Source organism: Peromyscus maniculatus, chromosome 17 (genome assembly GCF_049852395.1).
Source record: "Peromyscus maniculatus bairdii isolate BWxNUB_F1_BW_parent chromosome 17, HU_Pman_BW_mat_3.1, whole genome shotgun sequence".
Classification (NCBI taxonomy): Eukaryota; Metazoa; Chordata; class Mammalia; order Rodentia; family Cricetidae; genus Peromyscus; species Peromyscus maniculatus.
Window position 1 is genome coordinate 9,873,380 of NC_134868.1, and position 144,179 is coordinate 10,017,558.

Here is a 144,179-nt window from a genome sequence, read left to right on the forward strand (position 1 = left end):
AATTAACCCATTTATATTAATCTACATTCTGCCACATGGTGTTACCTCTCTTTCATCTTGCACCTCCTGTTTCCTCCCCCTGTTTTTCTGGTGACTCCTCTGACTCTGCCCTCCTTCTTCCCAGAATTCTCTCTGCCCCCAAAATCCTGCCTAGCCATGGGCCAGTCAGATCTTTATCAACAATGAGAGCAATATATATTTACAGTGTGCAAAGATTGTTCCACAGTAACCCTTCTAATCCTTTCAAATAGTGTTACTCCCTGGTCACTAAGTATTCAAATATATGAGCCTATGGGGGCCATCCTTATTCAAACTACTACAAGGTTTCATTTGAATGGTTGGTGGATTTCTATGTTTCTATTTTTTGCTTCCTGTAGTTCATCTGCTCCTTTTCCTCTAGTCCTACTGTCCTTTGTTAATTTTCATAATGAGATACATTGTTTCCCTTTTGCTCTTAGTTTATCTACTGTGGGTCTTTGTCTTTTTATGGTTCCTATGAGACCTACAGCTTCACAGAAATACAATAGGTTATTTTAAGCTGATGGAAATGTAATTTCAGTTTCACAGAAAGGTCTTAACATTTTCTTGTCCCTTTCCTCATTTTGTACTGTTTGATTCCTTGTGCTTTCAAGTCGGCCATGGCCTCTTTTCATGTTAACTTTTAAAAAAAATCCCTCTCCCATTTCCCCCAAGGAAGCATGAGTGGTGAAGGGTTACCTTAGTTTCTATTTGTTTGGAAAAGTCTTTCTTTTGTCTTGCTCATTTATGGAGACATGTAGACACTGACAATTTTTCTTTTAGCACTTTGAACATGTCATCTACTTCCTTCAGGTCTGCAAGGTTTCTGCTGAGAAATATTCAAATTGTCTCATGGGATCTCCTGTATGTAACAGGTCATTTTTGTTGTTGTTATTCTAAAAATATATCTTTAGCCTTTATTTTTATTTTCTAAAATTCTAAGCACACAAAATAAAATATATATGTGTATATATATATATATATATATATATATATATATATATATATATGTGTGTGTGTGTGTGTGTGTGTGTGTGTGAGAGAGAGAGAGAGAGAGAGAGAGGGGGGGGAGAGGAAGAGACAGAGAGGGAGAGAGAGAGAAAAAAAAGAGGGAGAAAGAGAGAGGCTTGGAAACATGACTTGGTGGTTAAGAGCAAATACTATTCTTCCAGAGGACCCGAGTTTGGGTCTCTGGAAGCACCCATTTTTCATGGGTCACAATTGTCTGAAACTCCAGCTCTAAGGGACCCAATGCCTTCTTCTGGTCTCTGCAGGTACCTGCATATGTATGACATACACTCACAGGTATACACACGTGCCGAGTATCTGGCACGGTGTGAGTGGATGTGGGGGGATCCCCGCTGCTTTTAACGTAGCGTGATTAGCTCATAGACATATCCCATTCTACTGGGCGTTTTTACCTGTGGATTATTATGAAGATGATTTCCTCTTGAGCTGTACAGTTTAAAGTGTTGCCCCATCCCTGATAAAGCAGGGGCTACAGAAAGTAGAAAATAGGACCAGGAAGCGTCAGGCAGCTAGGACTTAGGAGTTTCTCTTGAGGAGTCGTATAGACTATGGTTTAGGTTAATGATTACGGAAAAACAATCGAGTGAGTCCCAGGAGTGAGTTAGCACAAGGTCTTCCTGATTCTGGGAAATGTGTTCATGTGTTTCAGTGTACAACATGGCTAAAACAAAGCTTTGAACAATTGACTTCATGTAACTAGAAAGCCAAAAATTGGATAGTTAGCTAAGATAATTGCCAGGACTCTAAAATATGAAAAGTTAAAGTAGTAACCTGTTTTTCTGGCAAGTATAAAAACTACTGCCTTTGTAAACGGTTATGGCTGAAAGGCTCCTGATCTATGAGAAGTCTAAAAGATAAATGTTTAACTGTATATGGGTTTTTGGAGATAACTGGTTGTTCACCTGTAATACATAATACGTTTAATCATGTAAGGGATATGGAAAACGTTGTTTTTTACTAGTATTCATTGTAATCATTCACTTAAAAATAGACTGTAACCACATTGTAAATTTTTATGTTGCTGGAAAGATTCTGCTGTGGGGTATATAAACTGTAAGGAGAAAAAAAAATAAAGAAGCTAGAAGGGAGCCACCAGGAAAGATGTAGAAGGAAGTCATCAGGAAAAGACAAAAGGGAAACATCAGGGCAGAAGAACAGAATAGAAGAAGAACAGAGTAGAACAAGCAACAGAAAGAATAATAAAATGAAGGGAAACTTTATCACCTAGAAAAAGAAGTTTGTGTATTTTCCTCGCCAACTCTGCATCTCATTCCCAGTCTCTCTGACCTACAGAAGGCTGGTTGGTCCCTCTGCATTACAGAGACTCCTAAGACACAGGAAGGTGCTCACTGTGTTACAGTCCTGAAAGGAAAGGTATCCTGGTAGTTGGAAGCCAAGGAATACCTACACTCACTCCCTATAGCTTTTCTGGGCATTTTTTAAAAAAATCTTTTATAGGTACACCTTTGCCTGTACGTTTTCTTTCACCATTTTGTGTGAGGCAAGACAGAAGCTGCCTCCCTGCCCCTGAATGTTTCATCTCCTCTCCATCCCAGGGAGAAGTTGCAATCTCTCTGAATTCTAAACTTTGTGGGTTTAGGGTAGGGGTTGAAACAGGCAAAGCTGTCCTTGCCTGTTTCTGTGTGGCTGACCTTGACTCTGTGCTTGCCTGGGGTACTTTAACCTCTTACCTTAAACTCTTAACTCAATTCTAGACTCGTAATGTAGTTAACTCTGTATTTCTGTGGGAAAATAAGAAGTAGGACTGCTCATACTGGCTTCTTACTGACAACACTATTCCAGATGTCAGAGTTGGAGTCCTTGGGCGCTGGACTTAGAAATTCACATCAAAGCCTAATTGCATGGTGAGTTGTTGGTTGTCCTCAGTTCTCCACTGACTGTGGGAAAAAGGATGTCAGGCCTCCAGAGGCCTCATGTCAGGTTTGAATATCAGGTTTCCTACAAAGGCTCTTACTGATGGCTTGACCTCTGGTGTATCCAGGGTTCATAGTCGGGGTCTTGAGAGGATTGGATTATGAGAGCACTCATCTCATGAGTGGGCTAATCCATGGGTGATTTAATAGCTGAGTGGGATATAAGAAGTGGGTTTCAGTTGGAAGAAGTAGGGTGTGAGTCTTTGGTCCAGTTCTTCTCTCTTTCTTCTTCTTGGTCACCTTAGATGAGCAGTTTCCCTTCATTACACTGTCCCACGATAATGTTGCTGCCTTGCTGCAGCCCAAAGCAATGGATCCAGATGATCTGGTACTGTATCCCGTAAATGGTGAGTCAAATGTATATATTTTTCTTTCACGTTGTTAATCTCAGGTATTTTGTTACAGTGATGAACAGTTTTTGTTTTTGGTTTTTTTTCCTTCAATATGGAGCTCTCTACACCATGGTTGCCAACTCCTAGAATAGGTGATCTCAGGAGAGGGAGAGAACACGTAGGATGGAAGCTGTCGTCTTTTTGTAACAGCTTTGGAAGAGATATCCCGTCACTTCCTTTGGCTTTATTTTTGCAGTTCTAGAGAGCTAACCCATGGCTTCGTGTATACTGAATCCTAAGCCCAAATTTCCGTCAGCTCTGCTTTGTTATGTTCATTGGAATGAATTACTAAGTCCCGCCTACATCCTGACAGAGAAATTACACTTCATCTCCTGAATGGAGGAGAACACAGAGTTGGTGCCCATTACTGCACCATACAGTAGTTTGCTATTGTACATTTCTTTTTTTTTTTTGGTTTGTTTTGTTTCTTTGTTTTCTATTTATTTATTTATTTTTCTATTACTATTTATTTTCTGATACAGTATAAATTCTTATCCTAATAGTGAAATGTTTCACTGAGGCTTGCCCAGTAATTGAGTAAAACCAAAACTTTATTATAAGCCACAGTCATCCTAGGGTCTCCCCTGCTATATAGCCTCCCTGGTTCTGTGGGTTGCAGTCTGATTGTTCTTTGTTTTATATCTAGTATCCACTTATGAGTGAGTACATACCATGTTTGTCCTTCTGGGTTTGGGTTACCTCACTCAGGATGATTTTTTCTAGTTCCATTCATTTGCCTGCAAATTTCATGCTGTTATTGTTTTTCACTGCTGAGTAGTACTCCATTGTGTATATGTACCACATGTTCTTTTTTTTTTTTTTTTTTTTTTTTTTTTTTGGTTTTTGGAGACAGGGTTTCTCTGTATAGCTTTGCGCCTTTCCTGGAGCTCACTTGGTAGCCCAGGCTGGCCTCGAACTCACAGAGATCCGCCTGGCTCTGCCTCCCGAGTGCTGGGATTAAAGGCGTGCGCCACCACGCCCGGCTTCGTACCACATGTTCTTAATCCATTCTTCAGTTGACGGGCATCTAAGTTGTTTCCAGGTTCTGGCTATTACGAAGAGTGCTGCTATGAACATAGTTGAGCATGTATCTTTGTGGTATGATTGAGCATTCCTTGGGTACATGCCCAAGAGTGGTATGGCTGGGTCTTGAAATAGATCAATTCCCAATTTTCTGAGAAACCGCCATACTGATTTCCACAGTGGTTGTACAAGTTTGCATTCTCACCAACAGTGGAGGAGTGTTCCCCTTGCTCCACACACTCTCCAACATAGACTGTCATTAGTGTTTTTGATCATAGTCATTCTGACAGGTGTAAGGTGGTATCTCTGAGTCATTTTGATTTGCATTTCTCTGATGATTAAGGATGTTGAGCATTTCTTTAAATGTCTTTCAGCCATTTGTGATTCTTCTTTTGAGAATTCTCTGTTTAGCTCTTTAGCCCATTTTTTAATTGGGTTGTTCAGTATTTTTGATGTCTAGTTTCTTGAGTTCTTTATATACTTTGGAGATCAGTCCTCTGTCAGATGTGGGGTTGCTGAAGGTCTCTTCCCATTCTCTAGGCTGTCCTTTTGTCTTATTGACCATGTCTTTTGCCCTACAAAAGCTTCTCAGTTTCAAGGGGTCCCATTTATTAATTGTTGTGTTCAGTGTCTGTGCTGCTGGTATTATATTTAGGAAGTGATCTCCTGTGCCAATGCATTCAAGAACATTTCCTACTTTCTCTTCTATTAAGTTTAGTGTAACTGGATTTATGTTGAGGTCTTTGATCCACTTGGACTTGAGTTTTGTGCATGGTGACAGATATGGATCTATTTGTAATCTTATACATATTGACATCCAGTTATGCCAGCACCATTTGTTGAAGATACTTTCAACAAGAGAGGTTTCAGAATCCTACAGTCTGCAGTCTGAGGAGAATGGATCAGAACATTCTGCCTGAGGCCAACCCAGGGCCCAGCTGCCGATCCTGAGAAACCCAACACTTAGAGGTGTTGGTGAGATTGCCCTACTAAACAACCTGCTCAGCTGAGATCCATTCGGGAGAGGTTTCAGAATCCTACAGTCTGCAGTCTGAGGAAACAAGATTAGCTGAGGAGTTGATGAATGAGCAAAATGTGACCTGAGAACACAAAAGAAGGTGCTGCCCAGCCACTGAACCAGATCACCAGAATCATAAGCCTACCCTACACCGACTGGGAACAGGTAAGTCCCCATCTCTGGACTGGCAGATCAGGTCTCTAGCCCCTAGGCCCTACCCATCAGAGTTCCAGGGACCAGACAGCTACCTTTCCCTGCTCTCCCACCAAACAAACAAACAAACAAACAAACAAACAAACAAAAAAACCCAACCCCTACGAACCTAACAACCACTGGAACCATAAGCACACCCTGTACCAACTGGGAACAACTGCTCTCTGAGACAGAACCCACTAACACTGATTGGACTAAGCTGCTCCCAGAGAAACAGAGCCCAATAGTACCGATTTGATGAAGAACTCCTAGTGGACCAAGACAAACAATTAGAACAAGAGAGGCATTTTCAGACACAGACAACACCTACACCAAGCAGAGGAAAATATGAGTAGATGCCAGTGCAAAAATACAGGCAACAACATGAAGACCTATATGACAACATCAGAACCTGGCAATTCTATACCTGCAAGACCTGAACATACCAACGCAGAAAAAGCAGAAGAAATCAATCCTAAAAATGACTTAAAGAAGATGATAGAGGCCCTTAAAAAGGAAATAAAAAACTCTCTTAAAGAGGGAATAAAAAATTCCCTTAAAGAAATGGAAAGAAAAAACAAACAAAAAATTGGAAGAAATCAAAGAAAGTCAAGAAAAAGTAATTAAACAGATGAAGGAAACAGTTCAAAATTTGAAAATTGAAATTGAGACAATAAAGAAAACACAAACTAAAGGAATCCTGGAAATAGAAATTCTGACTAAATGAACAGGAACTACAGAAGCAAGCATAACTAATCAAATGCAAGAGATGGAACAGAGAATCTCTGACATTGAAGACACAATAGAGAAAATAGATTCGTCAGTCAAAGAAAACACTAAAGACAAACAAGTCATAACACAAAACGTCCAAGAAATTTGGGACACCATGAAGAAACCAAACATAAGAATAATAGGGATAGAAGAAGGAGAAGAATACCAACTCAAAGGCACAGAAAATATATTCATCAAAATCATAGAAGAAAATTTTCCTAACCTAAAGAAAGAAATACTTATGAAGATACAAGAAGCTACAGAACACCGAATAGGCTGGATCCAAAAAAAAAAAAAAAAAAAAAGAAAAAGAAAACAAAAGTCCCCTTGCCACATAATAATCAAAACACTAAACATACCAAACAAAGAGAAAATATTAAGAGCCACAAAGGAAAAAGACCAAGTAACATACAAAGGCAAACCCAACAGAACAACACCAGACTTCTCAATAGAGACTATGAAAGCTAGAAGGTCCTGGACAAATGTTATGCAGACACTAAGAGACCATGGGTGCCAACCTAGACTATTATACCCAGCAAAACTCTCAATAACCATAGACAGAGTAAACAAAATATTTCATGATAAAACCAGATTTAAACAATACCTATTCACAAATCAGCCCTACAGAAAGCACTAGAAGGAAAAATCCAACCTAAAGAAGCTAAATACACCCATGAAAACTCAGGCAATAGATAATTCCACACCAACAAATACCAAAGAAGGAAAATGCAGCACTACCATAAAAAATAACAGGAATTAACAATCACTGGTCATTAATATCCACCAATATCAATGGTCTCAACTCACCTATAAAAAGACACAGACTATCAGAATGTATAAGAAAACAGGATCCATCCTTCTGCATACAAGAAACACACTTTAACTCCAAAGACAGACACTACCTCAGAGTAAAGGGCTGGGAAAGGGCTTTCCAATCAAACGGACCTAAGAAACAAGCTAGTGTAGCTATCCTAATATCTAATAAAGTAGACTTCAAACTAAAATCAGTCGAAAGAGATCAGGAAGGACACTGCATATTTATCACAGGAAAAATCCACCAAGATGAAGTCTTGATTCTGAACATTTATGCCCCAAATACAAAGGCACCCACATTTATAAAAGAAACATTACTAAAGCTTAAATCGCACATCAAACCCCACACATTAGTAGTGGGAGATTTCAAAAAAGCAAGTATCTTCAACAAATGGTACTGGCACATTTCTTAATAGCGTTTTTTGATAATTTCGTGTTGGTTATTTGAGACTTTGTCATGGTGCGAATATTTACATCATGTAGCTCAGCAAAAAACTCTGAAATCAATCTGTTTCCCACCAGAGAACTACTAACCATTTTCCAACACACAGCTGGACAGATGGAGACCTCCATGTCCTCAGAATTTCTGTGGGGTAGATAAATTGTAGACAGAGCTTTAGAAGAAGGGAATAAAGTTAGATACATAGAAAGAGTTTCTGAACTTGATGAGAAGAGAGGTAAGTAGGGTTTGTTAAGAGTTTAAATATGCAGCCGGGCGTTGGTGGCGCACGCCTTTAATCCCAGCACTCGGGAGGCAGAGGCAGGCGGATCTCTGTGAGTTCGAGGCCAGCCTGGGCTACCAAGTGAGCTCCAGGAAAGGCGCAAAGCTACACAGAGAAACCCTGTCTCGAAAAAACCAAAAAAAAAAAAAAAAAGAGTTTAAATATGCAACCACAGATGTATAGAAGTGACATTTAAAAAAAATCGCCAGTGTCTCAACCTCTTTTTCATGTTTGTACACACATTTCAAAATAGGGTCTGCATATTGAATTTAGCTACGGGTATACAAACACATGAGAAACTTGGCATTCAAGATATTTTAAAATTCCACAATCAAGATGAATAAGTACGTACATGTCTATGAGGCCACAAAGGAGTAATGTCTGCTCCAGTAAAACTGATGCAGCTGGCTCATATGTAAAACAGCCCATCCATGTAAAGACCAAGCTTTCATTCCTTTGAATCAATGCCTTAGTGTCTGTGGCATGCCATCCGTCAGGTTTGTGGGAAACTATTTCAGAAAGAAAACTTCCAGAACCATAGCATTTCAGATTTGCAATAGACATTAGCAAAAATTAATACGTGTATCATCATTTCTTAGAGCATGTGTTGTGGTTTGAATTAGAAATGTCCCCATAGGGTCAAGCATTTGAATACTCGGTCCCCAGTTGGTGGTGGCCATCTTTGAGAAGGTTATGGAACCTTCTGGAGGTGGAGCCTTTCCAGAGGAAGTAAGTCCCTGGGGAGCAGGCTCTGAAACATCACAGCTTTGCTTCTCCATTTCCAGTTTTCTCTTTCTGCTTCTTACAGGTGGATGGAGATGCAATCTCTCAGCTCCCTGCTCTGGCCACCTTATCCACCCACTGCGTGCCTCCTCTGCTATGATGGACTCTCCCTCTGGGAGTGTAGACCAGAATAAACTCTCTTCTGTAAGCCTCTTTTGGACATGCTATTTTATTACAGTCACAGAAAATTAACTAATACAACATATGTGCCAATCCAATATTAAAATTAGCAATCCCCCCAAAATGGTCCTTTTGGTTGTTTTTGACAGGGTCTCACATGACCCAGGTTGGTTTCCATCTCATTGTAGTGGACACAAGGTTGACACTCTGGACTTTTCTGCCTTCATTCCCAAGTGCTGGCATTACAGGCATATGTCACTATACTTGGTTCATTTCCTACTTCAAATCAAAAACATTTTCAAAAAACTGTCTTTAAAAAAAAATCTTAATGTTTTTTTATGTGTGTGTCTGCCATGTGTATGCAAGAAAGCCGGAGGAGGGCAACATACCGCCTGGAGCCAGAGTGGTAAGCGATCATATGCCACGTGACATGGGTGCTGGGAATCAAACTCAGGTCCTCTGGAGGAACAGAAAGCACCCTTAGCCACTAAGCCATCGCCCCAGACCCTAGTCCAAGGCTGGATAATTATTTTTTTTCTTTCTTTCTTTCTTTCTTTTTTTTTTTTTTTTTTTTTTTTTTTGGTTTTTTCGAGACAGGGTTTCTCTGTGTAGCTTTGCGCCTTTCCTGGGACTCACTTGGTAGCCCAGGCTGGCCTCGAACTCACAGAGATCCGCCTGGCTCTGCCTCACAAGTGCTGGGATTAAAGGTGTGTACCACCACTGCCCAGCGGCTGAATATTATTAATGCCTGAAACTTACCTTGGACTCTGAGACTCTGAGTCATGAAACTTTGAAAACACATGAACTTAAAATATATGTGTGTGTGTGTGTGTGTGTGTGTGTGTGTGTGTGTGTGTGTGTATGTGTAAAGGTCATTGAATCCCCTTGAACTATAGTTACAGACAGTTGTGAGCTGTCATGTGGATGCTGGGAATTGAACCTGGGTCCTCTGGAAGAGCAGCCAGTACTTTTAATTACTGGGCTATTGCTCTAGCTCCAGCACATACATATGATTTGTAAGTCGGTTAGATGGTTCTCTTATACTCAAACACTAGAGAATGGATAATCTAATCAACTTTTTTTTTTTATAACAGATTAGGGCCATAGACATCTAAGATGTCAGAGAACTCTTCAAGTAATATCATATAGCTAATGTAATCCCATCTTTTTTCCCCTTTAAAGTAAAAACAAAACAAAACAAAAAGTACCTTATGGCCCATAAAGGTGACATTGTTAAAGAAAAGTCAGCCAAGGAACAGGATAGGATTTCAAGGAGAGGGTCTTGTTTGTGTGTAGTTACTAGTCAATACACCCCCATAGCCACAAATTAGTGAGGTTGCTTTAAATTACTACCATGAACATCTTAACTCCATACTTTTGAAGTCATTGGTTTTAGCCACTCTGTTTTCTTTTCTCTGGTTTTTCCAAGGTTGCCCTTTTGGGAATGATTTTTAGAAATGTAATTATAACTCTGGTTTCATACTTCTGAACTAAGTAATCAAACTCAGGCTGGTCACAGTGGGAAGCATGGAGGTTTTTGTGTTGCTGTTTTTCCTAAAGCTCTGTCTATGCTAAGGAGGAAGTTGGATGGCAGCTTTCCTCCCCAAACATCCCCCACCCAGATGAATCTGTGAGAGCTGGTTAAGGAGGCACCTAGCTATAATACATGCCAGCACTTGGGAGCTTGGAGACAAGAGATCAGGAGTTCAAGGCTAGTCTCTGACCTATACTAAGTTTGAGGTCAGCCTGGGCTACGTGAGAACTTGTCTGAAGAGAAGGAAAAAGAATCTGTGCTGCGGTGGGAGATTTGACACAGAGATTTGCAGCGAACCTCTTTGTTAGCATCTTGGCAACACATGCCTCTATAGTTGAAGTTTTCCTGTGTCCCGCCTGGCCTGTGGTCAGGACAAATCTCTCTCACCTACCAGTCCTGCAGCCGCTCAGACCCAAGTAAACACACAGAGGCTTACATTATTTATGAACTGTATGGCCATTATCTCAAGCTTATTACTGACTAGCTCTTACACTTAAATTAACCCATAATTCTTATTTATGTTTAGCCATGTGGCTTGGTACCTTTTCTCAGTTCTGCCTTGTCATCTTGCTTCTTCTGTGCCTGGCTGGCAACTTCTGACTCAGCTCTTCCTCTTCCCAGAATTCTCCTTGTCTGCTTGCCCTGCCTATACTTCTGTCTGGCTACTGGCCAATCAGCATTTTATTTATCAACCAATCAGAGCAATACATATTCACAGCGTACAGAACAACATTTCACAGCACTTCCCCTTTTCTGTCTAATCAAAAAGGAAGGTTTTAGCTTTAACATAGTAAAATTACATATAATAGAACAGTTATCAAGCAAGAATTACAGTTTTAACATCTAGTCCATTTATATTTGGCAAATTCAAAGAAAATACTCTGTTTATCCTATATTTGTGAGTCCAAGGCTTCAAATCTAATTTATCTTTTATCATGATCAAGGAAAATTATAACTATCTAGTCTTTAACTACATCAAAGACCTCAGGAGGATATAATATTACCTAAGTAAACAGGAAGAGCATTGTAAGCAACTTCCAAAAAATCTAGAATGACAGAGACAGCTGGCTGCCTGGACAGTCATCCTAAGTTCCTCTGTAATGTTGGGGCATCCATCTTCAACCTACAGTCTTAGAATCTCTCAGTTGCTTCTTCCTGTGTCCTGTAGAATGTCTGGCAGTCTTATGGTGATGTCACTCTGTATGCTGTGAATGTGTTGCTCTGATTGGTTGATAAATAAAATGCTGATTGGCCAGTAGCCAGGCAGGAAGTATAGACAGGGTAAGCAGACAAGGAGAATTCTGGGAAGAGGAAGGCTGAGTCAGGAGTTGCCATCCAGACACAGAGAAAACAAGATGTGAAGACAGAACTGAGACAAGGTTCTAAGCCACGTGGCTAAACATAAATAGAAACTATGAGTTAATTGAAGTGTAATTAAGTAATAAGCCTGAGCTAATGGCCGAGCAGTTATAATTAATATAAGCCTCTGTGTGTTTATTTGGGGGATGTGAGTGGGAGAGATTTGTCCTGATTGTGGGCCAGGCGGGACACAGGAAAACTTCAGCTACATGCCTGTCTTTATTTATTCACTTTACTTACTTGAGACAGAGTCTCACTATTTAGCTCAAGCTAGCCTTGAATTCTCTATCCATCCTCTTGCTTCAGGCTCCTGAATGCTGGGATTATGGCTATGTACCATCATGATTTGACTTTTGCTTCCTGTAAAATTTTATTTATATGGTGTGCATACCCCCATTTATTTGTGTGTAGGTGAGGGTACTCAGGGAAGCCGGAACTAGCATCAGATCCCCTGGAGCTGGAGACGCAGACAGTTGTGATCCCCTGTTGTGGGCGTTGGGAACTGAACTTGAGTCTTCTGCAAGAGTATTATGTGCTCTTTACTGTGAAGCCACGGCTCCAGCCCTCGAAACAGTAAAGTTTATTTTATGACTGATTGTTGAAATGCTCAAGATGGAATGGATGCTTGCAATGACTACCTTCTTTGCCTTAGGGTTGTTCCCTGAGAGCATGACAGACAAGTTTTCGGTGCCTCACTCACCAAAGCTACTAATATTTCGTGCCTTAGCTATGGCACTCAGATTATGATTTCTCAGGGGTGGAGGATGGGATGGGGTGTGGGATGTGGACAGGGCAGCCACATCTGCCACAGGTCGACTGTGGAAGGCAGTGGGCCTTTTTAGAGCCACAGGAGTCACACAACCCGTTAGTCTTATTGGCGTCACTTTCCAGGCAACTGAATTCCCTTTGCTCTCTAACTGCTTCTGAGACCAAAGAGTCTGGAAGGGAAGGTACGTCCAGTTGGTGTTTCATGCTCCACTTCAAAAAAAAATCTAATGAAGTATTTATAGATCTGGATTCCTTTCCAGGTGACAGGTTTTATTCAGGACAGTGTTTTATTCAGGACAGCAGAGAAAGAGGCATCTGAGAGAGAGAGAGAGAAAAAAAAAAAAGTCCAACATGAAACATCGCCCAGCTTGTGTGCAGTCTTTTTTCTTGGTGGCCATACTCCGTGGATTATTTATTCAGATCCGTGCTGTTTTCAGATCCAAATGGCAACCTTTGCAGATGTTGCTCCCCAAGTACCAGTCCTACCCAAGGGTGGTCATTTAAGCCCATGCTTTTGTATTTTTGCGGCCACATTGTGAAAGGAATGGACATGCCATCTGTCTGTCTTTCCTCCATTATAGGATTTAATCAGAACGCCAAACTAAATCCTTTGTCTAATTCATGAGCAGGATCTTATTTTGTGTTCTTTCAGGGTGTCACAGAAGATAACTGGTATAGATCTGCTGGCAAAGGATATTTTTTTTTTTCCTAGAAGGACACAGGAATATGTCTAAATACAATTAAAGGCAGTATCTGTTAACTGTCAAAGACAGCATCTGTTAACTGGTAGAAAGCATCTTTGCAACAAAATGCAGTGTTCTGATTTCCAGCCGGACCTTGCTATGGTGACATCACAACCCTTAAATGTGGACTATTGAAGCAGTGATGTTCAGGGACAGAAGGCGGCAGCTGGCTGCTTCTCAACCCCGCCCTACATTCTGATGCGCCCAGGTGGAAATCCTGGAGACGCTACGTTAAAAGGCTCTACTAACAACCCAAGAATGTGTTTTCTACAGGCATGGTCCTGGGTCCTGGTTCCCTCTCATTGACAACAGCCTTCCCGAGCCGAGGCGTTAGGTGTCATTCCACCTGCCTGGTCCCCGGCGCCATTTGGTTTTTGACGTGGGTCTGAGCCAAGGAATCACGCCAGCATCCCTGGCGGCTGCCAGCCCTGTGCTGGGCCTCCTGGCTCCCGCTCCCTGGGGCGGGTAGTGGAGCGCGCAGAGCCGCCGCGTCACCGCTGTCCTCTGGGTGGCCCCAGCGCGCACCACAGCTCATTCAGCCCTGGAAGGTGAGGCGAGAGGAGGCTGGTGCTGAGCTCGCCAACTCCACCCGGGCCCGGGCAGACAAAAGAGGCCTGCGGTGCAGCTCGCGAGGACGCGATGGCCCGGCGCGGAGGACGAGTGCTGCTGGCGTTCTGCGCTGCCCTGGTGGCCGGCGGGTGGCTGCTGGCGGCGGAAGCCCAGGACCCCGGGGCGCCCGCGGCTGGCATGCGGCGGCGCCGGCGGCTGCAGCAGGAAGACGGCATCTCCTTCGAGTACCACCGCTACCCCGAGCTGCGCGAGGCGCTGGTGTCCGTCTGGCTGCAGTGCACCGCCATCAGCAGGATCTACACGGTCGGGCGCAGCTTCGAGGGCCGGGAGCTCCTGGTCATCGAGCTGTCTGACAACCCGGGGATCCATGAGCCCGGTAAGCACCCTGCCTGCTGAGGGGCCCCAGGGACGGGAAGGAGTAGAGGTGGGCCCGGTGCTGATTCCCGGTGGAGGATGCTTGGATGGAAGGTGGGAAGTGGGAAAGGAACCGAGCGCCCAGCCTCTTCCCCATCGTTCGTATCTCCCACTCCCTTTTTGGTGAACAGAGGCGAGGGAGGCTGGAGCGATGCGGGCGGGAGTAACAGGCAAGCAAATCCCAGAGCTGGATCCCTGGGTGTTCACCCTCACAGATGGGTCAAACTCTAAACAGCATGAAATCGTGAGTTCTCAGGAATTCTCTGCGAACACCTTCCCCGCAGACACGAGTGCAAAATAAGGTGCAGAAGGCGGGGTCTCAGGGGAGACTGGAAAGAGTCATTTATCATTTGTCTGAGAATTTCCAAAGGACCAGCTTATTGGGCGCTGCAGGCTCTACGCACCCACCTCTACCCATGTGTGAGCATTAGGCTGTGGATGCTGGCAAATTTTAAAAGGATATTGATGATCTAGGTGTCGCGCCGTGTGCATAGATGCAGCCCTTTCTTACCAGGGTGGAAAAGGGAATCTCTGACAGGCATACAAATTCTGAAACTGCAGATGGCCTTACGAAGAGAAAATAGAACATTACATTTTGTCCCTCTGCTTTAACCGCTCTGAGATGAATAGTTCATGACCCGGTTTTATCTCCTGGAACCATCGTGTTAGGCATTTTTCCTTCAGAGCATGTTAAAACACGTTTTGATTTATGTTAAAGGCTGTGGGTTTAGTATTACAAGGATATTTTAAACGATGTTTTGGGACCTTTTGGGTTATATTTATGCTCTTTAGAAATGATTTAGGCCTGAGCTTTCTGTTGATCCTAAAGGCCTGCTAAAGTGGTCTGAGCGCTACAATCAGCATGGAATGCTTTTTTAATTTTTTTTTTTTTTAACGGTGAAAAAAGCACAAAAGCTTGTCTGAAAATTCTCACTGCAGGACATGGACAGTCTCTCTTCCTCCATCTCCCCCTCCCATTTTCTTTCCTCACTCGGTCTCTTGGTCGCTTAGCTTGGCCTTGTATTTGAAATGTAGTCGAGGTTGGTCTTGAACTCCTGATCCTCCAGCTTCCAAATCCTAACGGGATTATGGGTGTTTCCCACCACTCCTGACTTTTTCCTTTTCCTCCTCCTTTCTTTTCTTTCTTTTTTTCCGTCATAGGATGCAATCTATGAAGGCTGAATAAGTCTCTATTGCTGAGCCATGCATTCAGGTGCCTGCATAGTTTAGCCAGCGGCCAGCAGTTTCCCCATGGTATAGAAAGGATTACGATAGGTGATAATAGAGATATCTGGGTCTTTCAATGTGGAGTGTATGGGCTGATCAAATAATAAGCCTTTAGAAAAATAATGCAAATAAGGTAATTAAAAGGATGTGGATGAATTTGCCCCGAAAACCCTACAATCAGGTCCTAGAAAACATCCACAAAGTGTTGCTGCAGGGAAAGGAGGCCCCGGAGATGTCTCTAGGGTGATGGTTCAGTCAGTAACATGCCTGTCACCCAAGCATGAAGGCCTGAATGGGATCCCCCAGAACTCACGGAAGAAGCTGAGCAGGGAGCCCCTGTAACCTTTGTGCTGGCAATGCAACCCAGGAGCTTGCTGGCCAGTCAACCCAACTGAACCACCAAGCGCCAAGTTCAGCAAGAAACTTTGTTTCAAAGAGGAAGGTGAAGAGTGATTGAGGAAGGTACCGATGTTGGTTTTGAACCCTCCCACTGACATGCAAGCAAGCAGAAAGGCACACATGTACACATTCATGCATACATGCACAATCAGGAAATCCCATTTTGAAATCGTCAGTGAAAAAAATATCTATACACGTTTTGTGACAATTCAATAAGAATCAGGTTGATTTTTGACTTGCTAAAATATTCAGGAAAGAAACCTTTCGTAATTTATATCTAAGTAATAGGATCCAAATGCTCAGACCGTTCTGTCCAGGGTTAAAAATCAATTTGTTTGGAACAATAATTGTTTACATGTAGTTCAAGCTTGCTTTTGGGAAGTGAACTTGATTCCCAGCTGACCTATTTCCCCCAAATCTGTAAAAATTTAAAGTTCCTAGTGCCAATATATATTTGCCAAATATTGTGATGAAACATGTTATGCTGACAAAATACCTACAGAGCTTGAAAACAAAACAAAATAAAACAAACAAACAGAGATTTTGATGGAGTGTGTGTTTTTATTTTTGCCTAGCCAATTTGGTATGAATTAGTGTGAACCGATTACAGGCAAGCAGGAGCTGACAGACAGTGAAGATAGATGTGAGATTTTGGAGGAGAATCTGAACCGAACCACACAAGGTCAAGAGTTATTTTCAGACTGAATGAGTCAACAGGGCTTTTGCCAGAAGTTACATTCTTGATTGGCTTGTGATTGGCCAGCAGAAGGGAGGAGAGACTGATCTGGGCTATAACCTTATATTTCAGGCTCAGACTGCTCAGGCTTGGGGTAGGATCTAGGGCTGGTATATGGCAGGCCAGCATATTCCCAAACCAAGGAGGCAGCTTTTTATGGAAACTGACATGAAAAATAGCGAAGAATCATCTCTACCATGTACCACATTGGTTGACCTAAGGGATAAAGTCTCTTGTCTTTTGCACTCACATTCTTTGGAAAGATAATAAGAAATACAAACTGGGCGGTGGTGGTGCACACCTCTAATCCCAGCACTCGGGAGGCAGAGGCAGGTGGATCTTTGTGAGTTCGAGGCCAGCCTGGGCTACCAAGTGAGTTCCAGGAAAGGCGCAAAGCTACACAGAGAAACCCTGTCTCGAAAAACCAAAAAAAAAAAAAAAAAGAAAGAAAGAAATACAAAGGAGCCTTAAAAAGGGTAAAAGGTCACCTAATTTCCTAAGTTCATTCAGTGATGCATGATTTGACAAGCATTAAATAAATAAGAAAAACAGGTTTGTACATTTAAAAATTTCTCGGCATCATTAATAATTAATAATAAACACTCTTTCACTGAGCTACATCCCCCCAGCCCTGTTGAGTGCATAAAATACAGTATTGGCATTCGTTATCTTATTATTAAGGATTGATTTTATAGGTCTTCAGTGGAGTGTCTTTATCAGATGTCTCAGAACCGCTGCCTACCCTACTGCTGGTGGTATCCTGGCCTGGTTGACTTTCCTCCAGTTCTTACAATTTTCTTCTTCACAGATGTTTGCCTTTTATTTGTTTTAAAGTGGGGGGGTCTTGATTTGCTTCAGTCTGACAGACCATTTTACTCGGTAGGAACTTAGTGCTTATTCTTTGAGACTATCTTCATGGTTCTTCCTTCAGGTGAACAAAACAGGTATTTTCACTGACGATCTAACTTGTTTTCCTAAAGAATTTAGGATGAAATTGCAGAAGGTCATGACCTGTCTACCCATCTCAGCATCAGTGGAAAGGTGTTTGGAACTGGATTTTTCATGCCTTCCCAAGATTTTCTGCACTGGGGTTCTTTCTATGTGTTTCCATGATTCTTTGGAAAGCACAGGGTAAAGACAATGATAGTTTCAATCTTAGAGGACTTGAGTTCAAGTCCTGCTTTTTGTTTTCAGCTGAGTGCTAGTGGGAAAGCCAATTAATTACCTTCTCACTATGGTCACATATCATCTGTGAAACGACAACCGCATGATAAATGAGATGATAGATATAGAGTTCTTAATGAGTAGTAACAGTTAATATCCCCTATGCTATGGCATTTCTTTTGTTGGCCTGTGTGTTCTTCTAGTAACTATGTGCTTAGGGGTTTTACTTTTTTTGTTTTTTAAACCTTAAATGTCTCGTACAGTTCTTGCGGATTGGATATGAAACGTCCCCTGTAGGCTCAGGTGTTTGAACACCAGACACTGGTGGTAATGGTACGGAGGCTGTGAAACCCTTAGGAGGCGGACCAGATCTGGAGGAGGATCATAGGGGCATGCTTGAGGGTTTATACTTCAGCCCCACTCCCTGTTCACTCTCTGGTTCTTGACTGCCAATGAAATGTGACCCCCTGCCTTCTTCCTCCATCACGGCATCTTCCCCAGGACAATGGAATAGATCTCCAACTGCAAGCTGCAGAAAACCCTTGGGTCCTTAACTGGCTCTGGTGGCCAAGGCAGCAAAGAAACTAACACAACAATGCTTCAGGCATGGCGGCCACTCAGTGGGTATCTGTTGAATAAATGCTTCAGGCATGGCGGCCACTCAGTGGGTATCTGTTGAATAAATGCTTCTGGCATGGCGGCCACTCAATGGGTACCTTGTTGAGTAAATGCATGCTTTCCCAAACAGGCAAAACTGCTCATTACCAAATGAGGCCATGGTGAAGGTCATGCCATAACACACGTGAGCATGCCAGAAGTGTAATATAAAGAATCAGTTAAATAGTTAAATTGCCTTTTAGAAGAAAAGTTGAATAAAAATTTCAGATGTAAATCAGCAAGAATTTCTTTAGTGAATTTTGACTTAAAAAAACAAAAACAAAAACAGCATGCGTGGCTGCTGAGATGGCTTAGTGGGCGAAGAGACTTTTACAGCCTACCCAAAGCTATGAATTGAGTCTCCAGGACCTCCATGGCAGAGGGAGAGAGCTGACTCCCGCAGGCTGTCCTCTGACCGCTACACTCAAAGTGACAGCGTGCATGGCCACGTTCATATGCTGTCACACAAATAAATGTAAAAAATAGTAAAATGCACGCCAGTGACGAGTGTTGCACAGGAGGAAATACATGCTTGTTTGAAAGAGTGAAGCTGCACTTCTCCAGGCTCTGAGTTTATTATCCCTCAGGACATGGTACACCAACCATGCCCTTGACAATGTCACAGAGAAGACCCTTCGGAAGCTAGCTGGGAGATCAACTGAGCTCAAAGGGGAAGGGTGTTTAAGTGTGTTCTTCCCTTCCCAGTAATGATTGGAACTGCATGAATCCATCCATCTGTGAATGTTTCTATTTCTTTAAAAATTCATGATATGGCTCTTTTAGAATAAAACCTAGCCAAAGAGAAGAACTGCTTATGTTGCGGGAAATTTTAATTCTTTCCAGATGCTCCGCTTACATCTTAAACTGTCCCCAAATGAGTTATCCTAAAAGATGAAGGTGGGGTGTGTAGAATATTACAGGGCAGACGCTTAAATAAAACCCAGAGGGTTGCCTAGGACAGTACACTCAGGAATAACTTTCCGAGGCTAGTAAATATTTTGCTTTTTATAGAAACTTGTTTATTGTAAAAAGTATCCTGGCTCTACAACAGTCATTAAAAAAAAATCTTCATTTAAGGATATTTCATTTCAAGTAAAGGCTTTTTAAAAGAAAGGGTATTTTTAAAATGAACCTAAATAAACCTTTCAAGTTAAATTTAGGTTGCTAAAAAATGCCTTGCTGTGGTTTTGCTTGTCAGGGGAATTGGGATAAGCCCATAATTTATCTGATTTGCTTGCTCATGGCAGACAGCTCCCTCATGTTCAGGTCTAGAAGGGATGCTGTCCTAATGAGGTCTTTAGTTCCTCTACCTAAATCACACCGGCTATGTAAATCCAGAAAGTTTCACTTTTACCCAGATATCGCCATTTACAGCAATTTGACCCCCTCAAGAAGCACCTTGGATGTACAGCTAAACTCAAATCATATATTTGACCATGTGTAGGGCGGCAAAAATCCTGACCAATATTTTTTAAACAACTAAATAAGTGTTTTTATTTTATGGGTTTACGTGTTTTGCCTGAATGAACGTATGTGCACCTTGTGTGTGCCTGTTCTTAGTGGAGGCCAGAAGAGGGCGCTGTGACGCCTGGACCTGGGATTTCAGATGGTTGTAACCTCCATGTGTGTGCTGGGAACTTTGGTCCTATGCAAGAACAACTGAGCTATAACTTTTTTTTTTTTGCCACGAATTAATTTTTAAACTTTTGACTGTAACTGTCATTTCACACCAAAATAGATTTCTCAAAAATGAAAAGAAAATGTATCTCTGATAATGCAAATACTACTTCCACTTTAATTTAGGGATTATTTAATAAATACTCTTCATATATATATATAGTGTTTTATCATGTTTATCAGATCTTTTGAAATAAATCCTTAGCACCTTTTTATAAATTTTTTTACATGTATGCATTTGCTCTCTCTCTCTCTCTCTCTCTCTCTCTCTCTCTCTCTGTGTGTGTGTGTGTGTGTGTGTGTGTGTGTGTGTGTGTGTGATGTGTGCCACAGCATTAGAGGTCAGCTTGCACATTCTCTCTTTCCTTATGGGTCTCTAGGCTTGAATACTGGTTTTCAAACTTGATAGCAAGTGCCTTAACCCAATAAGCCATCTAGCAGGTCTCTTCCTTTAGTCTTTTCTTTCTTTCTTTCTTTCTTTCTTTCTTTCTTTCTTTCTTTCTTTCTTTCTTTCTTTCTTTCTTTCTTTCTTTCTTTCCCTTCCTTCCTCTCCTCTACCCCTCACTCCCTCCCTCCTTCCTTCCTTCCTTCCTTCCTTCCTTCCTTCCTTCCTCTCCTCCACCCCCCCTTCCTTCCTTTGACAGTGCAGGGTGTGTACCATCACAAAGCTAGGATGACCTCTAACCTACTGTGTATACCTCATGCTGGCCTCAAAATAGCAATGATCATCCCGCCTCAGTTTTCCAAGTGCTGAGACTATGGACACAAGACCTGCATCCAGCCCTCTGCTTATCTTGCCTTGGGTATGCCCTTTCACAGAAGATGAAATTCAATGTCCAACTCCGATAACAGCCTCAATTCTGGAAAAAGTCTGTTGCATACCGATTCCATGGTTGTGGCCTTCCCCATTCTGTCCTGGGTGCTGCGAACATGGAGACAGTGGACACAGGAGAAGCTACTAGAAATGCTGAAGGCATTTACAGAATGGAACAGTTTGTGTTGGAGGAGGCAGGGCCCAGTTTCTGGTTTAAAAGTGCTGTGGTCCTAACAAAGAAGTTTCGTTTGTGATGTTAGCACAGATGGTTTTGTTTACATTTACTAGAGAAAAACCAGTCTTATTATTGTGGGAACTCCGTAAATGTTAACTCGGATTTTGGACTTCTCCAGCACTAGGGGATTAGATGCTATGATTTTGGAAACAGCTTCAAATTGGCACAATCCACTGACCATCCCACACTCCCAACAAAGAGAAATCAGCTGGTTAAATGGATTTTTCCCAAGACTCAAATCCATTGTGAAAACTAACAAAACAGCAACAAAAGAATTCTCATGTGTTTACTGTATAGATACATAGCTAACAGTACTGTGTAGAAGCACACTCTAAAAAAACACACATGTAGATTGTTGTCTAAGTTTTGATGGTGGCAAGACAATTGTTAGAGCAGACACCATCTTAAAATACTTAAAATTTCGGATTGGTATTCAATATCTATCGACATCTCATACTTTGTATACTAAATTAAAAAGTAAAGAATAATCATTTGTAAGCTGTTTCTTTTATTTCAGGAATTTTGGGCTATTGTCCTCTTAAAATGCGGTCACATATTCTCCCACAGCTTCTGAGTGCTTGATCCACATTTGCCCCTGCTCTTGTGTGAGTGCTTACTGGGTGCCTCTGGGGTCAGCTTGAGGTCAGCTTGGAGAGGCCAGTGAATATTAACATGCCATCTTGCTCTCTTCTCTTTCTTCCTTTTATCTGTGGATATCAAAAGAAGAGAGAAGAATAGTCCTGTCTTTAAAATTAATTGAAAGATTTATTTATTTTATGTGAATAAGTACTTTGCCTGCATGTGTGAATGTGCATGTCTGGTGTCTTTGGAGGTTAGAAGAGGGCGTTGGATCTCCTGGGACTGGAGTTACAGATGGCTGTGAGCTGCCATTGGGTGCAGGGGATAGAACTTGGGTCCTGTGCAAGAGCAACAAATGCTCTTCTCTGCTGAGTCAACTCTCCAGGCCCTAATTTGTGGTTGTGGTCTGATTCATTTGAGTCACGAACACCCAGGCATGTATCACCATGCTCGGCCCCATAATGAGCCCAGGGACACATTTGTACATAGCTGTCTTTCTCTAGGCATGCCTCCAAGTTCGGTTCTGAATTAACAACATCTTCATGCCTGTGGCACACAAGGAATTAGTGCTTGCCTTCATAGGATTTGGAGTGTGCAGGGTCCTTCTTCTGTTGAAATGCTGAAGAGAAAAATCAGAGGTTGGGGATATAGTTCAGTCAGTGGTGGGCACTTGCTTATCTTGTCTGCATCCAACCCCAAGCACTTGGGGAAAAGAGGAGGAAGAAAATATCTGAATTTTCCTCCTTTGCAAAGATACTGTCACATGGTCTTATTCCCTACAAAATGAATGTACCCTGTGGTCACTATATAGCTAAATGCACACACACACACACATGCAGACAAAACATTCATTCACATAAAATAATACAATCAATAAATCTCTAAAAAATTATTAATAGTTTTATTTTAAGAAAGACAGGTAACTCTGGGTGTTTATTTTTCCATCAGGCTATTTAAAGAGGATTTATAGAGACCCATGTCTTAAAATAGGCATATTTTGGTTAAGTCTGTATTGCTTCTCTTTCCTTAGACAAGGATAGCCTGTGGCAAGCTACATAAAGGAGCCTTATTCCTTCTCATCCACATCCTTGCACCCCCCCCCATTCCTTTATGACAGAAATCAGAGCTGTGAAAAAAGACTTCGAGAACATATCTGTAAGATCCTCTGAGAGCCCACGGTTTGAGAATTGCTTGTGCTGGAGTTTTTTCTCTCTGGAGGGCCATCCTTTCCTTTAATTTCTTAGTCAAACATACTAGAGCTGCCAGGAGGCTGGAATGACTTACGACCACTTATAAATTAAGTTTTCTAAAATTGTCTGGGAGATAAACAGGATTAAAATGTCACTAAGATAATAAATGAACAAGTCCAAATACCTAATGAAAACCATGCTCTCAGAGCTTAAGACACATTTTTATGTCAGTATTAAGTTTTCGCGTTGCCAAGTTATGTATTGGTATATCTTCCTCCCCCATCCCCCCTTTTTTTACTTATTTATTTATTTGTGTGCGTGTGAGTATGTATGGGCTCCTGCATGTCACAGCACACATGGGGAGGTCAGAGGACGACTTTCCATCATTGTTGGTTGTCTGCTACCACGTGGGTTTCTGGAGGTTGAACTCAGGCCATCCAGCCTGTTGGCAATCATTTTTTACTTCCTGAACCAGCTTGCTGGCTCTTTCCCATTTCTTAAAAATAGGTTTTCTAATGGATCTGTCATTTTCTGGACCCAGGGTAGTGACTGTACATTTTCAGGGTAGACTATTCAAGGTGTCTGTTGGGTCTGTAGTAGATTCTCAATGCATTAATGAAGGAATTAGTGCTTCAAAAGGAGTGACAAAACATGTTAGATGTACCCACCTTGCCAGCCATTACTTGTAAGTGTGCAAGCTAATAGTTACGCCAGCGCACAGTTTTGTCTTCCTTCTCATATTCTTGAGGGGAAACGAGCCATCTCTCTGAGCTTTATTGTTTTTGGTTTTTCAAAACAGGGTTTCTCTGTGTAACAGTTCTAGCTGCCCTGGAACTAGCTCTGTAGACCAGGCCGACCTCAAACTCACAGACATCTGTCTGCCTCTGTTTTCCAAGTGCTGGGATTAAAGGCATGCACCACCACCACCCAGCCTACTTTATTGTTATATACATAGTGTCTGGCATACATAATTTTATCACCAGTAGGGTCCTGTGTTAAAGTCCTAAATTGGTACTATTTCTCATTCTGGTCCTTTGTACATAAAGTCCTCACTATATGTGAGCCTTCAGATCTGGTTGTTCTTTAGGCATGGTTCTGGGCAGGTGAGATAGCTCAGCAGGTAAAGGTGCCCACCACCAAGCCTGAGGACCTGAGGTTGGTTCCTAGAACCCACATGATGGAAGAAGAGAGCCAACTCCTGATGGATGTCCTCTGCCCTTCATACACACACACACACACACACACACACACACACGTTCTCCATAGTGCAGCCATATCCACACATCCACCTGCCCCTGCACACAAAACAAGCAAACAAATGTTAAAACAACAACAAAGCCAAACGCAGCTCCTCTTTGTATGTTGTGGTACCTCAGTCCGGCTAAATCAGAACCAAAGTAAAAAAGGCTTTTAGTCCTCTGGTGAACAACCCTGGAAACTGTGAAGGAAGGACTACACGCAGCCACATGTGACATTTAATTTTCAAGTAAACATCATTTCAATATTTGTTAAGAATAATGTGGGGCGCTGGAGAGATTACTGGGAGGTTAAGAACACAGGCTGCTCTTGTAGAGGACATTCATTCAATTTCCAGTACCTATATAGTTGCTCAGCTGCCTGTAACTCCTGTTCCAGGAGATCTGATGCCCTCTTCTGACATCCACAGGGACCAGGCACTTACATGGTGAAAAGACCTACATGTAGACAAAACATTCACACAGCAAAAATAAAGATATAAACTAATCATAATAAAATAGACTAACGTGGTCTTGTTAGACAGTGTGACGATGAGGAGGCAGTCTTTGCAACAAGATGGACAATACTTGATAACCAAGGAAGTACAATACCAAATACTGTCACCTGGGGGGAAATGGCAATTGTAATTCATGTTGAAACTTAAGTCATCACAGGACATAAACCTACGGATGTGGCCTGAGTCACTAACATGCTCCCATGTAGGTTTTGAGATTTGTGAAATAGAAACTATAAAGGGGGTTCAATGTGTCTGTCAAGCTGGGAGAAAATTTTTCTGCCTGTGGCTTCAGGTGTCACATTTGGTGAGAACTTTGGTCAATTGACATGGTCTCTTCCTAATTTTTCCCAGCCTTCCATGCATGCATAAATAACCTCTAAAGCAGTGTGCCTTGACAGACTGTGTACGTTTGGAGGAAGAACCTTTAGCTTCGAGGACATTTAGGAAAAATATGTGTCTGCTCATTATTTTAAATGTATTTAAACCTTATGATTTTTAATGGAATTTGGTACGTTGCAGTGTCTAAAAGCTAACCTAATTCAGACAAAACAAACAAACAAGCAAGCAAAAACATGTAATTGATTAATTTTTCTCTGTGTGGTAGGATCTTCTGTATTTCATACTGGCTTCCAGCTCTCTATGCAGTTGAGGATGACTTTGTCTCAACCTCCCAAAGGTTGGAAGTAAGGGCCTGGTCCAGAGCTCTGTGCATGCTAGGCAAGCACGCTACCAATTGAGTTGCATCTCTAGGATAATTTTTTTTTCTTCCTGAGATTATAGGTATGATCTAGCCAGTTTTCTGTTTTTTTTTTTTAATTATTTTTTTGTGGACATGATCTCTCTCTGTTATGTAGCCCTGGCTGTCCTGAAACTTGCAATGTAAACTAGACTGGCCTCAAACTCACAGACCTACCTCTGAATCCCAAGTGCTGAGATCCAATTTGGTGATATTTTCATTTGAAAAATTTTAACAATATTGCAAGTGTTAAGGCTGCTCTAGGTTCTATTGTAGCAGTAAAATCCATGGTCTATGATAATTACTTAAAAGCTCTTGAGGCCTCTTTCATTATTTCTAGGCTTCTGAGTATGTTATTACTAGTTGCTTCAGGGAATTGGTGAGACTGTTCAGTGGAAAAACGTGCTTGTCACCAACCCTGAGAACCTGAGCTCAATCTTTGGAAACTATTTGGTAGAAGAAATGAACCAAGTTGAAAATTGTCCTTGGACAATCTGTCTCTCTGTCTCTCTCTCTCTGAAACATACATATGCCCCCAACACACACACACACACACACACACACACACACACACACACACACACACACTAAAATAAACAAAAGCATGAAAGAAGTCATTGATTTGGGTTGCTGGAGAGGATTTTTGTCCCTAATGACTTTTAATCTTTAAAACACTTTCCTTTCTTCTTTAACTCTATTTCAGTTTGTATAAACTGTATTTGAAAATCTCATGCAGCATTCAGGAGTGTAAGCCATTGTGAGTCTGGAGCTACTTTTCCTAAGCACTTAAAATTCTTATTTTATTGTAGTGACCCCTTTAACGTTGAAGTTGAATTCACTGGTTGCTGTAGTTCTGTGAGTTCTGCATTTGGGGGGAGGGAATGAATGGGAATGTGTTTCTTAAGTGAGGGTGCAGAAGGGTGAGGCTTGCTGGTATTTTCTCAAAAATTTATTGGTTAGTGTGTTTGTGAACTCTATAAAGAGAGTAGCATAAGGAAAATATTCATACTTCAGCCAACATTTGCAAAAGACTGAGAAGGCTCTTTTTTTTGTAGACCATGTAATATTTTCCATGATGTTCTCAGACCCAGGTCATATGCAATGGTATCAAAGGGCCCTGTTAACAACATTCAGGTAGAAACACCCTAATAGGATAGATCACCAAGAAGAGAATAATGACTTTCATTCATGAGGTATTTGGAAATGCCACATAGAAACACATTCAAACCTGTTCTCATTTGGAGGTCAAACTCTGTGTCCCAGAGGGCACTACATCATCTCTGTGTTGCTATACCCACCTCAGATTCAATGTAGCAATAACAATGAGGTACCTGTATGAGCGACAGTCAGCAAATCAAAGAGACGCTTCCAAAGACACGAACAGAACCTGGTGGCATGGAGGCTCCTGCTCATTACTCATCACTCAGGAGGCTGAGGTAGAGGAGAGCTGTGAGTCTGAGGCCAGCCTGAGCTACCTAGCGAGACCTTGTCTCAATAAACACATAAGAACAAAAGAGGGAAATGAGAAATGAAACAGACGATAGTATATCGCTAAGTAATCAATAAAAGAGAGTTGAAGGGAGAGAGGGAAGTATGGAAGGAAAGAAAGGGAGTTAAGGGATATAGATCTATTTACATCTACTACATAATATAGATTGATATATATTAAAGAAGGATTTTGGGCATGGAAGAAGGGGTCAAAGGGGATGAGGAGGGCCAGACAGGGTCGTGGGTTCGTGAGAAAAACAGCTATCAAGTGTTTTCTCTTTAGGCAGAATATAACTACACATTCAGACATTAAAGGTGAAGGGTAACTGTTTGTGCTGAGGAAGGAAATCAGGGAAATGAGGGACAGGGGTCAGGGACCGGAGGAAAGACGAGCCAAATTCAGTCAGTGATACGTATATGTGAAATGTCATAATGAAACCCATTATTTTATAGGATGTATGTGTGAAATGTCATAATGAAACTCATTATTTTGTATGCTAACTAATTAAAGCAATTGGGAAAATGGACACAAGACTTTTTGAAAGAAGGAGATCGTTTTTAGAACAAGGTGAGTAGAATTAAAAGATGATGAATTTAAATTTTTTATTTTGTTTATTATGGTTTTTTTTTAGACGAAGTTTCTCATTGTGTAGCTCTGGCTGTCCTGGAACTCACTATGTAGACCAGGCTGGCCTCTAATTCATAGAGATTCCTTTGTTTCTGCCTCGTGAGTGCTGGGATTAAAGGCACATCACAAGTGACCTAATAAAAAGTAGAAGAAATGGTTAATTCCAAAACCTTTAAAAACTATTACACTTGTTTTTAAAAGATGATTTTTATTTTATGAGTATGGATGCTTTGCCTTCATATGTGTGCATTCACCAAGTGCATGCTGGTGCCTGAGGAAGCCAGAAGAGGGCGCTGAATCCTATTGAATCTTCAAGAGCTGGAGTTAGGGATAGTTATGAGCTGCCATGTGGGTGCTGGGAATCAAACGCAGGTCCTTTGGAAAAGAGGCCAGTGCTCTTAACCACGGAGTCATTTTTCCATCCCTGTTTATTACATTTTTTTTGCGTATTGTCCATCTCATCCTTGGTGTGGTGGCCTTACTGTCACATTTTCATCATGCCAGCGAATACAGTTTGGGAGCCATTGTTCTTTGGAGTCTGTTTCCTCCATCAGGAAAGTAAAACTATTTTGGGTAGAGAGTATGCTAACATTTTATTTAGTAAATTTTATTTAGCAAAAACTAGGCATATACTACGGTTGTGTGATTATATAGCTTATTCTATATTTTGCAATTATAAGCAGAATAACTAGGTAATAATATACTACAATAAGCAGTAATTGATAATAATTCCCTCAGTAGCTATTGGACACTTTTTCTCTTTGAGACAGGGTCTGACTATGTAGGCATGGCTGGCTTCTTGCTATGTAGAGCAGGCTGCCCTTGAACTCACAAGTGCCTCCCAAGTGCTGGGATTAAAGGTAGGCCTACCATGTCTAGCTTGTTAGATACTTTCTAGTAATTCATAGAGTAAAAACATGTTAGATAATTTTGATTTCGCTAAGCCAATTTCCACCAGTTAAATATAGCTCAATTAGCATTCTGTTTTCACCCTGCAATAAAGAAAGAAAAAAGAACTTATTTAGTGTTGGACACAGTGGGTGTGTTCTCGTGTCTAGATATCCAAGGTGCGGAGATGACAGGATGTCTTAAGGCTGGGGATTCAAGGTCAGTCTGGATAACACATCTATGCCCGGTCTCAAAAATAACACAATGAACACGTTTAAAAACAAAGCACCCAAAATGGAAACATCCAAAGCGATGACGCAGCTGAGGAGCTGAGGGAAAGCCCAGCCTGCAGGGTTGCTTTCCAAATCGGCAGCTGCTATAGCGCATTCACCCAGCTGCATCTAACCCTCGAATAATGATCCTGTAGTCTGTCAGAGGATTTGGAGAGAGAGATTCACTACTCGGAAATATTCAGCATTTAGCTAATTTTTCCAATTATAGGTTTTTGATTAGGGCAAATTTATTTTGAATTACTCGTAATGTTGAACCCAATTTTCATTAGTGTTCCTTAGAACTGTGACACGTTAGAACTATAGCTTTTTTTTTCCCTGACTAGCAAACTCTCATTTTATAGATAATTACATTGGGCTTCAGAGAGAAATGAAATAACCTATGCTAGGTTGTCAAGCCTGGGATTCATCTTCTGATATAGTTGGGGAAAGGACGAAGCGATTTCTTATGGCTGTGAACTGTTGGTGTGGACTTGTCTGCAGAATTTACCGGAACGTGACTTATCAGTGTTTTCCTGCCCTGTGTGATGTGAAAGCTTAGGGGTATGCCAAAGGTGGGTGGGCATGGCTTGGGGTAGAAGAAAGTCAGGAAAGGACTGAACTACGTCACTCCAGCACAGCGTAAGCAAATGGAGAAGATGTTATTTCTCTTGGCAGTAAAATCTACTCTCTGGAAAGAAACAAGCTTTTGTTGGAAGATTTCTCTGAACTTGTTGGAGGGTTGGGCTTCCAGGGCACAGACATGAGCTAAAATAAACAAAAAGCAGAAGCACACATTTGGTGTCTATGAGGAGGGAGGAATGGATGGAGGGAGGGAGGAAGAGAATGAGTTGATGACCGGGATTTAGGAAAATACTGAGAATTAGCAGCTTTACTCTATTCACAATATCACGCTTTATGAATGGATGACTTTGGCAGATGGGATGAAGGATTTAATCTTGCTTCAAAATACATTTACTGGCAGTAGCTGAGGATGTAGCTTAGTGGTAGAGCATGTGCTTAAAAGAATATAGTAGGCCCTGGGTTCAATGCCAAGTACCTCAGCAGTATAAGTAGCAATAATCTTATAGAAGAGAAAGTGGGGAGTAGTCTTGAATGCATTGGCACAGGAGACAGTTTCCTGAATAGAACATCAATAACACTATTGATCAACACACTAAGATAAACAATTAATAAATGAGAATTCATGAGACTTAAAAGCTTTTTTAAGGCAAAGGACACTGTCAATAGGACAAAACAACAGCCTACAGAATGAGAAAAGATTTCTACCAACCCCACATCCCACAGAGGACTAATATCCAAAATATATAAAGAACCCAAGAAACTAGACATCAACAAACTAAATAATCCAATTTAAAAATGGATATATCTAAACAGAGAATCTTAAATAGAGAAATATCTAACGTATGAGAAACATTTAAAGAAATGTTCAACGTCCTTAGTTATTAGGGAAATGTAAATCAAATCAACTTTGAGATTCCACCTTACACTTGTCTGAATGGCTAAGACAAGAACACAAGTGATAGCTCATGCTGGTGAGGATGTGGAGCAAGGGGAACACCCATCCATTGCTGGTGGGAGTGGAAACTTGTACAGCAACTATGGAAATCAATATTGTGGTTCCTCAGAAAATTGAGAATCTACCGACTTCAAAATCCAGTTATACCACTCTTGGGCATATACTCAAATGGCACTCCATTCTACCACAAGGACACTTGCTCAACTATATTCATAGCAGCTTTATTCATATTAGCCAGAAACTAGAAACAACCTAGATGTCTCTCAACCGAAGAATGGATAAAGAAATATGGTACACTTACACAGTGGAGTATTACTTACCTGTTAAAAACAATGACATCATGAAATTTGAAGGCAAATCAATGGAACTAGAAAAAAATCATCATAAGCAAGGCAATCTAGACCCAGAATGGCGATCATGGTATGTACTCACTTATAAGTGGATATTAGCTATTAAGTAAATGATAACCACTCTACAATCTACAGACCCAGAATGGCCAAGTAAGAAGGAGGGCTCTAAGTGGGGCACATGGATCTTACTGAGAAGGGGAAATAGAATATATTTTGAGAATAGACTCGGGATGTGTGGGGATGGGGATAGCAGGGATCAGGTAGGGGAGGAATGGATGGAGAGAGAAGACCGGATTGAAGGGCATTTGTGGGATAATGTGGAAATCTAGTGCAGTGGAAAGTCCCTGGAATCTCCGAAGGTGATTCTGGTGAGGACTCCTAGTAATGGATAGTTCAAAGCCTGAACCAGCCATCTTCTATAAACAGGCAAGGCTTCCAGTGTGGGACTGGGACACCAACCCATCCATAAAATCCTTGACCCACAATTTGTCCTGCTTGCAAGTTGTGCTGGGGCAATGGCAACACAGATGTTTGGGAGTGGCCAACCAGTGGTCTAATTTGAGGCCCATGCCATAAGAGGGAACCCATGCCTGACACTGCCTGGATGACCAGGAACCAGAGAATAGATGCCCCAGAGACCTAGGGTATAACCAAATACGACTGGACAGAAACAAAACAAAACAAAACAAAACAAAACACAATGGAATAATTCCTAATGATATTCTGTTATACTCACAGATCTGTGTCTAGTCTAGTTGTCATCAGAGAAGCTGACTCCTGCAGCTGATGGTAGCAGATGCAGAGACCCACAGCAAACATTAGGCAGAGAGAGAGGGCCCAAGTTGGAGGTCTCCATCAGATCTCTCCTGATGGAGGGGGAGGAGGAATTGTGGGAACCAGAAGGCTCCAGGACACCAGGAGAACACAGCCCACAGAATCAACTAATCAGGGCTTGTGGGGCCTCAACAGAGACTAAAGCAGCAATCCCAGAACCTGCACGGATCTGAAGTAGGTCCTCTGCGTGTATCTTATGGTTGTTGGCTTGGTGTTCTGGGGGCACTCCTGACAATGGGAGTGGGGATGTCTTTGACTCTTTTGCCTGCTCTTGGGACCCCTTTCCTCCCATTATGTTGCTTCATCCAGCTTTGATGTGAGGGGTTTGTGCCTTGTCTTTTTCTTTTTTCTTTTTTTTTTTTGTGTGTGTGGGGGTTGAGACAGGGTTTCTCCATTTAGTCCTGACTAGCCTAGAACTCACTCTGTAGAGTGTGCTGACCTGGAACTCATAGAGATCTGCTAGCCTCTACCTCCCGAGTGCTGGGATTAAAGGCTTGCACCATGACTGCCCAGCTTTGTCCCTGGGTCCTGTTGTATGTTGTTGTGCTGTGTTTGGTTGATATCTCTGGGAGGCCTGTTCTTTTCTTGGAGGGGGGATGGATCTGGGGGAGAGGGGAGGTATGTGGAGGAAACTGGGAGGAGTGTAGAGTGGAGAAGCTATGGTTGGGATGTATTGTATGAGAAGACTAAATGAAAAAAAAAAACACTGGTAAAACTCAATTTTGCCCAGTTGTGATGGCTTATGTTATTGTTAACATAATCTAGAATTGCCAACATAAGGATCTAGAATGACCAAGGAAGACAAGCCTCTATGCATGCTTGTGAGGGATAATCTGGATTCAGTTTGCCTTTGGACATGCCTGTGAGAGATTATTTAAATTAGGTGTGGGTGCAGGTGAACCAGCCCAAAGCCATGAGAGCAGGAGAACCAGCCTACCCTTTGATGTATACTGCATAGAGTGATCTAGCCAGGGTGGTGCTGGAGAGCTCATCCTGGTGGTGAGGGTGAGGAAAAGCTGCAAGGCTGACCCACCCAGCAACCACCCAGGCCCAGAACCAGGGTTATGAGCTGGTTCATCCCAATATCCACTCCATCTATGACTTGCTGGAGTATTCAAAGGGGCTGGTCCTGCAGACCCATAGCTGCAAGATCTCCATGACACAGGACAATAACAGGATATCCAAAAAGAACCCCAGTGAGCACCCAGTATTGATGATGTAGCAGAAGCCAGAGACCTTGAACCAGACCAATGACTCATTGCAATGACAACTTGCAAGGAAAGATGTATGGGCTAAAGGGTTTAACTGTGTGACTCACTGGGTCACACTACAGCTTCCACAATGAGATTTTTCTTTCTTCTTTTTTTAAAATTTTTCTTTTAAATTTTAATTTGTTTTATCTGGCGGGGTGCGGGGAGGTTGCAAGGGCAGAGGGTGGATGCGATGGATGGGGAAATGAATGGGGTCGAGATGCATGATGTGAAACCCACAAAGAATCAATATAAAGTTAAATTAGAAAAAAATTAAGCTAGTTGAGATAGGAAGACCCACCCTGATTTCACCATTTCATGGACTGGTGTTCCAGACTTTATAAAAGGAGAAAACTAGCTGAACACAAGTGTTCATCTTTCTCTGCTCCCTCACTGTGGATACAATGTGAGCAGATGCTTCAAATTCCTGTTGCCATGACTTCACCACCACATACCAGGATGGACTGTATCCTCAAACTGTGAGCCAAAATAAACTGTTTTTTTTTTTCCTTAAGTAGCTTGGCGAGGTATTTTGTCACAACAATAAGATAAGAAACCACTACAAGTTATAACGCAGTTATGATCCGATCCCCACTAGATCAGATTCATTGTTAGAATGGACATATAAAATTAATTTAGGAGGAAGAATTGAAAGAATTGAAGCTGGCTATCTTCTATCAGGATAATTCTTAAAAAGATTCCTGACTTGTGTTTTCCAAAGTAGAGTCCTGGTCCCAGGGGAAATCGAAAAATGGGAGAGGCCCTTTGAGAAGGGTCCTGTGGGGATAGCTCCAGATGAGTGCAGAATAAGGTCTGTGCTATGCTGTTAGAGGTTAGAAAGTGAAACTAAATAACCCGAATTCGGTGGGGTTTCCACTGAGAAAACAGCACTGTGTAGACCTGTTCATATGTCCATAGTAAATGGCAAGGCAGGAAGTTATTTGTGCTAAAGAGAATCACATAATTGTTGAGAGTATTTTCCAAAGTAACAGCTAGCAACATTTTCTTAAAGGATGCTGTTTCCATATTTATGACTGTTATTTCTGCGCAAATATCTGCTGATCCTAGCCTGGGTAATCTGAAGTTTTTAGATGGGCAGTTTGTCTTGAAAAACCGACATTCTTGCTGAAGTAGTGTTGCCATGGTGACAGAAGAGCCTAGCAACCGAGGACGGATCTCATTGGTTGACGGTTGGCTCAGAGCATCGGTATATTCCCTCTTTTTTTTTTTTTTTTTTAAATTGAGGAGACCATCTGGCATTAGTTGTATTTAAATATATAGTTCTACTGTCAAAGATTCCTGGGAGATATACACCTAGTTGTTAGGCATAGACTTGGCAGACATTTGGTGTTTTAATCAGTTAGTAATTGCACCATTGTTACAGCTAATTAATTCATGGACCTCAGCTTTGGCACTAGGAATTAAAGGGCTTTACTTTTGCACATATTAATATTATAAAAATTGAATTGCCTAAATATTCTTCATTATGTTATCACGTTAATCTTGATGTACCTAGAAAAAGATCCAACTTAGACACCATTCTCCTACATTTTATGTCCATAAGCCAAATGTTTATACATGTCCTTTTTTTTCCAGACATGATCTTGTGTTTGGTTGAAGTCCCTGGGAGCCCTGCTCTTTAATGGGGGGATATGAGGGAGTGGAAGCTGCAGTCAGGATGTATCATATGAGAGAAGAATAATAAAAATTAAAAAAAAAAAAGACAGGGCCTTACTATGAGTCTCTGGTTTCCTGGAACTCATTTTGTAGACCACACTGGCCTCAAACTCACATATATCCATCTGCCTCTGCCTTCTGAGTGCTGTGATTAAAGGCATGTGACACTATGCCTGCCTATACACGTATATTTAAATTAAATTTATTTTTGTTTTGCTCTTTGAGACAATGTTTCAGTATGTAGTCCAGGCTAGCCTTCTTGTTCTTCCTGCCTCAATCTCCCAAGTGTTGGGATGATAGGCATGTATTACCACATTTGGCTCCAATCATTTTTTAAAACTGATATGAAAAAAGTCTGTATGTATAAATGGGGGAAATATGAGATATTTTTACACATGTACACATTGTATTATGTTTACTTGTGTATATTTAAGATAATGATTACCTGTGGTGCTTAATGTATCAGAATATGAATAGTTATTAGTGTTTTTAATTTTAATGATAAAAATGAATTTCAAGTAAGATTTTTTTAAAAGATTTATTTATTACGTATACAGTGTTCTGTCTGCATGTATGCCTGCAGGCCAGAAGAGGGCACCAGATCTTATGATGGTTGTGAGCCACCATGTGGTTGCTCGAATTGAACTCAGGACCTCTGGAAGAGCAGCCAGTGCTCTTAACTGCTGAGCCATTTCTCCAGCCCCTTAAGTAAGATTTGTAAAGGTTGTAACTATTAATAATAAATGATACATGTGTGCTGTGCATCTATTTAAAAATATGCAATCTTCCACTATTTTTAAGAAGCGTCTGCTATGTAGCTAGGAGGATAAGGCATGTGTATCTATTATGATAATCAAGACCAAACAGGGCAGGTGCGATAAGAGTAATTGAAAGTTCCAGGTTACAGAATGGAGGGATATACATTTAATAGGGGCAATGAGGAAGAAGTGATGTGGAAGAAATGATGTCTATTTAGTTGAATTGTGGCCAGTGTTGATGGAAAGCTCTGGAAGAAGAGCTCATATCTGGGTTGTACTCCATCTTTTGTAGGCGTGGTTACCAGGGACTCTTCAGGGGATAGCCACAGAGAGGGTTTTGTGCCTAGAGCTCATGGTACAGGAAGGAGGTGTCCAACCTCAAAAGATGGACTTTGTTCATGTTATGAATGTCTCTGAAAGGCAGGCTAAGGATTTAAGCTAGTTGTTGGGTTATGCAGAAGGTAACACATGCTTTTGGCAGATTTAGGGAGATACTAAGATCAACCACCTGGAAGGAGAAATATGATAATCACTTTGAAATGAAGATCTTAATTTGAGTCAAGACACTATCTGGGAATCCTTTGCATAGAATCCTTTGAAGATAAAATGGTGATTGTGGATTGACCACTAAAGGAAAGAGAAATACGGATGTTTCAGGACAAAATGTCAGCCTCATCAGCTCCTTAAAGACTACAGTAGTCAGAAGAGGACAGAGAGGAATAGGTAGAGAAAGACAGATGACGATGTGTCAGTAGCACAGAAATCATGGAATCTCAAGAGAGGGCTGGGGGCCTGTGATGACTGTTACCGGTTCAGTCAGTCTATTTGCAATACGAAGGGAAGATCTGCTAATGCTCATGGTGGCAAACATTTTCTGCCCAATTCGCTCAATGTATTCTTAGCTCCTTTACCTCTTCAGACCTCTGGGTGCATTATGAAATGACTGGTCCCAGTGTTACAGACTATCCTCACTCTGTACAGTTCACTCTTGAGGCACGATTTTGCCTTTGTGGACTCTGGCCTGATAAATGTAAAACATATTACAAAAAAAAAAAATCTATTCTCCACTAAAGAAGACACAGCAAATAAAAACCTAAGGAAATTTGCAAATTGGAGAGTAGAAAGGAGAAAATTAAGTTGTAAAAACATTTTAAAGTTTCTTTTGGAATAAAATCATTTAATTTTGGGGAGGATATGTATGTGTACATACATGTGTGCTCTTGTGTATGTGGAGGTATATGTGCAACAGAGAGACCAGACATTTGGGTGTCATCCTCAGGAACCATTCACCTTGGTTTCAGAGGGAGGCCTTTCACTGGGACCGGGGAGGCAATGATTAGGCTAGGCAGGCTGAACAATGAGCCCCAGGGCTCTTTCGGGCTCCACCTTTCAGCACTGGGTTACACGCACACACCAGCATGCCCGGAAAGGCTTTTTATGGGCCTCTTGGGATAGCACTCAGGTCTTTAAGCATAGCAAACATGATATGGACTGGCCTCTCTCCCCAGCTAGATTGCCTTGAAATTTGGAATGTGGAATGCTAGAGTGTTGTTCCCTTTTTAGGGATTTGAGGTGAGCAGCACCAGTGTCCATGAGATGGGTGGGATCTCAGGGCTGTGTGGCAGCTCCTCTTCTTTTCAATGTCTTGTCCATCAGTCACTCAGGACTCCTCGCCCACACCCCCAGTACAGATCTTGACAGGTCAGTACTTCAAAAAATATAATTTAATTAAAAATTTAAACATTTATTTATCTATTTATTGTGTGTGTGTGTGTGTGTGTGTGTGTGTGTGTGTGTGTCTGTGTGTCTGTGTCTGTGTCTGTGTCTGTCTGTCTGTCTGTCTGTCTGTGTATGACAGTACACATGTGAGGTCAGAGGACAATTTGTAGGATATGGTTCTCTCCTTCCAGCATGTGGGTTCTGGGGCTCAAACTAAGATTTTGAGGCTTATTTGCAACTGCCTTTACCTCTGAGCCAATTCACCGACCTTAATCAGCATACACAGTAGAGGTATCATTATGATTGTTTCCTCCTTTCCCTCCCCCCTCCTCCTTCCTTTTGCTTTTTTTGAGACAGAGTTTCTTTGTGTAGAAATTCTGGTTGTCCTAGAATTCCCTCTGTAGACCAGGCTGGCCTTAAAAATCACGGAGATCCACCTGTCTCTGCCTCCTGAGTGCTGGGAATAAAAGTGTGAGCCACCACTGCCCAGCTCATCATGGTATTTTCAAAGTGTGTCTTAGTAAATTCTTCCCCTCCTAGTCTCCCCCACTCTCCTGTCCTTCCTTATGATGATTCTCCTTTCCACCTTCAGATCTCATGTCTTTTTGTCTTACCCATCCCCCAAATCTCTTTTGAGCATCTTTCTAATGTTCAGACTTAACTGCATTTCTACCTGTGTGCATAAATCTCTACATCACAAGGCGGGATGCACATATGAGAGAGAAAGTGGTTTTTGTCTTCCTGGGTTTGGGTCATTTCACTCAGCCTAAATCTTTCCAGATTCATTCATTTTTTTTCCGTGAAAACTGTGTTTTCTTGTTAGATGCACCATTTACTCGCATGAAAAAATTCCAGTTTATAGAAGGGCAGGAGACAATCTGCCGAGGTCCAGAGTTCTGAACACCCTCTTTCTTTGCAGTTTTATTATCCATGGTCTTATTCATAGCTGTGCCCAAAGAAGAAAGTCACACTTAGGCTGGGTGAGTAAGCGCCAGAGGCCAGAGTTCTCTCGGCTGCCAAACACCCAGCTATTAATGGCAACTTCTTTTTATTACACATTTGCAGTCTTCTCATCTTTGAAAATACTGAAATAGAAACTCATAAATACTTAAGAGGCAAAAGTTTTATAATTTTGTTATTTTTAAAAAGAAGACAGAAGAAGGATGATGTTTGTCTTTAGGTTTTCTCTGTTTATCAGATGGAAGAGGAATAATCCAGTAGAAGGCTTTTTAAAGATCTCCCAGGCATGTTGAGTTTGGCTTGGTGGATAAGGGCATCTGTCTCCTGGCTGGTTTTCTTTTTTCCATTTATGGTGCTACTGTGCATCCTAGAATTAGGGAGGGAGGGTGTGTTTGTGTGAGCCTTGGGGGCACATGTGCTTGGGGGCTTCCATTTTGTGTATGATTCAGGACACACAGCAGGAAGTCCAGTCCCAGGGACTGTCACGTCCATATGCACAACACAAGGTTTCCATGTGTGTTATGAAGATTAGAACCTGAAGTGGCCAAGTTTGAAAACAAGAAAGAAGCTGTTTTCGCCTGGTTTCTATCTTCATTCAACACTAAGTCTGGAGCAAAAGCTGCTTCCATTGGTGAGATTAGAGTTGTTCTCACCAATCATTTGACTAATTACTGATTAACCAACTGTGCACAAAGGTAGCTGTACCCACCAGATGGTTGGTCTCGAGTGAGTTCTACTACACAAGAGAAACTAAGTAGAACAGGAATCAGGGAAGGAGGAAATTCTGTCACTTCCTGGATTGCTTGATCAACAAACTCAGGCTGGAGAATATGTGTGCCAGGAGGGAGAAAACGGGAGTGGGACCTTATCTTTCCAGTCCCTAATGAAACAGGGGTGATCACGTCAGTATTATCCCAGGGATGTTGACCACACTATCACTCTGGGATTACTTAAGACAAAAGTCTGGCTCACTGCTTCTGAGAGTCAGTATCTAAAAGGGAAATTTTCTTTGAAAACTGTTTTTCCTTGTTCTTCCCATTCTTGTCTTCATTTCTCCTTCTCCTCTTCCCCCCTCTCTCCTACAGATGTTTCTCCTTTTCTGGTTCCTGTTCTGTTTAGTTTATCTAATGCAGTCGATCTCATGGTCTGTGAGAACACAGAATAAGGGGCAACTGACCGAGCTGAAGGGGTTCATGAAGATGCCACCGAAGCCATCTTTGTCTTTCTCAGTCTCTTGGCACAGAGGTGCCTGGAGACACCTGAAAACTGGGCAGCCGAGGATCTTTCTGGAAGGGATGGGTCAAAGGTCTTTCTGAACTGAGGATTGGTCAGGTGGTCTGTTCACTTACAATTCTGATCTGAATGAAATGGTTCCTATAGTCTTGGAGGAAGACTCTGGTACCCTGTGAACAAGAGGAATGCCCAGCTTTCAGCACTTCCCAAGCTTGCGTATAGAAGACTTGGGAAAATGGCTTGGTTTTGTTATTTTCTCCAAGGGTTTATTCTTTCCTCCTGCTGTATGATAAGAAAAGCAAAGCCTGTGTAGAATTTAGCACTTTCAAAGCTGTATAATCATGTTTCAAGCTTTTCTGTTTCAGAATTATTAAAATAACTGAAGGAATTACTATTTGCAAGGGAGTCATAACGTATCAAATGGAATAAGTTGCATTTATCTTGAAAGAGTTCCGTATCTTTCGATAACATCATTTTTTTTCCAAAGGAAGTTTTATTTTAAGACAGGTAAAAAATAAGATTTGATGTCTTAGAATCTACAGTGAAATAGAATGATCTGTTCCAGAGAAAGGTGAGTTTAATTAATATGTGAATATTTGCACAACTTATGAAATGCTGGAATGGAGGAGCAGGAAGCCGGGTTTTTCTTTTTTTCAAAATATAATCAACACTGCAGACATGGGTTTTTTCTTTCACAAGTACATTATTCCACATTAATTTAAAATGATTATGTTTGAATGAGACACTTATTTTGTATCCTTAGTTCACTTGATGTTTACCCTTGGTATTCACAAACTTGGTAAAAAATCTGCTGGGGAAGGCTCTTTGCAGGTTCCCATGGTAGGCAGTTAATCTTTCTTATTTCCCAACACGAGGCAGCAGAGGCCGCTCTCCTTCCTGTCACGTGCAGGATCTGTTGTTCTCTGGGGACTGATTGTGTAGGAAAGAACTTGCACTGTCTTTGGAAACTGCTGCCGCAGAGGGTAATTTTGGATGAAGAACAGCAAATGAGAGCATCATCATTCAGCAGGGCTGTCACTGCAACCATCAATGTTTTCTGAGTGTTATTTTTCCTTAAAGTATGTTTTGGGACAAACAATAATGACTAGTAGATAACTTTTCACCCCAAGTTAAAGGTAAATATTTATATTCCACATCCCTCTATTAATCCTGATCATTTCCCAGTTACTTCATAACTCAAGAGTGGGTATCTTCAAGTATGTACACACATACAGATCAAAGTTAGCACAAACACAGCTAGTGACATGTGACATGTTATATTTGTCAATTATGGTCCTCCATCCTTTGTAGTAATGCATCCAGTTTCCAAATGACATTGGCCTTTTTATTTGTTTAGGTTTTTTTTTAAAGGATGTATAGTCATTAAGGATAAACATTAAATATAAATCATGGAGCTGGAAGCTAGGTTTAGTTCTCCAGTTCTAGACATTGCATCAAATCCTTTCCTTTTCTTTCCTTTCTTCCCTGTCCTTCTGTCTCTTCCTTCTCTTCCCCTCCCTTCCTCTCCTTCTATGATATTTAGAAAAGATCTCATTATAAAATCCAAAATAGCCTCAGACTTATCATCCTCCCACCTTAGGTTCTTGAGTGCTGGACCCAGATATTTTTTTGTTTTGTTTTTGGCAGCTTTTTGTGTTTTGAAATTTAGGCCCCAGATAAGACAAAGGGTTCCTGTCTATAGTTTCCTGTGAACTCAGCAATTTTCCATATTCCTGTAACAGCATAAGCTTAAATTTAAATGAAACTAAATCCTTGCTTTAAATGAAGGCAGAAGGACATGTTCTGGTCTCGTTAATAAAACTAAGCTAGATTCTCCCAGCTTGGCAGTGGAAGGAGATGGTTTAACTGCCCTCTGGTTCCTGCATTTGCCCATTTTCCTTTCATTTCCTGTCTTAGGGAGCCTTCCTTACTACAGCCACATAGCTGGGGTTGGGTGGAACAATTCCCCTTAATATGCTTCAGTTTGTGGAGGGGGTATGATACGGTTTTAAATTTCTGAAAGCATAGTTCATGGCAAGATGAAGCTCTTCGGCAAGGAGGCTGGAGGCTCTGTGGTAACTAGCACAAAGAGAAACCAGCGAGAGGAGCTCATGAGGCAGATACATTGGGCTATTTGGTGTAATTCCTTGATCTACGAATCACCAGATCCTGCTCTGTTCCTGGCTCTCCACCTGCTGTTTCCTCTGTCTTCTCCAGGGAACCAATTTCGGTATCACTGCCTGACTATCTTTTCCTCACTCCTTAGATTGCACTGTGTTGTGCCTTGTTACATCCCCAGGCCTGAATTAGCTTGTCCATGCACAGTCCAGGGTTCCCAGCTGTGCCTCTCCATCCCTCTTCTTTGCAGCTGGTTATCTGCTAACTGTCACAGTAGTGATGGGGACCTTTGTGCTTTTCAGTACCGTTATCAGCACCCCGGACAGCGCCAAACACACAGTGGGCTCTCAACAGATAGGTTCTGATGTACGAATGTGTTAGTGAGTGAATGGAATCCCAGAAAGATGAGTCAGATTTCTGACATTACCATAGGGCTCTTCTCTCAACATAACCATGGAGGACTGGGATTGGGTTCTCAAAACAACAACAACAACAACAACAACAACCTGAAAGATTTCCTTCGGAGGCAAAAATTAACCACTGGCCAGGCCCAGGAAACAGAAGTGGCATTTTCTCAGTATAGAGAGTAATCTAGAATGGTTTAGCGATGTAAGATGGAATATGTGGATGTGGTGGAGAATCAATAGGTAGCAGGTGTGTTACTGTTGGTTATCAAAATTTGAAAAATGCCCATTTTTCCTTAGCTTGTTCTTTTTTTTTTCACTCTAATGAACTGTTTAGATATCAAATGTGCCACATGAAATTGAGTTAAGTTAAATGTGATTCCTTGATTTTCTAAAGTAACATTTGGCTTAGAGAAAGGGCTACACATTATTGAGCTATTTCTGTGGGTTTTTAAAAGAGATTACAGCTTGAAAAACAAACAAACAAATGAACAAACAAACAGAATTGTGTTTCCATTATAGATAAAAGCTGCTCAGAGGGACTAGTTAATTTCAGGATTGTAAAACTAACAAATTGAACTGAAAAGACATTCATTAGTCTTCTTCTCAAATATTTACTGGCAGTAAAATGTTTTTCACCATGCTTTTTTTTTTTTTTTTGGTGGCAACACAGAGAAGTCTGTGTAGGCAAGAATACAGAATTAAGTAGATCCTTTCAGTGTAAATGGGAAACTTTACCATTTTACTCATTCAATACTTCAATGGCTTTGGCTAGGGAGATGGCCCCATCACTAAAGTGTTTTCCATGCAAATTTTGATCTCCAGCATCAGTGGAAAAACTGGGCATAGAGGCATACAGTAGGACACGGGGAAATAGAGACAGTGGGATCCCAGAGCTGCCTGCCAGCTGGTCTATCTGAATCAACAAGCTCCACTTTAAGTGAGAGGGAGCAACTATGGAAGACATTGTATGTTGACCTCTGGCCTCTAAATATGCACACACAGGTGCAAACACATGGACTCACATATGCCCCCCCCACAAAGTGTATAGGCCTTATGTCCAGTTCTTTTTTAATAGAATTTTAATATCTCATTTGTATTTTTAATTTTTTTAGATTTATTTATTTTGTTTTATGTATATAAGGGTTTTGCCTGTATGTATGTATGTGCACCACATTCATGCCTGTTGCCCGCGGAGGTCAGAAGGGGGCATCAAGATTTCTTGGAACTGGAGTTACAAGTGGTTATGAGCCACTATGTGAATCTTGCAAACCAAACCCCAGTCCTTGACAAGAGCAACAAGCACTCTTAACCGTGGAAGCATCTCTCCAGCCCCTGTTTTTTGTTCAACTAAATCACTGAATTCCAAGTTCCTGGGGCCATGCTTAGGACTTGATGACCACTGTCTTAGGATTTCTATTGCTGTGAAAAGACAACATGACCACAGTAACTCTTATAAAGACAACATTTAATTGAGTTGGCTTCCAGTTTTAGCAGTTCAGTCCATTATCATCATGATGGGGAGCATGATAGCATGCAGGCAGACATTGTGCTGGAGCAGCTGAGAGTCCTACATCTTGCAGGCAACAGGAAGCCGACTGACACACTGGGTGATATCCTGAGCATAGGAAACCGCAAAGCCCGCCCCCCACAGTGACACACTTCCTCCAACAAGGCCATACCCACTCCAGCAAAGTCACACCTCCTAATAGTGCCGCTCCCTATGAGATTATGGGGGCCGATTACATTCAAATGCCACAACTGCCTAAGAAATAATTTATAGTAAATGAGAGAGTAGAGGACTGTGAGTCCTTTACAGCTCAGTATTAATAGAACCTGGCAGTTTTGGTTGTTTTTCCATGTAAGGAGTATTTCCCTAAGTGCAAACAAATTATGAGAGACTTCAAGGATCACATTCATGAGCTGCTATTATATGGAGCATTGGAAGTGAATTCTAAGGGATCTGAGAGTTTCTTATCCTCTAAATGCCTTTCTGAAACCAGTGACCACCAGCGCAAGTAGTCACTGGAAACCAGAGTGAGGAATAGTGTAAAGGTGCTGTTTTCAAAGCACAAGTAGGTTGGGGAGGTGGCCAGTTAGGTAAAGCAGTTGCTGTAGTAATTTGAGGACTTGAGTTTGGACCCCCAAACACCCAGAGAAATCTAGTACCAGAAAGACAGAGACAGGAAAATTGTTGGGGCTCATTGGCCAGCTAGTGTAACCAATTGGTGAGCTCTAGATTCAGTGAGAGACTGTCTCCAAAAAAGAAGGTGCAGCGTGATAGAGCAAAATACCCGATGTCATCCTCCGGCCTCCACATTTGCTCCCCACTCCACCGACAGAGAGAGAGAGAGAAAGAGAGAGAGAGAGAGAGAGAGAGAGAGAGAGAGAGAGAGAGAGAGAGAGAGAGAGAGAGAGAGAGGAGAGAGAGAGAGAGGGGAGAGAGAGAGAGAGAGAGAGAGAGAGAGAGAGAGAGAGAGAGAGAGAGAGAGAGAGAGAAGCTAATGATGTTGCAAACGTATGAATGAGAACCCAGCTTGCTGGTTGGCATTCCAGACCAACTAGGAAAATTACAACACACGAGAGTGTGAAGAGCTTAGGTGAATCAGACAGGAGCAGCTCTCCAGAGTCCCAGAAGGCCAGAAGGTGGTGAGAGAAAATGCCAGACAACAGGCTGGTGAAAACTAAGCCAAGGAAAGTTCATGTTGGCCCTCACAGAGACAGATGGCAGCAGGAAGTGTTCAGTGAAGGCTGGTTCTGATCAAAATTACCGACTGTGAAATCACCTATTTGTAGTGTGAGGTTTCGGGCAGAAATGAAAACCGTTTGCTAGTACAGCAAGGAAGGATGGCCACACAGCAGCAGAATGTTAAGTACCAGTGTACTTGTGTCTGAAGACCATTCCATTAGGATGGAAGCTTTGCTTAGAGATTGTGACCCAAAATTGTATACCACAGTGCTGCTCATAAAAGCAATTGGATTTGAATTAAGCATGCTTCTTACACATTGTTATGCAATAAAGCATCCTGCTTGGCCTCTAAGGCAGAGGTTTCTAATTCTAGGAATAGATGGTTTACACATTGCTTGCTTTCTACCCCTGTCCCATTCCTCCACAGAAAGATATTTTAGAATAGGATATCGGGAATGCCAGTTATGGTGGCTTACGCCTTTAATCATGGAACAATTTTTCCCCTCTATTTTGAGTGAAAATACACCCAAGTATGAGTTTGGGAAGATGAAAATATTTTATATTTTTCTCTTTTATAAGATTATAACAGGTTTGCTAGTGCGGTAATGTGTCTCAGTCATTCCTCTGCAAATAAAATTTTTATTGCTACTGTGGATGGATTTTCTTACTACCCCCTCCCCCAACTGATTTTGAAACAGGGTCTTGCTATGTATCTTAGACTGAACTGGCTTGCCTCCCGTTCACATTCTTCCTTCCTGGGTTGTTCAAGGACTGAGGTCTACCGCCTCACCACTCCTGAGGTATTTTTAACGTACAGATGATGAAAAGGAGTTTCTCCAGATGGAATGCTTTGGTTTTCTGTTGCCTTGTGCAGCCACCTATAGGCAGCCATCTACACTTACTTCGCTGAGACCTACTGCTTGAGACAGTTTATTTGCAAAGAACTAGGTTCTATCAGCCTCTGTACCCATGGCCCCAACTCGCCATCCTCTACCACGGACCTGCAGAAAAACCAGAGCTTTTAGTTGTAGCTCAGAATGCTGTTTGAGTGCCGGCCATCTGCTGCTTCTTTGGGCCCCCACTTGCTGTGCTTTTCACGCATTTGCAGGTTACTCTGCAGCCGTTCTGTTCCTCCTGCTAACTTGGCTGTGGTTGGTTTGTTTTATGGGCTCCATGACGGCACTTTGAGGGTCTGGGAGGAAGGTTCTCTTGCCCAGTTCCCAGGCTAGGATCTGGAGACTTCGCTGTCGAACTTCACGCGCTCACCTTGTCATCCCACTTAATATTCTATCTGAAGTGGGGCACACTCTGTAAATGGGGGCGCTGGTCTGGGCAGCCACTGCTTCCTTGAATCGGTCTCCCACACAAAACTGTCTGCGCTATTGCGCAGCACTGCATTTTATACTACTTTTCTCTATTCCTGATTTCCCTTTTATTGTTTCTAACCTAATTAATTATTTTGGTGTTTTTTTTCTGTCTTCTTGTAAGAGGTTTATGTAGTTCAGCACTTTTCAAGCCTTTCTCTGAAGAATACTAAAAAAGTGGGGTGAATTAGCTTGGGAAATTGTACTAAATACCCTGCTTGAGGATCCAAAGTACACATTAGCATAAGAAAAGATCCGAGAAGGTTTTAAGTGAAAGGGGAAAGAACTTTTGAAGTTGATTTAATGATTCCAAGAACTTCAAAAGTGAGGACTTAGTGTGTAGAAGGAGTCTTTTCTCCAGTTGCTGAAATCACCAACCGACTTTGATTTTTTTTTTTTAACACCAGTTTGATGAATGCTGGTCTATTTCTTTATTATTTAAAATATGGAGTTTTGAAATTTATGTACTCAAGCCATTGTTTTTTTTCTTCTGATTGATTACCATATATATTTTAGCTATGACTTACCTTTGAAAAAAACTTTCCCATCAATTTATATTACAAAAGCGGTTTGGCTCATTAATTTTTATATTCAGTCTGGGAAAACAGTTGAAGCGATGACATTTTCTTTGAGTATACATTTGACTCACCCTAAACATAGTGTTTTTGAAAGATGGCATTACTACTGTTTTATTAAATACTTTAATTGCTTCTTTGACTTTATTTTGAGACAGGGTCTCACTGAGTAGCCTGGAGCTTGCTATGTAGACTACACTGGCCTCAAACTCATAGAAATCTATCTGCCTCTGAGGTGAGCACCTCGTGTGTGTGTGTGTGTGTGTGTGTGTGTGTGTGTGTGTGTGTGTGTGTGTGTCAGGGGCTGGTGAGATGATTTAGGGAGTAAAGGTACTTGCTGCCAAGACTGGAGACTTGAGTTCAATCCCTGGGACCCACAGAGTGAAAGACAAAACCTGAGACCCAAAGCTGTCCTCTGTCTTCCACATGTCCTGGGTGCATAAGGTCAGCCGCTCTCAGGCCTTCTTTCCAAATAAGTAAATAATTATAAGTAAATTTAAAATATTAAAATGTCTAACTCCAAATTCCTCTCAGTATATAATTCTTCATTTTCTTTCCTTCTTTGCTTTTCTTTTCTTTTTGAGACAGACTCTTACTTTGTAGCCATGGCTGGCCTGGAATTCATCACGTAGACCCAACTGGCCTTTAGTTCACAGAGATCTGCCCGCCTCTTCCTCCCTAGTGCTGGCATGTAGACGTTCTCTACCATCCCCTGCCTGTGAAGGTCTAGTGAGAAGAGGGGCTTTTTATTGTTGTTACCTTGTTTTGTTTTGTTGTCTTTTCTTGAGACTTGGACTCCTCACACCCTTGGCCCCTCTGTAGAAGTGTTGGGATCACAGCTGTGCAGCAACCAACTAGGCTTTATATTTTTTTCTTAAATGTAATTTTTTTCTACAATTGATTATATAACTTGTCATTACATTTCGTTTGCACGCCACAAGGTGACTTTCCTGTTTCGGATCAGTTTTCTTTTCCCTTGTAGGCTGTTGGAAGCAGGTGGCAGCATTTGGCCTCGGGTCTGTGCCTGATTGCTCCTTACCAGAGCATGCTGGGTTTTGCTCTGTGTATTTTCTTTCCATGTCACTCAGTTTTGCTCACCAGATAGTGTGTATCTTTCAAATGTGAAACGATCCCTTTCATTGGTTTACTCCTGTTTTGCTCAAAATAGCTATTTTTACATAGTTCTTTTCCCTTCTGAGTTTTCTTGATTTTGTATGTATATTCTGTTGCATTTCTGTTGTCTTTCCATTTTTTAGTAATATTTATTAGATACAGTCAACTGACTATCTTAGGCTCTTTTTCTTTTCATTCAGATGTGCTTGTCTTATGTCTCTCTTGTGGAGGTCAGAGGATAACTGTCAGGAGTAGGTTCTCTCCTGTTACCTTGGGAAGTCCAAGGATCAGACTCAGGCCATCAGGCAGGAATGCAAATGCCTCTACCTATGGAACCATCTCACTATTGCTCTTTTACTTTTGATTTCTGTAATTACTTTAAAAAATACAAAAAAACGCACCAAAAACAAAAACAAAGAAACAAAGAACAAAAAACACCAAACCCAAACTTTTTAATTCCACTGTTGCTTACTATAAAAAATAATACAAATTTATGACTTTGTTATTATAAGAATATACTTTTCAACATTTGATGGTTCTTTGTATTTGATATTTTAATTCTAATTTTTAAATCTCTGTATATTTATTTATTTTTTTAAAAACTACAAGTGATTTTTTTTTATATATCTTATGGTTCTTGTGTTGTGGAATAATCCTTTTGTACACTGTGAAGATGTATTGCTTTCATTGGTTTATTAAAGAACTAACTGGCCAATAGCTAGGCAGGGAGAGGTTAGGTAGGACAGTTAGGCTGAAAGAATGCTGGGAAGAAGGGAACAATCTCCAGCCAGATACAGAGGAAGCAGGAGGTGTCGAAGATGAGGTAACAAGCCATGAGCCATGTGGCAGCAAGTACAGCATGTAAATTAACAAATATGGATTAATTTATATTGTAAGAGCTAGTTAGTAATAAGCCTAAGCTAACAGCTGAGCATTATAATTAACAATAAGTCTCTGTGTGGTTATTTGGGAGCTGGCTGGTGGGAAAGAAACTCCCTCCAACATTCTTGTTTAATCTCTTGAGTCTAAGGACTATTTTGCTATTTACATATTTTGTTAATTTCATTGTCTCACACAGCCCAGGTCTCACATAGTTCAGGCTGGCCTTGAACTTCCTGTGACACTAAGAATGTCCCTGACACCTGATGTTCTTGCTTCTACTTCCCAAGTGCTGGGATTACAGACATGCATCACCACACTTGGCTAGACCAAGGACTATATAGATCACTGAAGATGTCTTCTCAAGGTGTTTGCATAGAGAAGATGTGATAAAATCAGCTTGTCACCTTCTTGTTTTGGAGAACAGCACATTTTAGCTATCTGTGAAAGAGGAGCTAGAGTGAAAATCTACCAGCTATCAGATGGTAACAGCAAATCCCCTAGGCTGATGAAAGTCAGCTCCACATGCAAGGCAAATGGTTCCTCAAAAACCCACTTAGGTTTTGAATCAAAGATATTTCCAGAAGAGGGGTTCTCAACTGTAGGAGTTTTCCCACTCAGGACATTGACTGTGCCTGAAGAGGGTTTTGGTTGTGACACTGAGGTCTGGGTAATGCAGACAGTGGTTACTGAAGAGGCCTCGAGTAGGTAGAGGTTGAAGACACTACTGAGCACCATATGACACACAGGGTAGCTTCCTAGCAACATAGAATGACCTGGTCCCAAATGCCAACCGAGCACGGTGATGCCTGTCTGAGCTTGGGAGTTACCACAGATACCTGCTGTGGAATAATCCTTCTGTACATAGTGAAAATGTGTTGCTCTCCTTGTTAATAAAAAGTTGATTGGCCAACAGCTAGGCAGGATTTTGGGGGGAGAGAGAAGACTGGGAAGAAGAAGGGAGGAGTCTGAGGAGTCACCAGGAGATGCAGAGGGAGCAAGATGTAATGGAGGACAGGTAAAACCATGAGCTACATGGCAATACATAGATTAATAGAAATGGGTTACTTTAAGTTGTAAGAGCTAGTTAGTATTAAACCTGACCTATCGACTGACCATTTATGATTAATATTAAGTCTCTAAGCATTTATTGGGGCGTTGGTGGTCCTGACAAAAAAAAACTCTGCAAACAGATGCCTTCATGAGCAACTTGAAGATGGCAGCAGTGGGCTTTTTAGAGAAAAACTTCTTTGTATTTGGAGTTCAGGACTCGCATATGCTCAGATAAAACTCACTATGTAGACCAGGCTGGTTTCAAACTCAAAGAGATCTTTCTTCTACCTCCTGAGTGCTGGGATTAACGGTGGGCCCACATGCCTTCCCCAAGTGTCTCTGGAGTTACTCTCAGCACTTTGTTTAGAAGCTGGCTAGTTCCAGAATTTCTCCTTGCTCTGCTGATTGACAGATGAACACAGCAAGGCTCAGCAAGATGCCCTCTTTGGAGACTGTTAATGCAGCATTTTCCTGCCTTTTCCATTTTCAGTACTTTGGCCAATCAAAGTTATAAAAGGAATTCCCACAATAAGCATAATGAAGAGATTCTTTTTTCTTGCCAACATAGTTTTAAAATTATGAGGCTTAAATAAACAATGCACAATGTAAAAACAATAACCAGTCAAGAGAAAGAGTTACTTTAAGCATTCGTTTATCCTGTGTCTATGAGTCAAGGGTTGCTTTTCATACTCTGTGCATGACTAATAGACAGGTAAGAAACATCTGATCCTTAGGGAAATCATGACGTTGTTTGGGCAGTCATGGCTGGGTTAGGAGCTTGTTTGTAGATAGTTCTCAAGAACCTATAATTTTTTTTGATTATTTGAAAACTGAATGTAAATAGGAAGAAAAGAAAAATATATAGTATTTTAATTGTTATTGAGTGGTTCTTTAAAATGGATTGGTTGGGAAAAACCCCTTCACACACATACTGTTTGGTGTTGAGGACCAAAACCCAGGCCTGTGAGCTCACTAAGCAATTCTATCACCAAGTTAAATCTTCCACCACTGAGTCTTTGTCTTTAAAAATCACTTTTTCATAGCTGTAGAAATCACATATTCTAAGTACAGCTTTCATCCTAAAAGAATTACTGCTTGTAAGTAATAAGTTACCATCTGTGGCTAAATTGATTGCATGTGTTGACTCAATTTTTGGAAGAAATAATCTTAGTCATACTTGCTACAAGGGCGTCTTGTTCTCCAAGGAAAATGTCACTTTGGGAATTTTGCACAAAGTTTCTCAAAGTCGTACAAAACAAACTGTGCAACAAAATAATATAAAAGTTTTTTCTTGTGGGAGGAGGATCTTGACTAAGGTCTTATGTAGGGTTTCAGAACGATGTTTATTTCGACACCCTCAAGATTCTATTTTAGGGATGCTTTGAAGTTAACACATCGAACTTGTGTTAATTAATATGCAAGCTACATCATTTCTGGTGTACATTCCCACAGGAAGAAGGCAAGAACTCTCTGGAGCTCATAATTGATGGTGGAAAAACTCTTGATATTAAAATACATAGTTTTAATTTCATATTGTGTTTGAAAAAAATACAAATCTAGGGGCTGGGGATGTAGCTCAGTTGCTAGGGTGCTCATATAGTATGCACAAAGCTCTGGGTTTGATCCCCAGCATCCCATAAAACTGGGAGAGGTGGCAGCACTTGGGATGGGGGATTAGATATTCAAAGCCATCTATTGTAGCTAGAGTTTTCCTCCCTTGCCCACAGTCAGGACAAATCTTTGTCACCCGCCAGTCCCACAGCCGCTCAGACCCAACCAAGTAGACACAGAGACTTATATTGCTTACAAACTGTATGGCCGTGGCAGGCTTCTTGTTAACTCTTCTTATAGCTTAAATTAATCCATTTCCATAAATCTATACCTTGCCACGTGGCTGGTGGCTTACCGGTGTCTTCACATGCTGCTGGTCATGGCGGTGGCTGCAGTGTCTCTCCGCCTCAGCCTTCCGCTTCCCAGAATTCTCCTCTCTCCTTGTCCCACCTACTTCCTGCCTGGCCACTGGCCAATCAGTGTTTTATTTATTGACCAATCAGAGCAATTTGACATACAGACCGTCCCACAGCACTTCCCCTTTCTTTTTTTTAAAAGGAAGGTTTTAACTTTTACACATCTCCAAAGTCAGCTTGGTATATTTGGGAATTTGGGCGTAGCTTCTCTTACTACTTCCTGCTGGAGGGGGGCGCTGTATCTTATGGGGACACAAAGAAAATTTTAGGATCATGGAGTAGTCCGTGAGACCGTATCATCTGAGCCAGTTGCCTTGAAACGATTCTGGATGTTGGATCATCTGGGCCATGGTGTCATCGGAGACCTTTCAGGTGGTCTTGGCTGGTCAAACCTGATGTATCTTAATCTGGAACAAATCCATAGCCTCTGGCTTTCTGTGGAAACAAAAGCAGAGCCTCCTTTCCAAAGCAACATATCCTTACATCCAAATTTTGAAGTTAAAGTACCTTTAAAACACACATTTTGGCATAACTCAACAGCTTTTGCAATCAAATGTTTCTCTTCAGTTACGAATATAAAAGAGAACATAATCCAGAGTCTCTGTGTGGTAGCCATCTTTATGTGGCTTATGTTTTATATTACCTTGAGCCTATTGCTTTAAACTGCAGCCTTCTAAGCCTGAAACGGCTCTGTGGCTGCTGGCTCCTCCCACTTCAGCTTCCCAACATGGCAGTGGTACGTTTTCCGCCAGCTCTGGGAGCCATCGTGGGTCTGTGCTTTTATCCAAGCAGCATGTAGCCCAGAAACCTCTTTTTGTTTTGTACTAGTAAAGGCTAAATCCACCACGCAGCTTAATGTGCCACTTGCAGAGGCCTCATTCCCGCCATACTGCAGGTCAAGCACACACGCCAGGAACCCGCCAGGAACTCAAACCGGCAGCTGCTGCTCATTTGAGAGAGACAATTAGGAAGCTGTTTTTAGCTCCATTTTAGAATCTTTTCTCAGGTTTTAGGTAGAAACTTTTGCCAACACGTTGGGCGCCATTTGTAGCTAGAGTTTTCCTCCCTTGCCCACAGTCAGGACAAATCTTTGTCACCCGCCAGTCCCACAGCCGCTCAGACCCAACCAAGTAGACACAGAGACTTATATTGCTTACAAACTGTATGGCCGTGGCAGGCTTCTTGTTAACTCTTCTTATAGCTTAAATTAATCCATTTCCATAAATCTATACCTTGCCACGTGGCTGGTGGCTTACCGGTGTCTTCACATGCTGCTGGTCATGGCGGTGGCTGCAGTGTCTCTCCGCCTCAGCCTTCCGCTTCCCAGAATTCTCCTCTCTCCTTGTCCCACCTACTTCCTGCCTGGCCACTGGCCAATCAGTGTTTTATTTATTGACCAATCAGAGCAATTTGACATACAGACCGTCCCACAGCAATCTATGGCAAGTTCAAGACTAGCCTGGGATACATGAAACCCTATTTAAAAAATTATATGTATATATAGATATATACATATATTTGCATATATAGGGAATTACTTTTTATATTTAAAAATTTTCATTTAAATGAACCTTTTCCATGGAAATCTGAAAACATCACTAAATGATGCATACTTTCCAAGCTTATAAAGAGAGAGTGAAATTCAGGGTAAGATTATCTGACGATGTTGTATTTCAGAAGCAAAAAATAATCACCAGGAAATGATTAAAGCTAAACCTTTGGATTGTCTGAAAACATCAGAGTTGATGAACACTGGCACAATTCAGAGGAAACCAGGAAGAGAGTGACACTCTAAACAAGGCCTGGCAGCCACAGCATTACGACGAGGCCAACGTTTGGCTTTGTTTTTCTTTTCCCCTTTGATTCTTTCATTCTCAAGATTGATACAGTTACACCATTTCCCCCTTCTCTCTCCCCTCGCCAAACTCTCCAGTATACCTCCTTCTGCTTTCTTTCAAAGTCATGGCCTCTTTTTTCATTAATTGTTGCTATATGCATATAAACACAGGTACATGTACATTCCTAAATATAACCTGCTCGATCTGAATAATGTTAAACTGGCATGTATGTTTTCAGGGCTGGCCATTAGGAATTAAACAGCCAATGGGTGTGCTCTTCCCTGGAGAAGACTATTTCTCCCACTTTCAGCTTTCCTTAGTTGCCTGTAGCTCTTTGTGTTGGGTTGAGGCCTCACAGTCTTGCTCTATGGTCCATGTTAGCATGTCTGTTATTGTACTTGTTCAGCTCACGTTTGGACAGTCCTGTTGATGAGACTTGACAGGGTGGCTTCGGACAATCCTGGGAGACCCACTCCCCCAACAAACTCTTGAGCCCCTGACTCTTACAATTGTTCTGCCCCTTTTCCACAGTGTTCGCCCAGGCCTTTGGTGTGGGAGTTGTTTTGTAGATGCATCCACTGGGACTGCTGGGCTCTACAATTCTGAATTTTGATTGGTTGTGGTTTTCTGTAAATGGTATCTGTTACAAAGAGACATTTCATTTACCTGTGGCCCAGCACATTCTGTTCCCAGAAAAACCATCCTGACATTGCTCACAAACAACCCTGTTTTCTGGCCTTTTCCAGGCTCTCGCCTCACATGCACGGAGACTTGATGACCACTGCACAGGACGCTTTGGCACCTGCCCCAGCTCTCTGTGAGGCAGATGGCTCTGGAATGGAGCCTGAGCCTGACTCTTGCAGCTTTTACATGCCCCTGCCTCTTACCTGCCTCCTGACGTGGTGCCTCAGTTGTCTCTTGACTATTGCACAAGGTTTCAGGAGTTGTGGTTGATTTATCTCCATGCCTCCCATTGCCTGCTCTAGTGAAACTCCCCCATCCTGATGTGGTCCCCTGCTTCTACTGTCCAAATCTCTGGACCATGTGTTAGCAACAGCACTTGTTTCTGTGTCTCTCATATCAGTCCAACTATGTAAGTATATTACTAATACAAAAACAATACTTCCATCAAAAGGTTGGCAGGATTAGCTGTCTTGCTGAGTAACAGAGGGAAGTTGAAAAGGGAGAGGGAAGAAAACAGATTTAGACCCCAGAGAAGATGTTCCCCATACAGAAGCCCATTTCAGTGACTCTCTACGAGGCAGTTGGTACCATCTAAGTAGTGCCTCAGTGGACAGTGGGGGAGAGTTTACGAAAAAGTCCATGCTTTCCCCACCTTAACATGCTGCTCCCTCAAAATTTTATAATATAGGAAACAGACATATCTGTCTTTTTTCTGTATACATGATACAATGGTGGTAATTGAAATTAAGTCCCAAAGGAACTGAGAAATGTTGGCAGTGATGTATGAAAGCTAACACGATTTTTGTTTGAATATGAAGACATTTAAAATGTGGTAAGTAGGAAAGCTGCCAAAGAATAACGAGAAGCCATCTCTCTAGCCCCACAATTCCACAATTATAATAATAATTTTTTTTTGAGACAGGATCTCACTATTATGTAACCTTGGCTGTTGTGGAACTCACTCTGTATACCAGGCTGGTCCGGAAACCACAGAGAGTTCCCAGCCTCTGGCTCCCGAGTGCTGGGGTTAAAGGCGTGCACCACCAGGGCTGGGTTAACTCTAATTTTCTATTGTACCAGTTACTCTTCACAACCCCCATTTTCATCCCGGCTTAAGTCAATGGGTCTCCCGCGTGGAGCTTTTCCAGTACCCCCGTCTTAGTCTCCTTGTTACTGTATTAGCCCTTCTGATGAATTCATCAATCCAGAAGTCATCGAGCGTCTTCCGTACAGGGCCAGATCAGGATTTCTAGCTTCCTTGGCCTTCTCTTCTAGTGGTAAGACAAAGCGGCCGTAGCTGACCACAAACAGGCAAGGCTGTGTTCTAATAAAACTGTTCACAAAACTGACCATAGTGGGATTTGGTGCTCTTGCCATGGTTTGCTAGAGCGCTCTGTTCTCTGCTCAAGCTCATGGTCCCTCTGATTTACAAATGGCTCTTGCTGGGTTATTGCTTCATGCTAATTACCTGCTTCACGTTGCGCAGGAGAATGACACTCCTTGTTCCTGCTTCTCCTGATCCTTGTTTTTTGCTCTGGTTGCACAAATCCAGTTTCCTTATTTCCTGCATAGCCTGCTGGCCTTATTTCCTGCATCGCCCATGGTCCTTATTTCCTGCATAGCCCATGGTCCTTATTTCCTGCATAGCCCATGGTCCTTATTTCCTGCATAGTCCGCTGGCCTTATTTCCTTCGGAGCCTTGAACGTTCTGCCTTTATGTTTGAAGTGGGCTGTTTTTCCTCTCCCTGAAAAACCTGCTTAACTCCCACTCAATTGTCTGTTCTCAGCTGAAATACCCCTGTCTCAGGGAAACGTCTTCTGTCCCTCTGTGCGGACTTAGGTACTCTCTGCTATATCCATACAGCTTGTAACTTTTACTTCCATGATGTTCTGGATAGTTTTATGTCAATGTAACACAAGCCCGGGCCATCTGAGAGGAGACAGCCTCAGTTCAGAAAACGTTTCCATAAGATCAGCTTGTAGGCAAGCTTGTAGGGCGTTTTCTTAATTGATTGATGGGGAAGGGCCCAGCCCACTGTGGATGATGACATACCTGGACTGGTACTGCTAGATTCTATAAGAAGCAGGCAGAACAGGCCATAGGGAGCAAGCCAATAAGCAGCATCCCTTCACGGCCTCCACATCAGCTTCTGCCTCCAGGTTCCTGCACTGCTTGAGTTCCTGTCCTGACTTCCTTTGGTGATGAATTGTGATATGGAAACATAAGCCAAATAAACCCTTTCCTCCTCCCAACTTGCTTTTTGGTCATCATGGTGTTTCATCCCAACAATAGAAACCCTAGCTAAGACAAATTGGTACCAGGAGTGGGGTTCTTATGAGACAGATCTGACCATGTTGTATTGAAGAGGATGGTGGAAGGACTTTGGAACTTTGTGAAAGAAAATTCATTGAGTGTTCAGTGCTTAGTGAGCTGCTCTGTAGGTGCTTGGAAGATAAGAATGTTGAAGGCAATGCAGAAGATAGGAGCCTGGCTTGTGAAGTGGTTCTGGTTACCTGGGGCTGAAGAATCAGCTGTGATTAACAAGATACCAGAACTACTAAAGTGAAACCTTAGACTTGCTGGGATACTTTATGTTGGTTGACTGGAGCTGAGAAATTAGTGGAGATTGAGAAGAGACTAGCATCATTGAGGTGGAATCTTCTGGGAAGTCTTTCTCAGGGTCAGTACACAGAAGTTGTGTTCCAGAGGAAGCCAATGTTGTACCTCATTCTGGCAGCCAAAGTGTAAGAGTCACCTAGGTGGTATTGGTTTTCAAAACATGAAGGGGTCATGGAGAGCAGTTGAGATTTGGCTCTGTGAGAAGCCAGGAGAGGCCATTGGTGAAGGTGCTCACTGACAGTTGAAAGTCTGGGATTGAAGGAGTCATAGAGAGTAGTTGAGGTTTGGTACCATGAAGAAAGGCTATGAGAAGCTATTGCCGAAAGTACTGCCAAGTTGCAGCAGAAGATCCCAGCAATTTAGAGAGGCCATACTGTGGGATGACCACCAAGAACAGCAGCAGCAGTGGAATGATGCCAGCCAGAGCCTAGAAGACAAGCTGTGTCTGTTGCAGATGGCAGAGCTGGAGAAGTTACCCAAGACTCTTGGAGGAGCCCAGAGATCATGAGCAGATTCCAGATATTGGACATTGAGTTATTTACACCTTTGAAGTTTGTTTTTGCTTTGATTGGATTGGACTGTGCTCTGATTTGTCTCTCTTGAGGTTTTTTTTTTTTTTTTTTTTTTTTTTTTTTTTTTTTTTTTTTTTTTTTTTATAGAAGCCCACAGTTAAGAGACTTTGGATTTTAAAAGAGATTGACTATTTTGAAGAGACTGAACTTTTAATGTGTTTGAATTTATAAAGACTGTGGAATTTTTTAAGCAATTTATGTTTTAATGTGAGATTTGGGGGATGAGTAAGAAAGGGAAGAGTGTGGCTTAACAGTGATGTGTTTGTGTGTCAAATTGACAAAGGGTCAATTGTGCTGAACAATTGTGCTCAACCAAAAATGATTGATATGAGAGAAACAGTTTCCAATTGGGGAATCGAGGTAAAAATAGAGATGTAGGGTTCAACTAGAAGACACAAAGATTTCACAAGAAAAACAGGCTGAACAATACACAATTGTCTACAATTGACTAGTTGTGACCTACATACAACACCATGGCATTTGCTTAGTCTCTAGATATTGAGGATTCTATTTTTTCAGTGTCTTATTCCCAGTACCTAAAGAGCTTGATGGGACGAGGAATACAGCACCCATCCAGCACATGATGCACTGAATTCTGAATTTAAATCTTACTTATTATTGTTGTGTATAAGTAGGTGTGTTTGATGTGTGTGCGTGTATGGACACGCATGTTATGTGTGCTGTGCAGAGGTCAGAGGACAACTTTGGGGAGTCAGTTCTCTCCTTCTTCCTTTATGTGGGTTCTGGGGAGAGGACTCAGGCTGTCAGGCTTGTGCACTGAGCGCTTTGTCCTGCTTACGCGTCTTGACAGCCCTGCATCCTGAACTTAATGATCTCTTGCTAGCTATGATCTACTGGAAATAAGAAAGAGAGACACTACCATCAAGAAGCTGTGTGTAGACAACTCTCAACTCTCATCACAAGGAACAGATAATCATTCAATTAGTGGGATATTCACCTTCACTCAAGACAGAGCAGGGAGATGCTTGTGGAAGAAGTAGCTAATGGTGGTAAGAGTGGTCACCTCAAGGAGGTAGAAGGAATAAAAAATAAATCTGTTGTTTCTTTAAGTTAGAAATATTTGAAGGAAATTTAAAATCAAGATAACTCTATAAGATATTGAAATATACTCTGATGTTTCAAATTAAGAGTTTTGCTATATTTTATGCAATTTTCTTAATTAAAAACATTTTTTTTTCTCAAAAAAAAAAAAGAAGCTGTGCGTAGGAAGAGAAGCTGCAGGCATACGTGATATCTGATTGTGTTAGCCAGATCTTTGGAGCTGGTTGGCCACAATTGTTGGGAAAGCGATAGCCACACATCCATGACAGAGTCAGTGAAATGAAAGGACTATGGCTTTGTACATAACAGCTTTCTGAGAGATTAAAAATGTCAGGATCTTTCAGGCTACCAAAAAAAAAAGTGAGGGAAAAGCAAGATAAGCAAAATGCTTTGTGACAGATCAGAGGAGGAAGAATTCTTGGTGTAAATCCTGGAATTCTTGTGTTAAGGCACAAATGAAGGACCATTGCACACATTGGTAAAACTTCTTTACGTTACATCATTAAAATAGACTAAATAAGAAACAGCTGGGTTCTGAAAAACTCTGGCCCAATCATACATGGTAATGTTCTTCTCAAAGTGAGTTTTTACAGTAAATTGACCATATGTCTAGGGACATTTCAACAAGCTAAAAATACTTCAGGGACCTGAAGAAAACCTATTAGATGGCTGAACTTTAAAAACAAAGGTACATATTGATATAAAACTCTCAAATACTAAGTCCAGTCATGATGCTTGCAAATGTGGGCACCTGTGTTCACAGGGTCTGTGGAGCGTCTGGCATAGCATCCTTCCTCTGTGGCCTCCAACTAACCAAGGGTGGATGAAGGCTTGGGCTGGAAACAAAGCAGAGCTTCTCTTCTTTAGCTTAGGAAAGCCAACTCTTGAGGTTCATCTGTAGCCAGTTGGGTAAATTCCAACTGGAGAACAGACAGACAGAAGAACATGCCAAGTACCAAGGAAGCAAGTAGGAGAGGGGACCCTGCTAGAGGGTAAAGTCAAGACTCAACTACATATCCACACATGTGTCCACACATGACAACACCAGGTACACCCTTCCCAACATGTTCCCATTGAACAAAATACTTGAATTGGCTTTACTCAATGCAAGTGGATGATTCTTAGCATATTAGTAAACTGTAGAGAAATACAGATGTCGTTATCGCATTGAGCATGCAGCACATGGAGGTTGAAGGAAACAGAAGAAACAGCCCATTCATCTGATGGTTTTCAGTTTACAGATGTTTTCAAGCCACTGCTCTGGTACTTGATCATCGCCTTATTTTGTCAAAAGCCCTCACTGTGTAGACCTGCTGGTAATGATCTCATCTGATAGAGGATAAAACTAAGATCAAGCAAGTTGTTCAGGATTGCTTTGCCAGCAAGGTGCATGAAGTGCTGGGATCCTGACGTTGATTTTCCTAAATCTAGTCTAGATGCAATCCTTTATACCAACCTAATGCTTTGAAATATAAATGCCACATGACCACACAACAACAAAATCATTTACTATGGCCCTACACCAAGGCATCCCTTTTATTTCTGACACGCAACTACTAATTATTATCATTTGTTTTGGCATATAGTCAGGAAAACCAAAGAACCCCATGGGATACAGAAAAAGTCACAAGGCTTATTTTAGGCCAGTAGAACGAATATTATTATAGAGGAATGTAGCTGTTTTCCTTCTAGGAGAAAAGCCAGGAAAAGGACTTAATAACATTTGCTATAAAGCAGAGGCACTTTAAACAGAGGTTGAGATGGGATGTATTCGGATCCGCTGACGGGATAAGAAAAGCCTGGCTTCTGCTGTATATGGCTGTACTAGCAATGCTGGTAGCTGACAACCAGCAGTCAAGGCAGGGTAGGAGCTAGTTCTCTCATCCCTGCGACAATACACCCAGCAGAGGCAGCCTAAGCAGGGGATGAATTTATTTCCGCTCACAGTTTCACAGGGGATTCTGTTTTTCAGTGTGGGAAAGGCAGCAGGAGTGGCTGAACCCATGAAAATAGGAGCATGTAGTAGGAACTCCTTACATGGCCATGGGGCCTGGCAGAAGAGAAAGACCAGGATGTGACCCTCAAAGAGCCATTCCCAATGACCAAGTGCTGCCGGGAAGATTACCCTTCCTGAAAGTTCTACAACATCCCCCGACATTGCCACTAACTGATATCAAACGTTCCGACATGGATTGCACAGTTCATCTTATATTTAAACCATGACTGGTAAATCATAGTTTAGACAGTCTGCCAGATCCTAGATATGGTAAATATAAAGAGGAAAATGACACTGATTGATCTCAAAGTCACTTTCTAATATTGGACAAATGTTGTAAACACTTAGAATACAATCAACACAATCATGGAGGCACTCCTGCTCAACATCCTGACGTCAGAACTTACTGGCATCAGAAGTGAGCACCTGCTCATAACCAGAAAAGCCCTGGGAGCCAGCGGCCCATACCAATCAGAAACAGGATGAGATCAGCCTTTGGAGGGCTCCAAGAACCTTGGCCAGGCAGCTTTGCAAATGTTGGTCCAAGGTACCTCAACAAGGGATCCTTCCAGTGATGGCACCTCCCACCAGGCTCTCCTGCCTCTGTCCTGGCTCTGACCTTGGTGACTGTTGAGTGTCCGGTGCCCTGGTCAACCCAGCTAAGCACAGCTGAGGGTGGCCAGCTAGCCTCCATCCATCTCAAGGAACGTGGCTCTCAGGAGCATCTGCTACAGACACAGTATCTACTCACCGTCCTTTCCTCACTATGGTGGCCTGCTGTGCATGGGGCACATCTACCCACTGTCTGTGAGTGAACTCTGGCTCCAACTGGTGACATCCATTGGTGACATTAGACCATTAGGTTGTCGGATCTGTTTACTGTGAGTTGCTTCCTCCCCCTGATGTATGTTCTTGAATATTCTGTGCTCTCGAATGCCTGCCTCTCTGTAACTTGTATGTTGTGCTCCAGACAACATGTACACATGTAAATGTCACACCATACCATGCTAGATTTGTTAACTTCATTCATTGGAAACTGTGGGAAGAAAGCCTGACAATCTGGGAGCAGGATGTGGGATGTGGGAGAATTCAAAGAAGGTTTTTTTTTTTTTTTCTGAAGGAGCTAACACTTGAGCAGGATGAGTAAGACATTCTGCTGCACGAGGTAGGGAATAAGACATCTAGGCAGAGGCGACAGTGAGCATGCATGCAGAGGTGAGCAGAGCTCTAAATAATTTTCCGTGGCACGAGGGTGAAGAGTGAATCAGGGAGAGGTGGTAGATGAGGCCGCACGTTGGAAATCAGCACAAGCTATGTACCAATGAATGAATTCAAGCAAAAGGATTCAGACTTTTGAGAGAAAAGCTCTGTGAGGAGTGTTACTTAGAAGAAGGACTTAGTTGCCTTTGTGTTTGGAAAAAAAACCACTATGAAGCCTAGGGGAGAGGAGCTGGCTGGCTGCTTCTGGAGGCAGAATATTTTATGAGCTAGTGAGAGATAATGAGGTAGTGGAAGAAAAAAGAACAGATCTGAGAATCATTGGCAAAGTTTGAAAATGAGATCTACTGTGTGGTGGTAGTGTTTTGTAACCCAGGGCTTCTCTGGGATACAAGTGTATGGCATCAGAAGGGTTCTTTGGTCTAGGCAAAATAGTACAAAAGTCTCTGAAGGAAGCGTTGGGAGGCAAGTGAGCATCATCTGACCTTTATCTGAAGCACTTTTATGCTGAATGAGTTTCCCCCTCAATTCATTTCATTAACATGTATTTTTCAAACATCTTATTGTCTTATTGTCTCTAGACTGAGATACTAAGGACAAACAGAACAAAGCAACTCCTGTCCCTATGCCTACAGTGTCTGGAGGGAGACAAATGATGACTCTGAAGGTGTAATGTCCAACATGATGGGTGTTATAGCTGAGTGAAGTAAAAAGGGTTGGAGAAAAAGAAGACAGGGGTATAAGGCCTGCCCTGGCTTCAGGGCTAGCAAGTGCTGAAGATTGTAAAGGTTAATGCCAGTTGCTGTGCTGGGACCACCTATGGAAACACCCTACGATTTCTCGGAAAGTAGAGGTGGAAGAATTTGCAGAATTGCAAGAAGCATGGGAACCAGTGGTCAAAAGGATGGGTAAAGAGCTCGAAGCTGGTCCCTTTAACACAGAGTAGCCTGACACAAAGGTGGACTTGTTGCCAGGGCCTCTTCCGACTAGAACGTGTGCTGGCGTGTTCTGAGTGGTGTTTTCAGAAGTGTTCGATTTGTAGTCAGCAAGAGGCTTAAAGCTCCAGACACTGGTTCCTGTGGTTCTGCTTTAGAAAAGAAATAATGAGAAACCCTTCACGCGCCAAGCTCCCTGAAGATGATCCTGGAAAGGTAGCCTTGTTTCATGTTTGAGAGCAGCAAGCTCCACTGGTGACACCAACACCAGCACCAGCATAAAAATAACAACATTGAAATCCAGTTGTCTGGTAGTTCCCCAAAGGTGGCTTGCATTTGGGCCAACTTTAAAACCCGGTGAGGCAACCCAGGAATCTCATGACAGAAAAATGGATAAGGGAGAAGAGGTGGGGAGAGGTGAAATTGTTTGAGGGGAGAGGCAGCCAGCCTATTGTTTACTGTCCCGAGAGATTTATAAGTCAACAGAAGTTTCATTTCCTTGTGAAACTGTAAGGAATAAATTATTCATGGAGAGCCATCTGGGCTCTCAAGTGCCAGTTCTCCACATCAAAGGAACAGCATGTTGCAGCAGAAGAGTGGCGGAGCAACTTTTAAAACGTGACTCATGTCTCTTTAAAGATTTACTTCCACTTCAGGCATGTCCCGGGTCTCAGTGTGATTGGAGGATCATCTGTGCTTTTGACATTGAGACATCCCCCCCCTCCCCCGGGAAACAGATCATCCAAGAGGGTCACGTTTACTGCTGACCTATGTACTATGGTTGCATGGCACATTTCTCTATATGGAGACATTGCAGCCACCATCTAACTAAAAATCCATTTGAGAAGACACCAGCATTCTAGATAAAAGATCACTAGTGAAGCGAGAGGCTAAAAGCATTTCTTCTTTCAGGAATCACATCAATGGATTTGATCAGAACCAATCGTTAAATGGCCCAGTCTTAATAACAGTCATATAGAGTGTTACCTCTGAGGAAGGGAAGTCCTGGGTAGGGAACTTGCCAGCTCCAAGATATATCCTGAGAGAGGCAAGAGGGGGAGATTCTGGTATTGAAATTTTCCATGGCTTTGACCCACCTCTGAGGGCTTAGAAGTCTCATCAGGTCAACTTAACACCCCAATGAAAGAATTTAGTTGTTTGTGAAGTTTACTTCTCTGCCACCCGGATTCTTTATATTTTATCCCCTTGACTCAAAGATCGTCTTTACACAATATTCTGTCATAGAGCGTCACATAAGACCCACACTTCGGCTTTCCCTGACGTGTAGGTTTTTATCTAGTGAAAACAGGCATGTGCATTTGTTTTTCCTCTTTTCCTCTGTGTGCACCCTTCCCCAGATCTCACCATGCCCCTTGTGCTGTGAAGCCTCAAGGCAAAAGGCTTGTGGCCGTCCTTGGACAGTGATGAGTCATGGGGCTGCAGGAAGAACGTTGGCTGTGATGCTAACCTTCATCATTACATAAAGTAACCCCATCTATTTGCTTGTTTGGTTTTCTATTTCCTTTTTAAATTTGGAGACAGGGTCTTACCATGTAGCCCAGGTTGGCCTTGAACTGGACTTGAATTGTTGCTTCTTCTGTCTGCTGGGATTATAGGTCAGCACACCTAGCCACTCCATCTCTCTCTCTCTCTCTCTCTCTCTCTCTCTCTCTCTCTCTCTCTCTCTCTCTCTTTCTCCTCTCTTGATGTTCCTTATAAATTTTGTTTTGTTTTCTTTTTTAATTTTATGTTTTCATTTAAGAATATTTTAAATTCATTTTACATATCAACCACAGATCGCTCCTCCTATTTTCCCCATTCTCCCCCCACCCATCCTTCCTTCATGCCCTCCTCTGAAAGGGTAAGACTTACCATGGGAATCAGAAAAGTCTGGTACATTCATTTGAAGCAGGTCCTAGGCCCTACTCCTTGCATCAAGGCTGAGCAAGGTGCCCCACCATAGGCAACGGACTCCAAAAAGCCAGTTCATGCACCAGGGATAGATCCTGATCCCACTGCCATGGGCCCCTCAAACAGACCAAGCTATACAAGTGTCTCCTGTATGCAGAGGGCTCAGTCCACAGTCCAGTCCCATGCAGGTTCCACAGCTGTCAGTCTAAAGTTCGTGAGTTCCCAGGAGCTTGGTTCAGTTGTCTCTGTAGATTTCCCATCATGATCTTGACCCCCCCCCTTGCTTATAGAATCCCTCTTCCCTGTCTTTGACTGGACTCTTGGAGCTTGGCCTGGTGCTTGGCTATGAATCTCTGCATCTGTTTCCATCAGTTACTGGATAGAGGCTCTATGATGATAGTTAGGGTAGTTTAGGCACCCTCTCCACTATTACTAGTAGTCTAAGTTAGGATCATCCTTGTGGATTCCTGGGAGCTTCCCTAGCACCAGGTTTCTCACTTACCCCATAATGTCTCCCTCTATCAAGATATCTCTTTCATTGCTCTCCCACTCCGTCCCTCCCCCAGCCTGACCATCCTGTTCCCTCATGTTCTCATTCCCCACCCCCTCCTCTATATTACCCCCCTCACCTTCAGTTTACTCTGGAGCTCTCATCTATTCCCCCTTCCCAGAACAATGCATGCATTCCTCTTAGAGTCCTCCTTGTTAGCTGCTTCTCTAGAGCTGTGGGTTGTAGTCTGGTTATCCTTTGCTTTACATCTAGTATCCACTTATGAGTGAGTACGTATCATGTTTGTCTTTTCCAGTCTGGGTTGCCTCACTCAGGATATTTTCTAGTTCTATCCATTTGCCTGTAAACTTCATGATATCATTGTTTTTCTCTGCTGAGTAATACTCCATTGTGTATGTGCACCATATTTTCTTTATCCATTCTTCTGTTGAGGGGTATCTGGGTTATTTCCATGGTCTGGCTATTACAAATAATGTTGCTATGAACATAGTTGAGCATGTTTCCTTTTGGTATGATTGAGCATTCCTTGAGTACATGCCCAAGAGTGGTATAGCTGGGTCCTGAGGTAGATTATTTCCTAATTTTCTGAGAAATCACCATATTGATTTCTAAAGTGGCTGTACAAGTTTGCACTCCAACTAGCAGTGGAGGAGTGTTCCCCTTGCTCCACATCCTCTCCAACATAAGCTCTCATCAGTGTTTTTGATCTTAGCCATTCTGACAGGTGTAAGATAGTATCTCAGAGTTGCTTTGGTTTCCATTTTCCTGATGACTAAGGGTGTTGAGCAATTCCTTAAATGTAACTCCATCTCTTTTAATTATCTAAAATTCTACCCAGTCTGGGCCAAGTCCCCTTTTCAGTACAGACAATGCTCTATTGTACGAAGTAGATAGGTTACCCAGGTTCATCTGCAACAGAAATGGACCAGACATCAGCTTCAGTGTCTCTCTCCACAAGTGCAGAACCCCTTTCAAGTGATGGTTTCTGGGGCAGTGGAAGGATTTGTAGGGTCCTTGGAAGTGATACTGATTTTATAATTCAGAGGAACATCATGGGGTATGAACAAGAGAAACATCTAATCGTTTAGGTGCTTTGAGCCTATCTGCCTTATGGGATTTTTTTCTTGTGCCCTCTCAACAGTTCCCAGTTCCTAACTATCATTAGCATCAGTGCTGGGACAATTCCAAGCAGTGGTCTGGAAAACACTGCCTCTACCTTATTTCTTAAAGTTGGAAACATTTTCCTTGAAGTGTCTTCCTCTGTAACATGTGCATTCTTGAGAGACACTGGCTCATTAGTGCTGAAAAATTCCCTAGAGATCTGGAGATGCTGGAGTGCTTCTTTTTCCATGTACAGCATCAGCAAATGTTCACAGAATGGAAATTGCCTAACATCCTACCCTTATTAACAATAATATCAACTGTTGCTTTACATTTCCCAGGATTCCCGCCATAGAAACATTCCAGTGCCAAGCTTATCCTAAAGAGAAGGAAAGGTGAGGAGGCTTGGGTGATAAAATGTCTCCTGGCCTCTACCTAGACCATGTGCTAGGTATCGAGTGTTGAGGGAGTGTCTTCATATATAATCTGTGAACTTTGTCACTATTTCTCTGCCCCTGAATATTGACACCCTGTTGACTCATGGTTTGGTTTGTAATCAAAGAATACTGGAATTTTTGTCTGTGACTCAAGTTCATTGTGAATGGAGAACTGGATGATGTAAAGAGGCGTCTCCTCTATAACCTTAATTCTTGAAAAGGCCAGGTTATCAGCACTTGGCAGACATGGACACTTGATGGTTCCTATTTATCATCAACTTCAGTAGATTTGGAATCACCCAGGAGACACACCTCGGAGTGTACATTTTATTTGATGACAGGGTCTCCTGTAGTCCAGGCTGGCTCTGAGCTCACTAAGTAGCCAACACCTAATCTTCCTGCCTCTACTCTCTGAGCACTGAGATACAGGTATACACCATCGTACTTGCTTTATATGGTGCTGGGGATTGGAACTAGGATCTTGTGTACATTAGGCCAGCATTCTACTGACTGGAGGGAGACCCACCCTGAGCATGGGAATCCCCACACCATGGGCTGGGGAAAAAGGGAAGACGATGATGAAAACAGTGCCAAGGCCGTCATACTTCTCTGCTTCCTAACCGCTGACAGATGTGACAAGCTACCTCATGCTCCAGCTTCCATAGACTCCCTGACACGGTGGTGATCTTTCTCCCCTCCAGCTGTCACCCAGAGCAAACCTTCTTCCTTAAGTCGCTTTTGTTGGGTGCATTTTCACAGCAATGAGGAAAGCGACCAATGCCCTGACTTCCTGTGACATCAGCCATCAAGGTGCCTCCGACTGCTCCACTTTTCCACAGAAGGAAACAACCATCCACTGAACGCCCTATGGCAGCCTGCCTCTGGTGTAGCCTGTGGTGGGACTAGAGTTTGGTTTTGTGAGTTCAAGCCTTGTTTGTTTGTTTGTGTTTTGGGTTCTCTTAAGCCAGGACCATGGACTCACTAGTCACATTCCCAGGCTGCATTCTAGAACTCTAATGTTGAGAGTAGGAGTTCCCCACACAATCTTGGGTTCAGCTACTTTCAACATTTATTGCATTATATTTGAGTTTCTTTTTTGTAGATCTTAAAAAAAATTTTTTTCTGTTGGCTCTGGTACTACTGAAAATTTTGGTTTTGACTTTCCTTCCTAGCTCTCAGCTGTGAGTTATGGATGAAGACACACTGGGCATTTTTGACCAAACCCTAAATGACCACTTGTTCCAGTTCTAGCTAGTTTGTGAACAATTTGTGTAAATGGCTCTTATGAGGGTTCATCTTTCTGCCGCTAAGGGGAATAAAGTACATTCCACATTTTGTATAGAAGAAATCACTCATGCTGTGAATTCTTAATATTTAAATAGTGCTTGGTAAAGTTTCTTCCTACAGTAAAAGGATGAGTTTTTCTATATGTGTCCACAACACCACTCCCAGGTTTTACTCTGAAAACCCTTAGCCCCATCCTCTTGGGATGCAAATGAAGTCCGTTGAAAGGTGGAAATCATATAGAAGAGCTGAATTCAGTTTCGGGATTCTAATGGCAACAACAGCAATAGCAACAATAGCATGACACCTAGGAGTGTGAACATAAGGTACTACCAAAGTACTGTTCAGCACAGCAGCCTCTTCCGCTATTTACATTTAAATTAACTGCGATCATATGAAACTCAAAATCCAGGTCCTCCATGTGTTAGACTCATCTTCTGCCCTCAAATGTCATTGTGGTGGGCAGCCCAGATTCCGCGTGAGGTGCCAGGGGTCTAGAAGAGTTGGCTGTGTCACCTCCCTGCTTTTACCTGGGGAGAAACAGCTTCTGGTGAGTGGAGGGACTGAAGCATCTTGACCCCTGGCTGTATGTGTTTGCACAAGCCCCATGCATGGCCATGGCGAGCAGCGGAGAACCAAATTCCTTTTTCCTGAAAGCTGGACAGATTTCTATGCTTTGTTTGTTATGTGGCTGGGCAAGATGGCTTGTGGGTAAACACGCTTGCTGTATAAGGCTGACAACCTGAGTTCCATGCCCAGAATGTAAAGAAAGAACTGTCTACCTAAATTTCTCCTCTGACCTCTACCTATGTAGCCATCTATGTGCTAACCTCCTGCCAACTCCCAGAGGTAGGCACACAATAGTAAGTAACAAACTAATTTAAAAGAAGAGTTGGAATCTGTGGTCTTACTTCCCTTCTGCCAACAATATGTGCATCTGTTTTCTCTCCTCAGACATAATAGAACGTGTTGAGTCTCTTGTTTTAACTTCAGTGGTGTTATCCGTCCTTTGTACCTCATTTAAATATTTTAAACATCAAAATGCATCTAGCTTTGAAAATTTCTACTCTTACCCTCTTTCCCCTGACTTTGGCATTTTCTTTGGACTTGAAAAGATGGAAGAAAAGAAAAACTTTAGTATCTTTTAAAAATAGTGGTAATAATGAGTTAGATGTGTAAGTGGAAGTGCATTCCTTTCACAATTTTCCAAGGAGTAGCTGTCACAGAAAAGCAAGTCCTTTGTGAAGAGTGATATGCTTCATTGACATATATGAAGAAATGGAAATTAAGTTCACAGGAAGGATGAAAATTTCAGGTCTGCTAATAGGGTCACCTAATAAAAACTTGGTCTTATCTGCTTTCATTTGAAAAAAAAAATTTATTTTCATGTTCATTTGAAATGATAAAACAGAATTTTGGAGAAAAAATTATGATAAAAAGCCCTTATAACGGAGTACAAATCCTACTAGCTATTAATGTGTATTCAGATTATTTTTTCCTGGGACTGGAGAGATAGCTCAGTGGTTAAGAGCACTTGCTACTCTTCCAGAGGACCCAAGTAAAGTCCTCAGCACCAGTATCAGGCAGCTCGTAACTGCCTTAAACTCCACTCCAGAGGACCACTACCCTCTTTGGTCTCCATGGGCACTGGCATATATATATAATTTCTTATGAAATCTAAACTGGCCTCAAACTCACTATATAGCTAAAGAAGACCTTGAGTTCCCCATCCTCATGCCTCTGCCTCCCAGGTACAGAGGTACAGAGATTACATGTATAGAACACCATGGCTACCTTTATATATATATATATACACTATACACACACACTTTATATATATATACACACACACACAATTTTAAACAAATGCTTTAAGATATCAACTATCAGGGACACAAAAGAAAACAAAAAGCAGCAACTGGTAGCATAAGATCTAGAAGCAGGCTGAAATATATGTAAAAATCTAACTCGTGGTAAATGTCAAATTTGAATTCAGAGGGAAAAAGTAGGCATGGCGTTCTATACATGTAATCTCTGTACCTGGGAGGCAGAGGCATGAGGATGGGGAACTCAAGGTCTTCTTTAGCTATATAGTGAGTTTGAGGCCAGTTTAGATTTCATAAGAAATTAAATCAACTGTCCCCTCACTCTGAAAATCAAAATACTGGGGAAAATGAAGTTGATCCAATAGACTTCCAGCTCTGCGGCGGCCCCCCCCCCCCTGCCCCCGACTGGCACAAAGCTGTGAATTGAAAATTAAAATTTAATTTTACTGAAAGGCACTTATAATGGAGTATGAATCCTACTAGCTATTAATGTGTATTCAGATTATTTTTTCAGTAAAATTTACATTTTATTTGCTTAAGTTTTTCTTTTAAAGAGAGAGATCACCAGATGCCATTTAAGAAACGAGTTGGATGGTTTTTATTAACAAATTATGAGCTTTTATATGGAAAAATGCACAACAGAAGAAAAATAAGTTTAGAGAAAATGTGTGAAGACAGTATGACAAATAGAAACATAATGTACTTACTATAGAAGATTTCATGAAACATTAACAAATATAGGCCAGACATGGTGGCTAACACTTGGGTGGCTGAGGCAGGTGCCTTTGAGTTTGAGGCCCACCTGGGCTATAACGTGAGTTCCTGGCCAACTGAGCTTCCAGAATGAGACTGACTGTCTCATGAGAATAAAAACATGGGAATTGTGGGTTTACGGACCCCTTGAGTTAGCCACATGGTGAGTTTAATCCTGAACTGCAGAGAAAGCCGTGTCTCAACACACAGAACTCTATCACACCAAAGAATCAAGTTGTTTTTCTGTGAGTCCAGATCTTATGGAATTCTGTTACTACCACAAATAACCTCTCTGATACAGAGGAAGTTAGTCTTCCAGCCTCTCCCAGGGTCCTTGAGTTTCTCGCCTGTAAAACGTAGCTTGGTCCTGCCTCAACTTGATGTGCCATACTTTGTTCAAACCCATGGGAGGCCTGCCCCTTTCTGAACCTAGGTGGGGTAGAGGGGAGGTGGGGAAGGGAAGGGGGGTGAGGGAGGGGAAACTGTGGTCGGGGTGTAAAATAAATGAAAAGCTTTAATTAATAATAATAATAAAGACACACTGAATAAATAAAAAGAAAGTTAAAACAAAGAAATCTGAAATGGAAACGGTATTTCCATTCGATACTTTTTATTATTAAGCATTAAGCGGAAAGCCGTTGGCTTTGTTCATAAGGAGACACTTTAAACAGTGCTGTGGAGATGCCTCCATTAAGAGAGTCCTTGCTGTACAAGCATGGGACCTGACTTCAACCTCCAGGACCCACACAAAAAGCTGGCTGTGGTGGCCATGCCTGTAATCCAAATTCTAAGGAAGCAGAAATGGGAGAAGAGCTGGGGCTTGCTGCTTGGTTAGTTTTGGTGAGAGATCTTCTACCATATAAGGTGGAGAGTGATTGAGAAAGGCACCTGATGTCCATGTCTATACACACACACACACACACACACACACACACACACACACACACACACACACACACAGAGAGAGAGAGAGAGACAGACAGACAGACACACACACACACACAGAGACAGACAGACAGACAGACAAACACACACACACATACACACCCACATATTACATATACATACACCAAACATACACACATACACAAATAAATACTTTTATGCTGGAAAGCAGGGGCCTTGCTGCTGGAAACAAACCTGTGCTCCATAGAGAGAACCTATAAAAAGAGAAAGGGAAGAAACATTTCAATAAGAATGTTTTGACATCACATCTCAAATCATTCGATACAGAACCCTAAGTAGCTTTAAAATGCGGTGACCTTTTAAAGCAAAAATCGATATTTTACATTACCACTTCAGGTCTGCAGATAATATTGATTTAGGGGAACACATAAGATTGTAGACAATGAATATTTAGCAATTGTAATTGTCTATTTCTTCATTGACATGGTTATGTTTCAGTTAGCAAAGCCTTTCCATATCCTCTACTTTTGTTTGTGGATGTGCTTTAGTATTACAAGAACCTTCCAGGAAGGGATAGGTGAAATACTTATGCGAACTTATGTGTTCACCATCAAGAACCTGAAGGGTTTGTTGGGGTCACTGTGAATCTGTTTAGTTATATACTTGACCTTGCATGAGATTTTGTTTCTCATTGTACTAATTCTTCTTCTTCGGGAAAGCATTTCTCTAAAGGTCTCGTCTTAGCATCTGGAGAAATAAATGCAGTGGAAGATGTATACTGGGTGGGAGATAAAATTGGAATCGCTGTGATCAGTAAAAATCGTGATAGTACTTCAGTGAGAATGCAGAAAATATGACAGTCTCTCTCCTGTAAGGAACCACGACTACTCATAACTTATTCACGAGTACATTAAAAATGGAATGCCATGCATAATTTTTTAATGTATGTTTAAAATTTAAACATTGAGTTGAAAACTGGGAAGAGCAGTTGCGCTTTCTTAACCGAACAGCTCAGGGGTGCGGCCCTGTTGCGGGTTTCAGTAAACGCCTTTGGCTGGGTGGATGCTCCAGTTGGTTGACTTTTTAGGTTTTGTGTGTTTCTCTTTCCTCGTCTGCCTTCTTCCCACCTTTCTCCTTTTCCTTTCTTTTTATAGCCTCTCCTGGTCTTTGTTTTGCCTGCTCTGGATTTTGGAGGCTTCAGATAGCCTCTCTTCAGTCCATAGTAACAACCCAGGCTCCTCTGAGAACTCATTTTTCTGTTTGGTTTTGAGTACGGGCTCTTATGAAGTCCTGGCTGGCCCTGAACTTAGTGGGTAGAGGAGGGTGCCTTGAGCTCCCCATCTTCCTGCCTCCAGGGTGGCAGGATTTAGTTTTGAGCCCCCACATACTGGCTCCCTGGGAGCTCCCTAGAGCTGTGACTTGCAGACAGTGATATATTGCTCTCCCAATATTTTGTTCATTTCTATGATAAGAGATGACGTGGGGTAGTTTCCTGTCTTGAGAACAGAAAACAAGCATGTATCATCCATGCTTGTGATATTAATGGGTGGCCATGATGGCTTTTTCTTCAGTCTGCCTTGCAAACATCTACAACAGGTTCCTTAAAAATGTAAAATGATCATATAATGTAACTTTTAGGGAGCAAATACAATGGAAAGGAATTTATACTTTTGTTCAGATCAAAATTTCTGGACAGTAAACATCATCTTCCTCAGCCTTCAGTCCAGCGATTCTCAGATGCTGAAATTCCTACTTGTCAGCGGCCGCCGCCTGGGGACCACTCATCCCTACACATTTCAAATGTCAATTCCCAAACCATTCCTTCTCAACCCTGGCAGCCCTCATGATCACCTCTAGACCATTTATAGAGTGTTGGTCTCAGGTCCCTTCCTCAGACCTTCTCAAGAATGGTCTTTGGGAGCTGAGCTGGGAAATCTGTATGTGTAACAATCAGCATAGACAATTTTAACTGAGTACTGTCAGCAGAATTTTAACTTTGAATTTTGCACAACTTCAAAAGGGGGTGTTTTGTGTGGAATGACTTGCCCCGGTGGGGAATGATCCCCTGAGGAGAGGTGGCCCCTAGACACAGCATTCCCAAGGGGTGCTCATTACCGACCATTGTGACCGTGACCCAGAGAACTCCATTTGACCTTCCCCACCCCTACGTTATGGTCCCTCTATGAAATCCAGGCTGGCCTTGCTTGTGATCCTGTTTCCTCAGTCTCCCATGTGCTGGCATCACAGGTGTGTAGCCTCATACCCAGTGGCCCTTTCCTGGTTTAAACACGTTTACTACATTGCCTACTGCTTCTGGAACCATTGTGACATGTAACACAGTTTGTAGTTATATTGTTGAAAAAGTAACGTCCTGAAAATAGTTTGACAAATCAATTTGACGTCTCTGTTATCTACTTCCTGAGAGAAACAAAACAAAACATGTTCAGAGGATCATCTGAGAAGTAGTTCAGACTAGCTTTTACATGTTGATTTCTGTGATTAATCCTACTTCCTCTCTGCCAGGTTATCAGCAAATGGAACGATTTGTTCTGCTTTATCCCTGTCTGCCGGGACTGTTTGCCACCCACACAGGTGCTGATGACATCAGGTTTACTCATCCTTCTGTCTGTACCCTTCTCTGTGGATGAGCTGTTCATTCATGGGCATAAAGAAAGGCAATGAGTGGAAATGGATTAGTGTTTTTCCATTGCGCTGTAGAACCACGTCTTAATTCACTACACTGACCTATAGCTTTCTCATTCTTCTGGATCAAATTTATCAACAATGTTTATGGACAGCCATGGCTTGTAAAGGACAATATTAGAAGCTTGATGACCAACACTTAGCCAGACAATGGATTTAGAGTCCAGTTTTATAGGCTCTAAAAGGTCATTTAGTCCAAACTCCACAGAACGTTTCCTAGAAACCTTTCTGTCTCTGTGGGAAATAATCACTTCCCAGCATCCCCTCTGCCTTCCAGTTGCTCTAACTGAAAGGAAGTTTGTTCTTCTGCTGTGCTAACTGCTGTTTCTGAACCTCCTAGTTACCGATTCTAGATTTGTCTCTGGGGTTCTGCAGCAAGAATCAAATCCTTAGCCACTTAACAACTTTCAAAAGCTCAAATTACCTTCATCTTCAGACAATTGATAGTACTACCCAAGATTCTCATCTCAAGCCATGGGGTAAATCCTCATGAAATGATTTTCCAAAGTAGATGTTTAAAGTCACACACACACACACACACACACACACACACACACACACACACACACACCCCAAACATGTCAGTGAGAAGATCAGTGAAGACCTGAATCATATCCATAGACACAGTCCACCCACATGTCTTTCCTACACACTTTTTTAATTACCAAAGGCCAGCAGAATCTTCCAGGAGTTACCTGAAAGAGCTAGGAATTGAGAGTTTTAAAAGATGTGTCAAGATCCAGAAGGCTTCTTAGCAAATCGATTCACATGGGTATTCTGGTACATGCTTGGGGTAGTCAATAACTGTCACTACTTAAATGATTCCCAGTCTTTCTGTGGATAGGTATCTGCAGAGAAGTTTCCAACCATCAGCCTTTGTCATTAAAACAACTCACATCATACCGGACTTGTTCAAGAAAGTGTCTGTCTAAGACATTCTTGGACAAGTCTAAGTTTTCGGCTTCTGCAGGTTCCCAGGACCCACTTCTCCTTGGACACCAACCGTAAGGTGTTTTACATTAACAACTTAAGCACTTATTTCTAAGACACCTTATGTTATAAATGCCTGGGAATTTCCATCTGCATTTTCCATCACGAAAACAATCTTGTTGGTAGAGACTGTAAGGAGAGCAGGAGGCATTTTGGACACCTGATGTTACTGCAAATACAAATTTAAAAAAATTTAACAGGTTAAACTTAAATGTTCCCTGTGATTTCTTGTGGCTAATTTTTGGCAAAGGGGAGCAGAATGTGATGAAACAGTAACTGTTAGAATAATTAACTCAGTCAAAAACAAAAATCAATTTCCTAGGCTTGTACCTTTTTACGCCCTATGTTGAATTGATGATGCCACAAAATCAGTACTCTGAATTTTTCCAGCATGATAATTTAAGTTTTTTTTTTAAAGTGCTGGGGATCAAACCTAGAGCCTTGTGTATGCTAGGCAAGTGCTCTTCGATCCAACTACAGCCTCAGCCCTTCCTGTGGGAAGGAGAATGAAAGACTAAGGAAGAGCCTAGTCTGTTTGTATTTTTCATAGTATGTTTGACACTTCTCAGATTTCTTAGGCTTCAATTTTCTTTGGTGGAGAACCAATATAGAAAATTTGGAAGCTATTTACCTCAAATTATTGTTCTGTGTATGCAGTGGTGTATTGGGGGTTTACTTGGACTAGTTTGTGAGAACCTATTTTTAGTTTTCAATTTTTTTTTTCAGTAAAAGGACCTCATGTTGGCAGTTACAAGTTGGCCAGGGGTGGAAGCATTTACACAATACAAACAGGCAATCTTACAAATTAGTGCTGATTGTTAAACATGTACCAGCACACCACTATGAATGGATGTGTAACGAGTCTCCATCATCTTTTGTGAAGACGCCAAATCATTTCCTTTGAGAAGACTGAGGTCATTTCTGTTAATGTTTGAAATGCTGAGCTTATTTGTGAGCTTTTGAAGAGGAGGGCGTTGTCTGTTGTTTTGGTCAGCCCCCTTTGATCAATGAGGATGTAACCAGAAACATTCTGTATGCCATATGTAGGAGAATTATAAAATAATGTTAATATCTATTACATAGTTAACATTTTTGTTTGTTTGTTTTTTGAGACAGAGTTTCTCTGTGTAGCCCTGGCTGTCCTGGAACTCACTATGTAGACCAGGCTGGCCTCAAACTCAGAGATTCGCCTGCCTCTGCCTCCCAAGTGCCGGGATTAAAGGAGTGTGGTACCACTCCCAGTTTGTAATCAATATTTTCAAAAACCCTCTTGGGGCTGGAGAGATGGCTCAGTAGTTTGTAGGGAATACAACATTTTCAGAGGACCTGGGTTCCCATCTGTGGCAGCTCAGAACCACAGGTTATTGGGCACCTCAGAGCCACAGGTTATTGGGCACCTCAGAACCACAGATAACTCCAGTTCCAGGGGACCCAATGTCCTCTTCTGGACTTCAAGGGCACTTGTACTTGTACAGGCACACTCACGCCCACAAGGCACAAAACCCGTCATGTACACATAATTGAAAATATCTACTAAATCTTTAAAGAAAATCTACATCTGTTGTATAATACATTCTAGTTCCACTGCCATTAAAAACAATCAGATTAAGCCGGGCGGTGGTGGTGCACGCCTTTAATCCCAGCACTCGGGAGGCAGAGGCAGGCGGATCTCGGTGAGTTCGAGGCCAGCCTGGGCTACCAAGTGAGTCCCAGGAAAGGCGCAAAGCTACACAGAGAAACCCTGTCTCGAAAAACCAAAAAAAAAAAAAAAAAAAAAAATCAGATTAAGCAAGACTTCACTTTCGACATTACATGAATTGAGTTGTTCTTTTCAATATGGTTTTAAAGGGTGTAAGAAACAAAGGGGGAGACTATAATGCTTCCTAGGTCTGTAATTTCTTTTTGTATTTTTTAAATTTCTTTTCCTTCTTCATTTTCCCATCACTTATTATATAGAAGATGGATCTATTTTTTATGAGTTAACTCACTTCTTCCATTGTTTATCTGACCCTTGGAATTTTTAATTTCCTGCAGAAATATGCTCAGTATTAAAAAAACAAAGCCTACTAATATTGTGCTAAACTACAAGCCAATTAGTGATGTCTTTACTGATGTTCGAGTGAGCTAACTCACAGGGTTTGGCCCCTGCAAGGATGATTTATAGCTGTAACAGTGTAGATTGTCAGATAAATGGAAGCAATTTGTGGAACTAATGTGCTCACTTCAGACTTACCATGGGGGAGATGTTGTTCACAGATTAAAGGGGCCCATCTGTTCCACAGGTGTTCCACTACCTGCAAGCAGTTTGTGAGTCAGACCAGGTTAATGATCGGCTTGTTTCCACAGCCTTTGTCCATTTCTCAAAGCCATTGCTCTATTATAGGGTCCTCGAGAAATGGCATTTTGTTTACGGACTTGTGCTATTCAGCAGTATATTTAGTGAAATACGTGTACTGGGAATATCTACTTTGAAATTATCACCAGTTCTAAGAGTAAAGTACTAGTGCCTTAAATACACACACACACACACACACACACACACCTGTACACAAACGTTCACACACTCAGCCCTCCATCTTGTCATTCATCTTGTATGTGCATATCCAGTCAACTCTGTATTAAAATCTTATATTTAAGTTTGATTTATTATTGATAATTATTATTGTTTTTTTGAGACAGTTTCTTTGTGTAGCCCCGGCTGTCTGAGAATTCACTCTGTAGACCAGGCTGTCTTCAAACTCACAAAGAACCACCTGCCTCTGCCTTCCGAGTGCTGGAATGAAAGGCATGCGACACCACCACCCTGAAAATTTTTTTAAAGATTTACTTTATTATCTTTAATGAGGTGTATGTCTATGTGTCTCTGTGTATGTATGCCATGTGCTTAACGATGTCCATGGTGGTCCAAGGTCCAATCCCTTGGAGCTGGGTGGTGGAAACCAAACCCTGGTCCTCTGAAAGAGCAGTATGTGCTCTGAACCACTGAGCCATCTCTCTACTTCTTTCAAAAGTATTTTAAAAATTCACATGGACCGAACACTTTTTTTTTCTGGTCACGGTCCCCTAAGCAGCACTTCATAAACAGTTATTCACATGATATTTTCTCTGTGTTACACATTACGTGTGGTCCAGATGAGGTAAAGTATGGACTAGGAAGTGGGCAGCTTATGTATACATTCTATGAATTATACCGGAGGGCCTTGAGCTCCCTCAGATTTTGCTTATCTTCGTAGTGTTCTAGAGCCAGCCTCCCTCTGTGACTAAGTGGTGAGTGTACATCCCATGAACAAGGATGGATTTTTAATAAAATGTTAGTAGACAAATAGATTCATCTTGGTGAGTGTTTCATTTGTGTTCAATTGAATCATGGGAGGATGCGATTTACTCAAGCTCTTCTTCCCTTTGACTTCTATCTTTCCTAAACAAAGATGGTGCATGGTGTAGAATTTCACAATTGGCTTCCTGCTTTCAATTCAGTATCTCATTTTTCAGCAGTAATTGTCCCTGTAATGTTCTCTGTGCTGTGGCTCTTCAAGCTTGGTAACCAGCACTGAGCACAACGATTAGTTAGCCTGACTAGCATTTCTAAGAGGAGAAGGGATGAACTAACATCCCTCCCTCCCTCCCTCCCTCCCTCCCTCCCTCCCTCCCTCCCTCCCTCCCTCCCTCCCTTCCTCCCTCCTTCCCTCCCTCCCTTCCATGTTTTGTAGAATATATAGTAGGTAATAATATCTTTTTAGTTGTCCATTTCTTTAAAACATTTTTAGATAAGTTTTATTTATGTCTTATATATTTGTGTGGAGGATCGAACTTGGATCCTGATGCCTGGCAGCAAGAATGTTTACCAGATGATCCATCTTGCTGGCCTCCATTTGACCATTTTCTTTCAGACTAGCCTCTTGGGCTTCTGAGCTTCTGTTTTAGTCTCGCAGATTATTTTACAGCATGTCTTCTGCATCTGTGAGCATTGCTAGCTTGCCTCCCACTTCAAACAGTACATATTAAGCCTAGTGGGTATATTTTTTAGATATATTAACATTTTTCTTTGTGGCAATAGAAATGTTTTTTAAATGTGTGTTTTTTTTGATATATTTATTTCAAGTACTACTAATACATAGCTTATCAAATTAAGAAAATAAGGATAGTCTTAAAATCCTTTGCTGCTCTGGTTTGGGATTTGTGAAGTCATTTCTGCCTTTACCAAAACTGTGGCTCTTGCCAGGTGTGGTAACATCTGCTTGTTACAGTACAAGTACAGAGGTGGCTAAGGCAGGAGCATCTGAGTATGGGGACAGCCTGGGCTACTTATCAAGAAAGACTCTACCTAAAAAACAAACAAACAAAAAACAAACCAAAAACAACAAACCCCAAAATCTTATTTTTGGAGTTGAGAAATTGCGTTCATCTTGTGCTACTGAGAATGCAAATCCAATCAGGCAGATTAGCTGTTCCATGTTATAGAAGACACAAGAAACTTGATCCAATCTTATTACATAGGGTTCTCTTTTTAATAACCTTTTAATAACCTGACTTTTAATAACCAAATTCTTGTTTGAGGAAACCTGTGAAGAAACTGCAATACTGATAACTTAAAAAGCCAAACCAAACCAAAACAGAACAATAAACCCCCAAAACTGTGGAAACTGATGGAGGAGGGAAGGAATGCTTTCTGAGACGCCCCCTGTGGCATCTGTCTGCACTTGTGCTAATCTTCAGTTGTCAAAGATGGAGCTTGGGGTTTGTTATGTAAGGATGAAGATGAATTCCATAGTGGGTGAGGAAAAGCAGTGAATGTTAAGACGTCTATCCCCAAGTGTCCGGAGAATTGTGCTTCATGATGCCCTTGGCTTTCCTGTTGCTAGGAGAGAGGCAAGTGAGCCCCTGTGGCTGTGTGTACATCACCAATTACATCCACAAGGAGTGACGCATGTGGTCGCTTCAGCCCCGGAGAACTGGGGACTTGTTCTTCCTAGTACACACTGTAAACAGGATGACAAATGCCACTGCCTGTCCTCACTGTGGAGAAGAGAATTAAGCAGTTTTGAAAGCTTCGCTCCCCTCAGCCCCCAGATTAACACACTGGCACTGAGATGACCATTCATTCCCACCCCAAAGCCTACAACTGAATCTCTGTTTCTGGATTAAGGGTTCTGAGGGAGTTTCTTCAGAATCCCTTGCTTAGCCTCTACAACAAAAAACAGGGATTAGGGAGCTCTTGCCTGTTTTTGTGGTGACCAAGGAGATTAATCTCTTTCTTGGGAAATCAGCTGCTTCCAACCCTGCTGCCTCCACTCCCACCAAGAAGAATTTCCCTTCCAATTTGGGAATGTTGGCTAGCACAGCAAGCCATGGAGGCTTCTAGATATTTGGAAGGGGGTATAGCCTTGATGATGCCTCAAGATCCCTTCACTTTTTCATTTGCTCTCTATGCTGTGTGGGAAGGTGGGGCTTTAAAGCAAGACATTTCACTTCCTGTTTGCTCAAGATTTCCCTGGATTATCATTTATTATCCTCTTCTGCTATCACAGGCTGTGCACTTACTGTGGCTGTCAGGCTAGTGAGCTCAAGTGGATACAATTTCACTTCTAATAGAACTGGAAGACTTAGCATGGGATGGGAGGGAGTCAAATCCCAGTGATGTGGGTGTAATTTTAAATTGAGGTATTAACAAGGCCAGGGCATTGCTATTTGTATTAGTTGATAGTTATTCGTGATTAGAGGGCGGTGAAGACATACTGTGTCCTCCTGTGTCAGACTGAACATTCTAGGCAACGGTACTTTGGTTGTAGGATGTGTGACTGGAAGAGAAAGGAAAATGACTCAGGACTGATGAGGTGATCCAAGCCAGGTCATGTAGAGAACTTTGGTATTCACAGTAGAAGAAAATGGGTAGCTATTGATGGGTTTTTACGAGATAACTTGGGTCCAGCAAGATGACCTTGCAGGTAAGGCGTTTGCTTCACAAGCTTGATGACCTGGGTTCAATCCCTGGTCCCGTGTGAAGGTGGAAGGAGAGACCTCACTCCATAGAGTGGTCCTTTGACCTCCACACATTTCCTGTGGCCCCCACGTATCATATACACACAGAGAGACATATGGACAACAATAATAATGAAAAGTTATTTCTTAACAAAAGCTTCACCCTGGCTTTAAGTGGGACCAGAGCTGGGAAGAGGCCACATAGGCGGGAGGAATGGTGTGGTCTAGACTCTCCAAGCAGGGTCAGGGTGTATCCAACATTCCTGCAGCATCGCTTCACTTCTGACATAGTTCGTACATACAGCTGTGGCCTCAAACCCCACATTCCTTGAATAAGGGATTTTTTTTTTTATTTCCCTTTTGATTTGCTGCTGGCTCCCTGGTAGTCTCTCCTATGAGGAAACTTACATGCTATCCAACAGATGTTCTATCTAAGCATCGGGGCTCATCTCCATCTCATAAGTCACGTCAGCAGGCTTCCCGAAGAATTCAGCTTTTCATATTCCAGTGCTGCCATTGTGTAGTGGCCCAATTTGTCTCTGGGGTCAGAGGTAACTTTCCTTCTCTTGTGCTGTATCTTCATCACTATGACAACGCTGCTCACCCAAAGCGTGGTTTTATCTACTCACAAGCATAATAGACATTTTGGGGGAGAGTTGGTGTGAGAGGAGTCTCCTGCACAGATGAAAACCAGAAACCATAGTGAATTTCTTTTCTTTTCTTTTTTTTTTTTTTTTAACCAAGAAATCAGGAGATGCAAGCAAGTGAGGAACAGGGAATGGTGATGCCCTTGGCAGAACTGAAGAGCATGTGCTCAGTACCAAAGCATTTGTGTTCAACTGCAAAATAAACTGCCCAGCTGAAGCAGATGGGGCCAATTTGGCAAAGTGATGTGAATTTAATATTTCTCCTTTAACTGATGAAAATCTGAAACCCAGAGAATGAATTGAAAAGATTCAGTGTAGTCATGCTCTCTTTGAGATGGGGGACAAGCTCACCCCTCCCAGTGATGTGAAGCTTCAGATGGTGCTAGAGTGAGGACCAGGGTTCCTCCCACAGTCTTCTCACATAGCTTATAGCTTTTCATCCTTTCCTCCTTCTCCATCCTCTCCCTATCCCCTGGTCTCTCCCCATTGTCTCTTCTCTCTCAGTTCGGTTTCTCCTCTCACTCTCTAGCCTCTCCCCTCTCTCTACCATCTATGTCTGTATTATCTCATCTCTTCCCCTGTTCTCCATCTTCTTTCTCCCCTCCTTCCTGTCTTCTGATCTCCATTCCGTCACTGCTCTACTTCCATCTTGCCCTCTCCTCTCTCTCTCTTCCCCTCTCCTTTCTCTCCATTCTCTTATCTCTATTCTTTTTTGTCCTCCCTTCTCCCTGCAGTGGTTTCTTCTGTGCCCCAACCAGATGTTACACAGTAAGGGAAGGTGTCAGGTGCAGATGTTACACACAGTAAGGGAAGGTGTCAGGTGCAGATGTTACACACAGTAAGGGAAGGTGTCAGATGCAGTTGTTACACACAGTACGGGAAGGTAGCAAGTGCACACTTTCCACAGAGAGAAAAACAGCTGTGATGTCAGGCCAGAAGCAAGGGGAACATCTTCCATCCTTCTTATCTCCCCCCATGCCCCTAGACCGGTCCCTAGCAGGTAGTTGAGTTATAGACTCTCCCTCAAAGGACAACAGAATGAGCTGGCTATAAATAGCACTGACCCATTTCCTACCTGATCCTTAGATTATGATTAGCATAGACTCAGGAGGAGAACACATGGGGACACACGGGAGCAGGTTTGCATGGTGAGACGGAGTCACTGCAGTCAGATGATCTGAAATCCTAGTCAAAGGATATTTGTGGAATACATGTCTGACAGAGAGAGAGAGGGAGAGAGAGAGAGAGAGAGAGAGAGAGAGAGAGAGAGAGAGAGAGAGAGAGAGAGAGAGAGAGAGAGAAGAGACTTTTAACTACTGCAGAAGGCCAGGATTTGAATTCTGGTCTGTAAAGTCATGGTCAGGTTCTTTAAGCAGTGTGGATTTCAGTTCATCCATCTGCAGATAGGAGACGGGTAACAATATTTCTCTTTAAGATGTTTGCTGAGGAGTATGTAAGAAAACAAAGTGCAGTGTACAGCCTACTAGGGCACAGAGTATCTTATCAGTATTAGTCCGTGGGCCTGGTTAAACTGCAGTCACAAAAGACTGCACCGGTGCCCTAAGCAACAGAGATCACTCCCTCCCTGGGTTTTGGAGGCTAGAAGCCTAAGGTCAAGGTGTGGCAGGATTGGTTTGTGGTTGGGACTCTCTTCCTGGCATATAGGCTGATACCCCCTTCTGGGGCCTCACAGGGCCTCTCTTCAGAGAGGAGAGTTCTGGGATCTTATGTTCCTGTAAGGACAACAGATCTAATTCAGCAAGAATCTTGGGACTCCATTGAACCTTAATTTCTTCCTTGGTGACCATGTTTCCTAATTCAGTCACACCAGCTGTCAGGCCTTCACACTGGGACTGTGTGCGGACACAGTTTGCAGGAGGTAGTTAGCAGGGAGAGGGGACTAAAGGATGGAGTCATAGGCTAGCTCCAGCATCCCAGGCAGATTCCTTAGACTTCCTTTCTAGAGGGTTATTCATGATAAATTAATAGATACACAATATATATTTTGTCTTTGTTTCTTTTCTATTGGTGTGATAAAGATCATGGCCAAAAGCAACGTGTGTGTGTGTGTGTGTGTGTGTGTGTGCTGACACTTTATCATTACAGTCCACCGTCAAAGGAAGTCAGGGCAAGATCAAGGCAGGTCTATGGAGGTAGGAAGTAAAGCAGAGGCCGTGCGGATTTGCTGCTTTACTGGCTTGGATGCCATGGCTTGCTCAACCTTGTCTCATTGAGGACCAACTTCCCAGGGGTGGTACATCAGTGAGCTGGGCCCTCCCACATCAATCTTTAATCAAGAAAATATTCTGCAGATTTGTTCATCAGCCAGTCTTATGGCAGTAGTTTCTCCATTGAGATTCCCTCCTCCCAGATACCTCTAAGTTTGTGTCAAGTTGATAAAAACCAACCAGCACAGCATGTGTATCATCTGCTTTCTCTTTGTTGACATAGGTAATATCTCTTCCCATCTGTTTTTGGTTTTCTAGGTGAACCTGAGTTTAAGTACATTGGGAACATGCACGGTAATGAGGCAGTTGGACGAGAACTGCTCATTTTCTTGGCCCAGTACCTGTGTAACGAGTACCAGAAAGGGAACGAGACCATCGTCAACCTGATCCACAGCACCCGAATTCATATCATGCCCTCCTTGAACCCCGACGGCTTTGAGAAGGCGGCATCTCAGGTGAGTGTCGGGCAGGGTGGATGTGGCCTGTCCTCTTCATCTTCCTGATGTATTAGTACACGTGTACGTGTCTATCCATACCGCCATCATAAAGCAGAGAGATCACAGAGAGACTGAGAGGGACATATCCCAAATGTAAGAAAAAAGTTAACACTCTAAAGGATGCATTTCTTCAGCATAAGCTTTGCTGAGGGAGTTTGTAAATAAGTTAATGCTTTGTGTTTTGCTGGACTGTTAAATAAATAACATTGACTTATCTATAGTTGTGACCAGGCAAATTTGCTTTTAAAGCAGTGGTTCTCAACCTGTGGGCTGCAACCCCCTTGAGGTTGACTGACCCTGGCACAGGGGTGGCCCTAAGACCATCGGAAAACAGAGATCTTTACATTATGATTCAGGACAGCGGCAAAATTACAGTTATGAAGTAGTACCGAATACAATTTTATGGCCGGGGGTCACCACGGCATGAGGCACTGTTTTAAAGGGTCGCAGCATTGGTAAGGCTGAGAACCACTCTAAGCGGCTACTGCCATGGCCCGCAGCTGGGTGAACTGGTGTCATAGCGCTCTCTGCTGGAATGAAGGAAGAATGACTCCTGACTAGATCAGTATTTTATCGAGGTTTAATTGCTGGTTTTATTAAAGACTAGTACAGAAAACAAAACAAAACAAGTTCTTCATGTTTACAATAAAATTTTTTTTATACATTTTAAGTGTCAGGATCAGAACCAACGGCGTTCTTTTTGAGACAGGGTCTCACTATGTAGCCCAGGTGTCCTGGAACTTGCTATGTAGACAGGCTGTCCTTGAACTCACAGCTTCTGCCTCCTGAGTGCTGGGATGAAAGGTGTGTGCCACTGTATCTGGCACTAATGGCTTTGTAAGAGAGTGTATGTGTGCTTCCATTTTGATTGCACAAGATTGGGGGACATCGTTGTTGTATATGCCGTTTATGGTGTAAAGTTTTGATACATGTATAACAATTAAACATTCTAAACATATTAATCACCTCTCATGCTGATTTTTTTTATCTTAAAGACTTTTAGAATGTTTTATCTAAATTTTGAAATGAAAAAAAAATTTTTTTTTTTCCGAGACAGGGTTTCTCTGTGTAGTATTGGTGCCTCTCCTGAATCTTGCTCTGTAGATCAGGCTGGCCTCAAACTCACAGAGATCTGCCTGGCTCTGTCTCCCGAGTGCTGGGATTAAAGGCGTGCACCACCACCTCTGCCCGGCCAGAATGCATCTTTTTAAAGAAGCCTGTAATAGGAGCTATTAACACATAAAAGACTCATGTCCAATTCATCTTAAGTTCCTAGTATTACTTATTATTTAGTGTATTTAAAAATCAAGCTGCTGTGAACCACAGAGGCAATGTTACTCAATTCTAATTGTTGACAGTGTGATTTTAAAGGGGTCATCTATGATCAGTGAGTTTGAACCAACATTTATTGAAATCTGGTAAACGTCTCTTATACATAATTATTATTAATTTAAAAATCATTCATTGAAGTACTTTTTTTTTTCAAAATGTTTATAATAAATATTTTAAACTGGGCACCTTCATGAGTGAACACAGCAGTGTGGGAGGAGATTGTAATAGATAACCTCAGTAAATTATTTTTGAGAGCCGTGATGGGGACCTGAAGTAGGTATTGACAATAGGAGTAAGTACCAATAGCTTCTCTGTTGTCTCTCTTAGCCAGGTGAGCTGAAGGATTGGTTCGTAGGCCGCAGCAATGCCCAGGGAATAGACCTGAACCGGAACTTTCCGGACCTGGACAGGATCGTGTATGTTAATGAGAAAGAAGGCGGTCCCAACAACCATCTGCTGAAGAATCTGAAGAAAATTGTGGATCAAAATGCAAAGGTAGCACATGCACGGCTTTCCCCGGGTCTCACATGCACGGCTTTCCCCGGGTCTCACATACATGGCTTTCCCTGGGTCTCACATGCACGGCTTTCCCCGGGTCTCACATGCACAGCTTTCCTCGGGTCCTGTATGCACGGCTTTCCCCGGGGTCTCACAGGCATGGCTTTCCCTGGGTCTCACATGCACGGCTTTCCCTGGGTCCTGCATGCATGGCTTTCCCCGGGTCTCATGTGCACGGCTTTCCCCGGGTCCTGCATGCACGGCTTTCCCGGGGTCTCACATGCATGGCTTTATCCGGGTTTCACATGCACGGCTTTCCTCAGGTCCCACATGCACGGCTGTCCTCTGGTCTCACATACATGGCTTTCCCTGGGTATCACATGCACAGCTTTTCTGGGGTGCCGGGAACCAGCCTCAGCAATTTTGGGGGTCTGAGGGATGGGATACCTGGAAGGCACAGTAACGACTCAGAGACAGTGCTCCTGCAAGCTGACAGGTCACTTCGGGCTTCTGCAGTTTCTAAGTAGCTTCTCTGCTGCAGTTTTTTAGCTTCCTTTAGCTTCTGCTTTTGCCCTGGTGGCCTCAGTCTTTTATTATCATAAGCAAGGGGAAACAGAAACAAAGAGGAAATCACCCAATACAAAATGTTCTCATGATTCCAAAGGTTATTCTTAGAAAATCACCAATATATTCTTCATCATCCTTTACTAAACACAGGAACTATCCCAGACTTAACACCAAAGCAAGCATAATCTATTTTTATTATTAATGATTATACAATCTTCTGAGCACTTGACCCAGAGGCTAGTAACACACAATTTTGCAAAAAAGGTAAAAATAAGAACAGTGGTCAATGTAGCCGACAGTCACTTCCTTCTCACACAGCCTGCTCCAACCTCAAGACCCCTGCAGCCGCCTAGGTTCCTCCTCAGCCCTCTGCAAACACCAAGTACCATGACTGGTGGGCTACAATGGCCTCAGACAAGAAAGCTGTTCCTGCAAGTCAGCAACTTCTGTCCTTCTATATCCCAAAAGTTTCAAGGAAGACCTGATCCAATTTTCAGAGCTTCCATGAAAGGAAGCTCACCTTTCCTGGCAGCTCTTTTCAATCTAGGAACCCAATAAAGCTTGCAACAATCACTTCAACCATTGCCACATTGTCTCCACACTCCTCCAGGAAGAATCAAAATATCAGGATTAAAGTTGCCATCTCCCTTTCTTGGTGGAGGCCACCGTTTTCCTCCTATTCTAGGTTCCCACACTAGTTTGTCATCCCATCTGTATGTTACTCCATCCACAGTCTTCAGCCAATACCCCTTAGGTTCTCAAGTTTTACACAATGCCTTTGGAGTATCCTCAGAAACTGAATTATTTATCATGGCCAATTTGAGTACAGTGTGTTGATACACATCATACCTTGTGCTATAGTTGACCATACATTCGGTACAGTTTATCCAAGCCTGAAAAGCTTCCCCAGGCTGCAGGTTCTTTCCCATGATCTACATAACTGCCTTAACCCCAGCCTGGGTAATCATCTCTGTATAATTTCCTGTGAAATTTACTTCACTCCTTTCCTGTATCACAGAAATCACCATTGATCTAGGAACACAGAACATGAAGATCAGATAGAAGAAAAAGACTAGTATTACAAGAAGCAGTTATATGGAGAAGGACATAACATGTGCATGCCAGAAAGCATGACCTTGGGACATGTAGGCATTTCTGCCTTGACCCTCTAAAAGCATGCTAAGCAGAAGATCCAGAGGGGAACACACAGAGGGTTGATGGTCCACTGTAGCTAGAGTTTTCCCTCTGCGTCCTGCCAACCCCCGGCAGTCCAACAGCCCACTTATAAAATAAACACACAGACGCTTATATTATCTAAACTGTTTGGCCTAATGGCTCAGGATTCTCGCTAGCTGTTCTTATATCTTAAATTAACCCATTTCTATTAGTCTATAAGTTGCCACGTGGCTCATGGCTTACCAGTATCTTAATATCTGCCTCTCATCATGGCGGCTGACAGAGTCCTTTTTTGCCTCAGCCTTCCACTTCCCAGAATTCTCTTCTCTGCTTGTCCCACCTATACTTCCTGCTTGGCTACTGGCCAATCAGCATTTTATTTTTACAGAGTGATATCCACAGCATTTTCCCTTTTCTTTTTTTCTTTTTCAAAAAGGAAGTTTTTAACTTTCACATAGTAAAATTACATATAACAAAACAATTATCAAGCAAGAATTACAGTTACACTATCCAGTCTATTTATAATATCTAGTCTATTTGTATTTGGCAAAATTAAAGAAGATATCCTATCTATCCTATATTTGTGAATCTAAGGATTCATATCTAACTTATCTTTTATCATAACTAAGGAACATTACAACTATCTAGTCTTGAACTACATCAAAGACCTCAGAAGGATATACTGTTACCTGAGAAATGGGAGAAGGGCACAAGCAACTTTCAGGAGTCTTGTGAAAATGGACAGAGATAGCCTGGACAGTCATCCAAAGTTCCTCCGTCCTCTCTGAAGTAAATCGGTGCTGCCAGGAGCAGACATGTCTCATTGTCCAGAAAGTCTAAATTTTTAAAACAATTTAAATGCCATATTCTGTAGGTCTTTGAAGTATTTGAAGATTACCTATCTGAAATATATCTATGTACACCTAGAAAACTTAACATGACTATGAGTTTGACTATCATAGAAGACTAATTATTAATCTGTATTTCTTAATTATTCATTATAATCTAAATGAGTTACATAAACATAATACCTTAAACGAGAGTAGAAATATATATATATATACATATATATATACAGTATAACAAAATTAACTTTAAATTTGTATCAATAAACTAAAATCCATAGCAATGTAAAACGTTTCAAATAAGTTGTTGCTCTTTAAAAGTAGGTTCATTAATCTATCCTTTCATCCTACCGTATCTATACTATACCTCTTTTTTTTTCTTTAGAAAGAGATCACATTTATAATCAACCTGTTTTAAATAAAAATATTGGTTTTTCTCTGTCCCACACCAGAGGGCTCTTCTGATATGGGACAAAAGAATCTCTCAACCTTTTTCTTCTTTTTTTTTAAGCAATATGTTTGGGTTTAGAGAAGGAGCGAGCCAATTCCATCTCCAAAGCCAGCTTGGTATATTTGGGAATTAGGGGGTAGCTTCTCTTACTACTTCCTGCTGGAGGAGGGTGCTGTATTCTTATGGGGACACAAAGAAAATTTTAGGCTTATGGAGTAGTCTGTGAGGCTGTATTGTGTGCGCCAGTTGCTTTGAAACCGTTCTGGATGTTGGATCTGGGCCATGGTGTCATCAGCGACCTTTCAGGGGGTCTTGGCTGGTCAAACCTGATGTATCTTAATCTGGAACAAATCTATAGCCTCTGACTTTCTGTGGAAACAAATGCAGAGCCTCCATTCCAAAGCAACATATCCTTAGATCCAAATTTTGAAGTTAAGGTATCTTTAAAATATACATATTGGCTTAACAGCTTTTACAATCAAATGTTTTTCTGCAGTTAAAAATCCCAAAGACAACACAAACCAGATTCTCTGTGTAATATCCATCTTTATGTGGCTTAGTTTTTATACTGCCTTTACTGTCTCTTTAAAGACTTTATTTTTAAAAACTATTTCTTTATATAACTGTATATATTCCTTTTTCTCTCTCTTCAAGCCTATGTACATTTTTACACACATTGTAAACCATTTAAAGTCTTGTTTCATCTGAATCTGTCTTATGTCTTAACTATTGCTTTAAACTGAAGCATTTGTGCTACCAAAATGGCCGCTGTGGCTGGTGGCTCTGCCCATCTCAGCTTCCCAACATGGTGGTGGTACATTTATGGCCAGCTCTGGGAGCCATCAACTCTTAGAAACAGTGGGACTATACTTTTATCAAAGCAGCGTGCAGCCCAGAAACCTCTTTTTTTTTTTTTTTAAACTAGCAAAAACTATATCCAACACACAGCATTGTGCACAGCTTGGAGACACCTCTGTGTAACATAGCTTAGGTCAAGCCTGCACATAGGCCACGAACCCACAGGCTGCCTCTAACTTGAGAGAGACAACTAGGAAGCTGTTTTTAGCTCCATTTTAGAATCTTTTTTCTCAGGTTTTAGGTGGAAACTCTTGCCAACTCATTGGGTGCCATTTGTAGCTAGAGTTTTCCTGGTTCTGCCTGGCCCACAGTCAGGACAAATCTCTCTCACCCGCCAATCCCACATTTGCTCAGACCCAACCAAGTAAACACAGAGACTTATATTACTTATAAACTGTATGGCCGTGGCAGGCTTCTTGTTATCTAGTTCTTCTATCTTTTTTTTTTTTTTTTTTTTTGGTTTTTTGAGACAGGGTTTCTCTGTGTAGCTTTTGCGCCTTTCCTGGGACTCACTTGGTAGTCCAGGCTGGCCTCGAACTCACAGAGATCCACCTGCCTCTGCCTCCCGAGTGCTGGGATTAAAGGCGTGCGCCACCACCGCCCGGCTAGTTCTTCTATCTTAAATTAGCCCATTTCTATATGTTGCCACGTGGCTCATGGCTTCTCATCGTGGCAACTGGCAGCATCTCTCTGCCTCAGCCTTCCACGTCCTAGAATTCTCCTCTCTGCTTGTCCCACCTATACTTCCTGCCTGGCTACTGGTCAATCAGCATTTTATTTATACTGAGCGATATCCACAGCAGTCCACAATCTCAGGTCCCCTTTTCTCCAATCTCTGCTGGCAGGCATCTTATATGCTGTCCCCAGCACCAGGGTCTCACATGCACGGCTTGTGGAATTTACACCTGTAAAATTCCACATCACCTACCAGTTCTATTGCTCCTCAAATCCACTGAGTTTCTTTCCTTACTCTGTCTTGGATGAGACACAACCTTCACTGGAGTCTTGCATTATGTTTACCTACTTTCAGCACATACATCCTTCCCCGAATTGGTCCGGTCAGCTGCTATATAAGATTCTCCAGCTCCACACATCCACCTCCTTCCAGACCTCCAGGGAATTCCTGCTTTTCTGTTTCACTTGTTCACTGGGTCCCCTTATCAGGTGGTAGCTAGGATCCTAAGCTCAGCTAGGGTCTAGAAACAAATATTTTCCCTCAGAACAGCTTTTGTTTTTCCATCATCCCTGCCATCAAAGTTTAGACTTCCAGCTTCCAGTCTCATCACTACTCATCAGCAATTGACTCTAATATCTCAGTGATTTGATGTTAGATGTTAGATCAAATCACTGACTGCCTCCTTTCCCATCTCATTCCCTGGCTTAGTTCAGCCCCGTGGTCTCCTGCTCTTTCTTGTTGTCTCTATTTACTTATTTTGGGTTTTGGAAGTAGGGTCTTGCTATGTAGCCAAGGCTGGCCTTGCCTTTAAAATCCTCCTACTTCTACCCCCAAGTGCTGCTGTGTTAGCCCTGTCGGATCGGTGTCTTCTAGGACTTTCCTAAGTGAGATTTTGGAGAGTGAGATCTTAACTTCAGGACCCTTGTGATGACCTGTGGACACTGAGGCTGCTGGCTGGCTTACTCCTTAATCTGGCTCTGGTGGTCTGTCTACTCGAGTCATACCCCCAAATGTACCATTTGCTAATAATACAGTCTTTATATTTGGCTGCTGTTCCAACTGTCCCTTTCCCTCCGAGTCCCTTCCCCCTTCCCTGTGTGAGCTTCTGCTCTGAGCCAGCTCCTCCTAGACCTTCCTTGTGTTCTGTGACTGTGTTGCAGTGAGCCTCCTTATATAGAGCTGTATGGGTGATACCACGGTTGTTTGTTTCTAGAATTGTTTACCCTTTGACTTCAGACAGTCCATTGCCTGCTATGATACACATCTGAGCTTGACATGAAGTAGGCTGAGGGCCTGATGTAAGTGCAAACCAGGCTCACCAGCGAATTGTCACATCTGAAAAGTGGAGCCCATGAAAATCAACACCTGGACTTCAGATAGGCATGTGTCCTGTGTGGGGACACCGGAGGAGGCCCCAGGAGGTGGGGAGTTCCAGGTGTTTGACCCCAAGTTCTATGCTAGGATTCTGTATTTAGGATACAGACTGAGCTCACCAGGGGGCGCTAGTCTGAGACAAGGGCTATGTGTGGAGGAGGATTCTGGCAGTGTCTGGTACTAAGCGACAAACTTCCTTCCTTCTGAATCACAGATGTCTGTATAGTTTCTCATCTTGAAAACTGCTTTCAGGAGAGGGAAGAGCTGGGAGGCAGTGAGGCTGGGTGGAAAGAGAGTAGCCCAGTGTAATGAGCCATAAGGAGTAAGCCCCAAAGGAAACTGTGGATGCTGGGCTCTGATATTTGCCCACACATTTTCTCTAGTACGTGCATTAAGATGCCTGTTAACTCCGAGAAAGGAGTAAAATAATTCCTATTACGTGTCACAGAAGAACTGTGAGAATCTCCTGTTCACAGGAAGTCTGATCAGCAACTTGGTGCAGATGAGCTTGTTTCCAGCCAGTCTGGCTGTTGCTATCTCTAGTTAAGCCTGTTTCATGCCTGCATGATTGCCATATGGCGTTTGTATACTTTTGCTTTGGGCATTCTTATGGAGAAATGCCACTGGAGCCTGGGGAGAGGGTTCAGTGGTCGAGAGCACTTGCTGGTCTTACAGAAGACCTGAGTTTGGTTCCCATGTTCCATGTGGGGCAGCTCACAACCATCTGTCACACCAGCTCAATGGGATCTGATGATACCCTCTTCTGGTCTCATGTATGCGTAGTCACAGGTACACATAATTACAAATAAAAATAAATCTTAAAAAAAGACATGCCTATGTACTTTTAAAATGAGAGCTTTCACTTAAAAACCTCAATGCCACTTTTATATTACAGAGAATGATGCAAAAAATTCAACTTTAATTCATTAACTGCGATATAAGCAAGATTTATTTGTAATGGTGAATCTTTAGTGGTTTGAAGGAGAGCAGGTCTCATGGGCTCATGTATTTGATTACCTGGTCCTCAATTGGTGGAACTGTTTGGGGATTAGGAGATGCACCCTTGTTGGAGGAGAGCGTCACTGGGGCCCTGCGTGCCTGCAGCTGTGTTCTCTACCATGTTGATCATGGATTCTAACTCTGTGGAACTATAAGACCTGAATAAACTCTTGCTTCTATACATTGCCTTGGTCATGGTGTCTCATCACAGCAAAAGAAAAGTAACTAATACACAGAATGCCCGTGTCTGGTTCTTGTCCCTCTTCCCTTTTGACAGTAAGAGTGACACAGCATTTAGACTCAGTGAGTATTTGATTAATGGTCTTATACAGTCCTCATTTCCAAGTTCCCATTTTTTCAACATAGTATCTTATCTTTGCCCCTTAAAAAAGACTTTCATTTTCAAGGCTAATTTTGTTCTGTGTGTCAGAAATCACGGCTTAAGGATGTAGAATTTTCTGCCTAAAGACTCAGGGTCTTTGGGGGGGGGGTCTGTGTATGACAGTAAAATGTCAGAGAAAAGTCCCCCTCTTCCCTGAGGAAGCCTACAGATGCTGCCATGTTCCTGTATCCACCCACCAGAGATGGACACTCTCACATTCTTCTGAGACTCTGGGAATGAAAGTCTCCACCTGCTTCCCAGAGTTCTTCTTCTAAGTCATTTCTCATCTGGCCCTGGGCTTCACTGCTTGGCTGCCTCCGTGGTTGCTTGAGCTCAGCATGTGAGCCTTGGCCTGAATTGCTTGAAAACAGCAGGGCTTAAAAATACATCTGATAATTTATTAGTGTTATGCTTTTCTTTAATGGCTGGAGTTGAGAAGGAATCTGGACAAATACAGCTTTAGCATATTTTAAATGCCAAAGCCATCTAATTATAGAACATGTCATTGGGCTCTACTTAAAGTCTTTAAAATGGAACCTTTAAAGGTTCAGAGGTTTTAAAAATAATATTTACTTACTTATTTGTGTGTGTGTGTGTGTGTGTGTGTGAGTGTGTGTGTGTGTGTGTGTGTGTATGTGTGTGGGCTTACATGTGTGCATGGAGGTCAGAGGATGCCTTTGGAAGTCAGTCCTCTCCTTCTGCTTTGTGTGTCCTTTGGATAAACTCAGATTATGATGCTCAGCAGCAAGCTTGCTCACCTCCCCTTGCCCTCTGAGCCATATTGTTAGCACATTTATAGGACTTTTGAAGAGAAGACACAAACAGTTCTGTGATTTTTCAGGCTCTTGCTTTTCAGGGTGCTCCACAGAAAGGATCAGTTAGACAGATAACCACAGTACCCCGGAACTCTCAGCATTTAATCAAGCTGAAAGACCATTCCAAGTCAAAGAGAACACTTTTGTAATTTGACTAATCATGAGAATTACTTGCTTGCTGTTGAAAACAGTGACATGCATATTAGCCACAGTGTATATGTAATAATAGAGCTGATGGAAAACTCTAACAGCTGCAGGAGACTTTGTGTGTTCAGGACTAGATCTGAGCTTGTTACAAAACAGATTCTTTAAAGTTTTAAATTTTGAAATGAATCTATTATTATAAACAAAGGATGAGGCAGGTGGAAATAAAAAGGAAAATAACCCAAGTGCTGTAGTCTTCAGTGATCCCTATTCACATGTTGATATGTGTTCTTTAAAAGTATTTCTATACACAGTATTCTAAAATTTGTGTAGGATCCATGTGTGAGGAAGAACGTGAGCCCTTTGTCTTGTTCATGCTCTGGTAAATCTCATCCACTAAGTCTATTTTAGAACGGTATTCATTGACAAAACATTATTTGTTATCTGTATGCAAGCAAGAAAAAAAAACCCACACATATAAGTGATCACATTTAAAATATGTCTTAGGTGTAAATATTGTATAAGATGTAGTACAGTTGATAGACCACTTGCCAAGTGTGTGTAAGCCTTGGGTTTGATACCAGGATTGCACAAACCTGCCGTGCTTGTAAGCCCAGCACTTGGGAAGTAGAGGTAGGAGGATCAGAAGTTCAAAGTCATCATCAGCGATGAAGTGAGTTCCTGGCCTGAGTGAAACCCTGTCTCAAAAATAAAATAGTAAATGGATTGTGAGAAAACCTCAAAGGAGGTATATGAAATGTATCCTAGTTAGGGTGACTATTGTTGTGAGGAAACACTATGACCAAAGCAACTTGGGGAAGAAAAGGCTTATTTGGCTTACACACCATCAAAGGAAGTCAGGACAGAGCAGGAACCTGGAGGCAGGAGCTGATGCAGAGGCCATGGAGGGTTCTGCTTATTGGCTTGCTCCTCATAACTTGCTCAACCTGCTTTCTTATAGAACCCAGCACCATGAGCTGGATCCCCCATCCACCATTAATTAAGAAAATGCCCTACAGGCTTCCCTACTGTTGAGTCTTATGGAGGTGTTTTCTTAATTGAGGTTCCTTCCTCTCAAATGAGTTTAGCTTGTGTCAAGTTGTCATATCTAGAACAAAATGTTAGCAGTAGGTGTGTTTAGGTGGCAAAATTATAAAGTCACTTAAATTTTCTTCTTTGAGCTTATATGTCTTTACTATACTTTCTATATCACAAATTTATTAATAGAGAGAATAAAATCAACAGCCAAATAATAAAAATAGTGCACAACTATTTTTGGTTTTGATTGACACATAATTTTGCATTTGTGGGGTGAAAATGATGCACCCATCCATATTTGAAGGTATAATGATCAATGAGGGTGATCAACATTTTCAGCTTCTTAGACCTCTTTATTTCTTTGTATTGAGAATCCTTAAACATTGGTCTTCTAACTCTTTATTGTTTTAAATTTTTGTTTATTCCTATTATCATTGTGTGTGCGTGTGTGCTTGTGCATGTGACATGCATGTAGTGTCTGCAGAATCCAGGAGGTTGTAAGCTGCCCAGTGTAAGATGGGCACTGGGCACTAAACCTAGGTTCTCTGAAAGAGCAATAAGTGCTTCTTTCTGACCTCTGAGCCATCTCTCCAGCCCTCTTCTAAGTCTTTATGAACAGAATAAATTGTAAGATAGAATTATCCCGCTGTGTGTGGAGCACCAGAACTTCTTAGTCCTGTATAATTGTTTTTTGGCACCTTCTACATTGTTCATACTTCTCAAAAGTATGAACAGCCTATGTGGAAATCAGAATACATTTAATACTGAACAGCTGATAATCTAAAGTCACTGTGGTCCCTACGTTTTGTAGCCTGGGTTTGAATCCTTGGCTATATGAATTTGGATGTATATGTTACTTAACGGCACTTGGCCTTTGCACTCTGCTCTATGAAACAGCCACGGGTTTCTGCCTACCTAGTGAGAATGGTACAGTGCTCAATAAAAAAGCTGTGTGCAAGACCTGGTCATAAACAACACATGTAGGGAGTTTTTAATCTGTCCCCCTACCAGCTCCCAAATCACAGCACAGAGACTTATTAATTAATTATGGAAGTTAATTATGAAATTAATTATGAAATAGCTGTCAAGGACTATAGATAAGGCTTGTTCCTAAGTAGCTCTTATAACATAAATTAACCCATTTCTGTTAATTTACATGCTGCCATGTGGCTCATGGCTTGTTACCTCAGCTCCTACATGTCATGCTTCCTCTCCATCGGGCTGGTGACTTTGCCTTCTTCCCAGCATTCTCTCTGCCCTGAAAATCCTGCCTAAGTATTGGCCATTTAGCTTCTTATAAAACCAACCACAGTGACATATCTTCACACAGTGTAAAGGATTAACCACAACATTTCTCCATTTTGTCTAAATAAAAGAAAAGGTTTTAACTCTAACATAATAAAACTATAAACCATAAGAAAAATGATCAGATATATAAAATAAGAATTGCATATACAATGTCCAGTCTATTTGTATTTGGCATATTTGAAGAAAATGCTCCGTTATTCATTCTATCTTGATGAATCCAAAGCTCTGCACCTAAGTTGCTTCTATTATAACTGAGGAAAACTGCAACTCTAACTAGTCTTCAACTCCATCAAGGACCCCAGAAGGAGATATTACCTGAGTAAACAGGAACAACCCTCTTCCAAACCTACAGAAATGGCAGACATCTGGCTGCCTGGGCAGTCACCAAGTTTCCTCTGCAGCATTGGGGCATCCAATCTTTATCCTACAGGCTTAGAATATCTGGCAAATTCTTCTATGAAGCAGAAAATCTGAAGGACTGCCACACCTAGTCTTGGCAAAGTTCAGCAGTCACTTTCCTGTGTGTCCTGCCGAATGTCTTACAAGCTTTTCTATGAAGCAAGTATTTTGAAGGACTGTCTTGCCTTATCTTGGTAAAGTTCAACAGTCCTTTTCCTTTGTGTTCTGCTTATTGAGTTTGCACAGCATGCTGTCAGCACTCAAGGTAATGGCAGGATCTTGCCCAAATGGCTAGTTTTGCCACATTGAAAGCAAACTTCATATGGAATTTCTTCAATGCCCATTATCTTATCTGAAGTAAATTGGTGCTGCCAGTAGCAGACATGTCTCACTGTCATGGAAAGCTTCAGGTTATTAAACATCTTAAATGCCATATTCTATTAGTCTTTAAAGTATTTGAAGACCATCTATCTATCCATGTCTATCTATTTAACCTTGAAAACACACCTAACATGACTATAAGTTTGACTATCATATACATGTGCATTTCTTTATTATCCTAAATAGTTTATAACAATAACTTTCAAGGACTAGAAATTTACATTACATTGTTAAATGAGCTGCATAGGTACAATATCTTAAACAAGAGTATACATGTATGTATAATATGTTCTAATAAAATAACCTTAAATTTGCATTAATTTCCAAAAATCCATACCAATGTAGAATATTTGAGATTAGTGGTTATTCAAAAGTAGATCCAACAATCTACCCTTTTTCTCATCATTTTTATACTATACCTCCCTTTTTTTTCTCTTCAGAAAGAGACCTCTGAATCTAGTTGCCTTTGTTGAGTATTTTTTGACCATGACCTATAAAAATTTGTAACCAACCTCCTTAACAATGGCAAACACCCATAGCCCACCAAATGACCCAAAACCATCCACCCCACCTCTTAGGAATGTGGGCATTGTGTTCTCTAGACTGCTTCATATTAGCTGGGGGTGCTGGTATCTTTAAGAGACCCTGAGAAAATTAGGATAAAGGTTAAGACTTGGCTAGAATAGTCTGTGAGGCTGGATCATCTCAGCCAGTAGCCTTGAAGCTGTTGTAAATGTAGAACTCTTAGAAAACTGCAACAGAGGCAATCTGAGAGGCTGAATCACCTGGGCCACCTGTTTTCATTGGTATCTGGTCCCCTTGTTCTGAAGATACATAGACTTTTAAAGGTAACAAACATTTCTGCATTAATACAAGTATAGACTGTGTGTCGTACATAAGCCAGCCAAAGATGATTTTTTTTATGTTTAAGCAGGTACAATATGTCACCTGTCTTGTAGTTTTTCTAGGTTTATTTCTTTATGTTTGTAGCCAGGATTTTCAGGGGGTCTCCCCCAATCAAACCAGATCCTCTTTAACCTCGAATCAATCCACAGCCTTTCATTTTCTGTGGAAACAAAAGCATATCCTCTTCTCCAACCCAACATATTCATTGACTTCCATTTTTAAGTTAAGATATTTTAAAAAATATATAGGTTGGTTTAATTTAGCAGTTTCCATAATCCAGTGTCTCTCAACAGCTATTGTTTGTTCATTAGCAATCAAAAAATTCAAAGTCAACAAAGTAACATACAGAATCCAGACTCCCTGTGTATTTCCCATCTTTATATGGCTTATTTTTTAATTACTTTATTCTTTCTTTAAAGACTTTATTATTTTAAACTATTTATTTATTTATTTTTATGACTATCTATATCCTTTTTCTTTTCTTTTTTTTAGACCTTCACATACTGTAAACTGTTTAGAGGAAGCTGTTTTTGTCAGGTTTTATGTAGAAATATGTGCCTGGACATAGGACACCATTTGTAAGAAGTCTTTTTCTGTCCTGCCAGCCAACTCCCAAATCATGGCACAGAGACTTATTATTAACTATAAATACTTGGCTGATAGCTTAGGCTTGTTTCTAACTAGCTCTTACAACTTAAATTAACCCATTTCTATTCATCTGTGTGCTGCTTGCGGCTTTTAGCTCTTGTCCTGCATGTCTTTCTTCCTCTGCCTCTGGCTGGTGACTCTGTCTTCTTTTTCCCAGTGTTCTCTCTGCCTCTCAAATCCTGCCTAGCTATTGGCCATTTAGTTCTTTAATTAAACCAATCACAGTGACATATCTTTACACAATGTAAAGGAATAATCCACAACAGGCACAGCAATAAAAAAATATAACACATGATGCAGCTAGATTTTCTGTTCCCAAAAAGCAGGACAGACCACATCTCAGTAAAACCTTTCCTTTTCATCAGAGTGCTTAGAGTTCTGAGGTCTGTCTACTTGCTGTTAAGGGCTCATCACAATAAAAAAAATCAAGTTGGATTTTTTTTTGCTCCAGATTCTTTGTTATAAATTTCTTCTTTTTTATTTACTTCCAAGAAAGATCATGAATCATTGAAAAGACAGCATGAATTCCTGAAACTTGTGCTTCTGTTTAAAGTTTAAGATGCTCATTCCAAAGTAAACTGACGTTTTTGTGGTTAGCTCTGAATTGAACTCCATCTATTTTCTTTCATAAAGACGACATCTGAAATAGTTGAAGGGAATTGGAAAAATAGTAAGAAATAATGGGAAATAAAATTTGCTTTATGTTTGAACCACCAAGGCGGAAAAGCGTCATTTTTGTGGTTCAGCAGGCTTTTCTTAATTTGCTGAGTATTGTTCATAAGGCTGTGTGGGCCATGGCAAACTGAGGAAGGGGCACCAATGTGATTTGTATGTTGTTTTCAAATGGGGAGAGAGAGAGAGAGAGAGAGAGAGAGAGAGAGAGAGAGAGAGAGAGAGAGAGAGAGAATACATTTCCCCAAAGTAGAACTTCTAAGGAAATTTAAAATTGACAGAAACATTTTTCATAACCAGTCTGGGAATGTTGAGGGTTGCTCCTAGGCAAACTCCCACCCCTCTGCCCCATGAAGTCAACCCAAACATATTTGAATTACGAGCCGTTTCTGGTTCTTTGTTTGGCTTTCCTGTGATGTCACCAATGGCAATTATCAGCTTCTGATTCATGTGATCTTTACTCTTTAACACAGCTGGCCCCGGAGACCAAGGCTGTCATCCACTGGATTATGGACATTCCCTTTGTGCTCTCGGCCAATCTGCATGGAGGAGACCTTGTGGCCAATTACCCATATGATGAGACAAGGAGCGGTAGGTAGTTCCCCCTCTTCTCTGAACGACTTAAGGCCTGCAGGTTCAAGTTAAGAGTGACGGCATGATTTCTATACTATTCTCTTTATTGCTATTGTTTTGTTCTTTAAAACAAAATCCTACTCAGCCATCTGAGATGGCTTTGAACTTGCAATTCTCCTGATTCAGCCTTCCAAGTGCTGGCATTACACTAGGTATGTACCACTACCATGCCTCATACTCTATTAGGGAGCCAGCCCATATAAATGCTTGCATTTATAAGCATCTCCAGCTGTTTCACATGGTACTGGCATAGAGAGGTAAGCAGCAGAAGCAGCTTGTAATGCTTTTTTTTTTTTTTTTTTTTTTTTTTTTGGAGGTTGGGGGAGGAAAACAGTAGCTTAACTGACTCTTAGAGAGGAGAGGGGGAGGAAAAAGGAAGTCCTAGAATAATGGTTCTCAACCTGTGGGTCATGACCCCTTTGGGGTCCTGTATCAGATATCCAGCATATCAGATTAATCACAATAGCAAAATTACAGTTATGAAGTAGCAACAAAATAATTTTATTTTGTTGGAGGGGGGTCACCAAAACATGAGGAACTGTATTAAAGGGTCACAGCATAGGAAGGTTGAGAATCACTGTAAAGTCAGTCCTGGCCTTCAGTAAAATGCATTGCATACAGGCATTAGATAGATTTGTTGTTGGATTTGCTTTTACTCTAGCCTCACATTGGAATGCCATTTTTTTTAACTCTTTGTCTCTTTTGGGGGCCTGCTATCTAGCTACCAAATAAATATAGACAGAGGCTTATTCTTTCTCCTGAATGCCTGGCCTTAGCTTGGCTTTTCTTGTCTTTCTCTATTTCTGTATCTTTTCTTTCCTTCTTATTCCATGGCTGGTGGTGTAGCTGGGTGTCTGGCCCCTTCTTTTCTCACTCCTTGATCTTCTCCTCCCAGATTTCTCCTCCTCTTTTATTCTCTTTGCCTGCCAGTCCCGCCCACCCTTTCTCCTGCTTTGCTATTGGCTGTTCTGCTCTTTATTAGATCAATCGTGTGTTTTAGACAGGCACAGTAACACAGCTTCACAGAGTTAAACAAGTGCAACATAAAAGAATGCAACACATCTTTGCATCATTAAGCAAACACATTCTACAGCATAAATAAATGTAACACATCTTAAATTAACATTCTACAACCTAGGTTCATGTACAACATGAACAGCCTCTGACACTTCACCCTGGCTGTGGGAATCCGACACATATGTGCTCTCACCTTTCTGCCCTTGGGTCCCCTTCTGCTAGTGTCAAAAAGGTGAAGTGCTATTTGACTTTTCTCTAATGTGTTCCAGTTAAGCTTTAGCTAAAGCAAGTGCGAGAGAGAAATTCTCACTTTGATCTTTTCTTGGAGAACTCAGAAGGGTAAAATCTTCATACAGGATGGTAGTTTTAGGGACTGAAAACTCAGATTTGAAGAGAGTCGGATTAGACAGCGCTGTCAGATACACGTTGAGATTCAGTGGTTTGCCGTTAGCTGGACAACTTATCAGCCAGGTACATTTTATATAACACATGAGTGAGAATACAGGGTATCAAAAGAACATCCACAGGGGAAGTTTAGAAACATCTGAAATTAAATGCTGGATGTGTATGTGCCAATACTTCATAATGCTTATAAAATTGTTGCTGATGAATTTTTAAAATTATTTTTCATTTTTTTTGAGACAGTTTCACATAGCCCAAGTTGGCCCAGAATTCACTGTGTTGCCAAGGATGGCCTTGAACTAATGATCCTTCTGCCATTATCCCCTAAATCCTGGTGTCACAGGCACTGTGCCCTACCAGCCAACATCTCATTAAACTAAACAATTTTATTAATGGAAATATTCCTGTCTTCTCAGGTCCAGCCTACCGTGGCCTCATCATCTATTCCTATGAGGCTTTCAGTAGAGTATGCACTCTATCTAACCTCTCACCCAAGCACTAACCAGACACCACCCTGCTTAGCCTCTGAGGCAGGGGCATTTAGGGTGGTATAGCCATAGGCCATTCTGCCTAATGTTGATGTTTTAGTGTTAGGGATGAAAGTCGTTCACCCTAAACACTAAGTGTATTGTTCGATACTTTAACTTTCATCTTTCCTGAAAACGTTCACCTTTCTGAAAGCTGTATCGGCAGGAGTTCAACACTCTTCAGAAAACAAGCAGCGTTCTTGGTGGCTGTCCCTTTCTCCCATCTTGTGAACTCGTTTTCTAGGTACCGCTCACGAATACAGTTCCTGCCCCGATGACGCCGTTTTCCAAAGCTTGGCCCGAGCGTACTCTTCTTTCAACCCAGTCATGTCCAACCCCAATAGACCTCCCTGTCGGAAGAATGACGACGACAGCAGTTTTGTGGATGGAACGACCAACGGCGGGGCGTGGTACAGTGTGCCGGGCGGTGAGTTCCCCGTTCTCTCTGAGTGTGCGAACTCGGCTTCCTTTCATTACCACGCAGACTCAGAAAGGGATTTCCATCTACAGAATTTTCACTGCTCCTCGGCTGTTACAGAGTAGATGGGACTTACAGCTGTCTCGGCGAAGGGATTGCTGTATATTATTTTGTTTTTATTGACTTAAAAATTGGGGTGCTAATATCTGAAGGAGTACACTGGGAAAATAGAAACTGAATATTGGTAACCGGCCACTTTTCAGGCTCAGCCTTCTGCGGTAAGAGAGCATCCTTTATATTAGGCAAGGCATGCCTTTCATTGTAAGCAAATATGCACTTTAGAGGCTATACAACAGTCTTTAGCAGACCTTGCCGTGGTTTGAATGAGAATGGCCTCCATAAGCTCATATGTTTGAATGCTTGCTTCCCAGTTGATTGATGGGGCTGTTGGGACGCATCTTCCCCGACAGCTGGGGCAGCATCTGGGGCCTCCCCTGTACTGCTGAACACTCGGCAGAACTTGTAATTGCCGAATTTCCCCAGCCACTGAGAGATGTGTAACCTCGACCAGAGATAAAGAGCAAAATATAAATACAAAGTAATTAATAATTTAAGGAACATTCTCTATAACTCACTTGGTAACAAAACAGAGAGAGAGAGAGAGAGAGAGAGAGAGAGAGAGAGAGAGAGAGAGAGAGAGAGAGAGAGAGAGAGAGAGAGAAAATTTAAATTCTGATTCTTCTGTTTTTACTCATGTTTTGTATTTGGACAGATAAGATCTGGTTCTTCCTCCTCCCCCTCCACCCCCCGTAAGCTGAGAAGTATGGTCTATGTGAGATTTAGAGTACATCAAATATATCTGGTGGAGAGTAATATATCTTCGTTTTATATTAGAGAGAAATTTTGTGCTTTGACCCATAATGCTGATTTTATTTACAATATAGAGAGTTTGGCATAACCTAGAATCACCTGAGAAGAGAGCCTCGATTGAAGGGCTATCTAGATCACATTGGCCCCTTGGCAAGTCTGTGGGGATTGTCTTGATTGTTAGTTGATGTGGGAAGATCCAGCCTGTTGTGGGCGGCACTATTCCCAAGACAGGGAGGCTTGAGCTGGGTAGACAGGAGAACACTAAGTGAGAGCCAGCAGGCATCAAGGATGGATTCAATTAGGTTAAAAAAGAATTCTTCAGTGATTTCTTTGGAACAAACTTACTAAGCAAGCAATGTATCACCTGCATAATATAAACTAATATGTCTTAGGAAAGCGCTGATAATACTCAGAGTAAGCATAGCAATACATTAGTCAATCTTTATGTCCCCCGGTAAACATCCAAAGAAAGCTTGGAAGATCTTTAGCTCCCTGTCATCATTTTATTTCTATTGCTGTGACAAATACCATGACCAAAAACAGCACAGGAGCAGGAGGGTTTATTTGGCTCACAATTCCAGATTGCAGCCCATCATTGTGGAGAGTCCAAGCAGGAGCTTAAAGCATCACTTCCCCAATCAGAAGCAGAGAGACGCTTCTAGCCTTGGCCAGATGCACTCTGTAAAGAGCCCAGATTAAGTGACAGGAAGGTCATCTCCATCAGAGAAGGGGGTCATCTTGGGCTGCTCCATTGTTTCTGGGCTGTCAAGAAGGATTGGAGGTAGAATCTCCCAAGCCATGTAGCTCTTATCAGCCATTCTCTAGGAAGTGGGTGGAGTGAGGACAATTATCAACTCTTAGCAGCCAACACAGCAATTTGAAGGGTGGTACTCTGACTCCAGGAAAGCAATCTAATGGGCAACAACATCCTCAGTGAATCTTAATGATAATCTAATAAAATTATTCTGAGTATCAAATCTTCTCTGTGGTCTAGTGCAGTATAATTAACATGTCTAAGACAAAGTAGATATGCCATGTTTATTGAATAAATATATAATTTTATATATCATATACTATGATATATCTTATTTATCATATACTAGGAGTCCTAATCCTTCAGGAATACACTTTGGTCTTGGTTGGGTTTAGGAGAGAATAGCATGTCATGTCACCTCACTAGACTCTCCCAGTACCTGCCTCATAGGAAGGCAGCTTAGAGGGATGCCCATTTCTTTCCCAGGTCAAGGAATACAGTATTTCAGCTTGTCTTTCCTGAAGTCTGTTGAGCACCATGGAATGTGGATGGCATCTAGCTTTTGCTCCCACCTACGACACGGATGCTTTAAACTAAATGATCGTTTAAGACACAAGGGTTTGTGCTTTTAAAACAAGAGTCTTCTGAGCATGTTTTCGGTTCCCTCATAGGAGGACATTTCCATGCAGGGTCTTACAGGGTCAGTCTTTGACCTAGGTGCTTAGACGATGAGGACAGCATATGCAGAGTTATCATCACTGCATGTACATACTGACTCTCCCTTTGGTGCTTGGGCAGGAATGCAAGACTTCAATTACCTGAGCAGCAACTGCTTTGAGATCACCGTGGAACTCAGCTGCGAGAAGTTCCCACCTGAAGAGACCCTCAAAAGCTATTGGGAAGACAACAAAAACTCCCTTATCAGCTACCTGGAGCAGGTAAACCCAGTATCTGGCATTGGCTGATGGAGCAGTCTTTAGCCCTGTAGTATATTGGACTCATAAAAGGGGTTTTGTTGTGTGTGTGTGTGCAATCCAAATGGAGATGCCACTGTAGGAAACAAGTGTCTGTAGTGTCTCAGTTAGACTTTGTTTGCCATAGGTTTTATGGTTCATGACTGCTCAGTATGAACTGACTATACTGGAGAACTGTCAAAGGGACAATCTTAAGACAGTCTCTTAGCTGATCGCCTTGGGCCTTTGAAGTGGCCCAGGCAGAGCCAGGATTACGAGCAGGTGTAGGATTGGTGCCAGAGTGAGTCTCCTGGCTTTTGTGCCTTGAAGGCTTCACTCATCTCTCACTAGACCCAGCTGGATCTCGGGTGATGATTGACTGAGCCCTTAGTATTTTTCAGGCATTGTTCTGAATGCCTTACGTGTAATAATTATGTAGTGGATCCTTGCAGTAATTCTATGAATCACATGAGATCCCTGCAATCACCACCCTCATCTGAGAATTAGAAAAAGAAGGAATCTGAGACCAAAGAGGTTGATCAGTTTTGCCAGGTTATGCCCTAAAGATTGAATCCAGGGAGTCTTGTCTTAGAATTGTCCTGCTGTAGCAGTCTCTCAAGACATGGCCATTTGCAATATGTTGGTACAGAATTTCAGGGTATCCCACCGTCTGTCGAAATGAAATCAGTTACCTGCTCGGACTAGCCATGGCATTGCTGTCCCCTCTATGGTATATGAGATGCTGGGACCCGTAGATGAAATTCTAAACGGTCTTAGTAAATAAGAAACACAGAGCCAAATACAGAGTTAAAGCCAAAGAGACCAGAGCAAGAGCCATGACTACCTTACCTGACCACCTCACTACCATCACTTCCCCTGAGAGAGACCTTCTTCCTGTGTGACTTTTTTTTATTGCCTTTCTGTTCTCCCTTCTCATTGGCTCTAAACCCAACCACATGACTTCCTCGTCACTGCCAGGTCTCTATGGTTGGTACTGGAATTAAAGGTTCAGGTCACCATGCTTGGCTGTGTCCTTGACCACAGAGACTCTGCCTGCCATGTGATCAGATTAAGTAAGGGCCTGGGCTACCACTGCCTGACTCTGCTTATGGCTTGCTTCTACCTCTGATCTCTAGGCAACTTTATTTATTAACATACAAATAAAATCACATTTCAGCACAAATAAAATATCACTGCCAGGAGGTGGTGGTGCATGCCTTTAATTCCAGCACTCGGGAGGCAGAGGCAGGCAGATCTCTGTGGGTTCGAGGCTAGCCTGGTCTCCAAATTGAGTTCCAGGAAAGGCACAAAGTTACACAGAGAAACCCTGTCTCAAAAAACCAAAAAAAAAAAAAAAAATCACCATAGGTACCAGGAAGTAATGGTGGACAAGACCACAGGACATCACTCCTCACCCACAGTGACTCAACTGTCTTCAACTGTCTATTCTCTATATGGCCATTTTCATCCGCAGTCCACTAGAATGATGTTTATTTCACACACCCCAGACAGTCTAGACTAATTAAACTGAGTCAATATAAACAAATGTTCTTAAACAAACATTTAGCTACCCCCCTAGATTCATTTCTGCTGTTGTGACTAACTAATCTGATATAAGCAATTTAGGAGAGAAAGGGTTTATTCTGTCTAAGAATTCCAGGTCATGGCACATGATTGTGAGAAAGTTAGGTTGAAGGAATGTGAAAAAGCTACTCATGTCCATAGTCAAGAGCAGAGGGAATGCATACATGCATCTGTGTGTAGCTTGGTTTCTCTACTCTTACAGAGTCTGGGACCCAAAGCTACAGGATAGTATTTCCCACTTTTAGGCTGGGACTTCTTACATCAATATAATTAACACAATCCAGAAAATCTGGCAGAGTTGTGCCCATAGGCCACCCTGATCCAGGCAGTTTCTCATTAAGACTCATTAATCCAGGTGATACTGCATTGTATCAAGTTGACAACTGAAACTAACAATCACAGTGATTTATGAATATAAATACATATGGAAATGTACACATAAAACCAATGTTTGTTTTTGTTTGTTGATTTGAAACAGAATCTTACTATGTAGCTCTGGTTAGCCTGAAATTCACTGTGTTAGACCAGGCTGGCCTCAAACTCAAGAGATTTGTCTCCCAAATGCTAGGATTAAAGGTGTGCACCACTATGCTCTAAAACCAATGGTTTTTAAAAAAGAATATTTTTAGGGATTATTTGACACATATCAGATAATCATACAATACCTTATCAAAAGGGATTCATTGCCGGGCGGTGGTGGCGCATGCCTTTAATCCCAGCACTCGGGAGGCAGAGCCAGGTGGATCTCTGTGAGTTTGAGGCCAGCCTGGACTACCAAGTGAGTCCCAGGAAAGGCGCAAAGCTACACAGAGAAACCCTGTCTTGAAAAACCAAAAAGAAAAAAAAAAAAAAAGGATTCATAAAATAGATTCATCAATAATGGATTTGAGTAAAGAACACCTATTCTATAAGATTTTTTTAAGAGATCAACATAGTTGTTTTCTGCTGCATGTAAACATTAATGTTTTTGGATAAATAAAATTTGAGAATAGTGAGCCATACTGACTTTCGAATAACTCTAGTAGGAATGAATGCCTGCAGAATGTTTTGAGGAGAGCTGTTTCTCTGAGGTAAAAAAATGAACTGTTTCATTTTCCTTTATTATTTATTTATTTATTTATTTTGGTAGAAGAAGTCAGATGGGTTCTTTGGGTTCTCCACTTAGATATCAAAGGATGCTTTCTTGATTAAACATTTATACCGCTTTTGACCATTTTTCCCAACAGAAATGTATAAAGCTACTTTCATATCCCAGGAACCCTGGGGCCTTCCTTCAGAAGGGTCTGAAATAGCAGAGTCATAAACATGAGTGCCCAATCACGAGAGGCTGCAACTGCTGAAATGAAGGTTAACTACAAGGATAACTATAATGGGTGGGCACAGAAGTCTCCTTAACTCAGTCATAGGGGTTTAGAAAAAGTCTCTTGGAGCTGTACGTAAGATTCCCTATGGTTATGACCAGTAAGATCATCACCTTGAGCAATAGTTAAAAAACAGGTTCTGCTGATGCTTAACTTGTTAGAATTCCTAGCCACTCCCCCAGCTACGCCTTTGTTGTCCAGTAGTCAGGCAAGGTGCTTAGTCATCCTAGGGCCTTAAAGGATCCTACACATAACCATGCAAGCCCATATGCGCATGTGTGGGGGTACCTATAAAAGCGGGTTCCACCTATTCCTTCTCTCTCTTCCTGCATGGTCATCCCATAGGCCTATGCACACCCTTTCTATTCCCTTGCCTTAATAAACTAGAGTGGGTTTTGTTGTGCCTCGTGGTAAACAGCGCCGCTTAATAAATAACATAACTCACCTCTTCAGAAAAAGTATAATTCAAGGCTAAATAAATCGCAAACCCATTCTACTAGGAAAGGGTATTTGTCCTTTCAATGATGTGGACACATCTGATGGTAGAGGTGAACTGAGAACAGAAGGAATGGAGTCATGTGGTGCTGCTTCAGGACAGTTGGAAGGAGAATTTGCTCCGATCTGGCATCAGCACTGTGGTGCAGGCTGTGTAGAAACAGGAAGAGGCCTTCATGATAAAAGCACTCACTCAGGCTGCACCATGGGATGCTCCAGCTTAGGAATCAAGAGTTGAGGAAAGCTCATGAAAGCTGCCAGCGGTTCTCTGCTGTAATCGTTTTCTTGACAATGGTGCTGATTGGGGACTGAACAGCTGGGCCTGAATCTAAGTAAGGCCTTTGTTCCCACCTCCTGCCAAAGAGGTGATTAGGTCTCGTTTTGTCGTTGGTACAGAGGATAGCTCCTGTAGAGTTTTAACAGGGATGTTTGCAGGAGCTAGGATTGTAAAGCTAATTAGAGTCAATGGCTGGCTAAGAAAAGCTCCCCATTCAATAGCTTTGGAACAGCATACTTCTCAAAAATTCTCAAGGGATTTCTCGACTGCTTGCTTCATAAAGCACTAGAATCAAAACCATCTAAGGATCCTGTTGAACAATGAGTTCCTGTCCTGTCCTGGGCTTTCACTTTCTGTAGGGAATGACTCCAGAACCTGCAGTGTGCATGCAATTTGGGTGATTGACACCACAGAGGTGTTTAATGGGACTGATCCAAATAGACCTTAGGAACCTCAGAGCATCTGCCTTTGTATCATGGGGAATGGAGATGTCCTGAAGTCTGGGGAGAGATTACCACAGGAGGAGACACAAAAAACAGGAGGGGACCAGAGTAGCAAAGCAGATTCTTCAAGCCGCAGTGAAATCTGAGCTTCGTGGTTTTCTTTGCAAAAGATGTAAAATGATAGCGGTTTCCAGTCTAAATTCCTGTCTACGCAGTTATGACGACTTTCGACATTTCTGTTATTATTGCTACAGCAGGAGTTTTCAAACAGAAAATTTTCTACATCAGAAAAAAAATAAACTTTAAAGAATAGTAAAACATTGACATTTCACAAAAATTACTTATAATTGATATATAAGCAGATGTTTAGAGGCAGGGGGCTTTCTGGGAGTCCAGTGTTGACCAGGACTGACAGGGTACATAGTGAGATTCTGTCTAGAGAAAAACAGAAGGGTTCAATATCATCTTCAGCTTGAGGTCAGAGAGACAGCCAGCAGTTAAGATCACTTGCTGCTCTTATAGAGGACCCAGGTTCAGTACCCACATGGCAGATCACAACTGCAAAAATTTACACACACACACACACACACACACACACACACACACACACACACACACACAGAATAAGTCTAAGATGGGGAAAGGCATTTATTATTTAAATATGTATTTCACTGCATATTCTAAGTCCTAAGTGGTTGGTATAAACAGAAAGAGCCATGAACTTTAACTCAGCACATTGTTATGTCCAGATTGTGGAGACCTCCAAAAGACCACCACAGAGATCAAATCCCACATGTAAAAGCAAGGAATAGGAGACCATGTTAAATGAAGACCACATGAGAAGGGGAGGAAGCAGAGAGCTAGGGAGGCCCACGGAGATCCACAAAGATACCCCCACAAAAGACTGCTGGCAATGGTCGAGAGACGGCAGGAACTGACCTACTCTGGTGATGGGATGGCCAGACACCCTGTTAGTTGTGCCATAAACCCCATCCAAGGAAGGTCTGAGGAATCTGGATGCAGACATCCACGGCTGGGCCCCTGGTGGAGCACTGGGAGTCTAATTAGTGAGAAAGAAGAGGTTTTTTTTTTTTTTTTTTTTTTTTTTTTTAATCATAGCAAAGGTTGGGGTGAGGGGATTTCTAGGCTTCAGGATCCTGATTGGCTGACATTTGTCTAGATGCTGGGAATGTTTGGAATGCAGATCCTTCCCAGGTGGGGTCAGCTCAGGGCTACTCCTGGATCCGGGTGTTGCCAGCCAGTAAGCCAGTCAGTTGTGTCTGGGCCTCTAAGTCTGTCATGGCAGCTATGGGGTCAAGATGTTTTGGACCCCTCCCCCCCATATCTGTGCTGAACACAGACTAATCACATGTGTCTGTGGTGATCGCACGACTTACTTTTCAATGATAAGGGAATTAAAAGTTTCATTTTTTTGAAGCTTCACAAAAATCTGTAATGTCAAAATGACAGTATCTCAAGACGGACAAAGTGCTTCTGCGCCAGCCATCCCTCTTCCACAAACCAGGGTTGCTTTGAATTTTGTTCGTCAGTCCTCAACAGAAATCCCTCAGCCCAGCTAGGAAGTTTCCCATTTGTGACCTGTCTGCTTTACGTGATCTGTGTATATATTCCTCTCTGCTGTCTGTCTGTCTGTCTGATCAGGAATGACTCGCTCTCCTTTCCATTCAGAAACCTAACCCTTTATGCTTCCCGGCTCCAAGTGAATGGTTTTCAGTATTTCAGTTTTGGTTGGCTAGTTCAGAAATGAATAAACAAACAAACAAACAAACAACAACAACAACAACAACAACAACAAAGTAAGAGATTCTCTAGGCCCTAGACAAAAATTTAAGATGTATTTATTCTCCTCTCGATAAACTAGTCGCCATCAAAACAGTCATTCATTGTTTCTGACATACACAGCTTTAAAAGAAAAGTTAGAAATTATCCTTAGAGGAAAAAAATTACTTACTATTTTTTAGAGCTTCAGAGATGCAAAAATTATTGCAGAGAACCAGGGCGTCTCACTGGAAAAGCATGCATGACGGCCACGTTTACTTCTCAATGATAAAATGGACGCCTGGGATTTATTCTGTGCTCCGTAGGAAAATGTATAACTATCTCAGGAACAAAAGGGATTTCACTTTGCTTATTTGAGACAAGGTCTCATGTATCCCAGGCTGGCCTTTGAACTCCATTTGTAGCTGAAGATGACCTAAGCTGGTCCTCCTGCCTCCATCTCTCTCCACCTGGGATAACAGGTGTGTAGAAAGACACCTCTAGCCTCCACAGGTGGTGTGTCTGCACACATGCATCTGTACGCATACACGAGAATACAGGCTTAGGTAAGCCATCTTATAAAGGTTATAAAAGATGTTTTGTAGTTCAGATCGCAGCAATTAATTGCTGACTTAATTAAGAGGGATTATTCTCACTAGAAGCCCTTTCCTCTCCATCCTTAATTGTTATCCGATTTTCAGTCTTTGAGTTCCCTGATCTATCACGCCCTAGTTTTCAGTCAAAACAGTATTGTTAATGAGCTTGATGCAAAGGCAGGCACAGCTCGCATCTTTTCTTCCAGCTCAGCTAACATTAATAGGATGTGATACACTTGTCAACTAACTGGCATTATACAAGGTTTGTGGAGATGACCTTGCTTGTAAAAGAGACACTATACTGAAATATGCGGAGGCTAAAATGTCACAAATCCAACAGGCTTTCTTGTTGTTCTGAATGTCCTTCAAAATCTTTGTGTGACACAGAACATGACATCCATTCTCAGAAGGTAACTTCTCATTTGTTTGAGGGAAAGCCCAGAAAAGAACACACACAAACATTCGCTGGAGGTTTGTGTCTGTTCTGTTTCTTAAACAATGAGGATCTACAATGTATTCCTAGAAAACAAGGAGCTGCTTGACATGTAACCCATTTTAAAGCCACTTCTATTATAATTTTTTTTGGCTGTTTTTGACCTTCACAGATACACCGAGGAGTTAAAGGATTTGTCCGTGATCTTCAAGGTAACCCGATTGCCAATGCAACCATCTCCGTGGATGGGATAGACCACGATATCACTTCGGGTGGGTATTTTTTTTTCTAAATTTTGCCTTGATCTGGAGGCAAGCAGTATGAAAATGAACATAACAATTATCCTAATTGTAATTATATGCTAATTCTAAGCATAGCAGTTAATTGGCTCATCTGCCTTTTTACCGACTCGGGTCCCCAATTCCATGCTGTTCTGTGGGAATAAACAGTGGAACCCAGAAAGTCTGCGGCATGCGGAAATCTCGAGCCAGCAGATGGCGCCCTTTCCCCAGAGCGGGGCAGTCGCCGAGCGGCCCTGCCCTGTTGGAGCTGTGGAGGTTAAACTCCCAGCATTTGGGGTGTCTGAGTATCCCGTATGCATTTCCATTAAGCTCACTTTACTTTATCACCCACTGGAATCCTTCAACAAGGTAACAAAGATAGGAACAAGAACACTCTTCTTGGTCCTTAGAATCATTTAAACTCCCCCCTCAAAGCCCCATTGTCCTATAAAATTCATTTATACATTTATTCAACAGTATTCAGCACTGTCCCACCAAGTCTCACAATGCTGCTCCAGCAAGCATTCTGGAAGCCATGCCAGGATCGCGCTCCCCTGCACCCCTAGCAAGCGTGGGGCCCAAGCCTGATTGATGCCCTCTGGCCGTAAGATGGCTGTTCTGTTAACTCCAGAAATACTATTTTCTCTGCATTCCACTATGCAAAACTGTGGGGGACATCTAATCTAAGGAGTAAGGAATGGGACAGAGGATTTGTAAGTGCTGCAGCTCCGATGGGAAAGTTTTCCCCAATAAAGTGTTGCAGCTCTGGAGGGAAATCCCCAACCCAGGTGTCACAGCTCTGAAGGAAAGGGGACCCAGGTAGTCGGGAACCCAGTCACACCTCCCTCGTGACAAATCTTACACAAGAGACTTGTTGGGAGAGACACATGAGGATGGCTGCCCCTGCTCGGGTGAGAAACAGCAGGGAACTGAGCAGGAGACAGACAGGTTTATCTAGGGTTTTTGGGATGGAGGAGTTTTCCAGGATGGAGATTTCCAGGGTGGGGGACTGGTGAGATTTCAAGTCCTGAGTTTGAGGTAAGCCCAGGGATGGGTGGGTTTTCAAACCTGGAGGTGAGTTTGGATCTTTTATCCTACAGTTTGGGCTGTAGCAATATTGCCTTTTTGAGGCTAGGGGCATTCAAAGGAACTAGAAATGAACTCTCACGTGGAAAGTGAGGGGTGTTGTCCTGGGCGCCCAGAGATGCTTCAAGAGGGAGAGAGAGGGATCAAAGCTGCCCAGTAAGATTGCCCTTGTGAGTGAATCATTGGATTTGGCAGCGTGGAGACTCGTGACCAAATCTCTATCAACAGTGAGGTGTGCGGGTAGAGTTGGGAAGACTAGGGAAAGGGCCTTGAGTGGTGGAAGATATTGACATTTGAGTGAAATTTTGCTATAAAGCACAAATGATAAACACATTACTAACAAAAGGGAGATGTTGGGCATGTAGGATGATAGGGATTTAGTGGATTTTTTTCTGGCTGCTTTTTTAAATTTTTTTTTTTAATGATAAAATAACTTGTGCAGCACCAATTGGGAGTGGGGGTGAGGGGGATGTTTTAGAGGCAGAGGCAAAATGGAGAGCCCACTGCCCAGTAGGACCCTTGTTACTCAAAGTGTGGACCCCTTAGAGGCTTCAGCATTACCCTGGGGGTTAGGGACGCAGACTCCAAGGCCTCACCTCGGAGCTAATCAATCAGATCTTGTATTTTCTCAACTTCCCTCTTTGATTGACATGCACCTGAGCATGAGCAGAGCTGATGCAGACAATGGGAGATTGATGGGTCCGGGAGGCATGGAAGAAAGCTACCACCATCTACCGGAGCAAGGATGGTGTTTAGGGACTGGAAATTGGTCACCCTCCATGTTTGCCCAAGCTTCTCACAGCTGTATTGGTGTAAGCAGAGTACAGAGTGGAAAATATCCAAGGCTGATAGTTTGCCGTGGGTCTTAGATCAAGGGAGAAAGACAGGTGGGTTAAGGTCCACGCATGAGCTCAATGTAAGGGCCTATGGGACCCAGTCTAGATTTAGAAGAAACCTGGGGGAGTGAATGAGATTGAATCATAGCTCTGCTTAAGAATTCCAGATGTAGTTCCTGAATGGCACGACAGACCAATGTCTTGCAAATCTTTCAAACTTGAAATTGCTAACAAGGACCTGGGGGATTCTAATGAGGTCATCTTGGGGCTGTGCTTTGTGAAACATTGATCTAGAAGATTCTTGGGACCTGAGCTCTTTACGTGGTAAGAATGAAAATACGGTGCCCAGGTGGAGATTTTATACTTCTTCTTACCCATGGCACTTCTGATGTGACCAGAAGATTCATATTTGATGAGGCTTATTAAATATTTAGCCTTGGTGCCTCTGGTCCAGCTCTAGGACAGGAGGTTTGTGGGAAGACATTTGCACTCTTCCCCCTAGAATTTCACCAGGGATTTGCTGAAAGTCAGCCAAGCTAACGACTTTGGTGTAACTACTAACATCCTTAGTTCCTGAGACCACCCTTTCACACATGTGCCTGGCTTTGATGTTCTTTTCCCTCCCTGCAGCTAAGGATGGAGATTACTGGCGATTGCTTGCGCCTGGAAACTATAAACTTACAGCCTCAGCTCCTGGCTACCTGGCAATAACGAAGAAAGTGGCAGTTCCCTTCAGCCCTGCCGTTGGGGTAAGTAGTCATGAGAATAGCTGAGAATGTAGTCATCATTAATCTAATGAGAACCCAGCACTATCAAACATATTTAAAAACTTTATATCTAATCTTAACTGTAGCCCTACAAGGTAGGTGCCATTATTACCCCCATTTAACAGATGAGAAAGCTGAGACCTAATAAGACTTCATCATGGTCTCTGGCTTCTTGAAGAGTTTCATAAGAACACAAAACAATACTTAAAATATTAATTTTAATTTTCTAACTTCGATTTCAACATAAATGGGATTCTGTTCCAATTATCTTTCCATCTGTAGCATCCGGCGTGATGCTTTACTCTCTATATATTAGAAAAACACCAGTAAGATAATCTTAGGCATTATCTAGCATCTGTTAGGAATACATGATGAGGGTCGGGGAGATAACTCAGCAGGAATGCACTTGCCCTCCAAGTGTGAGTACCAGAGTTGCATCTCCAAACTCCAGAGTGTCCCACAGACATGTCAGCTACCTGGAATCCATGCCCCTTCCCCTCCAAACACTTATTTTTGCAAACAAAAGATCTTGAGTTTTGAAAACGGTTTATTAAATTTGATTGTGTGTATATGTACCTAAGGCTGTGGACTGTGAAAGGCAGGAAACAGAGTTGATCAGTGAAAGTTGGAAACCAGGTACCTCTAGGCAAAGGCTGGGAAAGGTTCAACTCTTATCCTCCATAGTTTTTCAAATAGTCCAAGGATGTAGTGAGTGTGATCTTACACCCAAATAACTTCAAACACTTAGTTCCAAGTAGGTTGGGAAATGGAGGAGAACCGGGTGGGGACGGTGACCAGATCAGCATTCTATGTGTGCAGATTCTCCATAGACTGGAAGGAGCCCAGCACCCTACCCACTCTGTTCACCAGGATAGCAGTTTCGTTTTGTGTTTTTGAGGGTCTCTAACAAATTCATCATCTGAAAAACAGCACTTTGTAGACAAGTCACCAGCACACTGAGCTGTAGTCTGTTAGTTCAAACCCCAGCCAGGACAACATTCAAGGCTAACAGGCAGAGCTCATGAGACAAAGGACTACCCTCAAGGGGAAGAGGATGGGTATGGGTTTTATGAAACTGTAGCTGTTTTGAAGCCATTGGATTTAAGCACATACCAACCAGAACTGATTTCTGAATTTTGTTTCTATAAAAGCATGTTTAGTAAAGATTAAAAGAAAAACTCCTTTAATTTGGGTGGTTAGATTGAATTTATTCCACTGTATAAGCTATGAACTGCCTTTTTAATAATATAAGCGATTTGACAGCAATCTGTTATGGTTTTCCTCCTCAGGTTGACTTTGAGCTGGAGTCTTTCTCTGAAAGAAAAGAAGAGGAGAAGGAAGAGTTGATGGAGTGGTGGAAAATGATGTCAGAGACTTTAAATTTTTAAGAAAGGCTTCAAACTAATTGCTTTAATCTATCTATAAAACGTAGTAAGATGCAACGTGGCTCTTTTATTTTAGATCGTGTGCAGTTACTATTTAACACTGATTTGTTTTCAGTCATTTGAGCAGTAATTGATATTACTTAAATATACGCAGACATAAACGTAAGGTCTTCATCTACTTCATTCTCTAACTGGCATTCGCTTCTCCACGTAGCTTTAAAAAATAGCTCTTTTAATGGAATTGGTGACAATGTCCCCTAATGGATGCCATGAAAAAGCCAACAGATGTAGCCTGGAGTTTTGAGCACTGTACTGCCAGAATTGCATAGTTCCGTATAAGTTGTCCTGTGTCGCTTGTGCTGGTTCGCTTGTCTGAGCATGATCCTGTTAATGCACTGCCGCTGGGAAGAAAATGTACGTGTTTCATAGTGGCTTTGAATGGAGTGAAAAACCTACTTCCGGCTTGTGCTTTAAAGAGTGGTATTGTTTCATTAGTCAGCCTGTTAATGCCACTTCAGAGTCTGGGGTTTTGTCTTGATTGCAGATTGGCCCAGAATTGCATTCTGATTGAATAAAGGTTTTAAAAAAAATACCATGGTGTTCATTTTCTCTATGATTTTTTTTTCATCTAGTACTGTGGTTTTGTGGAAAAAAAAAAGTATTTTCTTCACACTGGCTTCTTGTTTGTTTAACTTTTACCTTGAAAAAAATTCATGCCAAGTAGTGTGGAGGCTTTGAGTGCATTATTGTGTTGAGCGAAAGGTTCTGGTTCCATGGAGTTTAACAAAAAAGATTTTATTTTTGTATTTAATTATGTCTATACATGTGTGTCTCTGTGTGGGTTTGTGCACCTGAGTGGCTTACAACAGTGAGAAGAGGCTACAGATTCCCTGGTGCTAGAGTTATTGGTGGCCTCCCAACACAGGTGCTGAGAAATGACTCTGCTTCTCCCGAGAGCAATAAACACTCTTAACTGCTGAGCTATGGCTCGAGCCCCCTGATTCTATGGATCTTAATGGGTCAGTCGTGGACACAGACTTTGAATACACATTTACACAGTTATTGTGTAATTGTGGGTTGTGATGAGGAAAATGAAAGGATGTGGAGAGAGGGAATGATAGAGCATCTTAGATGAGACGGGATAAAAGGAGTCAGTGCTGGCCTCTGAATGCACACAAACCCGGACTTACAATGCGTGAGAGCAATGTGGAGACGGAGTATGGGAGTACGTGCAGGCACATGTGTGGTGCTGCTGGTGATTGTGGTGGGGTTGGCTAATGCTCCAGGTAGAAGTTGTGTTAAAATAACAGCAACTATTATGGTAATAACAGTTAGTGGCTTAAATAAAGTGAAGGTGTACTTAATGCTTATCAAACAGTTCTGATAAGCAGAAGCAAAAACACTTCTGAGCAGAAGACGTAAATGAGGTGGCTCTTCTCCACACTGTCTGAGACCATAGTCCATGGCTTATTCTTGTGGAAGATATGCCATCATCTTGGGGTGTCTACCTAAGTTGCATTGGTAGTCTTCTTCAGCACAGCCCCTGGGAAAGGGGGAAACATCCAGAGGAGCATGTGAGTATGGTTTCACCAGTAGGCTGGGGATGCTATACACTGATTAAACAATGTAGCCTAGAATTGCATTCCTAACTGCAAGGGAATCTGGGAAATGTAGTCTAGCAGTACAACCAGAGAGGTGAGAAAGCTTAGAATTATATTCCTAACTGCAAAGGAGCCTGGGAAATGTCATCTAGCAGTATTAGAGGTGAGGAGAATGCAGACTGTGGGAACATCTAACAGTCTATCAGTTGGATGGGTCCCACAGATAAAAGAGCATTACAATAGGAAAGAACACCATTTTTGAAGGACTTACCAAGAACAATGCCAGCAGCAGAGAGTTGTGGTTGGTGGGAAGAAGAACTTAGGGGACAGGTGATCTTATAGAGTAGAACTGAAGATTTAGGATTTTGATCTTAACTGAATATTCTTTAACTGGGAAGGAACATGACCTAGTTTATACTTTAAAGACCATTCAGGCTACTATGTTGGATATAGAAGAAAGAACAGAGACCAGGTAGGAGTCTACTGCAGGGATCCAAAAGAGGTGACTTGGGTAAGGTTGTAAGAGTAAAGATAAGACATGGGTGGGTTTGCAGTGTACTTCATAAGTAGAGCTGACAGGTCTGAATGAGGATTCGGTGTGAATGGTGAGGGACAGCTGCTGTTAGAGATGGTTTGGCCTTTGGGTGCTTCTTATGTGGCCTCATGTAAAGAAACATATTGGGAAGTGTGAGAAGCAAGCTATTTCAATGTAGCAAAGGTCAAGTGTGTGATGATAGACAAATGAAGGTGATGAGTAGATGGCTGGATTTTTCCATGCTAAAAGTTTCCAAAAGGGATTTGAGAGTGGACAGAGAGATGTGGATATGACCAGCAACATGGCAAAGTGCGTTCATAACTTAATCATCCCGATGGGACACTTTTGAGAATGACAAGAGCATGCTAATTATGTCTGGACCATTGGAGTAGTTCAGTCAGTGCTCTCTCGGTAATCTGTGGACTAGAGTCAACACCATATAGATGATCCCTAAAACCATTCAAGTACATATAATCTCCCAGGGGGAGCCTTTAGAGTTAGAAAAAACAAAACAAAATGAAAAAAAAAAAAAACAAAAAAAAAAACCAGGGCTGAACTCTAAGGAAATTCAAGATTCTACTGTTCGGGTTTCCATATAACAGGGCATGCTAGACGGTGCTAGGGAAAGAAACAACCTCCAATATTATTGCTAAAACTTGGAATTTGTAGCTGGGAATGTAGCTCTGTTGGTACAGTGCTTGCTGGCACACATGAAGTTATCTTTTCATTCCCCAGCACCACACAAACTGGGCATGGCTACGTACCTCACATAAAACACACACCCACACAACACCAGCAACACTGTCATAAAAGAGTGATGAAGAGTAAAAGGTGTACTGTACTTATTAGTCTGTGTAATTCTGAAACCTTGCACACATATATTTACTTATTCTTTGGAAATTTCATGTTGAGTATACAATGTAATAACCCCCCCCACACACACACCACTACCTGAGGTATGTGGGAAAGTTTCTTCAATGCCCATTATCTTCTCTGAAGTAGATTGGTGCTGCCAGGAGCAGATGTGGATCACTGTCATGAAAACCTTAGGTTATTGAACATATTAAAGGCCATATTCTGTAGGTCTTTGGATTGTTTTAAGACCATTTACCTATCTAAACATATCTGTATGATCTTGAAAACATATCTAATGACAATAAGTTTGACAATTATAGATGACTATTAATCTGTATTTTTAAATTATATGTTACATTTTAAAATGAACTGGATAAACAATACCCTAAACAACAGTAGAAACATACATACAATAAGACAAAGTTAACTTTAAATTTGTATCAATATGCATAAATTCATACCAATGTAAAAAAAATTAAGAATAGTAGTTGCTTTTTTGGCTTAAAAGTAGATTCAATAATCTACCCTTTTATCCTATCATTTCATAACACCCCTTTTCCTTTTCAGAAAGAGATTCTTGAATTTAATCTCCTTTGTTCAGCTTTTTTCTTGACAATTACAAATAACAACTTGTAACCAGCCGCCCCCTTTAATGATAACAAACACCCATAGCCAATATTTTGGGAATGTGAGTGTAGTTTTCTAGACCACTTCTTGTTGATTTGGGGTGCTGGTAAACTTTGGGGGACCCTGAGAAAATTCAGGGTTATGGTCAAGTCCTGACTGAAGTATTTTGTGAAGCTGGATCATCTCAGCCAGCACCCTTGAAGCTGTTCTGGATGCAGAATTCTGAGAAGATTGTATCAGAGGCATTTTGAAATGTTGGATCGCCTGGGCCATCATTTTCATTGTTGTCTGGTCCCCTTGCTCTGAAGATGCATAAAATTTTAAAGGTAATGTACATATCTGCATTAATACAAGTATAGACTGTGCACTGTACACCAGTCAGCACAAAAAATTACGATTTTTTTGTCTTATATTTGAGCAGGTAAAATATACATCACATGTCTTATAGTTCTTTTAGGTTTGTTTCTTTATGTTTGTAGCCAGGATTTTCAGGGAATCTTCAATCAAAACTTCCTCAGCATCTTTAACTTTCAGTGGATCCATAGCCTTTTACTTTCTGTGGTAATAAAAGCATAACCTCTCTCCCAAAGCAACATAACTTTTTACTTCCATTTTGAAGTTAAGATATTTAAAAATATATAGGTTGGTTTAATTTAGCAGCTTTCATAATCAATGCCTCTTAGCAGCTATTGCTTCTTCCTCAGCAGTCAAAGAATTCAAAAGACAACACAATAACATACAGTATCCAGACTCCCTGTGTATTTTCCATCTTTACATCACTTTTTTCTTTTATGCACTTTACTCCTTTTTTAGGGACTTTATTATTTTAAAACTATATTTTAACCTATAACTGCATATGTTCTTTCTTTTTAACACACTGTATACTTTTTATGTATACTTTTAAACACACTGTAGCCCATTTAGAGGTTTTTATTTTATATTTTAAAATCTGAATCTGTCTTTACTGCACATCTCTATCTTTTTCTGACCACCAAGAGCCTTTAAACCTCTTGGTATGTGAGAGCTTAGCTTTATGGCATAGGAACTGGTGGGAGCCATGTTTACCACCCCAGGTCTAGGGAGCTTTTGCGTCCCTGACACCAACAAGTAGAGTGCCACCCACTGCTCATGAGCCCCATTTAAGTGTTTGTTAGCAGGGCATTTTAAAAGAGCCATGCCTATTTTTGCCACTGGCACTGAGTCAGGAAGCTGCATCTTAAAGGAGCCGTCCGTGCCTCTGCTTGCCGCTAGCAAACAGAGCTGACTGAGAAAAGGCAGTTATTAAGAAGGTGTGCTCGACTCCTTTCTTGTGTGTCTAGAATCCCTTTTTAAGCTTTCTCAGGTTTTATGTGGAAATTCTTGCTGAGTATTTGGGTGGCATATATAGGCAGAGTTCTTCTGTCCTGGGATCTGCTTCCAAATTACCACACAGATACTCATATTAATTATAAATGCTCTGCCAATAGCTCAGGCTTATTACTAACTAGCTCCTACATTTTAAGGTAACCCATATTCCTTATTTACACTCTGCCATGTAGTGGTACCTTTATTAGCATGGCACATTCATCTCCTGTTCTCTCTGCATCTGGCTGTTGACTCCTGACTCTGTTTTTCTCCTTCCCAGAATTTTCTTTTCTTTTTATTAAGATATTTTCTATTTGTTTTACATATCAACCACGGATTCCACTGTCCTCCCTCCTCCCATCCCCCAGCCTCCTCCCCCAACCCACCCCCATTCCCACCTCCTCCAAGGCAAGGTCTCCCTTGGGGAATCAACAGAGCCTGGTACATTCAGTTGAGGCAGGTCCAATCCCCTCCTCCCTGCACCAAGGCTGAGTAAAGTGTCTCAGCATAGGCATTAGGTTCCAAAAAGCCAGTTCATACACTAAGGACAGGTCCCAGTCTCACTGCCTGGGGCCTCCTAAACAGTTCAAGCTAAACAACTATCTCACTTATACAGAGAGCCTAGTCCAGTTCCATGGGGGTTCCTCAGCTTTTGGTTCACAGTTCATGTGTTTCCACTAGTTTGTCTAGTTGTCTCTACTTTTTCCAATCATGATTTCAATATCTCTTGCTCATATGATCCATCCTCTCTCTCTCTCTCTCTCTCTCTCTCTCTCTCTCTCTCTCTCTCTCTCTCTCGTCGATTGGATTCCTGGAGCTCTGCCTGGGGCTTGGCCATGGTTCTCTGCATCCGCTTCCATCAGTCACTGGATGAAGGTTCTGTCATGACAGTTAGGGTGTTCGGCCATCTGATCACCAGAGTAGGTCAGCTCAGGCACCCTCTTGACCATTGCCAGTAGTCTAGAGTGGAGTCATCTTTGTGAATTCTTGGGGACCTCTCTAGCACTCTGATTCTTTCTATTCCCATAGTGTCTTCATTTGTCATGGTATCTCTTTCCTTGTTCTCTCATTCTGTTCCTGATCCAGCCAGGACCTCCCACTCCCCTAAGTTCTCTTTCCCCTGAACCTTGCCCTCCATTACCCCCACCCCATACACACCCAGTTTGCTCATGTAGATCTCATCTATTTCTCCATCATTGGGCAATCCCTGTATCTTTCCTAGGGTCCTCTTTACTAGCTAGCCTCCCTGGAGCTGTGAGTTGCAGTCTGGTTATCCTTTGCTTTACATCTAGTATCCTCCTATGAGTGAGTACATACCATGTTTGTCTTTCCCAGTCTGGGTTATTTCACTTAGGATGATATTTTTCTAGTTCAATCCATTTACCTGCAAACCTCATGATGTCATTGTTTTTCTCTGCTGAGTAGTATTCCACTGTGTATATGTACCATATTTTCTTTATCCATTCTTCAGTTGAAGGGCATCTAGGTTGTTTCCAGGTTCTGGCTATTACAAACAATAGGCCGGGCAGTGGTGGCTCACGCCTTTAATCCCAGAACTCAGGAGGCAGAGGCAGGCTGATCTCTGTGAGTTCGAGGCCAGACTGGGCTACCAAGTGAGTTCCAGGAAAGGCGCAAAGCTACATAGAGAAACCCTGTCTCAAAAAACCAAAACCAAACAAACAAACAAATAAACAAACCAAAAAACAAATAATGCTGATATGAACATGGTTGAGCATGTGTCCTTGTGGTATGATTGAGCATTCCTTGGGTATATGCTCAAGAGTGGTATAGCTGGGTATTGAGGGAGATTGATTCACAATTATCTGAGAAAGCATCATACTGATTTCCAAAGTGGCTATACTAGTTTTCATTCCCACCAACAGTGTAGGAGTGTTCCCCTTGCTCCACATCCTCTCCAACATAAGCTGTCTTTATTATTTTTAATCTTAGCCATTCTAATGGATATAAGATGGTATCTCAGAGTCATTTTGATTTGCATTTCCCTGATGTGTAAGGATGTTGAACAATTCCTTAAATGTTTTTCAGCCATTTGAGATTCTTCTGTTGAGAATTCTGTGTTTAGCGCTATAGCCCATTTTTTAATTGGACTGTTAGGTATTTTGATGTGTAGTTTCTTGAGTTCTTTACACATTTTGGAGATCAGCCCTCTGTCAGATGTGGGGTTGGTGAAGATCTTTTCCCATTCTGTAGGCTATTGTTTTGTCTTATTGACTGTGTTCTTTGCCCTACAAAGCTTCTCAGTTTTAAGAGGTCCCATTTATTAATTGTTGCTATTATCTATGCTACTGGTGTTATATTTAGGAAATGATCTCCAGTGCCAATGCATTCAAGACTACTATCTACTTTCTCTTCTATCAGGTTCAGAGTAACTGGATTTATGTTGAGATCTTTGATCCACTTGGACTTAAGTTTTGTGCATGGAGACAGATATGTATCTATTTGCAGTCTTCTACATGTTGACATCCAGTTACGCCAGCACCATTTGTTGAAGATGCATTCCCAGCATTTTCAATTTGGCTTTCCCACGTAATTTTGTCCTGTCCAGCTATTGGCAAGTCAGCTTCTTTATTAAACAAATCACAGCAACAAATCTTCACAGTGTACAGAAGGATTATTCCACAGCAGCTAGATACAAACTTCCCCTGGAAAGCTAGTATAAGCTTTGGGTACTAGTGCTTCCATGGTGAAGCAAACAGACGAGCACAGAGAATTAATAGAGTCATTGGTAGAGCTTATAATTTCTTTAAATAATTTATCAGTAATAAAGTTGTGTGGGGGATCCACCTAGTCTATTTTCCAGCTGGGTCTAAATGAAGGAATGGAAGAGATGGGTCTTACATGTTGAACCCCTAAACTCCTTAGGGTCATAACACTTTAGTAGTTTTTGCATTACCTCTTTTTTCAGAAGTGAACGGTGAACATTATCTTCCTCTTTCAAATGTTTTGCTTCTCTTATTATAATCCTGGATGACTTTGTTGTGGTGATGCACACCTTTAATCCTGGCTCTTGGAAGGCAGGGGCAAGTGGATCGCTGAGAGTCTGAGGCCAACCAGGTCAGCATAGAAAGTTCCAGGACAGCTATAGCTAGGTAGAGAAACCCTGTGTCAAAAACAAAACAAAACAAAACAAAACAAAACAAAACAAAACAAAACAAAACAAAACAAAAAAACACACACCAAAAAACCAAAAAACAAAAAAAACCCAAACCAAACCAAACAACAAAAACAGATCAATAACAATAAAACAAAAATAAAACAAAACAAAAAACTCACTAAAAAACATAAACCTGGAAGATAGTTCATTTGGGGAATGTTTTTCCATACTGTTGCTGAACTTAGCATCAATAAAAATAAACTAAGGTATTTGATGTGGTTTTTAAGGGAAGGTTGCTGCAGTCAAGGACATGGAGATGCAAAGTGAAGGTTTACACACATGTGGGCTAAAGGCAGCCAAGTCACATTGCTCTAGGTAACAAAACTCAGAAAGGCAGGGGCCTGGGAAACTGAGTTTAATTCAACAACATGTTTGGAACTTCCTTTTCTCATGGACAATGAGAACCAGACACATCACTGTGCAGGGAACAGCAACATAGACTGATTTCCAGTTCTTGACATAAACAAAGAGAAACATTATTTGCAGAGACGGGACTCTGAACTTTGGTATTCATATTTTATTTATACAGACAGCCTCTGAAATCTTCCCATGATTTCATGTGGGAAGCTAAAAAAAATTATTTAATCTAACATGTTGCTCAGCTTCTCTTTTCAAGGCTCTCATGAGGATTGTCTTCTGTGGTTACAATTGGATGGCATTTGGTATTTCTGCCTCAAAAATGTCAAGATAGAATGTTCCCTGACTTTTATGTCTCACCTTGAAAATACACGACATGCTGGTTTAGATATTTAGATATTTAAAATAAATGGCAGTCTCGGTCTTTATAAATGCTCCAATTCCTTCCTTGCCTCTCTGTCCCTCCCTACTTGCCCCCTCCCCCTTCCTTATACATGATTGCTGTGCGTATGAATTGACTCAATATTGACTTGAGTTTCCAGTGTAGGGTGTATGTGAAGTTTTATGTGACTAATTTATATCACTTCAAAATTCTCCAGCAATCAGTGTTTGTAAATCAGGGCAAGTATCTGGCTTATCTAGGGTAAAGGCCACCAGAGTGATACAAGCTGATGTTGGACACAGTCTGTAATAGTGACTCTGATGAGCAAAATCACATCGATGAAATCTGTTGAAAGTTATCCTGATGTCAGGAGCTACAGAAACTCTAAAATTTTAGAAGGATCCTCTAGTTTTTTTTTCTTCTTTATGATTTTAAGCTACTTTGGCTCTTTTTGTATTTTCTTCATTTCCTTTCTTCCTTACCCCCTCTGCTTTTGAAGATTTATTCAGTAATCATTAGGTGCTGAGTTCTCTTCCTGGAATTGTAAAATCATCTTGTCCTGATCTAAGGCATTACAACCATAGCTGTGATGGTTATTGTCATCCTTATCATCATCACTGTGAATATCCTCACCCTCTCAACGACCACTGTCATCTTCATAACTGGGAGCGTCCTCATGAGCATCCACCTCTGTCTATCACTGTTCTCACCATCTCTATGTTCTTCACCATTACTGAGCAGGTATCTTGTGCCACATTCCATATAGAGCACTGAAATGCACTCTTTTCAGACCACCTTTTATGGTAAGAACTCTTTCAGTATTCTCATGTAACTAATAAAGAAAATAATCAGGAATTTCAACTGAAGGCCCTCACCCCAGTAAGCTGGTAAATGAATAGTAGTATAAGATTAAAGGTCCTGTCAGCCTGAATTTGAGCTCATCCTGGCTTGCTTATTATGACCTAGAGATTTTATTTTTCTATTTAATGGATCCAGCTGACATTTTCGCAGATGCCAATGGGCATACTCTGATTTCAGGCAACTCCTTATAACCTATTCTGAAAGAAGATGCTTTAGAAACACCATTTATGTAGGTGCCATGTCTTGTATCATCGCTTCTTACCATGAGAATATCTGTGAATCTAATCAGCTCAACCATTTCCCCTATGGAAATGGTGATGTTTGACACAGACGTTACACTTACTGAAGACAGACATGTTTTAGGATTTACCAGGGCAGGACAGGCACTTACATCATCCCAACAAGACCTGAAGACAAAGTCAGACACTCACAGCCATGCACAGTGAAGCTCTGCTCACTGTATAGTCTAGAAAGCAGGCTGGCTGTGCAGTACATGTTAAATAAATCAGTAAGTGGAAACTGACTGCCTATGACATGTACTCAAAATGCAATCAAAGTTATTATTATTAGCACCTCTATCAGGATGTGCTTCTCACTTACAAATATTTTAATATATTATTATCTATCGCGTGTGTGTGTGTGTGTGTGTGCGCGCGCGCGCGCGTGTGCATGTATGCATCTCTGAGTGAGAATGAGTGGAGACCGGAGGTTGACTTTAGTGTCTTTCTCAATCACTGCCCCCCTCATTTCTCTCATTGAATGTGGAGCTCCCTGACTGAGCTAGGCTAGCTGAAGAGCAGGCCCCAGGGATTTGCCTGTCTGTGCCCTTAGCCCTGGGTTTGCAGAGAAGCACCACTTCCAGGTTTCCTCCTCCCTCCCTCCCTCCTTTCCTCCATCCCTTCCTCCCTTCTCAGTGCTGGGAATCTGAATCCAGGTCCTAATGCTTGTGTGCCGAGCACACTGCTGGCTGAGCCATTTCATTATTCCCTGGAACATTATCATTTTTATAGTTACAGAATAAATGACAGGACTTGATGCTAAGAAACTGGGGCCTGATCTAGAAAGCTGAAGGTCCCCGGGTGGGAGTGCTTCCACATGGGGTAAAAGCTTCCTTACTGGAAAAGTGATGTGGTGTAATGGTGGGCTATAAAGCGTCCTTGGGTCCCCTTAAGTGTCCCCATTTCAGATCAGCTTGAGTTCAGGGATCCACATTTGACGAGTCTGCCAATAGCCTCGAAGGAACAGCAGGGAGGGCAACATAAGGAAACCGATGGGATTTCATGCAGAATAAAAGCCTTTAGTCACAAGCCTGAGTGCCACTCACAGCCGCACTTGAATGCACCAGGAAAATACGATGCATGTTTTCTACTTATTAATCTGTAGTTGTGTACTATTTAATATTAAGACAGAAAAAAATTGAAAAAAGAGAGAACTGGGCATGGTGGCTCATGCCTGTGGTCCTAGCCCTTGGCAAGCCGAGACAGGCAGGCTGGGCCCTGTAGGTTTGAGGTCAGCCTGGACTATGCATTGAGTTCCAGGCCAGCCTAGGCTACAGAGTGAGCGTGCTTCAAAACAAAACAAAGCAATTTTCTCTTTTGTTTCCACTTAAATATCCCTGTTTCATATATATATATTATGGAGAGAGAGAGAGAGAGAGAGAGAGAGAGAGAGAGAGAGAGAGAGAGAGAGAGGTATTAAATTTGTTGGATAATGATGTTTCTGAAAAACAGTCACCCAAGCATCCACCAGAGACAAAATGGTATAAGACGAGGAAGTTTGTCCAGATGTTCTGGGTTCCTGGAATGTGGATGTCTGCCTGCAGGTGTTTGCTGAGAGAGAGAATGCTGGAGGAGTGCATGGCAGGCGATGAGCAGGACACATGTAAACAAAGGCGTTCCAAGGTGAACTTTAAATAAAATCAGAGCTTCATCACCAAGAAATAATGGACATTGTCTCTCCCTGTTTTTCTTCACGAGCACCTATGGGCACTGAACATTCGCCAGTCATAACTGTAAAACTGAGAGAAACTGAGTCTTTGCGGTGTGCCTCTTTTTCAAAGTTAAACCATGGCAGACTCCCTCTCTTCAAATTATTCATGGACCAACTGACAAATTAACACTGTGTTTAGTGAATTCCCAAGAAGCCGCTGGTTTATTACCCTAAAACAGCTCATATCAGGGATAATGGTAGGCCCTTTTATGGGCAGCCACATCACTGGTTTGAGGGTCAAATTTCCGGACTTTGAATAATAAGACATTCCTTAGAATTTTCTAGTGGACTCTCTGACTACAGTTGCTCATTCTTCTTACATCAGCTCACAGCTATTCTAGAAATTTCTGAAAAGTCAGAGCCACCCTGCCAGACCCTGCTTCTGTTCCCCTCTCTTGCAATGGGGATATCTGGGGCGGGGCCACGATGGCCAGCCCCATCAGTCACCCACTGCGTCTTCTGCTTTAGAAACCTCACTCCCACTTTTACCTTGGTTGGTTTTAAACCTTAAATTCAAAGAGCGAGATGGTGAGAAAGTAACGAACCGTATCGGGGTTTTGTATTTGAGTTGTGATGTCTTCTCCGGGTCTCCTAAATCACCGCTGTGAGATTTGGGGTCTGACTAAAGCGGCAGGTGGCACAGCGTTCTTTGTTTAAAACCCAAGATGCACTGCTGTGCGTATGAAACACACAGGAGTACTGTGAAGCCAAGGCTGTCTATCATCGGGGAGGAGGGGCCTCCAGTTCCACACATGTGGGTTCTGTGGAACTGAATTCTGGGTTCCTTTACCGAATGAGCCGTCTCTCCTGCACCTCAAATCTGTTTTGAAGGTCATTGGAGACGAAGATCCTGGTGAGAGAAGCAAATGGCTTTTCGAGTTTTAGCCCCAGCAGGGTTGGGCAGAACCTCAGAGTCTATGAGGATTACTTACTCCAGCAACCTACAGTTGCCAAAACGGCTCCCAAGGTCCTTTCCTAGTAGAGACCAAGGTGCCAAGAGCAGACTGCAAACTGGCAGTATGATGAGTTCTGGGAAGGGCATGGGCTGCCCTGGGAAGGGCATCGGCTTTGGAGAGAGCCACACCGGGACTGAAATCCAACCTCAACCTCTTAGCTTAGTCCTCAGAGATATCTGATGAACCAGCGGTTCTCGCAGACTTACTTAGTTTCAAAAAACAAAATGAAAGACCCTCCCTTGTCTGGTGGTTCTGGAACTCCCCTGAGATCAGGCACATATAATCTACTAGTGTCTTTTTCCTGGACAAAGTCACAGTTTAGGGACAGTAGACGTCTGTGTTTTTAAAAGACTTAGGATAAGCTAAACACACTTAAGTATGTTTATACAATCATGGAAACAGCTTATTTTATATAAAATAATAGAAGTGCTTCTCAGACTCATGGTTGGGTAGTGAGAAATTCAAACTTTTTCTGGCCAAATGAAGATGAAACCAAGTAAGTACATAGAGATCTTCCATTTCCTTTTCTTTTTCATATATATATACTTTTATCTATCAATCAATCAATCAATCAATCAATCTATCTATCTATCTATCTATCATAAATTTATCTGTCTATTTACATAGTCTTAGTTTCTATTGGTGTGAAGAGAAACCATGACCACAGCAATTCTTACAAAGAAAAACATTTAATTGGGCTGGCTTACAGTTTCAGAGGTTTAGTACATTATTGTCATGGAGGGAAGCATGGTGGCGTGCAGGCAGACATGGGGCTAGAGAAGGAGCTGAGAGTTCCACATATGGATTCACAGGCAGCAGGAAGAGCCACTGACCTGGCTTGAGCACTGAGACATCTTCCTCCAGCATGGCCACACTTCCTGATAGTGTCACTCCCTATGGGAACCATTTTTATTCAAACCACTATATGTATGTATGTATGTGTGTGTGTGTGTGTGTGTGTGTGTGTGTGTGTGTGTGTGTAGAGAGAGAGAGAGACAGAGACAGAGAGAAAGACAGACAGTGAGAGAAACAGAGACAGAGAGACAGACAGAGAATAGAAATCTGTCTTGGTCATATTTGACAATTCAAGGAGAGTAAGATCTCCATTCTCTTTCTAGTTTCATTTTCATATATTTTTATGAAAATAGCTTTTCAGTTGTTTTTAGATTTTGTTGCCTAAGACAAGAGATTTGTTTCCCCAGAGATCTCATGGAATCAGGTAACGCCAACACGGAAAGGTTATGAGTTATTTGGGGGCAAAGCAGAGGTGGGATGAATGGGACTCACCTAGGACTTGGTTGGCAGCAATCACATTGACAACCTGATGGTAACAGTTAACTTTAGTGCTGAGTTACTGTGGGCAGAAACTGTGTTGTGCTCACCTGCTAGGTTTTTCTCTTTTCCTGTCTCTAGTGCTATTTCACATGCTCAATTCAAAGAGAAGGGTACTCTATTATGTGACAAATTTGAGGCAGACCATGAAGTCCTTGTGTGTGGTCTCTAGTGAAATCCATCATCTAGCATCCCTGAGATGTGGCCTCATGCATATTCTACTAATAACTTTCATTGCAGTTCACATGGATTAGCTCATTGTTGTTACAATTATAAATTCTGTTTGTTAACAACAGGTTATTTGGTGTGATATGGGAGAGTGAGGCCACAGCAGTCAAAGAACAGGACTTTGCGTGTGCAGGCTCTGATCCCAAATATGCTCCCCAGCTTCACAATCGCCCTGGCTCTGAGCAATGACAGGATATCTGAGATGGAGAATGGTTCATTTTCTGGATTGGGACTCCTCAGAAGACCTCTAGGATCTGTATAACCTGGAGGCCATATTGGTATCTGTGATCTTTGCTACAGTGAGGGATGTGCTGGTGGCTGGAGGTCATGTTTATGTCCGTGGCCTGTGCTACCACCAGAAGCCAGGTGGATGCCCAGTGGTCTGTGTTACCACTAGAGGCCATGTTGATGTACATAGTCCATGTTACTGCTGAGGGCCATGTTGATGTGTATAGCCTGTGCTGCCCCATGAGGCCATGTTGATGTCTGTGTTCCATGCTGCCATTAAGTGTCATGTTGGTGCCAGTGATGTCCATGGCCCGCGTTACCACTGAAGGCCATGTTGATGTCTGTGGCCTGTACTGCCACCGAGGGCCATGATGGTGTCCACGGTCCATGCTACAGCGAGAGGCTGTGTGGATGTCTCTGGTCTATACTGCTTCCAGAAACCATGTGGAAGTCCATGATCCATGCTGCTGCTGACTGTAAAGTGCAAGGAAGTTTCTTTTGCGGTGGTATTCATGACTTCAGACTCACTGTTGAGAATGAGAAACATAGAAGACTTACTTCCGTGAAAACCTCTTTCCCCTACCCCTACGACCCCCACCCCAAAGAAACAGTCTAGACAGGAAGCCATTGAAGATAATTCATAAAAATTGTGATAGGGATCCTGAAGTAGAGCTCTCCACACTTGATGACTTCTGCCAGGGGTGGGGGTGGGGAAGGACTCAGTTTTCTTTAAGGGGCTGGCCACTGGGAGTTTCACCATGCTCCAGTGAGTATATGGGCAACACAAATTGAACTTGGTATATTTTTTTCTTTTCTTCTTCCTTCTTTTGGGGAAGATCAAAAGGGGAGCTGGGGAGTGGACCTGGGAAGACTAGAAAGTGAATATGATTCGGGTGTCTCATGTGAATCTCCTAAATAATCAGTAGAAATATTCCCCCAACATAATAATCAACAAGTTATTTTTTTTCTTACACAAATTCCTTTAGATTAGGGTTCTCATCCTTGACAATACTGACAACTCTCCTCTCTGCTCTTCTGTGCTGTGTAGGATGGTTGGTAGCATTTCTGCGGTAGCAGGTGACATGCAAGTAGTTTCTTTGGGTTGTAGAGATCAAATATGCCCCCAGACATGGACAAATGGTTACCGGGGAACAAAAGAGTTTTTGACTAAGAATTGCTTCTTTAGAGTTTAGCTGGTTTTAGAAAAGTTTCTAAAAAAAATCATAAAAAATGCTATATACAAATTAACGATAGAATTGTTATTGTATTACCAAGTACATCAGACCAATAACATTTATCAACGACACTAATGGATCATTTTAAGAAGGTTTCTCTCTCTCTCTCTCTCTCTCTCTCTCTCTCTCTCTCTCTCTCTGTTTATGTGTGTGATGTGGTGATGTGTGTGTGGGTGTATGTGTCTGTAGATACCAGAAGAAGGAATCGAATTCCTTGGAACTGTAATATGAACCACCTGGCACGGGTTCTGAGAAGCAAACTTGGGACCTCTGGAAGAGCAGCAGGTGCTCACAGCTTCTGAGCCATCTCTCCAGTGGCAACACTAGTGGATCTTAGTGTTACTGTCTCTTGTCCTTTTCAAAGGGCAAATCATCCTTACACAAATTATAACACCCGGAGGGAATTTTTTTTTTTCACGTGTGGTGTTTGTTTTGTGGGATGATGTGACAGTTCATCTTTATTGTCGACTTGGCGGGATTTGGAGTCACCTAGGAGACACACTCATGTGTATCTCTGAGGGTGTTTCTGGAAAGGTTTATCTGAGATGACTCACTGAATGTGGGAGGGACCATTCACTGGCCGAATCCCAGATCCAGTAAGATGGAAAAAATGAGAAATCTAGTCAGGCACAGGCATCCATCTCCTGCTTTCTATGTGTGGCACAATACAGCCAGTGTTCATGATTCCCACCTATGCCTTCCATGCCATGCGGTAGACCCTACTCTTGCAAACCATGATCCAGGACAAACCTTTCATTTTCTAACTTGCTTTTTGTATGAGCGAAGAGAAAAATAATACACATGGTAACATCTGCATGTCTTTAGTTTTCCAGGATACAGATGTGGAAAGCCTGAAACAGCAGAAATTTATCCTCTTATGTTTCTGGAGACTGGAAGTCTGAAGTCAAGGTATTGGCCAGGCTGTGAACCCTTCAAAGACTCAAAGGGAGGCCCTTATCTTCTGGTGCTGGCAATCCCCAGGTCTTTCTTGGCTTGTAGACACATGGCTCCAACCTCTGCCATTGTAGTCACATGGAATTCTCTCTGACTGTGTCTGGCAAAATCCCCCTCTTTCTATCAGGGTGCCAGTCATTGGATGAGGACACACTAATTAAATATGACATCACTTGAAATTGATGACATTTACAACGACCCTATTTCCAAATAAGGACACAGTTCATGCATTAGAGACTGGCACTTGGATATATCCTTCTTTGGGACACAGTTCTACTTATCATGGGGTAAATACTACAAGGACTTGTGGAGACAACATGGAAGCCATGCTGTTCTTATTTCCTGTGTCATCTCTCTATGTCTGTACCTTCTCTTTTTCCATCTCTACAAGGACCTGCATCACTGGATTTAGGGTACTCTCGGATAACCCAGGAGAATCTCTTCATATCTAGGTTCCAAATTTCAATATCTCTGCAAAAACACCCCTTTCAAATATGGTAACAGCCCTGAGTCCCAGGGATTAGAAAATGGGCACATCTTTTTAGAAGACCCCCATTTAACCCACTACAGAGGTAATGTGATTTTAAAAAAGGGTAGATGTTCATATCTTTGAAATGCTTTGGGGGACAGTAGTCTTAAAACAGAGCAAGTCAAATTTATTTTGAAGTCATTTAATTAATTGAATTTTATGATTTTTTATTAATTAAATCTGTTCTATTCAATTTTATATATGTATGCGCTACATTCTGATGATTTTGATGCCGTCCTCTCTCATGGCTCTTTCACTCTTGTCCACCCCTGTCCTCACAGGTCCCTTTCCTATATTCATGTTTTGCTTTATGACTCATTGAGTTTTACCAGGGCTCTCTGCACAATTGTGTTGATGGAGCTGGCTGATGGAGCACGATCTTATCAGTGTTGTCAAGATGTTCGTTAAAGAGGAAAAAAAAAAAACCTCCAGGGAAATCACACATGGGTAAGTCAGATATAAGAGATTCCATTTTCAGTAGATTTAAATTTACAAAATGATTTTTTTCCCAACTTTTGAACAAGGAAGATTTAAAAAACATCCAGTCACAGAAAGATGACCTAGTTTATATCCAGGATGGATATTCACAAAGCATAAGGATTCTCAGTTCACTGTGCTAGGTCGATCAGACCTGGGTGGTTAAAAGACCAGACCAAAGCCAGCGGCGACACATTGTACATCCCCACGTAAGGTGAACGTGAAAGGTCTTTGTAGTAATCAGTGAACGTGAAAGGTCTTTGTAGTAATTACTCTCCAATTTACCTGCTCTGTTCTGGGTTGCATCTATGCCTCTTTGGTTGGTCTTTAGACTTCTGTGTGTGAGGCCCATGGAGGGCATAGGTTAGAGGCTGGAGGTGAGACAGTGTTTCTTTGCTGGGCTTCTAATCTGCCAGCCTCTGTGAATTAGCTGTTCTCTTCGGTTTAAGCCTGCAGCATCTGTCGCCCGCCAGCCCCGGCTCTGCTAGGGCTGGCCACAGAGCACCCTCTTCACTGTTTCCTTTAGCCCATCTGCCTCTTTGTTTCAGTCTCTCAGCCAAGTGTCCTCTCTTCTTTGTTAGGCCTTGATGGATACAGTTCTGAAACACAAGGGACCCTTTGTTTAGAAACGTGTCTGTTTGTCTCTTTAAATTGCAGACAAAAACCGTATTTCACATTCACGTTTCCCCTCTCTTAAATGAGCAGATGAGGTTTCCGACAGGTTGGCACCGGGCCACACCCATGAAGACACACAGCTGCCCTTCTGCTTAGTGTCCGGGTTTCTTTTCAGTGAAACAGCCCTGGCCCTGGGGAATAGTCTTCTCTTGCAGGAACTGTTTTACGCTTTAGCCGTCCTCTCCTTGCGAACTTACCCACTCTCCTCTGCCCTGACACACTGGTGAGGATGCCGACCTCTGTGCAATCTGGAATCACATCACGAAGGTCATTCATCAAAATGGAAATAATTTGTATTTCCAGGTTGGCTGGAAGCAGCCACATCAGCTCTCTGTGGTGGGTAATTCTTTTTGTAAAAATTAAAAGCATATCAATTGTTAGCGTGCAAATTTTCTTTCGTCTCTAGTAAGTAGTAAAATTATATATGTACCAAAGAACTGTTTTTGAGTAAATTTCTTTATGACTAATTTTATCAATAAATGTTTAATTTGTGTACCTGAATGCCAGGGTTGAATAGAAAAATTGCAGAAAGGGGATATAAGTGGGGAAAAATTCAAGATTGTCTTTGTTTGGGGAGGGGATTGGCTATGGCTCACAGTTTTGGATGGGATCTAGTCACACTAGAAAAACCAGCCATGTGGTTTGAGGATTGGGCTTTTGTGCCGTGTATCAGCCAATCTGGAGGTTGAGTTTCTACTGTGCAGATAATCAATCAGTCATTCATGCCTAATGAGTCAGGCCTCAATAAAATTCTGCCTGTGGAGACTTGGGTCGGCTTGCCTGGCTGGTAATGTGTTGTGTATTCTGTCATATATGAAAGGTGACAAGGTAACAACCTGAAGACAATGGAAGCTTCCCAGTTGGAGACCTTTGTATTATTGCCTTTAATCAATCACAACCAGGAGTAAGAGCCCCTTCAGTGAGGATCTGAGTAGTTCTGGTGAATGAGCAGAGGCCAGGGTGGGACTGGGAACAATGTGAATTTGGAGTTGGTGTGAGACCCCCACTACTTTTGTAGCAGGACTTGAAGCCTTGTACTTAGTATGTTTAAAAATGATTAAATAACAGTTAATGGTTAACTTTGTGTGTGTATGTTCATTTGCAACTTAAAAAAACAATAAAAATTTGAAAAAGTCTTTAAAAGCTCACCACCACCAAAAATGAAACAAAACAAAACAAACAAACAAACAAAAACTCTACCCAAAACAACTATGTAGTTTGTAACACAAAATGCTACTGTGGTGTATCCTGTCCTGTCAGAACTGTCCCAACAAAGGCAGATTCTTTTTAATTGAAAATAGTTGATCTTCACACAATACATTCTGGGTAGTTTGCTCTCCCCTACTCCTCCTTATTGGTTCCTTCCCACTTTGCCTTTGATCCTGATGATCTGCACTCTTTCTGTCTCTTGATAGGAAACAAACAGGCATCTAAGGAATAACGATAAAATAAATTACAATAGGAAAAATAACAAAGAAATCAAAGTATGACAAAATGACCAAATGTAGAAAAGATCCAAAGAAAGGCATATAGATGTAGAGGCACACACGGGAATCCCATAAAAACCCCAAACTAAGCCATAATATATGCATGAAGGACCCGTTAGGTAAGGGGGAAAAACCCACCCCGACTTAATATTGTGAGACAAAGAACTTTCAGAAATGCCCTTGAATTAGTTTTCTGTTGGCCATCTACTGCTGGCCATGGGGACCTACCCTTAAGAATGGTTTGTATACCTGCTGAGACTTTCTTGTAGAAAACTAATTTTTCATTTGCAAGTGTCTATCAATTGGAGATAGCCTCTGAGTTAGGCATGGGAGCATGTGTCCACTTCTCCCTTTAGATCTAGGACCCATCTGGTGCAGACCCGTGCGGACCCCATGCTTTCTGTTACAGTTTCTGTGAGATCACATGTGTGCCGGCCCTGATATGTCTTCTAGAAGGCCTTAATTCCTTAGTGTACTCTATTTCCTCTGACTTCTACACTCTTTCTGCCTCTTCCTGAGTTTCCTGAGCCTTATGGGGAGATATCCCTTTTAGTGCTGAGTGTTCCAATCTCTGCATGTCTGACTGTGGGCTTCTGTATTCCCATGTACTGCAGGAAGAAGCTTCTCTGATGGTGGCTGAGCAAGCATTGATCTATGAGTACAGCAGAGTGTCCTTAGGAGTCATTTCATATGCTGTGTTCCTTTAGAAGAACAGTTGTATTTGGTTTTCCCAAAGTTTCTTGGCCTATCTAGTTTCAGGTTCTTGGACACCCAAGGAGAGTTGGGTATGAGTTCCATCTCATGGAATGTGCCTTAAATCAGAATTGGTTGGTTATTCCCACAAGCTTTGTGCCCTTGTTGAACCAGCATATCTGTAGGCAGGACACCATTGTAGGTCAAAGGGTTTGTGCTTACCTTTGGTAGTGTGCTGAGTACCTTCCAATACTGTGAATGGTCTGTAGCGATGAAGGCTCTAGGTGGGCACCAGTTGGACTTCTCCATGTTCAAGGGGTTGTGTAGGTGTTGTCTTCAGCAATAGGGCCTTGCTGTCAGTTTGTAGAGAGCAGCCTGTAACCTTTGCAACAACCTGGGTTGTTTGAGGATTCCCATGGGACCCCTTTGGCCAAGAACTTGATTAGATGGAATTCATTCCCAGTATTGAAGCTCCATTTAGTGATAAGAGATATCCAGTTGGGTCTGTGTGTCCCCTGTTATTTGGTGATTTGATTTAGATTGGCTGAACATATGTACATATTATAGGATGCTTGTACTGTATTGGGTTTTCATATGACTCCTCAAATGTTTTTCAGTTTTAGCTGTCCCTTCTCTTATTCCCTCTCTTGCATCCCTCTTTCCTCATCCTCCCAATTTCAGAGCACCCCCAAATCCACCCACACCTATCTATTCTATTTCCCCTTCCTAGGGAGGTCCATTCCTCCTCAGTCCCTTGCTCTCTACCTAACCTTTATGGTTATATGGATTATAGCTTGTTTATCAATGATTTATCAGCTAACATCCACATATAAGTGAATACATGACATATATGTCTTTCTGGGTCTGAGTTATTCCCCTCGGGTTGTTTTTTTCCCTAGCTCCATCCATTTGCCTGTGAATTTAATTTTTTTCAGTGGTTGAGTAATATTCCAAGTGTAAATGTACCACATTTTCTTTATCCATTCACCCACTGGTGGACAGCTAGGTTGTTTACATTTTTTGACTGTTATAAACAGAGCAGCAATGAACATAGTTGAGCAAATGTCTCTGTGGTAAGATGAAGCATTCTTTGGGTATATGTAGGGAAGAAATTTTTGAAGCATCCTTTAGAAGAGACAATGTTCAGAGCTGTCACCCTTACACATTTGCAGGCACACCTTAGCTGTACCAGAGTAGTACTTCCACCCAATGAAAGCCCTCATCAGTATTGACTCCAAGAGCTCCTGGGTTCAGATAACAGCAGCCAGAGATGTCAGTCTTGGGTGATGTCCCACATTCATAGGTCTCTGGCCTATGACAACCCAGCCCAGTGGGATGAGCTATGAGGTTAAAATGCCAAACACGCTTTCCCCCCACAGGTACTAAATTATTACTTCTTTCCCCAATGAAATGTCAAAACTCCAGAAAAAGGAGTAAGTCTTCAATAACAGAGTGCTCACCTTGAAGCCATGTTACACACAAAGCAACCATGCTCAACCAGCTTCAAATGCCCAGGAGCACAGTGAGGATTTGTGATCGGGCACACCACACTTTCTTCTTCAGAGAAAACATCAGAAGCAAATTTTAGTCCTCTGTAAGTTCTGCTATAACTTTAAAGCTTTTTTTGTGAGCTGTTGGTTTAACCATTTAGCTGGAACAACCAGCTTAGTCTGGAATTTGTAGTAGGTCCCATGGAAACGTAATGCAAATGACATCTGAGTTATTGGACTGCATTATCAGGTGAAATTATCAAGCATCGGAGAGCCATCATGTTTGAGTAGCTGTGTGGGCAGGGGAGCGATGGGGGAAATGGGATCATTGGTGCTCACCGTACACCAAGCATTTTGCTCATTTCATTTGGTTCTCAGAACAACCTCTGACTCATGTGTAATGATCCATGCTTTTTTATATTTAACTTCACCACTCAGGGAGATTAAGTCATTTGCCCAAAGTTATAAAAAAAATGCAGGAGACAAGGAAACTGGGACTTTCCTGCTATGAAGTCTTGTTTTCCCGTTCTTTTACACTATCTGCCCACTACAAATACAACTCAGAAGTTACACCATCAAATTATCCAAGGGACTCATTAATTTAGGAGTCTAAGTTAGAAATTCTGAGATATGGTCTACTCTGTCTATGATTTATAAAGGTTTATATGTATGTTTTTAACACGTCAACTAATTTCCCCTGTTGTTTCAATATCTACTACTCAAGTTCAATGCTCTCTAAACATTTCTTCTCTTCATTGGAAATACCAATCTTATATGATCATCATTTGATTGATTGGCTTTGTAAAAATGCTTTATAGTCAATACAGTTTATTTCATAAGAAACATACCAGTTTCTGAATTCCAATAGTCTACTTAATTGTCTACTCTAGAGTTTGTACCTAGTTTTGCTTGCATTCTCTCTTGATAATATGCAACACTTTGAAGGGGTTTCTGTTGTGGGTGTAAAAGTAGAACACAACTATTAAAATTTTGAAATTTATATTGGTGGTATCTATGCTTTGCCTCTTGTATTCTTTTAATGCGCAAATAATGAATTATTGTGAAGGAACGTGAAGGTGACCTTTAGGAGGTAATTAGGAAGATGAGGGTGTGGCCCCCTGAAATGTCTGGGCCTCTTGAGTGATGGTAACTGTTTCCTACTGTTGCTATACAGTACTACTGTAAATATGGTTTACAGTAGTAACTGTCTCCTAGAGGTGTGTGCTTGCCACCAGTCATTGGTGACCTCCAATAAGGTTCATGGTTACTGTATTGATAAATATTTTTATTGATAAAACCAGGGAGTCAGTTTCCTGAATAAGACAGTGTTTTGTTCTATCTACAGGGTGCTGGTGGCCCTTTGCATTCCCTGCATCATCTTGCATCATTCCTGCTCAGGAGTGCTGCATTGAAGTCATCTTAGGCGGCACACTCTACAACAGGCCAGCTCACCTTGGAGCACATTTGGGATCACTAAGGCTTCCCCCTCGGAATGGCTTCCTCTTACAATTAGGTGCCTGATTTGGTGGCTTACTCTTTTTTTTTTTTTTTTTTTTTTTACCAGGATATTTCTATGTAGACCAGGATGGTCTCAAATGAGTGTTCCTCCTGGCTCAGCTGAGTATTGGGGTTACAAGTGCTAATTACCCATGCCTGGCTTCACATGGAGGGTTGTTTTCCCCCTATCTGTAAGCTCTCAGTTTTATGTTACTCCCTTAGGTGATGTGCCTGGCACAAAATGCAGGAATTAGACAAATGCTTTTAGAAGGAATAAACAAGAATGGTTTTTGGCAAATGAAAGAGGAACGTGACAGGATGTCTGACAAACAGTGGAGAGATGAGTTCCTGGTTTTCTCACTTAGTAACGTCCGGGGTGATTCAAAACAGCCCTGAACCACAAACGAAGTCAACTGTTATTGTAATTCACACGTGCAAGCTGCTGAAAAGCTTTGCAGCCTATTTACAAATTTTATTATGTATTAAAACAAATGAGAGAGAGAGATGGAGAAAGAGAGAGAGAGAGAGAGAGAGAGAGAGAGAGAGAGAGAGAGAGAGAGAGAGAGAGAGAGAGAACGGGGTTCTTTGTAGGTTGAAATGAATTTTCTGAAATTCTGTGGCTTTTTTTTTTTAAATCAACACTGAAAAATACTGGAAAACTGTTGACACAAATGTGTCATACACACATGTGCACATGTATATATGTAATTTTTGTTTTATGTGTATGTGTGTTTTACTGCCAAACTGAGAATGTTAGTTAGTCTAGGCATCAATGCCATCAGAGATCTGAGAAGGATAAATTATAACAGGAAGTGTCATCCAAATGGCCCATGTGTCAGTGAAAATGACAGAGTCTTGCACATTACCTGGGCAGTCATCTCACCAGGCTTCCGTGGTGTTGATGGTTCCCTTGGGGACAGAGGTCCCAGGGCACCATCCATCTTTGGCCAGCAGGTCCGGAGGCTCAGAGAAGCTTTCCTGTGCAGGGGGATCTTAGGGACTGATGTTACTTTGTCTAGGCAAAGTGGGGCACATCAACTCCCCAGTGTCCCCACTTGTCCACATTTTGGCCCAGGTCCTGGTGGCAGGCAAAGCATTTGGAGCAGTTTTACCCAGTGGTTAGTGTTACCATAATCCAGGTGGAGTCACTATGCCCCTTCATTTTCTTTGGAGATGTTGGGGGTCACCACTAGAAGTTGGGGGTCTATCTGTCATAGTAAGCTTTTCCCATTAATCATTTTAAAATGCTACATTCAGCAGATCTCTGACAAGTTTGAGGACCATTATCTATTAAGTATATCTGAACTAAAGAAATTTTGCTTGTTTTTAGTCATTTGCTTTAGGCTTAATCTTAAAACCATATACAGAAGGCTAAATAGAGTTTGTCCCTGAAAATGAATTATGTTTGTTCTTAGCATGACTACAAGCATTGTTTTGAGCACAGTAAAGAATTTGATCATTTATAAGATGACTGAACTTGCATGTCCTAATTATCCTTAATAGTTTATAAGAAGCTAGCAGCTTTAATACAATTAGGAATTTACCATTTTATTCCTATTACATTTTAGCCTTTAAAATTATAATTTTTGAATTAAAGCTCTCTTAGTGTCAAAATAAAACTTTAAATCATAAATATAGCCCATAAAGAGACCAGAAATTTTATAAATAAAGCCCATAGAGAGATTGAAGACCTTATTTTATTTTTTATTCTTTTATAGTACACCATTACAGAATATTACAGTTTCTTGTATCACTCATTTTATCCCAATAGTTAAAGCTTAATGATGTTAGGAAAGACAGAGAGGCTAGACATATATCTTTGAGTCAGTTATTGTTAATCCAAGTAGACCACAGGAATTTATAAACCTTATTTAGCGAATATATTTTATTTTCAAATATATGTTGTAACACAAGTTGCTAAATTGTCTTATTAATAAAAAACCCAGAGCCAGGTATTGGGGTGAAAGCTGAAAGATCAGAGAAGTAGAACAAGCCAGCTACATTCTTATCTCTAAGAAATCCTCAGCCTCCAGAGCGAGACTTCCTGTTTACTCACCTTATACACCTTTCTGTGCCCTGCCATCTTCCTTCCTTCCTAGTGCTGGGATTAAAGGTGAGTGTGCTTCCCCAATACTTGGTATCAAAGGCATAAGATCTCAAGTGCTGGGATTAAGGGTGTGTGCCACCACTGCCTGACCTCTATGTCTAATTTAGTGGCTGGCTTTGTCCTCTGATCCCCAGGCAAGCTTTATTGGGGTACACAATATATCACCACAATATATTTTTTTAATTAAAAAAATTTTAGGACAAAAAACATATATAAAAAAATCTCTGAGTGAGGTAACCCAAACCCAGAAAGACAGTCATGGTATGTACTCACTCATAGGTGGATTCTAGATATAAAATAAAGAACAATCAGACCACAACCCATAGAACCATAGAGGATATATATATATATATATCATATATATCATATATATCATATATATATGATATATATATAGCATGGAGGTCCCTAGGACGACTGTGGCTTATAATAAATTTCAGTTTTACTCAATTATTGAAAAAAATAGCCAAATGAATGGAAACACATGAACTATGAACCAAAGGCTGAGGTGCCCCCAGCTGGATCAGGCCCTCTGAATAGGTGAGACAGTTGATTGGCTTGATCAGTTTGGGAGGCAACTAGGCAGTGGGACCAAGTCCTGTGCTCATTGCATGAGTTGGCTGTTTGAAACCTGGAGCTTATGCAGGGACACTTGGCTCAGTCTGGGAGGAAGGGACTGGACCTGCCTGAACTGAGTCTACCAGGTTGATCGCAGTCCTCGGGGGAGGACTTGTCCTGGAGGTGGTGGGAATGGGGGGTGGGCTGGGGGTAAGGGGAGGGGGTGGGAGGGGGAGAATAGGGGAACCCATGGCTGATATGTAGAACTGAATGGTATTGTAAAATTATATATATATAATATATAATATTAATATATATAATCTATCCTAAGTCAAAATATCTTGGGGGACCCATTATTGTCTCCTTAGTCTATAAAGTAGATGAGCAAAGTTGATTTCAATTTATAAATAAGTATGCAATAGCAAATTCAGATTACCTCTGTATAGAATTTTAATTGTTAACCCTTTTGTTACAAGTTTGAAGCTAATTCTTTTGCTTGGAACTTTATAGATCTTAGATCACCCGCCCACCCCCCTGCAATTGTCTTACAGATCCTGAGAGAAAGTTTATGTTTTAGCAAGAGTCTTGTTGTTGTTGTTGTTTGTTTGTTTTTTCTGAGACAGTGTTTCTCTGTGTAGTTTTGGTGCCTGTCCTTGATCTTACTCTGTAGACCAGGCTGGCATCCAACTCACAGAGATCCACTTGACTCTGCCTCCTGAGTGCTGGGATTAAAGGCTTGTACCTCCTCTGCCTGTCTTAGCAAGAATCTTGAATATCTATGACTTTGCATGAGGGAAAAATTTTTGGAAATAAGAACCAAGGAAGGCTGGAGAAGTCAAAGAGCTGGACATCTTTAATTACATTTAGCCATTTTAATTTTTATATAAATTCCTTAAAAAAATCAAAATAACATGAGACATAATAGTAACAAATTCACTATTTGTTGTATGAAATTTTTTCCTAAGGGGTGTTAGACAATATCCAGAATCTTTACCCAGTGTCTATGACAGCTTTTCCACTGTTGCATAGATGGTCCCCATCCTTGTTCTTAGTCTTTAGCCTGTATACCCTAGTTTCTCCAGAAAACCTCAAGGCTTCATGAAATTAGGGCCTAATTAAACACAACCAGCTGCAAGGGGTGACTAGATCCTTAGATGAAGATCCAATGACCTTGCTTATCTCCTTCTTTTGAAAGAACATTAACTTTTAACAAGCCAAGCTCTGATTATCTTGAGCAAGCATATCTAAAGTTATTATTGAGAGATTCTAGAAAGAAGATTTTATTTTATTTTATAGCCAGTTTGTGTGTGTCCGAAGATGGAGGCAGATGACCTGAAAAGTTTAATAAATATTCTTTATCTTATAAAGTCATTAAGTTGTAGAATAACATAAGTATTTGTAACCTGGAGGTCATTAAACAGAAAACGATAAAAACCAGACATCTACAGGACCTCAGAAAATGTTGGCATCAGTTTTCTTTTAATGGATTTTTGCTGTATAGATTTTTAAACATATCCAATAAACTTACAACTCTTAAGGTACGGGAAGTTTGTATTTTAGCTGTTTTAGAGCACATAGTGTCTTTTCTTGGGCTGTTTTTTTTTTTGTTTTTTTTTTCTCTTTGTCCTAGAGTGAGATGGCCTTCTGTCCTAGGATGAAGATTTACAAGGAAAAAGTTAAACAACCATTCTTGGGTCAGAAGAGGGAGACCACACTCCAACTCCAGAGCCAGCTTTTTAATAAAGTAGAAGAGCATAAAGCAATATTTTAATATTAACCATGCCCCAAAGACACTTAATCCCCGAAAAACCGAATCC

General features: G+C 41.7%; 1 protein-coding gene across 1 annotated transcript; it reads left to right on the forward strand.

The window, feature by feature from the left end:
• The first annotated feature begins 11,654 nt into the window (after window positions 1-11,654).
• Window positions 11,655-116,782, forward strand: Cpe (carboxypeptidase E). The gene is made up of 10 exons (XM_006987547.4): window positions 11,655-11,728; window positions 13,129-14,165; window positions 83,586-83,782; window positions 85,484-85,651; window positions 99,767-99,884; window positions 102,117-102,299; window positions 104,713-104,852; window positions 112,008-112,107; window positions 114,669-114,787; window positions 116,095-116,782. The coding sequence occupies exons 2-10, from the start codon at window positions 13,859-13,861 to the stop codon at window positions 116,191-116,193; spliced, it is 1,431 nt and encodes a 476-aa protein (XP_006987609.1). The 5' UTR covers window positions 11,655-11,728; window positions 13,129-13,858; the 3' UTR covers window positions 116,194-116,782.
• Window positions 116,783-144,179: the final 27,397 nt, after the last annotated feature.

Coding starts and splice junctions, on each gene's coding strand:
- Cpe (XM_006987547.4), top strand. CDS start 13,859: ATGGCCCGGCGCGGAGGACGAGTGCTGCTGGCGTTCTGCGCTGCCCTG. Junction 14,166..83,585: donor CCCGGGGATCCATGAGCCCG/GTAAGCACCCTG, acceptor TTGGTTTTCTAG/GTGAACCTGAGTTTAAGTAC. Junction 114,788..116,094: donor CCTTCAGCCCTGCCGTTGGG/GTAAGTAGTCAT, acceptor TTTCCTCCTCAG/GTTGACTTTGAGCTGGAGTC.